General features: G+C 29.8%; 5 protein-coding genes across 7 annotated transcripts in view; 4 read left to right on the forward strand and 1 right to left on the reverse strand.

The window, feature by feature from the left end:
* Window positions 1-12,836, forward strand: part of LOC129946846 (SET domain-containing protein SmydA-8) — a 23,642-nt gene extending 10,806 nt beyond the window's left edge. The window contains exons 1-3 of one of the 3 annotated variants that reach the window (XM_056057206.1): window positions 1-470; window positions 10,013-10,443; window positions 12,554-12,836. The exon at window positions 1-470 is cut by the window's left edge and continues 737 nt beyond it. In XM_056057206.1, the coding sequence (XP_055913181.1) occupies window positions 1-470; window positions 10,013-10,443; window positions 12,554-12,575 (923 nt within the window). In that variant the 3' untranslated portion in view covers window positions 12,576-12,836. Of the gene's footprint in view, window positions 471-10,012; window positions 10,608-12,553 lie in introns of those variants that run through there. The other 2 variants (XM_056057205.1, XM_056057207.1) reach the window with 2 other exon arrangements.
* Window positions 12,837-21,290: 8,454 nt separating this feature from the next.
* LOC129944868 (uncharacterized) lies at window positions 21,291-35,764 on the forward strand. Its single transcript, XM_056054530.1, has 20 exons — window positions 21,291-21,439; window positions 21,514-21,641; window positions 22,289-22,594; window positions 22,686-22,780; window positions 23,146-23,255; window positions 23,326-23,527; window positions 23,765-23,936; window positions 24,006-24,196; window positions 24,278-24,427; window positions 30,026-30,174; window positions 30,249-30,376; window positions 31,475-31,780; window positions 31,964-32,058; window positions 34,315-34,424; window positions 34,512-34,595; window positions 34,669-34,786; window positions 34,906-35,077; window positions 35,142-35,332; window positions 35,400-35,549; window positions 35,616-35,764. Exons 1-20 carry the CDS (start codon window positions 21,388-21,390, stop codon window positions 35,707-35,709), a joined length of 3,003 nt encoding a protein of 1,000 aa, XP_055910505.1. The 5' UTR covers window positions 21,291-21,387; the 3' UTR covers window positions 35,710-35,764.
* A 6,954-nt stretch (window positions 35,765-42,718) lies between these two features.
* LOC129944624 (monocarboxylate transporter 12) lies at window positions 42,719-90,923 on the reverse strand. The gene is made up of 9 exons (XM_056054188.1): window positions 90,241-90,923; window positions 72,402-73,114; window positions 60,417-60,536; window positions 57,820-58,358; window positions 57,526-57,699; window positions 57,363-57,461; window positions 43,707-44,037; window positions 43,425-43,625; window positions 42,719-43,361 (listed from the first exon to the last, which is right to left on the reverse strand). The coding sequence occupies exons 2-9, from the start codon at window positions 72,556-72,558 to the stop codon at window positions 43,189-43,191; spliced, it is 1,794 nt and encodes a 597-aa protein (XP_055910163.1). The 5' UTR covers window positions 72,559-73,114; window positions 90,241-90,923; the 3' UTR covers window positions 42,719-43,188.
* Window positions 47,515-53,747, forward strand: LOC129944625 (fatty acyl-CoA reductase wat). The gene is made up of 10 exons (XM_056054189.1): window positions 47,515-47,670; window positions 47,757-47,884; window positions 51,297-51,602; window positions 51,672-51,760; window positions 52,011-52,120; window positions 52,208-52,412; window positions 52,744-52,915; window positions 52,976-53,166; window positions 53,298-53,447; window positions 53,511-53,747. Exons 1-10 carry the CDS (start codon window positions 47,619-47,621, stop codon window positions 53,620-53,622), a joined length of 1,515 nt encoding a protein of 504 aa, XP_055910164.1. The 5' UTR covers window positions 47,515-47,618; the 3' UTR covers window positions 53,623-53,747.
* Window positions 90,924-100,959: 10,036 nt separating the features above from the next.
* Window positions 100,960-109,571, forward strand: LOC129944626 (fatty acyl-CoA reductase wat-like). The gene is made up of 11 exons (XM_056054190.1): window positions 100,960-101,093; window positions 101,172-101,299; window positions 101,747-102,055; window positions 102,129-102,214; window positions 108,202-108,311; window positions 108,410-108,493; window positions 108,601-108,718; window positions 108,786-108,948; window positions 109,024-109,214; window positions 109,271-109,405; window positions 109,472-109,571. Exons 1-11 carry the CDS (start codon window positions 101,033-101,035, stop codon window positions 109,548-109,550), a joined length of 1,464 nt encoding a protein of 487 aa, XP_055910165.1. The 5' UTR covers window positions 100,960-101,032; the 3' UTR covers window positions 109,551-109,571.
* Window positions 109,572-144,179: the final 34,608 nt, after the last annotated feature.

Genomic DNA, 144,179 nt, shown 5'->3' on the forward strand with positions numbered 1-144,179 from the left:
TAAGGATACTCACAGCTGCTCGCAGTTTATTCGTTAGCAAGGATCAAAAGGACTTGATATTTGCAATGCAGTCAAATATCGACCAAGGCTATCGCAAGGAAATCAGTCGGGCCGCCGAGGGCTTCAAGAACTTTCCAACGGATAAGAAAGTCCTTGACTTCCTGCTGAAGGTGGTCGGTGTTCTCAATACGAATGCCTTCGAGGCACCCAAAAAAGTCGATGGCTATGAAATACTTTTACGTGGCCTCTTCCCCCTCACCGCCGTTATGAATCACGAATGCACCCCAAATGCGTGCCATTATTTCGAAGACGGCAGTTTGGCAATTGTGAGAGCGGCTAAATTTATTCCCAAAGGTGGCGAAATAACAACAACCTACACGAAAATATTGTGGAGCAATCTTATGAGGAGGGTATTTTTGAAGATGACGAAACATTTTATTTGCGAGTGTAGTCGCTGTAAGGATCCAACTGTAAGTACTAAAATAAAATACCTTATTTATATACACTCGTTGCTATACTACGTGCTATACAACTTCTTACAATAAACTCGTAGAGTTCATGATGGTTTATGTATATTAAAAATGCAGTAGTTTAAATTATGACTCTCTTGGGAATTATTGATGTCAAGGATGTCACCAACTATTCAATTATAAGAACATTTTTTAAAGTGAATTAAAAATAACCATAATATAGTGAAGCGGACGGTCGCGGTCGGTGGCGCGCGTGTGTGTGAGTAAATAATAGGATTTCAAGAAACAAAGTATTGGGGCTGAAAAACTTTAGATTTTTTAATTACTAAGGATGTATTCTAGGTACCTGTGCAAAACGCCGTTTACGAGTAGGTTATAGTTTTTGATTGGAGTGAAATTGTTTTAAATAGAAAATGGAGGGAGTTCAACCTTGAGTTATAATAAGTGAGTTAGAGGAAGAATAATTCAGCAAAGATCTTGACGCTTATATTATTGCAAAGCTTATAAAGTACAAAGTTGTGTAGTTTTACCCCACTTTACCCTTAATTTAAAATTCTTCTACTGAAATGTATATACAAATATCAAATCTTTATTCTGAAAACATTGTTTAAAAAATCTAGCGCGATTCATTAATGTCATTTGTTCTGTTTTGATTTTTTTTTGTTTTCAACACAAACATCCAAGTTTCAAAATCCAAAAATTGATGTTTCCCTTTCACAATGAACGAATGAATTTTTGAATAACTAGAACATAGTTTTTAGCATTGTACAAACACTAAACTATCCTGAATAGTCTAATAATAGATAATATAAAGATTGACATTTGGGAAAGTGTTCCTAAACAATTTTAAAGAATTTACATTAATTAAGTATACACAGGGCTGAGAAATGGCTATACTCAAGAAGACTTATCACAATGATTTGTTTTTGAAAATGTTCATAGAAACAAAAAAAAATAAAACAAAACAAGAAAACGCCAAAACCAATTTCACACTTTATTAAAACTCTGCTCCCCCAGGCGTACATTTGCTAAGATATTGCAGTGTAAAATAGTAAAGGGTGTTCTGAAATTTTTTAAGTAAAATCTTTGAAGTTAAACGTAACCGTAGAAAAGTTATATTTTATCGTGAAAAGTTTATAAAATAATTAAAATTGAAGAATAACACAAATATTTATGAAACGCAGAAAATTGTAAAAGGATTTTAATTTCAAAGTGTTGTATGATTTTGAATACTACTGTTATTTTATGAACTTGTCGCATTATTTTATTTATTTATTTTGAAAATATCAATTTACAATTTAAATTGCTATTAATATGTGGAAAGAGCAAGTAGCAGCAAAGTCTTTCAGTTGTATATTAGAACTAGTTGTATTTTCGTATTTTAATATTTTATTATCGACCAGTTAATGTCGTGGTAAAGACCTTCAAGATACAAATTTAAATACCAAACATTTAATAAATGTAATTATTTTTTACCCAATTCACTCTTAGTACGATAATCCACTCCTAAGAAAAACGGTGTGATTTTCAGCTACACAAAAGTGACACAAATTTTGAAACCGCGGGATAGACGAAAAAACTCCACAGAAGCAGAATTTAAATTTAAAGCTAGAAACTGTTGTTACAATCTTTTTAAATTTGCAACTGTCGGGCATAGTAAAATATGTATGTAAATAAGTTGACAAAAATAATGGATGTTTTTTGTTTCTATATTTTAGTTTTTAAAGATAACTTTTACGCAGGAATAATAATGTGTTTCAGATATGTAAGTGTTTTTTTTTTTTTTAAAGGGTTTCTCCTAAACGGGTTTTACTTTATCTAAATCGATCGCTTTGAGCGCATCTAAAAAAGAAACCCTTTAGAAACTTTTCCAGTGACAAAGCAATTGGAGAAAAAAAGAGACTTGGCGCCTTTTACTTCGAAAATACAAAACAATTCATACATTTATGTATTTAAAAAGGCATGAAAACAATACATTAAGTTTGAAAATATGTCTCAATTTTGAAAATTCTTTCAATTTTAAGTTTTCAGGTTCAGGATGGTATTTTAATTAATATAAAAGAAGACTATGTATTTTTACTATTTTTCAATAATGTAGAATTTTTCTCATTTTCGACACTCAAATTTTTATAGAAAAATCTCCACGACAAATTAAAAATGTATTGCAGATAGTACCCGTGACATGAAGGTTGGATACAATCCCTGCCTGTGCCACGGGTACTGCCTCTTGCAAGAAATTGACAACGTATCTAAGAGTAATTTTTGTCATGAAAAGTACTGTCTTAATTTACCCGTCCGGATTCGGCTTAAAAAACTGTAGGTCTCCTCCATACATGGCAACATTACTCGCTCATAGAAATAGTTCAGAGTTTTAAGTCACTAGGCCTTGGTTCTCAACGGACTGTTGCGCCATCTATTTTATTTTGTATGGCAAATAGATTGGGCTGTGGCTTTCTGATTGTACTCGCCTCTACAGCTTTAACCATTGCTTCAATTTAGCTCAAACTTAACAATTATGGATTATGCGTTTTTTCATGTTTTTTAGAGCCAAGAACAAGACTAACATTTTGTTAGTCAAAAATGGATTTTTTAAGAGGCTGTTTCTTAACTTGTATTCTTTTTAATTAAAAAGTGCTCGGCTAGGTCGCACAAACTTGACTATTATTCCAAAGACTGTTAACAAATATTACTTATTAATTATTATTGTAATGGGTCCGATTTGTCAAATTGAAAATTTTGACATTTCTCGACGTTTTAAGGTCCCTAGAGTCAAAATAAAAGATTTTTGGAAAGATGTCTGTGCGTGCGTGTGTACGTACGTTTGTACGTCCGTACGTCCGTACGTCCGTACGAACCGTACGTTCGCGAAGTTTTTTCGTCGTCCATGGCTCAAGAACCAGAAGAGATATCGACTTCAAATAAATTTTGTTATACATATAATAAGACAGAAAGATGCAGAAAGGGCTCTCAAGAAAATTGCGTGGGTGGTTTTTTTTACCATAGTAGATTGAAAAAAAGTTGAAAATTTTGGTTAACCCTAAATATCTTACGAACCAAAACCACTAGAGACTTGAATTAAATTTTTTATAATATATTGTAACATGATACCAAACAGGTAAATTTTTTGAAAAAAATCAATATAACGGTTTTTTTTTTAAATCAATAAAACTGAAAAAAATAATTTGTCACCTCCAAAATTTTACGACTGAAATATGATTTCATCTCTAAAACAATTTTGTGCAACGAAGACTAATGTTTTTGTCATCTGATAAAATTTTGAGAAAAATCGAATTGACAGTTTTTTTATAAAAAATAAAAATCTAAAAAAAACATTACTCAAAGTTGGTAAAAATTGAATATCGATTCAAATATGTTTTCAAAAACTTGAAATTTACGATTCAAGCTTATTTTATCTTATAAGAAATATTGTTTTCAACATTTTGAAAAATGTTTAGAAAAATCGAATTGACAGTTTTTTTACAAAAAATAAAATCCTAAAAAAAAAATGTATAAAAGTTGGTAAAAATTGATTTTTGACTCGAATATCTTTTTAAAAAAATTTAAATATTGGCTTTAAAGTAATTTTATCTCATAAGAAATATTGTTTTCAACATTTGGTAAAATTTTTAAAAAATCGAATTGACAGTTTTTTTTACAAAAAGTAAAACTCTACAAAAAAACAATACTAAAACTTCGTAAAAATTTACTTTCGACTCAAATAGCTTTTCAAAACTTAAAAATATTGGCTTGAAACTTATTTTATTTCACAGAAAATATTGTTTTCGATATTCAGTAATTTTTATATAAAAATCCAACAGTCCGTTTTTTCATAAAAAATAAAATCTACAAAAAATAGTACGCAAATTTGGTAAAAAATGATACGAGTACATATAGACAAACTTTTAAGCAAGACAAATCGACAGACGGGATGGGAAGTTATCAGTGTGGGTCGCATCCCAGCCTCTTTTATTTATATATATTTACATTAAAAATTTACCTACGGATTGAGTTTTTCTTCAAAGATTTAAATTCTATTTAATTAATCAAAAATTTTTATAATTTTGCGTTTTCTAGTTTTTTCTTTCAAATATTTTTGGTATTCAGGTTTGTAGCGCTTATTGCTTCACATTTACAATTGATTTTCGAAAAAAATATAAAATGTTTTAGAGATATCGAATTAAAAAAAATGAATATGTTTTTTAAAATAAAAAAACAACGATAGTAGCTTGTACAGAAAAAAAATTATTGAAATCAGTTTATTACAACTGGAATTTTTGATTTTTGTCCAAACGGAATCGGGGGACCAACTTTTTTTGACTTTTCTACCATCGTAATGTCACGTTTTATTAAAATCTCGATGTCGAAGTTTAAACGTATGCAATACTTGCCAAATATGTCAGAAGTTAATATATTTTTGTATTGCTCTAGAAGAGTACCCCATAAAAGGTTAATTTGGTTTTTAAATTTTCTCAGCAATTATTGAACTGATTTAAATAATAATTCTTCATTGTCAAAATAATTTTTGATGACCACAAATCTCAATGTTTTGATTTTAAAAAGAATATACTTTTTTAAAAATTAGGTATTTTAAAAATGGTTCAACATTTTTTTACAAAAATCAAATGCAAAACGTATTTATGTTTTTTAGCACTACATAAAATACCAAATAACGTTTTTTTTTTTTAAATTGAAACGTTTCTTACATATGTATGTACATATGTACATACATCCATAGAAAATTCATTGAATTAGGTTTATTTTTGAGAAATTAAAAATCATTAAATTTTTGAACGTAAGGGTAAATGTAGGTACCATTTTCAAACAGGCTCCTTCGATACAGGAGTGAGTTTTGGCAAGCTTATCTTACATTTTATTATTTTTTCAAAGATAATGCTTTGATTTATACAAGGAAAAGCTTTTGCTTTTAAACTCAAAATTATTATTATTATTTATCTACATACACATAAACTATTTTTTTATGATGTTGTATTTGTGTTGTTTGTAATGTTTTTATACTTCCTTCCCATTTTTCCATATAAAACTGTTGTCGTTCTAAAACATCCCTATCATGTGTCTATGAATATCATTCTTTGCTTTTACTCTATATACGACCAGACAAAAAAAACGTAAACAAGCGAAGAAGAAAACTACGAGTATCTTAAATCCAATTATGGTTTCAGGGGAAGTATTGATTTCAAATACGATGGTTTTGTTTGCTGTTTGATTTTCTATGGTTAAAAAGTTACAGATTTTAGCGCAGTGCAATTTTTAAAGAGGATTTATCAATCTAAAGAGAGTGATAACCTCAAATCACAAAAGAATACTTATTGGACGAAAAGGTTTAGTTTTGAGTTCAATTTGTTAATACTTTTTTTGAAGAAACATTTAATTTTCAAGGACTTGAGTTTTCTTAATTACTCTTACTCGCATATTATTGAAAATTGAAAACAAGTTTTAAAGTAAAATTGATGTAAGGTCTTTTCACCCAAAACCATTGCCTAAATTAAACATGTCATAGTGCCCAAGCAATTTTATTGACATTTTTTTGTTGTACGATTTGGGCGCTGAAACTTTTTTGGCTTTTATGAAATTCTAAATAAAAAGAAGCGTTCGATTTTATAGCTTATTAAAGTAACGCCAAAATATTAAGGGTAACAGAAGATGAATTAGTTTTTTATTAATTGCATCAAAAATATTGATAATTAAAGCTCAATCAAACAAACATTATATTAAAAATGTCAGTTCGCCCAAAAATGGCTCCATCGCCAAACAACTTTTTAAGAAGAAAATGCCATAAAGCCACAAATCAATGACGTATAATAACGCCCAAATCACTTATTGACATATCACTCAAAAGATGTCATTTGTGTCAATATTTACCATTTTAAAACTTGTGCGTTAGTTATTGTAATCACGACATCTCAATGTCATTTATTTAAACATTTTTAGTTCGCCTTAATGGCAAGACTTTCAGTATTATATCTAAAGTTGGTAGCTCTGGCATAAAATTGAATTTGAATTAGTTTCAACGACTACGGACGTGTTTTATTTTCCAAATAACAAAGTTCCTTTTTTAATAAAATATCTTCCCATGAGATATTACTTTTCTTACAGTTATAAATACACATTAAAGTAAGGATTGCATCTCACAATGAGAACTTCTCTTGTTTCTTTCTGTTGAAAAGTCTCAACAAATTTCAGCCTGCATCGTAAATTATGTAACCGAACATTTTTTGTTTCATGATAATCTCCTTTTCCATAGTTCCAATAATTTTAGCATCTCCAATAAACGTTTTCAGTAACGCTCAACCATGTCAGAGATTTGGCAGAAAAAGCGCTGCGGTCAGAGATGTCTTGAGATGAGACTTTGAGTAAAAAAGTAACAAGGTAGTTTTTGTATGTAATGTATAAATTTTTCAACTAGTCCTGAGTAACCTTCTACGATACGCAGCCAATCAGCACCTAAATGGCATCATGTTTTTAAAAGGCGAACATTTCGGGCTTATTCGCGTATTGGATTTTTTAACCTGAAGGAGATTTTTTTTAATTCAAACATGTTCTATGATTTTAAGGCATATAAATTAACTACAATTTCAGTCTAAAGTTGTTACTATAAATATAACTGTTTTCAGAATGCAGTTGTGTAAAAATTAGATAATACATGCTTTTCATAAAAACTCGACGATTAAAAAAACAAAAATAAAATAAGGTATACCATATTGCTGGAGTGAGAAGATTGAGCCAAAAGAACAATCAAAAAATAGTACGATGTGGATTCTTTATCCTTCTAATATTATTGTGATATATCTTTTATCAAAGTCAGAAATCCATTCAGTGACTTTAAAAGCAAAGCTAAAAACACCAGAAAAATTATACTATTGTTTTTCCGGTAATGAATGTCCTGTCAACTAGTAATTAAACATCAAAAGCATTTTTTAGTCAAGCAGTCTTTTTTCTGGATAGAAAGAGCCGTTTCCATGTAGATTTAGTTTTCAACTTTGAGGCCGAACGCAACAAATCGTTAGTTTGTTTCAGATACTACCATTTTTAACCTTGATGAGCTAATTTCTTCCTCATGAATAAACTTTTTTTCAAGCAAAATGATTTTTCTTCATTTGAAGCCTAATATTGTCTTTAGATTAAACAGAGGCTGGTATGCGACCACACTGATAACTTCCCATCCCGTCTGTCAATTTGCCTTGCTTTAAAGTTTGTCTATATGTACTCGTATCAATTTTTACCAAATTTGCGTACTATTTTTTGTAGATTTTATTTTTTCTGAGAAACGGACTGAATATTGAAAACAATATTTTCTGTGAAATAAAATAAGTTTGAAGCCAATACTTTTAATTTTTGAAAAGCTATTTGAGCCGAAAGTAAATTTTTACCAAGTTTTAGTATTGTTTTTTTTAGAGTTTTACTTTTTGTAAAAAAACTGTCAATTCGAATTTTTTTTAAAATTTACCAAACATTGAAAACATTATTTCTTATAAGATAAAATAAGCTTGAAGCCTAAATTTCAAGTTTTTGAAAAAAGATATTTGAATCCATATTTAATTTTTATGAACTTTGAGTAATGTTTTTTTTAGATTTTTATTTTTTATAAAATAAACTCGCAGATGTCAAAAACATTATTCTTCGTTGCACAAAATAGTTTTGGAGATTAAATTTAATAATATTTTAGTAGTAAAATTTTGGAGGTGACAATTTTTTTTTCTGTTTTATTGATTTATAAAAAAAAACCGTTGAATGAATTTTTTCAAAAAATATACTTCTTTGATATCACGTTACAATATATTATATAAAATTTAATTCAAGTCTTTAGCGTTCGTAAGATATTTAGGGTTAACCAAAATTCTCACCTTTTTTCAAACTGCTATGGTAAAATAACCACCTACGCAATTTTCTTGATAGCCCTTTCTGCATCTTTCTGTCTTATTATCTGTATAACAAAATTTATTTGAAATCGATATCTTTTTTGGTTCTTGAGCTATGGAGGACGGAAAAAACGCCGCAAACGTACGTACACACGAACGCATAGACATCTTTCTAAAAATCTTTTATTTCGACTCTAGGGACCTTGAAACGTCGAGAAATGTCAAAATAACAATAACTTCCTTTGAGAAGTTAAAAATACCAATAAGCGATTTTTTTTTTTGATTTTTCGACACCTTCCTTGTTCAAAGTCGGAAACTAGGATTTTTAATTAGGCTTACATCATAAGCAAGTAACTAAAAAATCAGAACTGCCAGATTAAACGCATGTTCTGATATATGTATATACATACATAGTTCTTGGACACTTATTTGACTCCATAAATTTAATAATTTCATTGTTTTGAGATATACGTTTAGAAGTTAATTTTAAGTTTAGATTTCATTCTATCTGCTCAAGTTTTAAAAATACCCGTTTCCAACATTATTTTTATAATTTTAGATAAGTTACAAGAACAACAATTGCTTTCAATCCGCTTTTCTAGCATAAACGGTTCAGCATAAGATTAATTTTAGAAACGTGAAATCTTACAAGTAATGACATTTTATGAAATTCGGCGAAAAAAGATTTTTAAAATAAATATCCTCAAATAATCATTAATACTAAAGACGTATTGAGTCTTGCAACGCCATTTTCATCACAATTTCCATAAACCAGTGCGATGAGCAAAAAAACCAGACAGGTCTCAAGGGAAGAATTGGCGTAGCCCTTAATTCTTTAGTTTTATGATTATTGCACCTTAATGAAGAAAAATAATTCTTTGGTTTTTGGAGGTGTGTACTCTGAACGGCTGAAATTAAGTCTCTTACTCCACCTTCCCAATCAATGCAGCGTGTTCCAAGCGGAACTTTTAGCGATAAAAGAAGTCTTGTCCTGGCTTAAAGAAAACGTGATATCTAATCTCTGGACTCTATCTCTACAAACTTTATAAGAGTCCATAACTGTCGATCATCTCTAATGGCGATGACACAATATTTTAATCGGGCCATAAAACATTATAGGAAACTGTAAGGTAGATGAACTCGCCAGGAACGGTACAGTGCAACCCATTTATAGCACGTTAAGCAAATTCTGGCATACCAATTGCTACATGTAAACTATTGCTAATGCAGGACGCTCCAGATTGAATAACATTACCACGTGTCAGGTGGTAAAATTATCAGGCCTACTCTATATATTTAAGGCGATCAAAAATTACCTAGGAAAATTCGCCTTTAACGATCTCAATCACATTAACATAATAAGCCTCTCACGTTTCGTAAGGAACTCAAACTGGTTTCATTGAGCTTATTGAAGAAAGCCTCAAGATTCATTCATTCAACCAATTCTCTTTCGATATTTTAATTAAATTTTAAATATGCATTTATTCCACTAAATACTAGAGGCTCTCAATGCCTTAATTCAAGCTAACAGACTGCTTACATTTGGTTGATAGCCATTCCTATGCATCAATAAATGTATTTATATTTTTATTGGTCACGGTGTTTTTTTTAAATTTTAAAATATATATGCATTAATTTATTCAACTATTAAAATTTATTTCGCAGGAAAACGGAACTTATCTGGCCGCCCTCTATTGCCGTGAACCAAATTGCAAGGGCTGGACAATCCCCGTACACACAACTGCCATGCAACCCGATTGGAAATGCGGCAAATGTGGAGTTGTATCGAGTCATGCGAAAATGGGCAAATACCAGGATTTTACCCTCAGTGCAATTCACAATAAAATAAACAGTTGCTCCGTCCATGATATGATAAATTTCATCAATAATATTTGTCCAAGGTTCTGTCCGCCATCGAATTATGTCCTTGTCGAGGCTAAATTAAATGTCATCTGGCGCATGCAACGCATCAATGATGACTACACCGACGACGAGTACCTGGTGAGGGATCAATATTGCAAGGATGTCATTGAAATTCTTGACAAATTAGAAGCCGGAGATTGTACTCTTCGGAAATTGATAACAAATGAAATCAAGTGAGCTTAATTCGTCCGATTGTTCTTTATTTTAAATTCGTTTATTCGTTTATTTGTTTTATTCATATATTTGTTAAAAAAAAAAGTCTTATTTTAAATTTAAAAAAAAAAAACAAAAAATGCAAACAAAAAATACATTATTCAAATTGTACCTTATAACTGCACTGAGTTGTTTGTTCTTTTTCTGTTATTTGTTTATATGCACCAAGACACCATATCGAATGAAAATGACGTCACTGCAGCGACGAATTCACCAAAATTGAAAATAAATAATCGAATACTATCAATAATAGAATATTTTAAAAATAGTTAAAGAACATATTCGTATAAAGGGCCGTAACTACCTACAACATCGATATGATTCTAGAATTTATTTTACTATGCAATTAATTGCTTTTAATTGAGTTAGCCAAAAACAAAAACACACAATCTAAGCATTTTGTATAATAAATTGAAAGAGACGTTTTGTTATACATTTTAATTAGATTGTCATTTGAAGGCTAGGAATGCACAAATTTTGTCGCCCAATTAATTTAGTCGCAAAAAATAGACCTTTAACTTTTTTTCAATTTAAATGACCACAGACATAAAGATGGACAGAATGAGTTGTGAATGACCGCGTTATTATACAAAAAGTCAATCACTTCTGTTGCACAGGTCAATATATCAATTGATATATGATTGATATTAAAATTTAGGTTTTGATATTTAGCAACAATAAATTGTTAATTTAATTTATTACCACTTTTATCATCAGAAAGATTTATGTGCATTCCTAGAATCTTATTGCTTTTTAAAAATGTTATACTAATTTTTGGACTAACAGAATTATTAACTCGTATACCAATTATGCAATTCGCACAAAACTTAATACTCAGTGAATTGCTTTTTTTTACTGTCAACTCAAATGCCGTGAAATGAAAAGGAAACATTCCACTGGGAATAGTTTTGAGTTCAATATTGCGGATTCTATAATTGACATATTATATTATTATTTTTAACAATATTTTAAGACTCAATACAGGGTCATACAATTTTCAGTTTTGAAAGTATTAATGAGAATAAAATACAAGCAGTGATACACTTAAGATGCTAATTTAATGTCATTATAAAAGTTGGGCTTTTGCCATTAAATGTTAAAATCGACATCATGCACCACCACTACATATCCTCAAAGCCGTGATTTCGACCAATAAGGAAGTATGCCACACGTTCAATAGCTGTGAACGTTGGTAAATCTATTAATTGAAATCATCAATGACATTAATATTTAAGCAGAGCGTCCATTACGATGATACACAAGCTTTATGACTCAATTTTTAATTTTCCTTACGACGATCGTTTGCGTTGGCGGTCGATTATGACGACCATGTTGTCATCGCGTAATGCACGAATATTGGCTGCGTTTAAATCAATTTTTCGTAGTACATTTTAATAATTTAAACGTTTTGTTCCATCGTTATTTAAAATGGCAAGCATTCAACAAATGACAGTTCAAATGACAGCTGAGTTTGACGGGTGACAAAAGTCAGTCTTACTAACTTGAAATAAATGACGTTTAAGAAATCGGAAGTTTCTGCGATTATTCTTTTTAAGAATTAATTTTTGGAGACCTACAAATATAAAGTTGCAAAAACTGCTTAATATTTGGAAGTTAAACAACAAATCCTGAATCAACTGAACGGAACTGACCTGAGTTTTCAATACCAATACACAAATATATATTGTTTTAGTTCTTATTTCAATTTATAATAACTTATTTATTAAATATTTGCATGAACATTTTTGAATATGGAGCACATCAAATCTGCAGTGAAAGTTGATTTAATTTTAAAAACCAATGCAATTTTTTCGACTTCAAAGGGTGTTCATGTTGTCAATAACTACACACGTAAATAACATTAAATTTGTAAGCACTTTTTTTGAAAAAAAGCCTTCAAAGAAGAATGATATGGGCTGACTACACAAAAAGATTTATATTTTGGAGCACTCAAAGCACATAACCAAGTAATTGTATCTTAAATAATTTTGTTTGTTTTCTGTTAAGTGATTTAAATTATCATTTACTAACTCTTTTTTATTTTCATAATCTAATTTTCTTTTTTCTCAGCTCTAAGCATCCTCCAAAGTAAAACAATTGAGCAACATATTACTTAATACGAGGAGAATGTCGGAAATAAAAAATTTTAAAATGTTAAGTCCACATTGAGATCGTAATTCAAAAATTTGCATTTTATCAGCATAAATAAATTGAAATTTTTTAAATTATTTTATTTAATTAAACTGTCTACATTCTTAAGTGGCACTAAGAATAAATGAAAATATAATTCAAATTTTTAAATTTAATCGACCTTTGATATTGGAATAAAATAATAATTCTGAACAAAATTAAATTCCAGACTTATTTGTTTAACAAGGCAAAGTAACACACTATTGGTAAGTAAACTAAAATAATCACGTAGAAAACATTAGGCACACACAAATTTTCTTATTTATTGAAATACAAAAAAACCTGGGTTGTTTTTATAAATAAATGAAATTTCTTACCCAAAGTTTTTGAAAAACATTCGGTATTTAGTATTTATAAATCTATTTTCTTTCGAAACATATAATTTTAAAAAAAACTATTTTAATTTTCATTCTTAAATCTAAGTAAAAGCAAAAACATTTTTAAGTTTTGAACATTTAGAGTTAGGTACTGACGACAAGTAGACAAATTAAGTAGTTTGTAATATTTTGTCCTTACGATTTTTTGAAGATTGAGTCTAATTTAACTAGGGCTAGAGAAGATATGATTCACATACTTCTCAAAAACTCTCTTAATGTTATCCAATTGATTCAAATGTACATTTTAAATAAAAGTTCCTAAATTCCTGGCTTTGTTGCCTTTTAAAATAGTCTTGCCACTTTTTTGCTGTCTGCACTTAATTTTTAAAACTGAAAGTAAAGAACTGAACTAGAAAAACAAACTACAAACGTCATACAAATTAGTTCAAAACACTTTAAGTTCGAGTTTCTTAAATGTTTAAAATGTTTTGCTATTAGTAAGGTGAACCTAATTAATTTGCATAAAACAAAATAAACAACATTCAACTTGCGTAATTGAATTTTTGTTTTTGGCTAATAGTCTGAACTGAATAAAATAATTTATTCAAGAAAACAAAAACAGTCGAACTTTAAATACATACTTTGAAACTATAATATTTTCATCAAACACATAATTTGACGTTCAAGGTGTTATGTTTACAAACAAAGTTCAATATGAATAACAAGGCTGTACTCATTAAAAATCATCAAAACAAGAACTCATAATAAGTTTATGTACGCTAAATGTACATAACATTCGAGACATACGACATATCCCTTCGATGAGACAAGTCGGCAATTAACACTTTAATTAAAATTATATAAAATAAAATATACACTCATGGTTGAAGTGCAATGTCAACATTCTGATTAAAATTGTCATTTATATTACATTTGTTATTTAAATTAAAATAAATATAAAAATTCTTATGGCATAACAAATCTTTAACTCACGCATTAATTTAATATTTAATACTAAAATGCTTGAATTTTAATGAAAATAATAATGAAGGTAACTACACCCAATAATTCGACAAAATTTAGCTGGGTCACTTTGGTGTACTAATTGGCATAGTTTTGTGAATTCATTTTGTTTATTAGTTTTAATTATAACCCTTTGGTTAATAAACGGCCAGCGTCGTATATCGTATTTTTAGGACATTTACATATTTATAAGCAAAAAAAAAAAAAAAAAAAACAAATAAAAAACAATGGCACAGTATTATACTTTTGTAAAGTGTGAAAAACAATAGTAATTACATTGTATTAATTTGTATTTAATTGGCTTTGTTTCTTAAAAATACACATATACATAATAGAATCCAAAAATAAAATATTTAAAACTAAAACAATTTTGTTGTTTTAATTTTATCCCTTTAGGTTGTTTATAAGAAATTTAATTGAAAAATTAAATTATATAAGACCATTTTGATTTTTTAAACTCATGCATGTCTTTTTTGTAAGGACAATTTGATTTATTGTAAAACTTACTTAAGATTTTTGCACAATAGTTCTTGTAAAACATTTAAAAATGTATACATTTAAAATATTGTCTTTAAATATTTACAATTCGTTATAAATTAGCTTTTCAAAATTCACTATATTTAATCATGTTTAGAACACCCTATCTTCTTCTCGTTTTTACTGGGGCTACTTTAAATATATTGCGTAGACCACGCCCTTAGTCAACTTTTTGTTAATGCATTTTTTGTTATAAATATATTTATAATATATTCTATTGTTTGTACTTTCCACCCTTTCAATTTTACGACTTTCATGATTATACTGGATTATTAACGAAACATTATTCAATTCAAGTTCAATAACAAGTCAACGATTGTTTTATTCTAAAAAAATGTATTATTAGTTAATCATAAATAAAAATTAATTTCATAAATTTTAGACCTTTAAAAAAACCTGTAAATATATTTATTTAAACTGGTAACAACCATTTTATTAATTAGTTTTAATATTTTCGGATAATTAATAGTTCAAAGTACAATAATATTTTAAGGCCTAGTGCATACTTTGTTAAGGGTCAACTATTTAAAAGTGGTACAATTGAAACAAAAAATAATTTATTTTTACTTCAAAAAAATGTATGATCAAGACACGGCCTTATTTAACTTGATTATAAGGTTCTTATGTTATATGTTTTCGGTCTGTTAGATTTTGTTCTGATTTTTATTAACTTCAAATAGGAAATATTTGAAATCTCTCCGGTTTGTTGAATTAAAAATGTTGAAATTTCTCGATGTTTTAAGGTTTCAAGAACCTAAATTAAAGATTTTTAGAGCGATGTCTGTGTGTGGGTTTGTATGTACGTTCGTATGTTCAGGATACCATTTTCGTCGATAATATCTCAAGAATCAGTAGAGATACTGACTTAAAATTGATTTTGTTAATCATATAATAACACAGAAAGATGCAGAAAGGACCTTTAAAAATTGAGTAGAGTTTTTTTTTTTAATATAGGAATTTAAAAAATGTAGTGAAAATTTTGACCCAAAATATCTTACGAACCAATAATTTTTCAATTTAAAAAGTGTATGACCAAGAGATATAACACGAAATTAATATAAAGTTGAATAAAATCAATTAACGTTTTTTTTTATTGATCAAAAAAGCTAAAAAAAAAAACATTTGCAAAAATGAAAAATATTGGCTTGAAACTAATTACAATTTTTTTTTTCTCAACATGAAGGTTTTAAATCCAACAGTACGTTTTTTTCATAAAAATTAAAATGTTCTTTTTTGGTTCTCAAAACTTCGTGAATAAATAAAAGTGTTGACATTAAAATGATTTCATTCAACTAACTGGAAAATTTTGCATTCGTAAAAAATGTGTACTCGAGATTTTAATCAAACATGACATAACGATGGTAGAGAAGTCGAAAAAATCAGTCTGTCCTGGCTCTGGTTTGGTGTTTTTCTCATTTTTTCAAGACTAAAAGTAACAGTGGCTACCATACAAATTGTTTATTCAAAAATACAAAATTTGAATTTTCTCACATTTTTTGATTCCTAACTTGGTTTCTTTCAAAATAAAAAAACATGTTTGTGTTTCTCCAGAATTGTACCTCCTTCATGCCAGTTTTCTTATTTTTGATTAAACAAAATTTTAATTTTTTTTAACGAAATTAAAATGATATAAATTTAAGCTTATAGTTACTGCTCACCAAACATATTTCTGTACTAAAATTGAAACATTTTAAGATTAAAACAATTTAAAAACCCGCTTTACAAATACAAATTTCGAAAAATTAAGGTTTTTTTAAGAAAACATTACATTACATTACATTTCACACTACTCTGCACATAAATGTTCCGACTAGAGAACACAGCACCTTGAGCAACTAAGGCTATGTAAAATGTAAGGTGATAACAACACAAGACATTAATACAAGACAGAAGGACAGAAGAGAAAGAACAACAGAAAGAAAGAACGAAAGAACACATGACAACAGCACGCGGTAGGTTTCGAGACGGTCCCCCATCTTTCTACTAACCACGCTCACTGATGCTTGATCTCGGTGATCGATGGGAACCGAAGCTTTTTTTTTTTTTTATATTTTTAACTTCCCATAGGAAGTTATTGTAATGGGTCCGATTTGTCAAATTGAAAATTTTGAAATGTCTCGACGTTTCAAGGTCCCTAGAGTCGAAATAAAAGATTTTTATTCGTCGTCCATAGCTCAAGAACCAGAAGAGATATCGACTTCAAATAAATTTTGTTATACAGGTAAAAAGGCAGAAAGATGCAGAAAGGGCTCTCAAGAAAATTGCGTGGGTGGTTTTTTTACCATAGCAGTTTAAAAAAAAGGTGAAAATTTTGGTTAACCCTAAATATCTTACGAACCAAAAACGCTAGAGACTTGAATTAAATTTTATATAATAAACTGGAACGTGATCTCAAAGAAGTATATTTTTTGAAAAAAATCTATCTAACGGTTTTTTTTCTAAATCAAAAAAACTGAAAAAAAAATTTTCACCTCCAAAATTTTACGACTGAAATATGATTTCATTTCCAAAACAATTTTGAGCAACGGAGAATAATGTTTTTGAGATCTGATAAAATTTTGAGAAAAATCGAATTGACAGTTTTTTTTATAAAAAATAAAAATCTAAAAAAAACATTACTCAAAATTCGTAAAAATTAAATATCGATTCAAATATCTTTTCAAAAACTTGTAATTTAGGCTTCAAACTTATTTTATCTTATAAGAAATATTGTTTTCAATATTCAGTAAAATTTTGAGAAAAATCGAATTGACAGTTTTTGTACAAAAAATAAAAATTAAAAAAAAAATTAATAAAAGTTGGTAAAAATTGATTTTCGACTCAAATATCTTTTCAAAACTTTGAGATATTGGCTTTAATTTACTTTTATCTTTCAAAACATCTTGTTGTCAACATTCAGTTAAAGTTTGAAAAAAACGATTTGACAGTTTTTGTAAAAAAAATTAAAAACCGAAAAAAAAATTAACAAAAGTTCGTAAACAATGATTTTCGACTCAAATATCTTCTAAAAAATTTGAGATAATAGGTTCTAAATAATTTTTTCTTGTAAGAAATATTGTTTTCAACATTAGGACACATTTTGAGAAAAATCGAATTGACAGTTTTTTTACCAAAAATAAAAACATGAAAAAAAAAAATGTATAAAAGTTTTTAAAAATTGATTTTCGACTCAAATATCTTTTCAAAACATTGAGATATTGGCTTTAATTTACTTTTATCTATCAAAAAATATTGTTGTTAACATTTAGTAAAATTTTGAAAAAAATCTAATTGATAGTTTTTGTACAAAAAATTAATTACCTAAAAAAAATTTAACAAAAGTTGGTAAAAATTGATTTTCGACTCAAATATCTTTTCAAAACTATAAAATATTGGCTTCAAACTAATTTTATCTTATAGAAAATACTGTTTTCAACATTCGATAGACTTTTGAAGAAAATCGAATTGACGGTTTTTTACAAAAAATAAAACTTTAAAAAAAACAATACTAAAACCTGGTAAAAATTTACTTTCGACTCAAATAGCTTTTCAAAAATTAAAAATATTGGCTTCAAACTTATTTTATTTTACAGAAAATATTGTTTTCGATATTCAATGATTTTTATATAAAAATCCAACAGTCCGTTTTTTCATAAAAAATAAAATCTATAAAAAATAGTACGCAAATTTGGTAAAATTGATACTAGTACATATAGACAAACTTTTAAGCAAGACAAATCGACAGACGGGATGGGAAGTTATCAGTGTGGGTCGCATCCCAGCCTCTTTTTTTTTTTAAATTCATTTTTATTTATTCCATCTTAAACCTATCTTAAAGCTAGACAAAAATTCATAAAACTAGCCTAATTATCCATAACTTACAACTAACTTAATGGTCCCATACGGACACTCTAAGCTAAACTATAACACTAATGACTAATGCCTTTCGGCCTTAATTTTCAATTCAATTTAAATTTTATTTGTTTTGTTTTTATTAGAAAATTTTGAAAAAAAAACTAATATCAATAACCTTTTTTATTTATTTTTACTTCCAACTACTTAAAATAAGGTCCTTAAATAAAACTTAAAACTAACTTAAACTACCTATTCTACCTATAAACTACTTAAAACTAGAACAACCAGGGAACCGAAGCTTTATCAGTGACTAGGCCGTTGCCTGCCTTTTAAGAAAACAAATGACCTTAAAATGTTTGAAAACAAACTTTTTTGCGAGTACATTTTTGAACCTTAAAACACAGGAAATAATTTAGTAACAGATTCCTTGGATGCATGAGCAAGTTTGTATGAACCAGTCGTAGATTTTATTTTATATAAGAAATACAATTATTGTTCAAAATCACTGCTAAAATTGGATTTCAAATAAAAATTTAACTATCAAAAACAGATTTTAAAAACAGATTTATTATATGATATTTGAAATATTGTTTCTTTCTTTTAGTTAATATTTTTGAAAACATTATAATTGACAGTTTTTTAATAAAACACGAAAATCTAAAAAAATTGATAAGAAACGGTTTTCGGATTATGTTCAAAAACAATTGTGTGCAACGAGGAACAATGTTTTTGACATCTGATAAAGTTTTGAGAAAAATCGAATTGACAGTTTTTTATAAAAAATAACAGTCTAAAAAAAAACATTACTCAAATTTGGTAAAAATTGAATATCGATTCAAATATCTTTTCAAAAACTTGCAAGTTAGACTTTAAACTTATTTTATCTTATAAGAAATATTGTTTTCAACATTCTGAAAGATGTTGAGAAAAATCGAATTGACATTTTTTTTTACAAAAAATAAAAGTCTAAAAAAAACAATACTAAATCTTGGTAAAAATTTACTTTCGAATCAAATAGATTTTCAAAAATTAAAAATATTGACTTCAAACTTATTTTATTTCACAGAAAATATTATTTCCGATATTCAGTAATTTTTATATAAAAATCCAACAGTCGGTTTTTTCATAAAAAATTAAATCTACAAAAAATATTACGCAATTTGGTAAAAATTGATACGAGTACATATAGACAAACTTTTAAGTAAGACGAATCGACAGACGGGATGGGAAGTCATCAGTGTGGGTCGCATCCCAGCATCTTTTTTTTATGATTATAACACTTCGTTATTATAGTTTTGGATTAAAACGGTCAAAAATATGAGGGCTTACCAAATTGGGTCGTAAATATTAAAACAAAATAAAATAGGTTTGTTTATTCGCTTTATTTGTATGTTCTTAAAATTATTTTCTTACAAAAAACAACACCTTTTAAAGTGGCACCGGTGGAAATTGTCCCCATACAAATGAAACTAGATATCACGAAGTTGCTCCTGTATCCAAAGATTCTATAGAAAAATAAGTTTGCCTTCGAAAATGTTATAAAATGTTTCAATTTTAATTCATAAATTTCAACCATAGCTATAACTGACCAGTCAAAAAAATTTCGATGATTGGTTTCAATTATTGAAACCAATGATAGCTTATTTATATTATAACTCTCTTTTAGGAACACTACTTTGAATGATTTTTCAAGTTTATTTTTTAGATCTTAAGAGCTCTGTTTCAATTTTAATTAGTTGTATTTTTATATCTTCTGGTTTTAAATAAATTTTGATCTCAATTTTTGAATAATAAACATCTACTTTTCATTCAGAAATAAATTGTTCAAATTTAGGCAGTAAAATCAACATTCTTTCACATTTGAACCCATCTTAATCTTTTTGTTTTATAAAACAATGTATTTATATTTTTTTAACACTTAGACACAGACAATAAAAACATAAACAACAAACAAAAACTTCCTACTTACTGCAAAAACTACTTTATAAGAGGGAGACTATATGCATCGTGAATTTTAAATGTATGCAAAAATAAAAGTGGGCATATTATTAAATAAAACAAAAAATACAAAATCCAATGTGTAAGACTCGGTAGTTTCCCTTATACAGGGTTATTCATTTTGAGGTTTCAAAATTAGACGTAAATAAAACACTTATAATATATTTTTACGTTGACATTATATGTATGTTAAATTCTACATCATTTCAATGATCACCACGCGAATTGTTGCAAGCATCAATTCTTTTGAGGTCATTTTCGACCACTTTTTGATACACATTGATCGGTATATCAGCCATAACTTGACGAATTTTAATTTTTAATGGTCAGGAGTTAAATGCTTGTCAACATAAACACATTCTTTCGTGTAGACCCATGCAAAAAGTCCAGCGTTGTCAAATCAGATGATCTTGGTGGCAGGTTGATATCGTCACGAGGAGGAGAAACTACGCGGCAAGGAAATGTCTCTTGCAATAAAACCATATTCGCTTGAGTTGTGTGGCATGTGGCACCATCTTCGCTAGCAGGCAACAAAAAAGGCCGTAATCATATGACCATAACTCTCCGAATCACCTTCTCAAGCAAGATATGTGGCTGTGGCCGAATTACCATTTAAAAACTTGTATGCGATCCAATTTCGGAAATGTCAGACTTACATCTGAAAACAAAAAATTAGGTTAATAACTTAGTTTGACAGATGTCGAATTCCGTCCCTCTTCTTTTGAAATCACAAAATGCATTACCCGTTAGTATATGCACTTTACTTTTAACGTAAAATATATTATGAATGCGATATAGGAAACAATTTTATAACTGAATATAATTTAAAATGCATTTTCTTTGTGCATTTTTTTGTTTAAAATAATATTGCTGCAACGTAATAGAAAAATAGAATTTAAAAACTTCAGAAAACTTCCTTATTTAGGTTCTTTAGAATTTAGTAGTTGTTGCGGTCTGCCATTGCTAAGTATTAGAACAGTTGTTTTATTATCTTATTTTGTAAGGATGATTACTAGTTTCTATAATCAATCGGAGATTTTTATAACTGGTGGTTCTGGTAAGCCCAGATAAAGGTTTTTTAAAGTTAAAAAATAAAGCATTACTAATATCGATTGTGTACTATAAATATAGGTGTTGTTGGAAAGGCTGCAATTGAAAAGCTTCTTCGATCATGTGATGTTAAATTTATTTATGTTTTGCTAAGATCAAAATATGGAAAAAGTGCACAGTCACGGCTTGATGATTTAAAAAGCTCTAGGGTGAGTGTGTTAATGATACATAATGTAAATGATGTTTACATGACTTTTTTTTATGTTAACTGTAAAAACCTTTGAATGTAAAAATATTACTTCCTACAACGTGACGGATTATGCTTTTAGGATTGTCACGCCAGACGTGTTTGAACTTTGCCACCATTAAAAAATTTGTTTAAAAATGTTTTCACTTGAATTTGCTTTAAGAAAAGGTCCCAGAAATAGTGACTTACCACTCTCAACCATTCCTATGTTGTCTAGGATGGAAGGAACCTACAGTTTTAAGCCAAATTCAAACTGTTAATTTGAGAAAACACTTTTCACAAAACAAAACTAACTCTTAAAGGATTTTTCAATTCCTCGCAAGAGGTAATATCCGAGAAAAAAAAATTTAGATGGCGTAGGTAGAGAGTGCCCCCAAGACCTCTGGCATGACAGTTCTACGCACTAATCATCACGCCACGGGTGCTACAAAAAAAATGCAGTTAGAGATTTCGAATATTTATCAACTTAAAGCATAATACATTTTAAGTTCACAGAGGGAGGCAGCCATATCTGGGAAGAAGGTTGAAAGTTAACGTTTTAAAAAATCAATTTGAATTTACATCGAATATACTTAATGTATATTTATATTTTTAACAAAATAAATATAGATTTTCAGAGTCTTAAAAGAACTTAAACCAAATGAATTAGACAAACTTGTTCTAATTCCCGGCGATACCACTCAAGATGGCCTTGGCATTTCATTAGAAGACAGAAATTTATTGAAAAACGTGTCAGTATTTTTTCATTCAGCTGCTACAACGCGATTTGATGAACCATTACGATCAGCAGTAGCATTTAACGTTAAATCAACACTTGAATCATTGAAATTAGCTGAAACATTTAGAAATCTTAAAATATTCGTTCACATCTCTACGTTCTATTGTAATCCTTTTGTTGATCATCTTAAACCAGAAGTAAGAACAATTTATTTTCAAAAACCAAAAAAGAAAACAAAAAGAAGAAAAACAAAACAGAATCAATTCAAGTTAAAATTTATAAATTAAGATTTATCCAGGCGTTTTCGATTGGAGGACTTCTTTGAAGCTTTTGGATTCGACTGATGATGAGCTTAATTCTACATTGGCACCAATTACAGATAAGTAAGTACAATTCTTTCTTCTAAGTTAGCATTTGAAAGTCAATTTCTGGGTTTAACATAAGTTCTTCGAAAAAATTGTTTAGTAATTTTTGCTTGTCAAATGTCAAAAGAGGACGACTTGAAAAGGGACAGTCATCCAAATAGCGGGATATTCAAAGTGAAACCTCTTATTGGAAAACTTTTTAAAAGCTTTTACAGTAAATTCTTGAAAAACAGATAATGTTTTTAAAAAAAACGCAGACTACCAAAGTTAAGACTAATAAAAATGACATTTTGTCTAGAATGTATTTATGTTAGCTTCTGTAAATTTCGGCTTTTCTAATTTAATTTACATTTACAAATTTGTATTTATAAACCAATTTACAGACTTATTACAGGCTTCCCAAATACCTATGTCTTCACTAAACATCTTTCAGAACAATTGGTCAATGATTATCGATCGAAATTGCCAGTTTGTATTTTTAGACCTTCTATTGGTAAGCATTGTTTTACTGATGTTTAAATTAAAATACAATTTGTAAATGTGTGTCTATTATTTGGCTTTAGTTGTTGCAGCACTTGAAGAGCCCGAACCTGGATTTACCGAAACAATGACGGGTGTCATGGGTTTATTCGTAGTTTGGGGAACTGGTTTGATCAAAGTGCTAATGTGTCGAAAAAAGATTGTTATGGATTTCAGCGCTTTGGATATTTCCAATAAACTTTTGCTAATGTTTACAGTTAAGGCATCCCAGTTGAAAAGAGAAGAGTGAGTAAAATGTACAAAAATATCATCGTTTCAAAATACACTTTCTAGGATAAGAAAAATAAAACAATATTACTGGATGAAGATTGTTTTTTGACATATAGAGAAACACTGTATTCTCTAATTTATTTGATTTCAAGAAGATTGCATTAATTTCTTTTTTCTAAATTTTTGAATGCAATTAATTGATTTAAATCATTTGAGAATCGTTACTAAAATAAAAATTTATTTTCTTCACAGATTCGAAGAACAAATTCCAATTTGTTTGTCTTCATCGAAGGGTTTACTTGATCATACAATGGGTGACATTGGTAGAATGATATCAAAATTATTTAGGGAGAATGCTTGTGAAAAGTCGTTTTGGATACCAAACTTGACAATGACCGAATGTACATTTATCTTTTGGATTTATGTATGCTTATTTTTGAATGAATTAAACTAAATTTTGAAAGTCTTTTAATTATAAATTCATTTATTTCAGACTTTTGTGCTTCAATTACTGCCTGCATTTATTCTCGATATTTTAATGAGGCTATTTCGTCAGAAACCTATTTTTATGAAATTCCAAAGGAAAATCTATGTTAACGCTCAGGCTTTGAAGTATTTTCTTTGTACTGGATTTTCCAGTGATGGCACAACAGATTTTTATAAATATTTGGAAACTGGTAAAGGGTATGTAAATGTTTGCCTAAATATGTAAAGTTCAGAATTTGTAAAACAAATTAGAGTATTTTTTATTTTATTTTGAAACAGAACTGAGTTTGATATAAGTGCAGTTGAAAAATGTTGTGAAAATGATGAAGCTATGGAAGAAGTACTTCGTAGGAATGTCAAAGGAACTCGAAAGTTTTTACTTAATGAAGATGATTCATCTTTGCCTAGATGTCGGAAAATCTTGGAAGCGTAAGTTCTATAAAATTAAAATGTTTTCAGTTGTTAAACGTTTTTGTTCGTTTAGAAAAATTGTGCTTTACAACATCCTGCGTGCTTTTGTGCTATACAAGTTGTTATGTTGCATCTATAGTAGAATGATAAATTATATGGAAATATAACATTTTTTAATAATAATAAATAATTTAAAAAATAAATGCACTTTGATCAATTTAATATTTTTTTTACAAAAAGTATTTAAAAAAATTAAACTAATGGGACCGTATGTGGAATTGTTTTGGTGTACGAGTGTTTAGAAACAAAAGCTATTAAAGGTTTGTATTTAAGTTTCAAATTCTTGACTTTATGTTAACTTTTATTTTTAGGCATACAAAAATAAATATATATCTTTATCAGATTTTAAAGAGTTAAGATAAATATTGTTGAAGCTTAAAAATTACGAAGTGTATAATTTGTTGAAAATATTGGTTATACATTTTGTATTCGTAAACTTCTTGTAGTATTAGCTCTACAACATACGAGTAAAAGCCAGAATGCAGTTTATAATAACTGTTGTTATATTTTTGACGATAGTAATTTTTGTTTATTGTTAAAGATTTGTGTCCAATTCCAAATTAAAATTGCATTTCTATTTACCCTTCGAAGCATATGTCAAGTTTTTCATTCTTAAAAATTTTGAACTCAAGATTTCAATCAAACATTACATTAGGATGGTCAGAAGTCACAAAAAGTGAGTCCCACGATTCTTCTGTCCTACAGCGAATGGTTGGATCGGTTGAACTCAAATTTGAAAGTTAACGTTGTAAGTAGAGATTCGTGTAAAGCGTTTGTTTTTTCATTTGTTTTTAAGATCAAAAACAACAGTAGTTCCTATACAAATTGTTCGGTTAAAAATCGAAAATTCGAACTTTCTCAAAAACGAACCGATAGATTTTTAAATTAATTATTTTAAATTAAATTTTCAGTTCATTTTTTTTCCTAAAGTAACTTCTTTTAATAAAAAAATGTTTTTGTTTTGAATGGCGCCCAAAACTATACTGCCAAAATTAAAAATGTCATAGCGTCAAAACAACTTAATTCTAATTCTGTGTTGTACGATTTGAGGAATATTAAAATTTGGGGCGTTAAAACTTTTTTGGTTTTAGAAAATCTAGATAAAAAGACGTGTTTGGTCATGTTGCCCAATTACATAACGCCAAGATATCAAAAAATCATATCACCCAAAAATAGTTCCAGCGCCCAAAAACCTTTTAGGAAGAAAATGCCACAAACCTCAAAGTCAATGTCATATTGCCCAAATCTATTTAAAAATATCATAACGTGCAAATTTCTAATGGAAAAATCGACCAAAAGATGTGATGTGTTTCAACATTTGGACATGCTGACAAAAATTTTGTTTATTTTGGGCACTACGAGATTTTGAGTTTTCCACAAACATTAAAAGGAACAAATTCAGATCCATTCCCCAAAAAACTAGAACCTCAAGAATGTGTAACAAATATTTTTCGTTTAAGTTCACTTTTATAAAGCCAAATAATTACAATTTGTAAAGTTATATAAAAATAAATAGTTTGCTTGCTCAAAGTTAAATATGTGTCTGCCCCCTTGCAACCCCACAGCTTGGGATAACTAGGATTTGGGATAAGTGCGAGTTTTGTGTGTATGAAAAGTGTCTTTGAATCCAGTTTCTTTAAATGTAAAGAAACTTTGCATAAGCCCATCCCAAATTGTTTAGTAAGTCTAAGCAAGGGAATAGCATACCTCAGTAAATTTTTTATTTCTAAATTTGGATGAAATGACATTTTATTTAGGGTGTTTACGACGTTCCTGGTTTTGAGCTTTATGTAATTGTATGATTAGGGTTATATGTGGTTGGCTGAAAAGACATAAGAAACAATAGAAATCATAATCATCGAATTGCCCAAAATAAATATCACAAAGCCCAACCCCAAAATAAATATCACAACCTTTAAGTCATAAAACCCAAATTCAAAATTAAATATTATTTCGGACCAAATGACAACTAAAAAATGTGGCGTTCTATGATATTTAAGGATTGTGGCGTTATGGCTTAGGGCAACAAATATTATTTTATTTCAAAATTCGATATCTCGAAAACGGGTCAACATTTTTAACTTCCCATAGAAAGTTATTGTAATGGGTCCGATTTTTCAAATTGAAAATTTTGACATTTCTCGACGTTTCAAGGTCGTGCGTGTATACGTATGTTCGTACGTCTGTATGTCCGTATGCACATACGTTCGCGACGTTTTTTTCGTCGCCCATAGCTCAAGAACCAGAGGAGATATCGATTTCAAATAAATTTTGTTATACAGATAATAAGGCAGAAAGATGCAGAAAGGGCTCTCAAGAAAATTCCATGAGTGGTTTTTTTACCGTAGCAGTTTGAAAAAAGGTGAAAATTTTGGTTAACCCTAAATATATTACGAACCAAAAACGTAATAGACTTTTATATAATATATTGTAAAGTGATATCAAAGAAGTATATTCTTTAAAAAAGGCCAATAAACGTTTTTATGTAAATCAAAAAAACTGAAAAAAACGTGTCACCTCCAAAATTTTACGACCAAAATATGATTTCATCTCCAAAACAATTTTGTGCAACGAAAAATAATGTTTTTGAGATCTGATAAAATTTTGAGAAAAATCGAATTGACAGTTTTTTTGTATAAAAAATTTAAATCTGAAAAATAACATTACTCAAAGTTGGTAAAAATTGGATATTGATTCAAATATCTTTTCAAAAACATGAAATTTAGGCTTCAAACTTATTTTTTCTTATAAGAAATATTGTTTTCAACATTCTACAGTTTTTTTACAAAAAATAAAAACCTACAAAAAGAATTTAATAAAAGTTGGGAAAAATTGATTTTACACTCAAATATCTTTTCAAAACTTTAAGATATTGGCTTTAACTTACTTTTATCTTTCAAAAAATATTGTTGTCAACATTCAGTAAAATTTTGAAAAAAATCGAATTGACAGTTTTTGTACAAAAAATTAATAATCGAACAAAAATTTAACAAAAGTTTGTAAAAGTTGATTTTTGAACTAAATTTAATCTTATAAGATATATTGTTTTCAACATTAGGACAAATTTTGAGAAAAATCGAATTGACAGTTTTTTACAAAAAATAAAACTCTAAAAAAAAAACAATACTAAAACTTGATAAAAATTTACTTTCAACTCAAACAGCTTTTTAAAAATTAAAAATATTGGCTTCAAACTTATTTTATTTCACAGAAAATATTGTGAGTTTTTTCATAAAAAATAGTACGCAAGTTTGGTAAAAATTGATACGAGTACATATAGACAAACTTTTAAACAAGACAAATTGACAGACGGGATGGGAAGTTATCAGTGTGGGTCGCATCCCAGCCTATTTTTTTTAACGAAAATCGTACATATATTTTCTAAATAACTAATTACCAAAAATATTTTTAAACAACAATTGAAAAATTGTATACATGCCAATTTAATAAAAAAAACTGCACGCACGTTTTTTTTTTATTTGAAAATCGTTAGAGGGATTTTTTTAAATTAATTTCTGTATATAGGTATAGTTTGTTGGTACTTTGTGCTTTGCTTAGAACATACAATTTATTGGATTTTCGTAAAATTCGATTTTTAGGAAGAACAATTTTTTTGGCCTAAGCCATAACATAATATTTTCATACGAAAAATAATTATTTTTTTTCGCGATATCGAGTTTAAAAGAAATATTTTAAATTATTTTTAAACAAAAATGTTGACATTTTTGGAAAGAGTTGTTAAATACGGTGATACTAGTGTTGTCCATATTTAAACTTTTCGCACCTTTTGTGCAAATTTTAATCATGTTTTTTTTTTTTAATATAAAATACTAAATAAATAACCTGAAGAAGCTAGAAAACAACTGGCGAAACGTAGGGTAAAACAAAGATGGATTAGTTTTATTTTATTATTAATCGCATCCAACTAATTGATCATCAAAGCCCAAGAAACAAAAAAAATGTCTCATGGTGACATTTTTGATCATCAAATATTATTAAGACATGTAAAAACTTGTGCAGAAAAAAAAATATTGAAATCGATTCAATAACTCCTAAGAAAATTCAAAAACAAAATAACGGTTCTATGGTGGTGCCTCTCTGGACCAATATATTTTTTAAAGAACCCAAATTAAGAAAAAACAAATAAGAGAAAATATAATAAAATCTAAAATTCGAATACTCAATTTTTGACCAAAATCAAATGTGTGGGGACTACAGTTATTTTTGATCTTAAAATAAATTGAAAAAAGAATACCCCTAATGTGAACCTGCTTGAGACTTTAAGGTTCAAGTTTGAATTCAATCGACCCAATGGTTTGGGCTGAAGAGCGTGGACCGACAGACAGACAATACCAAAATGAGTGAACCACTTTTGTCGTCTTTTCAACCATCGTAATGTCTTGTTTTATTAAAATCTCGACATTTTTTATGAATGCAAACTTATATGCAGTTTTTACCAATTTCATATCACGTCATAATGTATAATATAAAATTTAAATGAAGAAGAAGAATAGCTACATAGATCGTAAAAAACCATAACATCCTAAGAGAATTTACAAATAACAAATAGGTAAGGTATATGCGTCAATTCTGAATAAACGTAATTAAATTGGATCAGGAAATCTACGTTTACTATGACGCGATAATAAGTGTCAGTTCAGTACTTTTGTACCCAATACGTGTGTAGCTTCAAAGTATTTGTATTTATAGTTGCAAATCGTGTTAAATAAGGCAAACACTTTTAGCAGGAAGAAAGTTTTGTTTTCAATATGAACTAAAATTGACAAATTGACATTTTTTTGAAATTTTAATTGATTTAGAAGCCATATTTGGGTAATCCAGTGCATATAAGAAAAATGTTTTTAAAGCAGACGAGTTTACAAACAAATCCTAAGAATTTAGATACCCGTCCCTCTCTTGCAAAGAAAAAACAAATTAATTCATCAAAATAAAAGATTTTCGGTTCAAGCTTTAGAATTAAACAAAATAAAAATATGAAACAAAATGAAACATAACACATAAATTTACATTTTACAGACGAAGTGAAGTTTATATAATTCCAAATATTAGTAAGTCTTCGAAATTAGTTGCTTCGATTTGTTCCTTAAAACAAAAAATACCTCGTAGTCTATAATTTTTCAACAGGAAAAAATAACTTTCTCAAAACTAAATCCTTATATTATGAAAGTTTTCAAAAACAATAAAAGTGTTATGCCTTAAACATAAACAAATTTTCACGACTTTACGTAATTATTTACATTTTTTCTATCCCTATACCTATGACTCCAATGGACCTTCAATAAACCATAAGTACGCTTGTAAAGTTTTCATTATAAACAGTTTCTAAGTGATAGTAAGTAAAAAGTCGGCGCGTGTTCGTAATACCAAGACTGCGTAGTGCTAAAAATTAGGTATTCTCATTTTTGTATTGAATTTCATATAAAACTACTTTATACAAATAAGAACAAAAATATGAATATTTATACAAAATAAAATTGTTTGAGTAACAATAATATTCAAAATATCGTTTATACCTCTTTTGAATAGGTGCTTTTAAATTGCTGATATTAAGTTTAAATTTTTCTGGCTGATTTCAGTAGTTTTTGGATTTATTAGGTGTGAAGAAGTTAATTTCGAAAATAAGTTCGACATAATGACTACCGAATTTTATAAGGACTTGGAAATATTTATCACTGGTGGGACTGGTAATAAGAATTTTGAAAAACTATTTTTGGGACAAACGAATTTACTAATTGATATTTTGAATGTTTTGTTAAAGGTGTTATTGGAAAAGCAGCAATAGAAAAACTTTTTCGTTCATGTAATGTTAAAAGGATCTATGTTTTGGTTCGACCAAAGAAAAATGTTTCACCTGAAGATCGTTTAAGTGAAATTAAAAAGTCAAAAGTAAGTTTAAGTTTTAAAAAGAAGACTGTTCGTTCCAATTAAAATAATTTAAGAAACTTCGAACTTTCAATTCGACATAAAAAGCATTATTAGTGAAACTTTAAGTGGTATCCCAAGTTCAAGATCATGTGTACAAATTTTATTTACTTTTTTAATATGTCATCCAAAAAAAGCGTGAAAAACAAATAGAATTTCAAAATTTCTAAAAGCCAAAATTTACATAATATTTAATGACTTGTTCCATTGCATTCCTTATGTCTTATGTCTTGCATAATGCATTTGGCTACGGGTGTGTAGTTTTTTAAACACGTGCCGTTTTCGGTTTTGAATCATAAGTTAAAGTTATTTTCACAGTCATAGATTTTTGATAAACATTTTATTTCACTTTAAAGTTTACCTCAAAATATTCGTAGCATTTCATATTGTAAGGTATTTTTTAACAACTTTTCGAACGCTTCGGGTATATCGGTCATGACTGATTAATTGCTGATACATCGTCTTTTCTGTTGTGCAGCGGAAAAAAATCTGAGGGTGTCCATCATCACATAATTTTGGTTGTCAAGTGACGTCACTAAACTTGAAAACGTAACGTGGCGGCTGTTTATGACGACTATAACCACTATATTATTATATATAAACTATTCGATATTGAAAAGATCCTTTATCGTAAATGGCAAGCATTCAACTAATATTACGACACTTAAAATGACAGCTAGTTTGACAGGTGGCAACTGCCAGCGCTATCTACTTTAAACCAAGTTTTTGAGTAAATGATATTCAAATTTAGTTTTCCTACATTACATTAGGTTTTTGAATAATGCATATTTTGCCATTTGCATTTTAAAACCATGTGAACAATTGCGACTCATGTATGTAGGCCAATTATAACGTATTTTTAAAAATGTCATTGCTAGGTCTTAAAAAATTAATTCACAAAAAATAATTCTTAAAAATTGGACTTTGTGTTAAGTATTAGGCCCAAAGTTTCTGAAGTTTATAAGCTCTAAAATGAATTGTTCAAAACCAGAAATTATTTGTTATCATTTGAATATTTCAAAATACTAACAAATTTATTTTCTAATATTTTGTTTTGTTTAGATTTTTAGAGTTCTTAAAGAAAATAAACCAAATGAATTGGATAAATTAGCTGCCATACCTGGTGACATAACACTGGATAATCTTGGAATTTCAGAAGAGCATAGATCAATGTTAAAAAATGTATCAATTTTTATTCATTCAGCTGCTTCAACACATTTTAATTTACCCCTTCGTACAGCAATTAATTATAATTTAAAATCAACATATGAAGCATTGAGATTAGCTGAAACATTTTTAAATTTAAAATTATTTCTTCATGTTTCGACATTTTTTTGTAATCCTTCAGTAGCACATTTAGAAGATAAGGTAATTAATTTTTGATTTTAATTAACACGGTGTCCCAAAATAAACCAAATTACTTAAGATATGAATTTTTTCTTAATTGTATATAAACTTATTTTAACTTTATGATTAAAATTCAAATCTTGTATTTTGGGACAACCTTTCTAGATCTCAAAAAATTAAGATGAGTAAATTTTTTTAACCTAGGTTTATCCTCCAGTTTTTGATTGGAGAACGGCTTTGAAGCTATTAGAATCTGAGTATGATGGTGTGGATGATGTTTTCGATGCAATTCAAAATAAGTAAGTAGTCTGATTGAATTTGTAAGTCCAAGACATAAAGTCTAACAATTTAATTATTTTAAATATTTGAGAACTAGGTTAGTGGTGTTAGTTTAGAAGACTCAAGAGTTCCAACAGCCTATTATTATTAATGTATTCAATATTTTTTTGAATAAGGTAAAAACTGAAAACTTAATGATATTATCACACAGATTTTCATATTACCTCAAAAATTTAGTGGCACAAGTTTTTGACATATGTATATCCTCCACGACTGCGCTTTATGAACACGTATAATCAAGCATCACTCTTAAGATGTTTTGACAATAAAAGTGCTTTAGTTTTGCGAACAAAGTGTACATTTATTTGGGAAATTATACTTAAATAAAATGCTCGACTGTGTTGCAAGAAGTTGCTTCTTTATCCAAAGACTCCATTTGGAAATAGTATTTGTATTTTAAAATTAAAGAAAATACCTGAAAAGTAAGTTAATCGTAAAAAATGTTGGAAAATCCTTAAGCTACTATTAGATTCTCTGACATAAAAATGATGTCACAATCTGTTCCAAGGGTGTCACGTCGTGTGATTGTCAATGAAAAATATTGTCAACGCATTGCCTAGCACTCACGTTGACATACATTTTTGAGTCATCGCAATGACAGTGTCCCAAGATTGACAGGACAGAATTTCATAGCAACGTACAATATGGAAATTGATTGTGTATTGTTTTATACATTGTATGTTTCTCCACGTTTTGATAATACATGCTATCAGAACTATAAGCCTTGAATGAGAGACTGGCAGTGCAGTGTCATCCAGCATTTTTGTATTGGTTTTGGCGCCTCGTGGCAACCATTTTGTTTTAGGGAGATCTGTCAAATCCTTTAGGTGTTATTCAGTTGTTTATGCCAAATCATCACGTCAAGTTACACGATTGAACAGCACGTTCAAATGATACAAGTTTATTATCAAAACCTATTGCGCCTATTTTACGGTAGACGTGGTGGCCCTTCACAGTCGATTCTTCAAAGCTTGGTGGCCAAATTCGGGACGACCAGTTTAGTAAACAACCAGCCAAACGCGAACGTTCAAGGAACGCCAGATCGGCCGAGAACATCGCCGCGGTCCATGAAAGTGTGCAACAGAAGCCAAGGCCTATTCCTCGCCGTGCGCAATAACTCGGCCTTTTGCAAACTTCAACTTGGTAAATTTTGCGTCGGGACTTGGGCCTACACCCGTACTTGATCCATCTGACCCAAGAGCTAAAAGTTCATGACCATAGACAATGCCGTTTGTTCGCTGACTGGACTAGGACGAGGTGCATTTATGGTTCAAATTGAACCATATTGACCTAGATGACATGTGGTTCCAGCAGGAAGGAATTACGTGCCAAACAGCAAACGCCACGATTGACATCTGCATGAACGATTTGAGGGTAGAGATATCTCTCGCAGGGTTGATGTAAATTGGGCACCAAGTTAATGCGATTTGACTTGTCTAGACTTTTTCCTGTCGGATTTCTTGAAGTAGCAGGGTTATCTATGCCAAAAAACCACAATCGACTTATGGACTAAAAATTCAGCCAGATCTTTGCGGAAGAGTCTTGAAAATTGGATCACTCGGATCTGTGCCATTGTAAGAAGCCGAGACAGGCATTTGAATGATATCATATTCCCCACTTAATGCGCCCTTTAAATAAAAAATAATTTTTTTAATACCTCACATACAGCTTGTTTTCCATTTCCGTTTCAACAACTACCCGCCCTCATTGAAAAACTCTTTAACATCTAAAATTTAAGAAAAATCTCAACAAAAAAAAACATTTAACGCCTCCATAAGAAAAAAAACAGAAAATCTATATGATTCACTTTCAGATGTCGAATTTTGCAAAAAAAAACAATGTTTTTAAAAAAAAATAACTTATAAAAATATGTTTTTATATCGAAACAAGCTAAATTTGAAACAAAAAATTAAAACATTCCTTAAAATTATCGGTCCGTTTTTCAAAAAAGGTCGAAATTTCGATTAGTTTGAAAATTACCTGGGGATACAAAATTGTTGAAGATTATAGGTTTTTAAAATAACTGAGTTTGTAAGATAAAGTTATTGTTTTATATTCGGTTTTTTCAATTCTCTTAAGTTTGGTAGAAAGTCTAATCATAGCATTAAATACAATATTTATTGAAAAATAGTAACTTCTAAGAATTTAACAAATTGAATCTTTCTGTTGAAAACATGCATATCAATATTGTGTTTTGTTTTTAATTTACCGTACAGAGTTATGACAGAGTTTCCCAATACATACATTTTCACGAAAAATCTTGCGGAAAAACTTGTCAATGATCACCGACATAAACTACCTGTAGCAATATTCCGTCCTTCCATTGGTGAGTACAATACGTGTTAAATATTAGGCATTTAAGCACTAAAAAGTTATCATTTTAGCTGATTTATAATTTTATTTTATAATATAGTCATGGCAGCCCTACGAGAGCCAGAACCAGGATTTACTGAGACAATGATTGGAGTGATGGGATTATTGTCAATTTGGGGCACAGGTTAAATTGCTCCTTAATTTTGTTTAGAAAGACTAAAATAGTTTACACATTTTTTTGCTTTTTATTTCTAAAGGCTTAATCCAGGTCATCCTCTGTAAACCTAAAATTATTTTAGATGTTATTCCTTTGGACGCATGCACAAATTTTATGCTTATATTTGTGGAAAGAACATCTAAACAAAAACGGGATTTGTAAGTAAAAAAAAGTAATAATTGGGTTTTAACTCTTTCGCGTCCCTTCCGGACGCATATGACTTCAAAAACAATCATTTTTTAACTTCCTATTATGATGATATTAATTTGTTCTTAAGATTTTTAGAAAAAACGCCTGTTGGAACAGTTTCATCTTGGGGTGTAAATCGACATACTTTTGGCAAAATGGGTAAATACATGTCAAAATTAACACTGAAGAATCCTTTAGAAAAATCCGTTTGGATACCTGATGTTAGATTGACATCATGTCCGTTTATCTTTTGGGTTTATGTGAGTTGCGGGGAAAAATTTGAAAAACAACATATATTAAAAATGTTTTAAAATTCTTTTGTAGACTTATTTATTACAATTGTTGCCAGCTGTGATTATGGATGCTTTACTCAAGTTATTTGGTCAAAAACCCTTTATGATGAAAATTCAAAGACAACTTTATTACACAACAAAAACAGTAGGCTTTTTCCTCAACCATCAATTTGCCAGTGATGGTGTTACAGATTTTCATGAAATAATTAAAATATCTAAGGGGTAACTATACATCTATATATTGAATTTTTCAAATTAAATTCAAAATTCTTGTTTATTTAAAAAACAGAACCGAATTCGATGTGTCCTTCTTTGAGCATTGTTGTGAAGGAGAAGACGGTTTGAATTATGTACTTGAAGAGAATTTAAAAGCATGTCGAAAGTTCTTACTAAACGAAGACGATTCCACTATACCAAGATGTCGAAAAATTTTAAAAGTGTAAGTTTTTAATTTTCGAATGTTATTTGATTTAATTTATTTAATTCGTTTTTTTTTCGTCCGTAGAAAACAAATTATTTATACCATTATAAGACTTTATGCACTTTACGTAATTGGAAGTTTTGTGTTTCGGAGAATATTTAATACAATAGAAGTATGAGTGTTTGCTTGTGTAGATTATTTGAAAATAAAATTAAACAACAAATAAATCATAATATTTTTTTTTAAATAGAAATTATAAGAAATTTAAAACAAGAGTCCATTTTAAACGTTCCGCAAGGTGTATATTAAGGAACTTTATGTGCTAAGAACCTTTTATGTCTTCTGTTGCTAAGTTCCGATCTAGGAACAAATCTATTATAAAGGGTGATTTTTTTGAGGTTAGGATTTTCATGCATTAGTATTTGACAGGTCACTCGGTATGCTTTGACATTTCATCATAAATAGACTTACTAACGAGCAACGCTTGCAAATCATTGAATTTTATTACCAAAATCAGTGTTCGGTTTGAAATGTGTTTCGCGCTTTACGTCCGATTTATGGTCTACATAATCGACCAAGTGAGCAAACAATTAATGCGATTGTGACCAAGTTTCGCACTCAGTTTACTTTATTGGACATTAAACCAACCACACGAATGCGTACAGTGCGTACAGAAGAGAATATTGCGTCTGTTTCTGAGAGTGTTGCTGAAGACCGTGAAATGTCGATGCGTCGCCGTTCGCAGCAATTGGGTTTGTGTTATTCGACCACATGGAAAATTTTACGCAAAGATCTTGGTGTAAAACCGTATAAAATACAGCTCGTGCAAGAACTGATGCCGAACGATCTGCCACAACGTCGAATTTTCAGTGAATGGGCCCTAGAAAAGTTGGCAGAAAATCCGCTTTTTTATCGACAAATTTTGTTCAGCGATGAGGCTCATTTCTGGTTGAATGGCTACGTAAATAAACAAAATTGCCGCATTTAGAGTGAAGAGCAACCAGAAGCCGTTCAAGAACTGCCCATGCATCCCGAAAAATGCACTGTTTGGTGTGGTTTGTACGCTGGTGGAATCATTGGACCGTATTTTTTCAAAGATGCTGTTGGACGCAACGTTACGGTGAATGGCGATCGCTATCGTTCAATGCTAACAAACTTTTTGTTGCCAAAAATGGAAGAACTGAACTTGGTTGACATGTGGTTTCAACAAGATGGCGCTACATGCCACACAGCTCGCGATTCTATGGCCATTTTGAGGGAAAACTTCGGAGAACAATCCATCTCAAGGAATGGACCGTTAAGTTGGCCACCAAGATCATGCGATTTGACGCCTTTAGACTATTTTTTGTGGGGCTAAGTCAAGTCTAAAGTCTACACAAATAAACCAGCAACTATTCCAGCTTTGGAAGACAACATTTCCGAAGAAATTCGGGCTATTCCGGCCGAAATGCTCGAAAAAGTTACCCAAAATTGAACTTTCCGAATGGACCACCTAAGACGCAGCCGCGGTCAACATTTAAATGAAATTATCTTCAAAAAGTAAATGTCATGGACCAATCTAACGTTTCAAATAAAGAATCGATGAGATTTTGCAAATTTTATGCGTTTTTTTTTTTTTTAAGTTCTCAAGCTCTTAAAAAATCACCGTTTACTAATAAATATAAATTGTATGTTGGCTCATACAAAAACTTTTTAAAAGTAAAAACTAAGCCATTATTAAAAAAATCACGCTTTAGATTGAAATTGTAAAAATTCATTCCAAAAATGAAATTTAGCTTGTACGAAGTGTTGAAGCAACTTCTTGGTCAGCAATTTAGAAACTGCCAAAAAACTTGTGCTTTTGGGTGTAAATGATGTGAACAATCGATTATCTATATATTATTTCTAGGGGTCATAACCCCCTCAAAATACTTTAGCTATTAAAAAAAGCTGTTTATATGTCAAAAACAAACTAAGATATTTGTTACGATCGTAAAATATTCACAAAATTTTAAAATTTGGAAAAACTTATTATTTTATTGAGAACTTTTCTAAGAAAATAGTTTAAGATCTTGAAATAAATTTCAAGAATATCAATGTCATAAGAACAGCTAAATGTACACTTTCGTTATTTTTAGAGGAAATACTATTTCCTTAAATTCAAGAAACAAATATGTTTCTTTTTCCAATTTGTAAGTTTTTTTTGCTTCCTTTATAGTCAAAATATTTGCAAAAGGTCCGTGCAAAACAGTCATTTTTTAGAATTTTTTTTCTAGCATCAGCTCTAACGTACGAGTAACAAGACTGAAAATGGTAGTGAAAATAAACTAACAGAAATTGTTCCAGAAGAAAATACGTCAAAAAAGCCAGACTATTCTTCATAGCTTTAATTTTGTTTTATTTTTCTAAGAAAAAAGACAATTTTTTTCTGGAATTTATTGTATATATTATTTTTGAAAGAAAGCTACGTCTCAACACAATTTCTAAAACTTCTGCATTAAGTGCATATTTAAGTATTGCATATTTAGAAAACTCTTGATATCTTGGAATGCTTTCATATGCCAGGAGTCGTCGAAATTAAATAGTTAAACCATACCTTAATGAAAAACAGGGTTCAGCAAAGCTACGTTAATAAGGAGAATTGTAAAATTTAGGGGATTGAAATTCCAAGAATAAAAAAGTATCCCCATCCTCAACGTGGGCAACATTTGTGTCGATTTTTAACTTGGATCTTAAGTTACGGTGAATGGGTTTTGACTATGATTAATGGTTAACTAATGACGATTTATGTAATACTTCCAAACCTTTGGTAGTTAAAACTTTTTTCAGTCTTATTGCCCAATAAAATAACGCTTAGATTAAGAAGTCGTATCGCCCAAAAATAGATCTATTGCCCAAAAATCAAAATGAATGTCATATTGCTCAAATCATTTTGAAAATATAATAACACCTGAATTACTAATTGAGATATCGCCCAAAAGATTGTCAAGTGTTACAACAAAATTGTCACTTTTAATTTTTTTTTCTAATTTTGGGCACTACGATATTTCGAAGTTTTAAATTCTATCCCCAAACGTGAACAACAAACGAAAAATAAGTCAAATTCCCAAAAAATTCGGAAGGTAAAAAAAGACATAACAAATAAGTTTGGGTTTTTTGACTTTCAGAAACGGAAACTAGGAAAATTTTCAAAGTGAAATAAAATGAAATTATATGACATTCTATTTGGGCTTTGTGGCGTTTTCTTAATAATGTTTCGTACGATGTTTTTGCTTTTTTTTGGACTTTATGTCATTTTATAATTTTTATAATCCCAAAAAAATACGATTTAAAAATATACCTGTTAAATAAGTTGTTTGTCTTCAAAGATATAAATGCCATTTTAACTGTCAAAAAAACCGCACAATTCATCCCAAGACCCATACTTAACGAAAATTGTTCTTTCAAAGCTTGTTCCTTCATATTAGAAGAACCACGATGAAAATAAATTATCTGAAGATAAGAAAGAGGAAGAACATGTACGTTTAAATTGTAAAGCGATCGCCTATTGGTTGTGTAGTTAGGCAGGTGTCTAAAACGAATAGAGAATAGTTCGTTGGCGTGATCAGCTTTATGCAGATAGATAGATAAAGACATGTTTTTGATGATAATGAAGGAATGTTATTGGTAGGTAAAAAGAACTTACTAGAATCCAATCACAAAAAAAAAAAACTATTTTAAGATTCAAAATTTTACCTGAAAAATAAGTTTGTCTTCAAAAATTTAAATGCCATTTTATAAATCAAAAAAACCTTGATTTTTAAAAGTTTTTTTTTTTTTTAAATAACTATGGTTAATAAAAGTCTATTTTGTTAACAAAACAACATACATTTTGGGTATAGAAGAGAGTAAGCTAACTGAACATCTAAGACAAATTGTTAATTAAGTCAAGAATATGCGAAAATATATCGAGTCATTAGATTAGAAGCACATAAAATAAATTAAAATAAAATGCAGTTATTCATATTTTGTTTAATTTTTGTTTTTTGGGTATTATTAAATATTTAATAATGTGTGCTGCCACCAGCCTTTAAAATAACTTCAAAAATTCTATCTTTTAGGAATTTATAAAGAGATTCCAAGTAGTCCAGTGAAATCTCACTCCAGGCCAATTTGATACCATCAATAAGCGCTTCCTTGTCATCGTATTGCTTCCCTCCCTCATACACCTTACGTGTAGCAGCAAGTAGATGTTTTGGTTTGCAATCAAGGATTTTACCTCTCGGGCTCTGTGTATCGGAGCGTTGTCCTACTGAAAAATCCATGAAATTGGTCCAAAAAGATCGGTAATTTTGGGGAATACTGATTTCAGCAAGGCTTTGTAGGTTTTTCCAGTCATTTTACTATCTTGGACTACCAAGTCTATAGTGCCATAAAACGAAATTGAGCCCCAGACCGCTCCTCTTTCCTCATGTCATGGAAATAATAATTATAACCATCTTGCCCATCTAGGTTAGATTTTTTTTCGTCGGAAAAAATAACCTTCCACCAGTTATTTGTAGTCATTGAATTCTGCACATCCCAGCTCATGTGATCTTTCGCAAAACACAAGCGTTGCTTCTTCCTTGCGTCATTAAGTGGCGTTTTTTCTAAAGCTTCAGGCGCTTTATGTGTTTAGCATTGCGGATCGTGCGTTTGACAGTCGATAAGCGGGCCTTAAAATTAGCTTTATCTCTAATTTTAGCTGCCAGGTAAAGATGAATTTGACGCTATTCTAAGTATATATCGCGTTTCGCGAAGTGTCAAGGCAGAGGAAGTGTTTCCTTTATAATTTTTTAGATACGACGATGGATTTTTTAAATAGTTGCTGACACAATGATCACTTAGATTTATTTTTCCGACTATAGCACGACATGAAAGACCTTCAGAGTAATAAACATCTATTCTTGCCATTTCCTCCACTGTCAAACATTTTTTCTTGCCCATTTTTATTACAACTCAATAAGCAACAATTAATTTATGAAATGCACCGTTTATACCGAAAATAAAATGAATTCACTTCACAAGACAACGTTTATATGTTCACTGCTTCTAATCTTATGACCTGATTTATTTTCGCATATTTTCGACTCAATTGACAATTTGTCATAAAAGATCCGTTAGCTAATTCTCTAATATTCCCAAATTTTACATTTTGTTGTTAACAAAGTAGTCTTTCATTTACTATAGTTGTTTTTTTCTAATCCACCATGTAACGGGAGAAATATCGATTTTATTTAACCTTATGACCCGCAGTGTATATTGGAGCCTGTATGTGTAATAAGTGGTAATTAAAAACATTTTAAATTCACTTCAGATTTGTTGTTGTTGTTGCGATTCCAGATAAGGTGAAGAAACTGTCGGTGGTGCAGGGCATGTTATCGACATTCGTTCAACTTTCTTTCGCTGAATTTGCTGATAGCAAAAGTGTTCAAAATAATTTAAAATGTCACTTTAGCTCATTGTCGAATTTTTTAAATTTGTTCGATGTCTTCTTAATGATTTCATGACCAGTTTTGCTTTTATGAACTTATGAACTATAACTGACAGTACCCGAGAATAAAAGGTAAGTGGAAAATGTAATGTAGTACTGCTAAGCAATCTGTCACTTTGACGTTTCGTTGACATTTGTTTAGTTTTTTTATCGCAATCCTTCTCAGCTCTTCTTAAGGTTTGAATTGGGAAGCAATGTCAATTTTAATTGTAATTTTAAGATCAGAATTGAAGTCCGAAGAATTCTTTCATAGAGTTAATCGTCAAACTCGAAAATTTTATTAGGTGCTATATTTAACAAATAAAATTTTTGATATTTATATACTTATGATTTATAAACCTTTTCAATTTTGTTCGAAGAATATTTTTAGTATGCAGAGAGATATAGAGTTTTGAAAAAAATCAATATTTTTTTAAAAATCCAAACAATACAAAATTGCACAAACAATACAAAATTGTATGGTGGCCACTGTTAGTTTTGATCTTTAAAAAATTGAAAAAACACCTAACGCGAATCTGCTCAAAAACTTAACTTCCAAGTTTGAACTCAATCGACCCAATTGTTTAGGCTGTAGGAACGTGGACAGACAGATAAAACACTTTTTTTGACTTCTGTACCATCGTTTTATCATGTTTAATTAAAATCTCGAGTTCGAATTTTTTTACGAATGCAAAACTTGCCATATAGTTCCTATATGTCGCAAGTAAAAATGTCACAAGTCCAATGTGGCTAAAATGAGAACTAGAAATTTGAGCGTTATTTTATTTAAATTTATTTGGGCTTTACCACATTTGCTTTGGACTTTTTTGTGGTTCGTTTTTACTTTTTAGCTTTGTGATCAATATAAGGCTTCAAGAAATTTTAGGATTCGAGTGTTATGAGTTTGGGCGAAATGACCTACCACCATTTTGCTTTGAAGCCAAGTTAAAATCTTTATTCGGTTCAAGACCTAAAAGGAAGAATTCGTTAAGTTATGAAAGACACACAGCCACAAATCAACAAATTGCTCATAGAATATTGAAGAAAAATAAATGGTGCTACAAACGTAAAGACGCCCGCCATTTGGCTGTTGTCGTTTTCCATTGATCTCTCCTAAAAACAACTCGTGTTTAAAACCATGCATGAATAACTACCAGCATTTTATTTGAAAAATGTTAAATTTAAAAATTGTAAAATGTTAAAGTAATAATTCTTACATGATTATTATTGCATTTTTAGGAAAAATTAAAACTTTTATCCAATTTTAGAAAATATAATTTTGTGTTTTGAGTCGAAAAAAAGACAAGAATTAATGAAAAAATATTTATTTTCTATTCCGTAAGCATTTAAACAAATGTATTTATATAAAAAATAAACTTAAATCAAATAAAATTATTCTTAAAAACGAACATGTTTTTATTTAAATATTACAAATTCTATTGAAAAGCTAAGAGTATATTAATTAATTAATTTAAAACAAAAACTTACTATGATTTCGCAATGAAATCTTAATTAAAAATAACAAATAAATTTTTAGAAATACATAATACCAAACAACAATATAATTTTTTTTTTATAAATATTTATCTACCTACATTTTATTTACAAATAAAAACAAAAATATTTATAATACCTTTATAATAGTTATTATTTTCTTTTAGTTCTTAAATATTTAACAAGGTACATACATTCTAATAGGTATATTTTTATTATTATTATTAATTTTTTTCAGCAAATATCTCAGTTTATATAAAAATTAAATTTTAATTGAAATATTAATTATGTCAGGTGGTGCATACTAAATCTCATATAAGAAGTAAATTATAACAAAATAAAATATAAAATCTCTAAAGTTTTTTCTTTTTAGGTTTCAATAATTTTACAATTATCAGTTCATTTTGTCTTTTTTGTTATTTCTTATAAAATTAATCTAATTTGTTCTTAATATTTAGCAAAACAAAAAAAAGTTTACTCGATCAAAAGAAAATTATATAATAAACAGACCTTTGTTAAAACAATACTTAAAAAGGCTGAAATATGTTCACCAAACTACGAATTTTCTAAGACTTAAAAAAAATTTCCAGACTATAATAACCTGATGAACAAATCAACCATTAAACATTTTTTTCTTAAATAAAAAGAATTTCTAAATAAAATGTTTATAATTTTTGAAAAACTATACATTTCCTACAAAGCAGTGGTGCCATTGCCCATTTGTTGTTTTTGCTGATTTTTAGCCTTGCGAGCATTGTACCTCTGAAGTGGCGGAATGGCAAAGAGTATCAGTCCACTAATGCAGATCATAACTCCAGCTAAAACAAAAGCTGGTCCATATGATCCTGTGATATCATAGAAGAACCCTACAAAATTTAAATGTAGAATTAATTATCGCTTTCTAAGAAACGTGCATTAAAAAAGTTTACCTCCAATTGGTGGTCCCACCAATGAAGCAAGTCCTTGGAAAAGTAACAATAATCCAAAAGCGTTTGTCAGCTTATCCAAGCCAAGCAAATCAACCAAAATGACAGATGTCAATCCAACATAGGCACCAATTGTAAAACCAAAAACTGAAGCATAAACAACTAGCGAGGCAAAATCAGTACAGAAGATACATAAGGCAGTGGCTAAAAGTAAAACAAAACATTTCTTGTTAATAAAAGTTTCTCTTAACAAATAATGATCAATAATAATTATAAGAAACATACCTATTCCACAAATTGTAAGGCAAAGATTGTAGATTAATAAACGATTAACCCAAGGTTTATCTGATATGTAGCCCAAAACAATTCTTCCAACTGTGTTGGCAATTCCAATTGTTGCTAATAGATAACTTGATTGTTGTTTATCTAGGCCAAGTGTTTCAGCTTGAGCAGCTATATATACATAAGGCATGTTGAAACCAATGCTTGTGCAAAAATTCGAAAATGTAAATATGATGAAGACCAAATCTTTGAACAGAGAGAAATTCATCATTTCCGAGAAGGTGTCGCGTGTTTCCTTCGAACATGATACGCAGCCACAAATTTTTTCAACTTCCTGAAATTGAAAGATATAAAAATATTTAGATGTTTATATTTAAAAAAATAATAATTTTCTCATTTTTTTTTCCGAAGTAGGTATATTTTGAAATAGGTATATTATTAAATTATCAGCTCTAAATAAATGTATACTAAAAATATTCCTGAACTAAAATTCAAAAAATTATGCACTATATACAAAATTATTTTTTAAAAAAATCGTCGCAACAATAGTCAAATAATTTGTTTTTAAATTAAGTTTTTAGTGAGACACAAAGCCGTTTAAGTTTTTGAAAACAAATTAAATATTTTTGAACAGACTCTTTGGAAACTTAAGAAAGTTAGTACGACCCAGCAGAGCATTTTATTTTTGGTATCGGCCCGATTAGCCGAATTGAAAATTTTGACATTTTTTCAAGGTTTCAAAGTTAGTACGTACTTCCGAACGTCCAAACGTTTAAAAAAAAATAAAAACTTAAACAAAGTTTGTAAAAATTGATTTTCGACTAAAAAATATTTTCAAAAATTTTAGATTTTGTCTTCAGACTAATTTTATATTGTAAGAAATATTGTTATCAACATTCAGTACAATTTTGAGAAAATTCGAAGTTACAGTTTTCTACAAAAAAAGAATACTAAAAATAATTAAAAATATTGGCTTCAAACTTATTTTATCACACAGAAAATATTGTTTTCGACATTCTGTAATTTTTTGATAAGAATCCAACAGTCTGTTTTTTTTATAAAAATTAAAATCTACAAAAAACAGTACGCAAAATTGTTAAAAACTGTTCTCTCTTGAACAGAAGAAGATATTGACTTCACATTACTTTCATTGATCTAATTTGTATTTATTTATATTTATAAGAAATAGAAACTTTTAAGAAATGCTACTAAAACTGGTAAAAACTCTTTTTCGACTTGAAAACTTGTTAACAAAAATAGATTTTAAAATCAAACTATTTCATTACATGCTAAAGATTTTTTTTAAATAATTCAACTGACACCTTTTTTAACAAAAGACAAAAACCTACAAACCTTTTAAGCAAGACAAATCAACAGATGGGATGTGAAGTTATCAGTGTGGGTCGTATCCCAGCGACCCACTGCTTGTATTTTTAAGAAAAATGATTTCAGATAGAAAAATGAAGTATTTGCTTAAAATAAAATTTCAGAAAACCTGATTTGGTATAATTTTGGAACAATGATAGAGAAATCTATAGTAATTGCCCAAAATTGCTATTTCTTTAGATTTAAAGTCTCATTCTATATGCCCGGTTGATTTTTCTTGTATCGAGTTTTTGCTTAAGCAGTAAAGGGATTTTTCTAAGACTTTGGTTTTCAGATAATCAAGAATTTAGCCGAAAAGTCAAATTTTGATCGGATTTAAAAACACTCGTCTAATAAAAATACAAGTGTTAAACTTTCTCATAGAAATAATTGTCAAAAAATAGCTGTATTTTCATCATCAAGTTTGAGAGCCTATAAAGTCTAAAATTTTATAATTCTATTGCATTGTTTGTGTTTCATTTAAGACAAAATGTCTAGCCTCTAAAAAGACGATATTAAAGCAAAATAAAAACAGCGTAATTTTTTAATGGAATTAAACTTCATTTTCGCTACGTTTCCACATCAAAATTGGACTTATTTCATTATTACAACGCATTGAGTTTAGAAAGTCAATTGAATCTTCTTTTTGACATAAATGACAAATAATGATAATGTAATTGATTTCAGTTTAAAATAATTTGTAGTTTTAATTGCTTGTAATTTCAATTACAATTATTTGGTAATGTAATTGAAAAAATAGATACATTGATTACATGTAATTGAAAAGTTTATTGGGCTTATTCAATTTCTTATTCAGGGGAAGAACTTTTAACTAGTTAATATATAGACTTTAAATTAACTTTTTATACTGATATTGATACCAAAAAATTCAGAAAGGACTTTCAACAAAATTGGGTCTGTGGGTGTTGAACATTTCGGTTGGTCCATAGAGTCCCACGAACCAATAACTCTAGTGACTTTAATTAAATTTTATATGATAAAAGGTAATGTGATACCAAACTAGTATAGTTTTTTTTACAATGAAACAAAATATTTGTCACCTACAATAATATAAAAATAAAGGTTTTTTAAAATTTGGTAACATTTTGAAAAAAAGAATCAACAGTTTTCTTACAAAATTGAAAAACCCAATATTGCTAAAAGTTGGTAAAAATAATTTTTTTACTCCAATATCTTGACAAAAATTAAAGATATGGGCTAAGAAATCTTAAATTTCCTTAAATCCAACAGTCAATTTTTTAAGACAAATTAAAATCATACTAAAATATTACACAAAATTAGTATAAATTTTTGTTCGATTCTCGATATCTCTTAAATTAATAATGGTATTGACATCAAATTTATTGATGTTCTAAAAATGATACTAACATTGGTATTGAATGGTTTTTACAAAATCAAGGGAACTGATATTAAAATCAAAATAATTTTATTTATTTATTTACTTTTAGTTAATTTTAGAAAAAAAAATCATTTGATAACTTTTTTCAAAACACGAAAATCTAAACAAAAAAAACCGACAAGAAAAGAATTCAAATTTCTTATCCCACACAAAATATTGTTATTAATATTTTGTTAAAGTTTTAGAAATATCGAAAGACAGGAATGAATGGGAAGTTTTTTAGTGAGGATCGCATTCCAAGCACTCACAATGAAAGTTAAAGATTTAAATCTTATTTCTAAATCAGCTTATAACAAATTTCTAAAATGTTAAAAAATTAAAGAATAATACAAAATTCATCCTTTTTAGCATAATTTTGAAAAAGGTGCGTACTGTGACTGCTTAGTTGACATTGTGACATTAATAAATAACGATACATTCCTATTCGTGTTATTTCCGCATTAAACATATGTACATGAATTTGTAAGGCTATATAAAGGTTAAGCAAGGTTTTACGTCACAGCTTTAGGATTGTGAAAGGCGCCTTACTTTCTAAACAATTCCGCTTTACCTCTAATCGTGTCATGCAATATAATTAACATTATTTTTTGATCTTTGGAACTATTCTAAATAAATAATTTTCTCTTTACCTACCATAACTGAAAGTTAATTGAACTATCTCAAAGAGCGGCAAATAAAGCTGAATTTATTATCCTACACAACAAACCCTGAAACACGACTATAACTTTTGTTCAAAAAACAATTTTTTAAATTAAAAATAATTTAAGAAAATAGACATATTTTAGAATATAACAAAATATAGGCTATGATTTGCAATTATAGTTAAGAATGACTTCAATATTACGAAATTACATTTACATTTTCCTGAGTCATTTAAATAGCTACAAGCTACAAACGTTTTGTGCTGTAATATTTAATTATGTAGACATTAAATGTTTCGAATGCACAATCAAAGCGTAAGTAACAAAAGTACCTTTGGAACTTCTGAATTCTTATGCATATACCAAAAATCAATATTAAGTTGTTGAATTCCTTTACATGTATCAAAATACGATCAGTTCGAAATTGACCATTCTCGTGCATGGTTTAGTTAAATTTGTTTTTGAAAGTGAAGTGTAAAACATTTGAACATGATTGTTGATTTTTATGAGAATTGTGAAATTTTTATAACCGGAGGATCGGGTAATGTGAAGAATTATAATTATAATACAATTGAGTGATAGTTGAAAATTGTGTTTTACACGAAAATGGGTGTTTATTTTATTCAGGTGTTGTGGGAAAAGCAATTATTGAAAAATTACTCCGATCATGTAATGTGAAAAAGATTTACATCTTGCTGAGACCGAAAAAAGGTGCACCTTATGATATTCGTTTGGAGGAAATTAAAAAATCTAGAGTAAGTACCTTTGAAAAAAAAATGAATGTTTGTGGGTGATAGCGTGAAAAAACGATACAATTGCTTGGATAACTTTTGTATTGCGCTGTTAACTTTGCTTTAATAAAAATGTTTTTTTTTTTATAGAAAAACAGAGTGATTGCTGTTAAATTTCATGGTTTTTAAACATAAATGTCTTTTAAATAGAACAATTGTAATTATTTTTTCTTAAATTACTTCTGAAATCAAACATGAAAAGAATTTTAAATTTTTTCTATTGTTATCGTTTAAATCCTTTTTACTGTAGTGAAACATTTTGTTATTGATGGTGACCCTTAAAGCGTGTCCATAGTCATTTTTGCATTTCAGGAAACATTAATTAAAAAACGTTTTTGGAATGTCTCCCATTTGTATAAAAAACTTTTTAGAAATGTTTCACCAGAGTTCAGACTAAAAGAAAAAAAACGTTTCAGAAATGTTTTTCTATTTGTAAAACGTTTTTTCAATGTTTCTTTATTTATTTATTTTGTCTGGACATACCTTACTATTCAAGGTATGGTTATGAGTAAAAGAATTGGAAATATTCAAAGTATGTAAATTTTAACATAATTGCAAAAAGTTATAGTGTTGCAAATAAGCAGAGACGACTGAATCTAGTTTTTGAGATTCATTTGAAAGAAAATGTAAATGGAAAATGGATTCCAAAAAAAAATATTTAAATGTAATTTTCTAAAAAGTTCAATTTAAAAGAAAAAACATTTAAAAATAAAGTTAAAGGAGCAGCCTATAAAGCATAGAAAAAAAAGCGGGCGGTTGCTCAAAGCCAACATAGCCTACTTCAGTTTGTCAATACTTTTTAAGTTCAGAAACCTTACCATAACTTTTAACCTGCTGCTGTATAGGAGAGAGTATGGATTTGATACCTGGTTGCTTAATTAAAGGCACTCCGACCTTCGGTGCGTTCGAGAGAAAGGTCTTGCGGAGAATTTGTTGAAATGTGAGGAAGGGCGATTCAGGAAACGCTACAATCATAAAATGTATGCAATCTACCTCGAAGCTGATACTGTTACAAAACGAGTTTGTTCAACAGACATCAATGGATGTTTCTAGACTTTCCGAGCCCAACTTGCTTTACGAATTGGCCATACAATTTTATTATAAACGTGACCCAAAATAAAAAAGTCTGAAGGTGTTAAATCACCATCAATTAGGAATGTTTAGCCATGACAAAGTTTTACTTTTGAAATGTCAAAAAATGACATCTTTAAAACTGACAGCTGTCTAAAGAGCGTACTATTTATTTGGCCAATTTTAAAATACTGTTGAATTAATTTAAAAAGCTTTGATTCTGTTTTCAACATAAACATAAACAATTATTAAAATGAAAGGTTATGTCAAAACGTGCAAAAACCATTTCTCACTGATCAAGTAAAAAGGAAATATTTATTTTATCATTTAATGAATTCGAATATGTTTTTTCAGCCATTCTTTCAAAAGGTGGTACCCGTGGCATGATGGTTACTGCGTTGGACTGTCATGCCAGAGATCTTGGGTTTGATCCCTGCCTTTGCTATCTTAAGTTTTTTTTCACGGGTACTACCTCTTGTGAGGAATTGTCAAATTTTCCATGAGTAACTCTTGTCATGAAAAAGTGCTTTCTCAAATTAGCCGTTCGGATTCGTCATATAAACTGTAGGTCCCCTCTATTCCTGACAATACTACTCGCACACAGGAATGATTGAGCGCTGTGGGGCCATCCAATTTTAATTTTAAAAGGTGCAATTTAATTTTATCCAATTTTTTTTGGTTTTGGTAACAATGGACTCCCATAAGAGGGGAATGCCAAACTTTGTATTGATTCAAATTTTCTTTAATTCCAGACTGCAATCATCTGCAATTTATCACAAAAACAGGTCATAGACTTTGTTAACTACTTAATTATTCATATAAATCCAAGAATAAGACTGTAGTTCTTTTTGATTCTGAATTTTGCATTTAATTAAAAGAAGACAAATATTTAAATCCAAACCAAATTAACGTGCTATAGGCGCGTGGTGAAATAGAACTCTACATAATTAATTTATGTGTGTTGTGCAAGTATGTTGTTTGTTTAAATTTAAAGTATAAAAGGTCGTAATTGAACAATTGAATATTGGAATTGTGTTTCGACTAAAAAAATAAATTAACCATAAATAATTTAATTTTCGAAATGGAGCTCAGTCCTCATTTATTTCTCTTACGGGTTACGGGTGTTAATGTTAAAAGAAATCAAAGGATTTTCCCAAAAAAGATATTAAATTGCAATACGAACAAAATTTTCGTTGGATGTCTTCTGCTCTTGAAATGTGTATATTTATTTTGATATGCAAACCAAACCTGAAACTCATATTCAAGTAGAGGTCGCATAAACGTCAAGTAAGGCGATCTGGTCACTGTCTGGCATTTGCTTATATTGAGATCGAAGCAATTTTCGGAACATCAGGTTGAAAAATTGTGAAGATCTGTTGAGAGGAGAGATCTGTCTTCGTGAGTTCCAATATATTTGAAAAATTTCATATCATTAGCGTAAAGGGATATTTTAGAATGTTAAATTACCAAGACAATGACGTGTGTTGTAAGGATTAAGAGGCCTAAATGGCCACCTTGGGGTACCCCAGAAGTGAATAGAATAGGATTGAAACGAGTGGATCTAAATCAAACATATTATTCATGATTCCCAAAGTAAGAAGTAATTAATTTTAGTAAAAGAGGTTCAAAACTTAAGAAGGAAAAATTATGAGAAATTTTGTTGAACGCTTTGCTGAAGTCTGTCGAAAACATATGAAATTCATTCCCGTTCTTTGAGGCTCTAAGAGTCAATGAAACGAACTCTACAAGTTAAGTAGTGGTAGATCCATTTTTTAACAAACCGTGCTGCGGTAATTATAGATCTGCCAACGGAAGCAGATAACTTGATATAGAATGTTTGTTTGGGATATGAAAAAGTTTAGCAATAGATCGATAGTTTATCACCTACCTACTTTGGACTTTAGAAAGATTTAACCCACATTTTAGGAAATGTTCTTTGAAATAAGAATAAATGCAAAATTTTAGATAGAGAAATTGAAAATGAAGAGAAACATTTATTTAGGAAAATAGCAGAAAGAACATTAGGGCCCAGAATGAACACATCATTAAGTTGCACACATTTTCGATCCAATGACGTTTGTCTCATCTATCAAAATTTGTAGACCAATTTTTGCAAAAAACCGACAAAAATAATTAATTTTTGCAAAAAACCGACAAAAATAATTAATAATGGTGGTAAAAATTAATTTTGACTCAAATATTTTAAGAGATACTATTGAAATTTATCCAAAAATAAAAATAGTGTTTAATATTTGTACCTACCCTAAAGAAATAACTTTGATACTGTCATATTTTTTTTACTTAGATATTCAAAGTCCTTAAAGAATGCAAGCCCAACGAATTGAACAAACTTGTGGCTATACCTGGAGATATTAAAGAAGATAATCTTGGAATCCCAGCAGAATATCTAGATCAATTAAAAAACGTATCGATATTCTTTCATTCAGCTGCTTCAACTCGATTCAATGATCCACTTAAGACTGCTATTAGTTTAAACCTTAAATCAACTTATGAGGCTTTAAAAATTGGAGAAACAATGACAAATTTGAAAATTTTCCTACATGTTTCAACTTATTTTAGTAATCCAAATTTAGAGTTAGTAGAAGATAAGGTAATTGAATGAAGCTAAAATCAACGAATGCATTTATAAATTTTATTAACATTCTATTTTTGTATAAAGGTTTATCCTGCTGCGTTTGATTGGAGAACTGCACTCAAAATTTTGGACCTAGATGATCGTGATCCAACTTTGGATATAATAACAAATAAGTATGTTAAATAATATAGTATTTTACAGTTAATAGTACCGAAAAAGTTATCTAATATTTAACAAAAACTCGCTCCTAGTTCAATAAGCTTTTGAATGAAGTGATTATTTTTAAAGTGAAGGAAATTTAGTCCAAGAATTTTATTTTTCAAAATTTAAACTTCTTTTTAGAACTTTCCTGGACATTTTTTCAAAATTGTTAAGTTATATAAGTATATTACGGAAGTTTAATTATTTTTAATATATTTTCAGAGTTATAACAGGATTTCCAAATACTTATATATTTACAAAACACTTAGGAGAAAAACTTGTTGATGATTTTCGTCCCAGAATTCCAGTTGCCATTTATAAACCTTCTATAGGTAAAATAAATAATACAACAAATACAAATATAATAAAATTCGTCTTTCAAAAAGTTAACACTTTGAAAAATTAATAATTAATTACAGTAATCGCTGCTTGTGATGATCCCGAAGAAGGATTTACAGAAACAATGACTGGTATTATGGGTCTAATGACAATTTGGGGAACAGGCCTATTACAAGCATTTTACGTTAAAAATTTTGAAACTGCATTGGATTTTACACCTTTGGATTTGGGTACAAAAACTGTTCTTATATTTACTGCACTCAAAGGACAGCTGCCAAGAGAAAAGTAAGTATCATTTAAAATTAAAACAATAAATACAGGGTAAGTTCAGAAAAATAAGACCACAAATGATTATAAAAAAAAAAAAATTTAAAAACTTTTTCTTCACATCCTTAAAATGGAGACCTTAGTTTTTTTTTCTGGATCTACCCAGATCAAAAATTAGGAACGTAATAAATACTTTATGTTTGTAGCAAGAACAAATGCCCTTAAGAACTTTGACCTTCAATTCACAAACCGAAATTTCGTCAACGACGGAAACAATTCCTCAGAAAATAAGTCTTTCCATTGCAAAAAAAAATTGTAAATAACAACATTTTATCCTTTCTTACTAAAGACTTCTTGAAGCTACACCAGTTGGAAAATTTTCCTCCCTTGCAATGGTATATTCCCCGCTATGTGAATACATCAAAACCACTTCCGAAGCTGTTTACAAGTTTCCTTTAGAAAAATCATTTTGGATACCAAATGTCACAGTTACAAGTTGTATATTTATTTACTGGATTGTGGTAAGAATAAATTAGCTTTTAATTAAATATTAATTAAAAAACTACCATTTTTCTTTTTAGGTGATATTTTCCCAATTGATTCCTGCAATTTTGATAGATTTTATTTTAAGTATTTTTCGAAAGAAACCATTTATGATGGCGATTCAAAGAAAAATTTACTTAACTAGGCAAGCTCTATCGTTTTTCATAGATAATGAGAGTAGAAGTGATGGAATTACAGATGTCCATGAAATGCGTAAAATTTCTAAAGGGTAGGTAGTAGAAAAGAAACGGTGATATTTCATTGAAAAATCTTATGATTAAATCGATTTTCTGTCACTTTTTTGGTCAAATGTTTTTTTAAGTTTTCAATTTTCCCTTTCCTTTCTTTTAATACAACAAGAACGGATTTTGATATTGGAGCACTTTTCGAATACGCAAAGTCAAAAGAAAGGGTTAAACTACTTATTCATGGTAATGTGAGGGGATGCAGAAAGTTCCTACTAAACGAACCTGATTCGAGTATTGAAAGATGTAGGAAAATATTAAGAGCGTAAGTTTTGCTTAAAATTTATTTTTATTTTCTTTTTATTTTTTTTAATTTTAAATTTTGCAGAAAAATAATGGCTTATAACGTTTTGAAAGGAATTGTTGGATTTTTTATTGGTCGAGCGATATATGAACGGACGATTAATTATCTACACGAAAATCAATTATTTAATTATTAATCTACTTTTAAATTAATTTTATTATTATACATTATGAATAAACATTTATACCTATTATTAAACAGAAATATATTTATATCATTATATTTTGGAATCAAAATTAAACAAAAAATTGAAAGAGTGAATTTTCTGTCAATTTCCATGTCTTTGGTGAAATTATTACAAATTGTTGAAAATTCTTTAAAATATTTTAAAGGTCTTATGTTAAAACAACGATTTTGTTTTGAAAAATCCGTCTGACAATTAGAAGACAGCAATCAAAACAAATTTTGTGATCAAGGGAAATTTTCTGGTTTTTTTGTGGACCATTCTAATGTTTGTTTATATAATCACGACCACGGACGAAAAAAAAACCTGTCAGCCGATTGAATATGATATAATGGTACGTATATCTACACAAAGTTTTGCACTTTTTCAATTCGTTTTAAAAGCTTTTATTCAAATCCTACTTCAAAATTACCCTACCCCTTAAGGTTTTTGAGATATTACTTCTTAAAATTTAAATAAAGTCATAAACTGTTATTTTTAGGCTAAATAAGTTCATGAAGTGGCTTTGCTTCAATTAATTCTTAACATACATATGTATGTATGTATTTGTATAATTTCATAAAATGTTCGAAAAATCCTCAAGGGCTTTTAGGTTTTACTTGTCTCAAATTTATCAGAAGTACTAAATAATTAGTGCTTAAACTGTTTTTAACACAGAAAAGACAACAACGAAATCGCTGTCAAAGAAAATATCTCATAAGTTTTTAAAATATGTATATTACAAAATAAGAAAACGAAAGTTGAAAATAGGTAATTTTAAAACTTAAGCAGATACCAATTTTAGTGTATTCAAAATCAGCACTAAGAATTAACTTCGAAATGTATTTTGGAAAACTACAAAACATGAGTTATCGACAAAATATTTTTGCAGATATATCCGGCTTAGAACAACCTTTAATTTGATACCAAATTCATTGGTGTACACTCCGGGCCGGATGTCCCTTATAAAATGAGCAATCCCCTTTCAGGTTTCCTCAATTCTTCATATATAGTCGAATAAAGACACATAACTCATAAAAATTTCGCCGTTAAATCTTTTCACCCAAAAAAATATCGCGCAAATTAAAAACGTCCAAAATAGTTTGATATGATGAACATAGCACCACGCCAGCCAAAATTTCCAATAAGAGCTTCGGTAAGTGGTGAGAAGATAAATGTACCAAATCCAGAACCACACACAGCAATTCCGGTGGCAAGAGATCGATATTTTTCAAAATACATCGTTACACTCACAATGGCTGGCAGATAGATTAGACCGAATCCCAAACCGGTACCAATGCCAATTGTAAAAATTAAAGTGAGTACATTCTGAGCGAACATACTGATGAAGATGCAAAATGAAGCCAATATCGAACCGGCTATTGTGACCGGACGACATCCGTAACGATTGACAAACGATGATGATATGGGACCTTTATTTGGAAACACACAATTTTAATTAGCTTTAAAAAAAATTTAGATGTTGAAAATAAATTAGGAATATTCAAATAAATATTTCGTAAAAGACACTTTAAGAATCGCGCAAATTAAAAACGTCCAAAATAGTTTTTTTTCTATTTTGTTTCTGTACGATTTGAGTAATATTACCGAACCCTTTGACGTTAAAACTTTTTCGGGTCTTATAATTTTTCAAATAAAAAAGCCAACTAAAATATCGCCGAAAATGGCTCTATCGCGCACAAACTTTTTCAAAACAAAATTTCACAAAGCCCTAAAAATCAACATCATATTCAAATCAATGTTAAAATATCATGACGTCAAAATTACTAAATGAATTACTATCATCCAAAAGATTTCATGTGCTCCAAAATTTGGGCGTTCTGACAAAGTTAATTTAGTTTTGGGCAACACAACATTTTGAGCTTAAAACGTATAAATCATAATCGTCGTAATGCCAAAATAAATGTCACAAAGCATAACAATTATGTCATAAAACCCAATTTTAAAATTTAAAAGAGGCTGGGGAAGACCCTCATTAATAACTTCCCATCCCGTCTGTCGATTTGCTTAAACAGTTTGTAGGTTTTTGTGTTTTGTTAAAAAGTTGTCAGTTCAATTCTTCTAAACAATTTTAAAATGTTTACCTGTGATGAAATTTCAAAATGTATTTTAGTTAACGAGATGTTTAGTCGAAAACCAATTTTTACCAATTTTGAGTAATGTTTTTTGTAGATTTGAATTTTGTATGAAAAAAACTGAAACTGAGATTACTAAATATCGAAACCAATATTTTCTGTGAGATAAAAATAGTGTAAAGCCAATGTTTTTAAATTTGGAAAAGGTATTTGAGTCGAAAGTACATTTTTACAAAGTTTTGTTTCTTTTATAGGTTTTTAATTTTTGAAAAATTAGTTTAATTTTTCCTAAAATTCGACTGAATGCTAAAAGCAATATTACTTATAAGAAAAAATTAATTTGAAGCCATTATCTCAAATTCCTGAAAAGATATTTTTGTCGAAAATCAATTTTTCCCAACTTTTATTGTTTTTTTTTGTGTGAACCGACTAATTCCAGCGGATATTTTTGAGATAGTCAAAGACTGAATAAGACCTCAGTAAAGATTTTAATTTTGGATTAGGAGGATGGTATAGTTACGAAAGACTTCGATACCACTATTTTTCATGACGGGTTAAAAATATAGTGTTGGGTCGGGAAACATCTCTGAGTCCTTAAATGTCTAAGTCAAGCGGAATAACAAGCATTTAAAAAACCATGCAAAATACTTAAATCAATTTCAAACCAAAAAAAAACACCACTATCTGTACTGACATGTAGGCGGCTGTTATGGCTATCAATTCGGTCACAACATCTTCTATACTGGGCCAACAATGTCGGGATGAACTATTCATCCTCAACATCAACCTCCTTGTCACTCTTATTTGGGTTCCAGGCATTGATGGAAATGAACGTGCTGATAAGTTGCCCCGGCAACGATAGCTCACTTGCAGAAAGGGAAAATATTTCTCTTGGAGCTTTGAAGGTAAAAATGTTCTCAATAGGCCGATAGGAGAGGATACAGCAAGGTTGGGTATCCCTAACAAACTCCTCAACTGGCCTGTTCTAGAATGTTATTGTTAAGCTTGGGAAGTGCATTCATTAAAGATCTTGATAAACTTTGCGAGATGAAAACCAAAGCCCTGATTTAATTTCTGAACACTACCAAATGGCTCTGTGAGCATGAAGCTTGGTGCACATTGCAAATAGATCACTTTGTTAAAATCACGAAGTCACTTTTGACTGGCCCTGTAGATATAAAATAATTAAGCATCAACCTAATGAATACTAAGTACACCATTTAAAGTATCTTAATTTATTAATAGCAACTTAATTTGGCCTTTAAAAAGAGATGCCAAATGTGACAAATGTCAAAAGTGACAGATGTCAAAAGTTATAGATGTCAAAAGTGACAGATGTCAAAAGTGACCGATGTAAAAAGTTACAGACGTCAAAAGTGATTGATGTCAAAAGTGACAGTTTTGAAAAGTGACATACAATAAGTGGTTGGTGGCATTTTTTTTCACAGAGCTGTATGTTTAAACTTTAAAAAACACAAATAAAAAAGCTCACTTTCTTCGTGAATTTTTGATTCATCAAGTTTTTTAAACAAGTGTGTTTGCACAAAAAAAAGGATAATAGCAAGATCAAAAAGGAGATATGCACATCTTTGTTAAAAAATATTATTATGGTCTTACCTGATTAGAAGCTGCTTGTATACTGTGCTTCAGCGATCCATATCGATTTACGTTAAGGTCATTTTTTGAGCGGTAATCGGGTATGTTTAGTAAGGATCCCTGTAAGAGTATATAAATGTCAAAACCATACAAAACTTCGTTAGTAAAAGTCAACAATTCTCACCTGATACAGGATATCCTGTCGATACATCAACCCACTGCCTGATCTTTCCTGTGACTCCTTTAACTGATGTTGTAGATGAGCGTCACCTGGGATATGTGGTTGGCTAGTTGCACCACGGATGTTATTATTGCTACTGATCGTCGGAATGGATAATTTACCATTTTGATTAGTTGTCTATTGATGAGGATGTATATTTTTTTTATAGGGATTAATAAGGATCAAAAGAATTAAAATTAAAAAAAAAAAAAACAGAAAAAATCGTAGTGAAAAACATATGAAGAAAATAACACTTACATGGAATTCATAACCAAAATCATGACCAACACTATACGAACGCGATAGATTCGTATCGCTTCGTGGTGTTTGTAGGAACTGTTCATTCTGTTGTTTTGGCTTCAACGGTGCCAATTCAGCCATTTCAGCACTTTCCTGAGCTATGGCTTTCTTAGGTGCTTCCAAAGGCCGGAACATTGCACCAAAAATTATACAATTTAAAACTATAGCTGATATGATGAACATAGCACCACGCCAGCCAAAATTTCCAATAAGAGCTTCAGTAAGTGGTGAGAAGACAAATGTACCAAATCCAGAACCACACACAGCAATTCCGGTGGCAAGAGATCGATATTTTTCAAAATACATCGTTACACTCACAATGGCTGGCAGATAGATTAGACCGAATCCTAAACCGGTACCAATGCCAATTGTAAAAATTAAAGTGAGTACATTCTGAGCGAACATACTGATGAAGATGCAAAATGAAGCCAATATCGAACCGGCTATTGTGACCGGACGACATCCGTAACGATTGACAAACGATGATGATATGGGACCTTTATTTGGAAACACACAATATTATTTAGCTTTACAAGAATTAAGATGTTGAAAATAAATTAGGAATATTCAATTAAATATTTTGTAATAGACACTCTAAGAATGGACTTGAGATAAAAGGGCAGTGATTCATTAAAAAGGGGATACAAATTTTGTCTTGATATTGCAGTGGCAGTGAAAGATAGAAGTTGGTTAGGCATTCTACATTATTTCAAAACTTAAAGATTTCTTCACCACCTCTTCAAGGCCACAATAAATAAAATTAATAAATTAGATGGCGCAGCAGTCCATGAGGAACCAGAGTCTAGTGACTTACAACTCTCAACCATTCCTGTGTGCGAGTAATGTTGCTAGAGATGAACGGGACCTACAGTTTATATGCCGAATCCGAACGGCTAATTTTAAGACACCACTTTTCATGACAAGAACTACTCTTGGAGAATTTGTCAATTCCTCGCAAGAGGAAGTACCCGTGAAAACGTTTTTTTTTTTAAATTAAGGTGGCACAGGCAGGGATTGAACCCAAGACCCCTTGCATGACAGTCCAACGCACTAATCATCACGCAACGGGTTCTTCAAGGCCACAATACCTAAATTTATAGAGGGGAAGCCTGAAGAAAACAGTTTTAACTTTCCTTCAAATTATCTAAACAAAAGTATGAAAAATTCTGTTTCCAAGCGTAGTTGTTGCATTAAGCGTCTACATTTGTAGATTAAATTCATATTGATGTATAGATAAGTATTTATTATATTACAAAAAGTATGAACAAATTCTACATTGAAATTATTATTTTACAATAATTTTCATTATTCTTTCACACCTATTTTACATGATTATTAATAAATTAATTAATAAATTTTACACTTAAAAAGTCTTATTTTGTGTATGTTAATTGGATTTTCATTTTTAAAATCAGATTTGTAGAAATGACGTAAATAGATGTAAATTAAAACAAAACTATATACATTGAATAAAAATAAGTTATTTGAAATAAAAATCACATCAACATTCAATTTTAATATCATGGTTCTTAAGTGTAAAATTTTACATTATGTAAAACAGGTGTAGAACAGTTAATAATTCATGTAAAATTACTAAGCTCAGGTGTAAAATGAGATAAATTAATTATATTGATGGAAAACTGATTCTGTGAAATGAATACGGATATTTTATCATTTGAAATCCAATACGAACTTTTGGATACGTCTTTCCTATAACAAAACCCCAACTTTCATTTTACATACAGTTTTGGTTATTTCTGTTATTTTAACCCTTGTTTGTTGTCTAAGAAATGTTTAATACGTGACACAGTAAAGAGTTTGATACGTGTCAATTATTCCCATAAATATTGGTATTATACCTATCTTAGCTTTAAGATACGTCGAGGAACCACACAGTATAAAAGATGCCTTCATAGAATAATCCCTGTAAGGAATTTATTCAATTCACGCAAAATATTCTTTTAATAGAATGTATCTTTATTGTGTATGTGTACATCTACATTTTATTTCAGTACAAATAATGTTAAGGTAATCATGATGTGTACGTACACAAAGTGTATACTTACACAAATCAACACTTATTTATATAAATAAAGGTTCATACTTTTATTGTTTGTGTTGATACGAAGGTTCATTCTTGAAAACACATTGTACTTCATCTTTGACATTGACATGAACTTACAGCTCACTTTCACTCGTTTTCAGTACACAAAATGTGTGATGCAATGTAATTCGTTTTCGTAGAATTTGTTTGTTAGAATTCAGGTCGAGCGTTTTCTATTGTCCATTTTCTTATTTTTGTAAAGTTTTATTCTTGGAAAATTCAACAATTTCTCTAAGGAATTTAATTCTATATCCTTCCGAATATGTAGCATACTTAAAAGCTGTCTTGAGTGAAAGTACACAATACAACATTGGTATAACATTATTTTGCCACGTTACGTCGTGTGTTTTGTCGTCCTTTTATCTTAAACAAAGTATCTCTATGTCTTCAACGTGATTCTATGGGTATTTTTAACTATGCATATTTTGTTTTATAGTTTCTAGCCACTTACCTGATGCTAAAGTAACTCCAACTAATATTGAAACAATCCATGCTGTGTAACCTTTGCCCTCGTTGAAATAATCCAGGAATTCAACATAGAACATACCAAAGGAATAGGTCATTCCATCAGCTATAAAGAAAAAAATATACAAAGTTAGTAATATTATTTACATCAATATCGAAAGAAGGATCTTAAAATGTTTAGAAGTTTCTCATAAATAACAATATCAAGTTTGATAAAACATATAGGATTTCGAGTGTCATCAATATTATCAATTAATAGTTGAGAACAACACAAGTTTACATTGGAATTATAAGCAAATTAATTAATGTATCTATAATAAATTGAGTATGATCGTATACTGTTGTGAATATTTGTATTTGTATTTTATTTATTTCAAAAATCGCTTACAAGGTAGGACATGAGTCTTATAAAGTGTTGCAAGCCTTTACATTAATTTCAGAATTTGAATACAAATTATATAACTAAGACTTCTATTTACATATTTATATAAAAAAAGAGGAAATTTAACATCAATTGTTTGCCAAATAGTTGAAAAGTAAAAATTTAAATCTACTTATGCTTCTTATTCTTCTCATAGCTTTGGGCAAAGAGTTCCAAAGGCGTACAATATGAATACAAAATTGACGCTCAGTGTTTAGAAAATTGTAGGTAATATTAAAGAAAAAAACTTTGTTGAATGAGGGAAATTCAGCTTTCCGTGTATGGATAATCAGGTTGTTGGGTTTGGATGATTTCATGCAGGTAACTCAGAGAGCGAAAGTTTATTAAACTGTCTAGGCTACAATCAGAAATCCTTATTGCAAAAATGGATATGTGATCATAACGACGAAGATTATAAATATAGCGGGCAATATTGTTGTAAGCCACATTCAATTTGCGGCTAGTCACACAGTCTAGTTTACACAAAATTTCACACCCATACGGAACAATTGGTAGTATAAGGGTTTTATCAAGTAGCAGTTTAGTTTCGATTGGGATGAAATTTCGAGTGACTTGAAGAAGGCAGAGACTTCCATAGACTTTACCAACGGCACTATTAAGGTGGTCATTGAATACTACTCCTAGGTTTCTAGCAGTGCTAACATATTAAATGGTTTCGTCGTCAAGTTTCAATAGGTTTAAAAACGATAGATCAAAGTTTTTACGATAGATGGGAAGGGATGTAGATTTGACAGGGTTAAGGCGGAGATCGTTCTCATTCATTAAAGCTACGGCATCATTTTTAGCCCCAAAAAGTCGACTTATCAGGAGCTGCACATCATCAGCATAAAGATGAATTAAAAAATGTCTAGCAACTTCTGGTAACTCATTTATGTAAAGTGAAAAGAGGATTGGTCCAAGGATAGATTCCTGTGGCACTCCACTCAAAACATTGAGAAATGTGGACGAGTATCCATTGGCCACCACGCATTGATGCCTTCCGCTGACATACGAAAGAACAAGCTTACAGGACTCTAAAGAAAACCCAAAGTTAATTCGCAGCTTTCTACAAAGAATTGAGTGGTCAACAGTATCAAAAGCCTTTCAATAATCTAACAGTGTTAGCAATGTAACATGATCACTGTCCATAGCAATTCTTATTTCATCAGTTACAAAAAGTAAGGCAGATTTGCAGCTGCGCTTAGTTCGAAAACCAGACTGACAGTTACTTAACAGGTTGTTGATTGTAAGATATTTTTGGATCTGCCCCAGAATAGTTTTCTCAAACACCTTCGAAAGAAACGGAAGAATGGCAATCGGCCGAAATTCTGTAGCAGTACCTGTTTGCTTTTTGGGTATGGGAATAATCTTAGCCTTCTTCCATTCTAAAGGAAACTCGGAAGTAGTCAATATGCTGTTAAATATGTAGGTTATATAGCGCAGTATATATGGAAGCAGTAGTCTCAAGAACTTAGTGTAAATTGGGTCCAGGCCAGTAGCATAAGATTTAATCGATATTATTGCCTCTACAATGTCTTCCTCTTGTATTCTTATAAAACTTAAAGAGCTGTTGATAGTAGTTGGTTCATCCTCAGTAAGGGAATTAACGGGTGATGCAACGTTTATAGACGCAAATAAGAATTATTTGCATGGGAGTCATAGTGTACCAGCAATTTCCAACCATACCCGCCGTTCAAAACATGTAAAAATTCTTCTGACGAAAAGAAGCTTTTATCAAAATGAAGTTTACGGATTTCTTGTAAAATAGGACAAGTTGCTAAAAAATGGTAAACATCTTTGTTTTGGTTTGAGTTGCAGAGTGAACAAATTGCATCTATGTCAGTTCTATGTGGTCTGTAGTTGAGCTCAAGTTATTCAGTCCGTACTTTGAATATTAAACTTATATCCGAAGCAGAAAGGTCCTCACAGAAATAATTAAAATCACCCAAAGTCAAATTAAGAAAGCTATATGTTCCTCTAGAAAGTGATTCCCTAGCCCTTTCGAGATAAGTTTTGTACATTTCCTCAAAAACCATCGAAATGCAGTTGTAAAAGGTATTTCTCCATTCTTCTTTATTTGCATTTAGATTCATTGCTAAATTATGTGCTGTTGCAAGAGCATGGCAATGGAGTGATATAAGCAGGATTTGCTTGTGCTTTTACTATCAGGTCTATACATAACTTTAATAAGATAGTCTGCGTTTGCCTTTAAATTTCTTACATATATTTGCGGAAGCCCGGACTCAACATATATGTGCTACGTGGCAGCCGGAATATTCTTTTGAAAAAGTATCTTTGAATAACTTCCATACCCTCTAGAAATTTGTATCTATACACTTATGGGAAATAACAAAAGCAACTATTCACGGTAGCCTCAAAAACCTTACATTTAGATGTAGAGTCCACGAAGGTTCATGAAAAAAAAATGTGACCACATCGAGTTTATAGCTGATTTGGCTAGTACCATATCTTTAATATGATTTTTGATGTTCAAATTGTGAGTGATAGTAAAACCAAGATATTTATACTCGCTGACAACTTCAACAGTGGTATCATCTAATGTCCAATTTCGTACATTATTATCTGAATAGTTTTGAGGTTTAAAAATGATAATTTTAGATTTAGAAGTGTTGATTTTAAGATCCCACGAATCGCAAATATTGTTTAATTTTATTTAACTCAAGCTGAAAAATCACTGGGTTATCAGAGAACCTCACCAGGTCATTAGCATAGAGCTAAACCTTCAAAGATAAATCACCATAGTTGACTCCTCCCGGTAATTTATGTTCAATGTCATTGATAAAAAGAGCGAACGTCCGCAGACTCAATATACAGCCTTGTGGAACACCTGTTTCGGTATTAAAGGAATTTGACATAGATATACCATTACAAACCATTGCAGACGTGTAAAAAAGTAAAAGTTGTTCATGAATCCGAATAAATGTGGTTGGAAGACCAATAACTGCTAGCTTATATAAAAGTGATCTTCTGTTGATGGTAGCAAAAGCAGCTTTCAAATCAACGAAAAAAGTGTATAGGGGCTTCTTTTTGTCGATAAAGCGCCTGGCAACGCTTGTAAGAGCAAAAATTTGATCAATCGTTGAAAGGCCCGCCCAGAAACCAGCGACTTATCAACTTATTTTTTTCAATCCAATTCACAAGCCTAACGTACAGCATTTGTGCAAACAATTATTTTAGTGAGCTCAGAATTGAAATGCGTCTATAATTTTCTGGTGTAAAGTTTTGTTAGCAAAGCGAAAATTAAGTAAATATTTTTGACTTCCATTGGAAGTAGTTTTAGTCGGTCCGATTATTTTAATTGAAAATTTTGATATTTCGCGACGACGACGCCAAGTCTTGGGGTCTTAAATTAGACAAAATTTTGTTTTGAGGGTAACTTTATTAAAACTGTACTCTACATTTTACAAAACTGTATTTAAGAAATAAAGTTTGATGGTGATGGAAAACTTTAAAGGTAAGATTCAAATATTAGACAGCTTGGTTAATCTCTTCAAAAAAGTTGTTTTTAACAACCTGATGTTAGATTTAGAATTGTTAACAATGATAACTCATATTGGAGAACCCTTTACATTCTACAGAGTGTAATCTTAAATGAACACAAATAAACTTTAGACCACTATACTTTATTACATATTTTTATCAATACATTTTCTGTAGATAATAACCATAACTTAACTCCCTCAAACAAAAATGTTTCACAACATTATGTTTCTGTTGTATGGTAAATAACAATTAAATCAAAATTGCTTGTTAACATTGGTTAAGTAATCAGCACTTCGCAATTGTTGTTGTTGTTAATGATGTTGAAACAATATTAAGTACTTCACAACCAGGCGATATACAAACGAGTAGTAGCACCAAGGATTTAATTCATCAAGGACAATCTTCAAATAAAACATAATAATAAGGCTTTTGGCGCCGCGCCCGCCCGGTGAGGCACGTAAAGGAGGTATGAATGTTATCATCATACCTGCTACTTATACTGATTATCTTAAGTCCATCAATGTTTGCTTATTTCGTGATTAACATCTCTATATAAACGCAGGGTAAACGTGAAATTCCTACCTCACGAGTGTAGTCTCAACGTTTATCATTATTTCTGTTATCATTATAAACATCATTTTGAATGAATAATTAATTTCGACAGCATAATGAAAATGATTGATAGTTCAATAGATTGATTGAAACATTTAAAAAAAAGATAACGCATCAGGTCATTGCATCCTACCTAGAAGAAAATTTCTGTAAGTATGTTTGTGTTTCTATTTCAAGGTCGAGTTGAAAATTTATTTGTAATTTTCTTTTCTAAATAATCCTGATTGGACTTTTAATTATACAAATTAAATTCTTAGGAGCCATCAGTTGGCCAATCAAAAATCTTCTCTTTTTCTTTGATAATAACTATTAAATTTGAATTAAAAATTAAAAAAACAAATACGCGTATCAAAAATGTACTGTAATTAAACTATTAAAATTACCGAAACTAATTAAATGAATAGAGGCCGACAAGACAAAAATGATGTTTTGATTTTATTGTTGCTTTAAAGCCGAATGCTAGCCGCTTGGAACTGTAATTAATCTGTCTAATAAACGTTTTATGAAATTTAAAAAAAAAGATTAAAGTCTGTGATCTCAATTATTATTGACTTATTTTTGGGGGAGGACGTTAGACAAGAAATCGTTGATCTTGGTAAACCTAAACTGGATCATCTGAAATTTTGGTTGTGGTCCAAGGTGAGGTGATTTTTAAGTTTTGAATTGAGAGTTACATTATCAATAATCTGCAAGAGTTCGAGTAAATGCACAGTTTTTACACATTTTGTGTAGATTTTTTTGTATATACAAAAACTGTCACTTGCATATTCTATAGGCAATACATTCTAGGCTTTTTTGTAAGTTCTTTTTTGACTTATAAAAATAACAATTAAAGGTTTTGTTCGCATTTGTAGTCATTTGCCACAAGAAGACATAATCTAACAAAAATAAAGTGCTCGACTGGGTCGCACCAACTTGATCCTTTATTCAAAGAGCCTGTTTACATCTAGAACTTATGTTTTACAATATCTTTGTCTTCAAAAGTTTAAATGCCATTAAATTTATCAAATTAAATTTAATTTATTAAATGTTTTTTATGTACATACATCAAATATACTTTTTTACAGATAATAATGCAAAAAGATGCAGGAAGAACTCTCAAACAAATTGAGTGGGTAGTTTTTTACAATTGTAATTTAAAAAATGAACGAAACAGTAACGATTTGAACTAATTAAAAAAAAATAAAGAAAAAACTAAAAAACACATTTTTAAAAGTAAGTAAAAATGGTTTATTTTATAGAAAATATTGTGTTCCACATTCAGTGAAATTTGTAAAAACATCCGACAGTCAGTAAGACAAATCAATAAATAGGATGGGAAGCTATCAGTGTGGGTAGTATCGTTCTTGAGATTGACTTACGACTACTGAAATCTCTCTAAAAACGACAGGTTAGATCCTAGATATTTATTATAGATATTTAAAACCTCGTTTCTTTGATTATTTGATATTGTCTGATATATTAAACTCTGTGTTTTAAAAATGATTCAGTAAAAGTGTTGATCTATGGGAAAACAAAGAAAGTATATTGCGTGAATCATTCTTTTGTTTTTGATTTGCAACCCAAAATAATCTTTAATTTCTTTTGTTGTTAATATAATCTTCTTTTCCATCCGTATACTTTGTTTACAAATAAAGAAAACTGAGCATCTTACGCACAATAGAATCGATTTAACACATTCATTATTATCATTATTCGGTCAAATTAAAATATAATACACAAATTAATATTGTTTACAATCTGGGAAAAGTATTTTGAGGTTTATTTTGTATCTCGATGTAAGTATATTTAATTCTCATATAATTGAACAAAATATGAAACACGAATTTCTTTATTATAAACTTTCCAAATTGTATCCCTTATTTTGTTAAAACGCCATAAGTATAAATATTATAATATCTTTTATTCTTTGTAAGTTTTAACCCTTAAAAGAAAATACATGCAACCTAACCTAACATTGTATTTTTTAAATTACTTTTATGTTTTTCAACATTCTCAACAAGTCATTTTATGTATTCAAAATTACATTTTTCTTATATTGGGGTTCTTATTATTTCTCATGAAAAATACATTCATATGTATTTACTATGTACATGCATATACCAACTTTCCCTTATAAGAAAAAAATCATAAATCGATAAACATCCTGCAGCCATTATATTTAATTGAAGATTTCTTTTCTGATGCCAAACAAAGGTAAAAAATACATTAATAGAGGCTTATTACATGGCTTCTGCTCCGATAAACAAGTATACAAACTAAAAATCGATAGCTCTCAAGAGTATGAACGTTAACACAATGAATTAAAATTAACAAGATTTGTATTGTAAAATGTAAAGGTACATTCCTCTTACAATTATATCAGGTTATGGGAAATTGAGTCACAAAATTAAAAAAAACACTGATAACTTCCCAACCCAACTGTCTATTTGTCTTGCTTAAAAGTCTGTAGCTTTTCGCGTTGGGTTGAAAAATTTGTTCGTTAAATTATTCTTAAAAATTTTAAAATTATCAATATTTTCATATAGAGATACAGTTTAGTTTGAAAATCCAGTTTTGTTAAATAGATTTTTAGTCGAAAACAAATTTTTACCAATGGATGAATGAAATTAATTTGAGAGATATCAAGAACCGAACATTAATTTTTACTAAATTTGCGTACTATTTTTTGCAGATTTTATTTTTTATTAAAAAACGGACTGTTAGATTCTTACAAAAAAACTACTGAAAGTCGAAAACAATGTTTTCTGTGAAATAAGAAGAGTTTAAAGTAAATATTTTTAATTTTTAAAAGCTTTTTGAGTCGTAAGTAAAGGGTGTCCCAAAATTAACGCAAGATTTGAATTAAATAGAAAACGCAGTTTTTAGTCTTTTGATAGTTATATTTTTATTGACTCGTAAAGTACATAGTATAGGGTTATGTATGGAATAACACATCGGACAAATGGCCTCCACGGCTTTGCATGCACATGCGCACTCTTTTGTCGAAATTTTCCATGAACATTCTGTCTAAATGTGGCTGAATTTCGTTGATGCAGCGTTGAATCTCCTCCTTTAATGCACGGGTGGTTGTGGTCTTGTTGACATAGACTTGTGATTTCGAATAACCCCATAAAAAGAAGTCTCATTGTGTTAAATCACACGATCCAAGAGGGCAATTTTGATCACTGAAACGAGAGAGTACACGACCTGGAAATGTCTCATGCAGTAATTAAATTGTTTTACGGGCTGTATGACATGTGGCACCGTCTTGTTGAAACCACATATTGGACACAACAATATCATCCAATTTTGGCAGAATATCGATATCGAGCACCAGTAACAGTCACTGCTTGACCAGCATCATTTTCAAAAAAATATGGCCCAATGATGGGTCCAGCCCAAAATCCACACCATACAGTCACGCGCTGTTGATGCATTTGTTTTTCGACAATCACATGTGGGTTCTCCGGTCATTAGGCTTCAATTGTTGTATTAATTGAATTTTGTAAGCATGAAGACACAGATCTTTGGTGAGTATACGCTGTAGAGAGGTTCTTGAAATTTGCAATTCTTGTCCACGACGTCGAATTGAGGTTCCGGATTGTCAGCAACACTCTCACGCACTGCTCAGTTAGATTTTCCTCAAAATTTAACTGAGCGTTGACAACAATATTTTTTAAAAGATAAAAGTGATTTAAAGCCACTAACTCAAAGTTTTGAAAAGATAACTTTTATTAATTTTCTTGTTTAGGTTGTGTAAAAAAACTATCAATTCGATTTTTCCGAATGTTGAAAACAATATTTCTTTTAAGTAAAAATTAGTTGGAAACCACAACCCCAAATTTTTGAAAAGATATTTGAGGCTAAAATCAATTTTTATTAACTTTTTTTTTGTTTGTTTTTGTTGTTTGTAAAAAAAACTGTCAATTTGTTTTTTTTTTTCAAAATTTTATTGAAGTAGTTTAAAGTCAATATTTCAAAGTTTTGAAAAGTTATTTGAGTCGAAAATCAATTTTTACCAACTTTTATTATTTATTTTGTTAAGGTTTTTATTTTTTGTTAAAAATGTATCACTTCAATTTTGCTCAAATTTTGTCCGAATGTTAAAAACAATATTTCTTATAAGTTAAAATTAAATGGAAGCCATAATCTCATATTTTTGAAAAAAAAAATTTATCAACTTTGAGTAATGTTTTTCATTTAACTTTATATTTTTTATAAAAAACTGTCAATTAAATTGAATTTTACCAGATGTTGAAATTTTTATTTTTCGTTGTTTTGAAGATAAAATCATTTTGTAATCGGAAAATTTTCGAGGTGATAATTTTTGTTTTTCAGTTTTTTTGGTTTATAAAAAAACCGTTAATTGGATTTTTTTTTTAATATACTTGTTTGGTATCACGTTACAATATATACAATTTAGATCAAGTCTCTAGCGTTTTTGGTTCGTAAGATATTTAGGGTTAACCAAAATTTTTACGTTTTTAAACTCCTAGGTAAAAAAAAACACATACGCAATTTTCTTGAGAGCCCTTTTTGCATCTTTCTGTCTTTTTATCTGTATAACAAAATTTATTTGAAATCGATATCTCTTCTGGTTCTTGAGCTTTGCACAACGAAAAAACGTCGCGTACAGACGTACACACGCACGCACAAACATCTTTCTAAAAATCTTTTATTTCGACTCTAGGGACCTTGAAACGTCGAGAAGAACGATCTAGATCAGGAGTCCTCCAAAAGTAAGCGAGCCAATAAGAAACTACATTAAAAAACTTCTTGAAAACAAATTCGCACAGAGAAAAAATAATGAAAATAGAACATCATCAGAAACAAGCTTGGGATTTTAATATAATACCCAAACAAGCAACGTTTTGGATTCAAATTTAAAATTTCAAAACTTTTTTTCTAAACTCAAACGAAAATTTGATTTAAACCCTTCAACATCAGCGAGCGAGCTTAGAGCGAGTCTTTCGAAATGTGGCGAGAAATATCGTACCATCCAAAAGTTGTTGCCTTTTACTGAAATATGTTTTTTGTATATCAAAAGAGAAAACTAATACATTAAAATAAGCAAAAACAGTTTCTTTAAAGCGATCCATACTGATAACTTTTTTATAAAACTTAAAAAAATAGTAATAATAATATTTTGTGTTAAATAGAAGAATTTTAAGTCAAATTATTTTTTATAACTCTTGAGTCAAAAACCATTTCTTATCAGTATTTTGTTGTTTTTGTAGGTTTCCATGTTTTGGTAAAAAGAATTGTGAGTTCTACTTTAACAGAAATGACCAAAAGTTAGCAACAATATTTTGGATATGACCATAAGTTTGATTTTGAAAACCAGTTTTTTTAAGCAACTTTTTTTCAAGTTTTTGTTTCTTATAACAATACAATATCGGTGGATTTAAAAAAAAAAATATTATCTTTTTTAATAAGAAAATTTTGCAGAGAATGAAATAATTTAAAAGTCAACACCTCCATCTTTTATCGAGAAATCCAAATCAAAAATCAGTGTTTAAAACAAAATAGAAATAATTATTCTGCATATCCGATAACACATGAACTCTAGACAACTACAACTTCTAACTTGCCTCGTTGACGAAGTTCACATTTTAAAACAGACATAGGCGAGACGAGACTCAGTTATACAACACTGAGACAAGACTAGCATTATTACTAGATAACAATTTTCAAAATCTTTAATCTTTTTTTAAGCGTTTGATCTAAAAAAGTCTTATATGTTAAGCTAAATTAAGAAAACTTACTCAATAATTTCAAACGTCATAAACAAAAAAGTCATGGATTTAGAAAATGTATCAATGTGTTGTGATTTCAATTTTTGTAAAATTAAAATAAAGAGAAATAAAGGATTCCAAAATAAATCATGAAGCATTTAGTGGATTTAGTTAAGAAAATCTAAGTCCAATATTTTTTACATAATTTTTCATTTATATTTTAAACAAGTAAGTCTTTAAGCTAGAATTGCAAAAATGTCTGGAATTAGTTTGTATATTTTTCTGTGTTACTAATGTCAGGAATTGTGGCACCTATTGTTGGTATGTCGAATCCAAGCTGATAATTTAAATTATACGGGGAAAATTTATTGCAAGGAGAAGTTTTGAAATTCAATAACTCGAAAGGTTGAAGAAAGCATTTATATTAAAATTTAATTTCTTTTTAGCTTGTAAATATTTTGCTATAGAATATTAAAAGCTTGGTTTTTTGAGCTTAATATTTTTCGTATTTTTAAAAGCACTTTTAAAAGAAATAAATGATCATTTCAGATTTTTATATATACCAAAAAGTTTTTAATGAAAACACAAACAAACATTTTTCAAAAACGATGGGAATATCCTAAATAAAAATACTTTGCGGTTCTGAACTATTTTTACTTGCAACCCAAAGAAGTTGCATATTTAGCAAGTATTGATTTTTTAAAAAACCCGGGATTTAAATTAAACACGTTATTATACAATGATAGAGAAGTTGAAAAAAAAATCTGTCTGTCTGCTTGCCTCCCTATGGGTCGAAACATAGTTAAAACTTGGCACTTAAGTTAAAAATTGGAAATTAAGGTTTTTAGCAGATTCGAGTTATGCATTTTCTTAAGACAAAAAATAACAGTAGCCCCCATACAAATTTTCTAAAAGCATTTTTATCTAAACTTGGGTTCTTTCAACAAAAAAAAAGGAAAATTTTTTGTATTGCTAAAGAAATGTGTTCCCCATAAGACCGTTGTTTTGTTTTTAAGTTTTTTCAAGAATGCATTAACCGATTTCAATATTTTTTTTTGTAAAAGCACTTATATTGTCTTAGCAATATTTAATGAGTAAAAATGTAATTTTTTTTATTGAAAACATATATAAATATATCGTTTTTCAAAATTCGATATCTCGAAAATGGATATTCATTTTTTACGAAAATCAAATGTAAAACGAATATTAATACATATATAAATATATAAAATTGAAACCATTTCAAATCAATGTGTTTTTTTTTAAATGACATTTTAATATTTGAATACAAAGTTATTTTATATGTTCATTTTAAAATACAAGTAATCAAGACCAAGTCGTACATTTTGTTTATGTTTATTTATTTTAAAAATATGATTAGTAAATTCCTTAAATGTTATTTTAATTTAACTCCATTTTAGAAAAACGTCTACTTGATTTTAAGTTAAGTTCTTAAAGTAAAATCTAACGAACTAAAAACAACACAAGCTTAAGACTTAAAGACCTTATTTATAAAGTTCATTTATGTACACAAATAAGCTTTCTTCACTTAAAATTCTAACATCTATGTAGAATGTAGGTCAAAAATATGATTTTTTTGTACTCAAATGAAAAAATTAATGAATCAATTATAGTATAGTATTCCCTCCAGTTGTTCAAATAAAAATAAAAATAAAAACAAAAAAAATATTAAAAATTTTATAATTTGTGTACTTACTGATAATATGAATCATAAATGATCCAAAAACAACCATCCAACCCCATCCGCCATCAGGCGGAACTGGCAGGCTTTCTGAGTCAACATCTTTATCACATTTGTTTACATTTCCATTACAATTGGAATCTTTTCGACGAGCAGCAGGAGCGTGTGCCATTATATTATTATTATTATTTTGATATCACAACGCGAGCGAGATGCGGCTCGGCGTTAGTTAAATTATAATTATATTCTATGTGTGATGAACTGAAGATGGCAAATTTAAAGCAAATCTTAATTTAATAATTTAATCAAAAGAAAAAAACATTGAAACAAACACTGGCACAAAATTAAGTAACAATTAAAACTATGAACAAAATGAAATTAAATAGAAATTAAAACAAAAAATAAAGAAAAAAAACTAAATCACGATTTGGCGGTTACATTGATGTTGAGTCTTTCTATTTTGTTTTTTGAAATTGCGATCTCTCAAGAACAATTCTATGAACTTCCTCTCTGTTAGTTAGATAGGTTTTTATTATTTGTTGCGGTGGACGTTCCTAAAGCTTTTACCCAATCTGCGATATGGCACTGTTTTATTTTTTTTTAACTTTGCTAATTTTTTGTAAAGAAAGATATTGTATCTATGACTGTTGGATTTCTAGTATAACATTGTTGTTTTGTTTGATAATGAATTGAGGCTCAGGGATAACTTCTGGACCTTGGATATGTATCTGTAAATAAAGAGAAATAATAATGTAATTAATTTATTTGTTCTTATCGGAATGTGTAGTGTTATTTATTTTGCATCAAGTTTGCTACAAAATATGAATAAATTGTGATGAAGACTTATTATGATTTGAGGAATGCAAAGAAAATGCAATGAGATAGAATTTGTTGATTAATAAAGCCTCTTATCAGTTTTAAGTACCTTTGTAGAATTATAATTTAATTTTCATTTTTGTTCATTAAAAGCTGTGTTGTATTAAATCTTAATAATTTTAGTGGCTGAGTTAAAAAGCAAAATGCAATAATCTATTTTGGCGCCATTATCGAGCAATAACCTTCATTCTGCTATGGAGGTTTAAGTGGCGAAAAAAAACTTTCGATTATAATTCGAAATGTTCCCTAATTGGGTAATAAATATTGTTGTTATACACAGCCTTGGTAAGGCCTCAAACAGATGTTATTTTTCTAAGACTTAAAAATCTCTACGTGTTCCTCATATTTGTTCCGAATTTGGCTAAAAACTCCTTAATCAAGGAATTTTTCCAAATGGGAATCAAAATAGATTCAGGTTTCCTTAAAATCTTCACAATGCTAATACTCATGGAGGATTTAAGTTAAGAAGTATTTTTCAAGTAACCCTAGAAGAATTCCTCGTCAAAGACCCAGTATAAAGGTTCAAATTTCTTTCTTATACAGACGAGAATTTAATCTTACCTACCTGCTATAGACCTCGATGGCAAAGAAATAAGTTATTAAACTCAATTAAATTCATAATCGGACATTAAAGTTTATCAACTTGAATTGAAAATAAAATAAAAATATAAAGATAACATAAAACATATCGTTTTTATCAAAAAAGAAAACAAAAAACACATAAAGTAGAGCTGACAATGTTCAATAAATATGAAATGGATTTATTTTAATAACATCAACCCACTTCACTTTAACGTATTTTCGTATCTTAATCTAATTTCTGTTTGCCTGTTTAACCTGTAATCTGTCTCAAGAACATATAGGCTCATGTTAAAACTACTAAAAGGCTTTTGCAGTATAGTTATAACTTATCACTAATTAATCATAATAAAATAATAAAAATTCTTAGCCAGTTACTAGGTCTACTATAGTTATTATTGTTTATTTAAATAGCAACAATTTAATCGAAATTATATTATAGTCACATATTCGTTTGTATACCTACAGATATGAAATCTTAACTATCTAAGCCTTATACGAGTGCATGTGGAAACAAAATTTAACTTTAAAAGTGATTATAGCTAAGGAAAGAATATAAAAGGATTAATATACCTAATAAAATGACAGCTGAATGAAGGTAGAGGATGTTTCATAGTGAAAGATTTTTATTTTACTTTAAGTAGGTATGTAGGTTCTATCTTTTATACCTATCCATATAAGTCAAGTACTTACATATATGATTTAGTGAAAATGTTTTTTAAATGAATTGCAGAAATTATTACAAGCGATTAAAAGGCTGTATTTTAATATCTGTTCTCAAAAAAGTTAATCTTGTAGAAAAACTTAAGAAACTTCATATTTTTGACGTAGATTTAAAATTTTACAATATACATTCTACATACAAGTTTATTCTTGAGATTTGTACTGTTGTAAAACATAAATTTAATGTTTGTGTGAATTATTTGAAATTTAAGAAAATTAAATCATGCCTACCACAAGGGAGTGTCCTTGGACCAATACTTTTAGTATATTAAAAATATGTCAGTTTATATCAACGCTATCGTTAAAGATGACGGTAATGTAACTGTATGTTGTTTGAGAAATCGACTCAGAAGACTACAGGAGATAAGCGATACTCCAATTTGGTAAATGTTTTTGAATACCTTTGTATCTAAGATAAGAAAAGAGACTGAGAATCGATGCGATCCACGCTGATAATTTCTAAAATATTTGTCATTGTAAATTTAGTTTTTCGAAAACTGTTACCAAACGTTAAAAACAATGGCCGAACATGAGAAAACTATGTCAGAATCTCAGAAATCTCAAAAAATTAAAGATGATATTTTGTGATCTTAAGTTAAATTCAAATAATAAAAATCATCGTTTAAGCTGTATGTAATATTTTATTAACGGCCAATTCCTTCACAAAGTTCGAAAATCATTTTAAAAATCGACCTATTAACTTTCGATTTATACTTAAAACTCAGTTTCTATAAATATAAAGAACTCCAGCATTTCTTGATTTCAAATAATTTGTACAAATTCTGAGTTTAAAAGACTGAATTTTTTTATAATTATGTTCTAGGGAATAATTTTTCGCTTTCAAGGCACTTTTTTAATTTTTTCGACATTAAAATGTTTGTTTTGTTGTCTTGTAATTTGTATTATGATATCTTAAAAACAAATAGCCTTTAGTTAAAATGATAAACACCCAATTTCGAGAAGGGGATAAATATCAAAATCCTACTTGGGGAAAATTGGAACCAACAAGATAAAAATTTACTTTGTAATCTTCTGGTAAAGTTTAGGTTCCAAGAACTGAATAAAGAAACAAATGGAGCAACCAATGAACTAAAAAGGAAAATTTGGGACACCATCCGCTCGAACGAATCCGTTAATTTATTATAAATCATCTGATTGAAATGCAGAGACAGACTGATGAACTTATCGGGTGGCATACAAAAATAATATCTGCATTGTCTCAGTATGACTCAGCTGATAGGCGGAAAACGATTCAAACTGGAAACGGACCATCAAGTCCACCCCCAAGTTTGGAAATTGACATACCCGGTAAAGTGTTGCAGCTAATAAGTTTTTATAGTAGTCTAGAACCGTTGTGAACCATTTCCAGGTTAGCCAGTAATCTACAATATGCAATCACTTATATCAAAAGAAGATTCAATGGAACCACAAGAAGGTTTTCTAGAATTAAGTGAGCAAATTTTGATAACTTTGGGTGAGACTGATGTTCGAATATTCAATGTCACTGCGTTATTAAAAAATGATGTAACTGACAATGTAAAAGCATCAAAATAAAAATTAGGTGGTGCAACAGTCCGTAGAGAATCAGGGCCTAGTGACTTACAAATATCAACCAGTCCTGTGTGCGAGTAGTTTTAGGAATGGAGGGTACCTACAGTTTATATGCCGAATCCGAAAGGCTAATTTGAGAAAGCACTCTTTCGTGACAGGAATTACTCTTGGAGAATTTTTCAATTCTTCGCAAAGATGCAGTACCCGTTAATAAAAACTTTAGGTGGCACAGGGAGGGACCGAACCCTCTCGCATGGCAGTCCAACGCACTTACCATCATGCCAGGGGTACTATTGTAAAAGAATCATCTGTTCAAAAATCCAGCCTCATCATAAATCAAATTCTAAGCTCTGATTTAACCATCGATACAACACCGCAAGACCCTACTTCTTCATCAAAAGAAGTCACTGTAACAGTTGTTAACATTGGTAAATGCTCACGCTTAAGCAAATACCAATTTTTTGCTATAAATGATTGAAGTCATGGTCAACTGCGACTGAAAAAATAATACAATTTAAGAGATGCGTCAGCAAATGATTGATGAAGAGCGAGTTCCGACTTGCTGAATATCATGAGCTCAGAATGAAGCCTTTCCGATCGGAAAGTTCAGAAAAAATTTCTGAAGACATTGATAGTCTCTTCTCAATGATGTTACGTATATGAATATCGATCAATCGTTCCAGAGTTTTGAGAATGAAAGATGATAGGCTAATAGGTCTTAGGTCCTTAGGGTTGACATGTGAGCATTTGCCCGCCTTGGGAATGAAAACTACCTTTACATCCCTCCATCGCTGAGGTATATAGACCAGATTTATACAACTTTTGTTGATCATCTCAATGATGGGCGAAGTTATATCAAACCCAAAGTTAGAAAAACCCTTCTTCACCATGTTTAGTTGATAAAACTTGGAATTTTTCAGCGAAATTTGTATAAAAAATAAGATTAAAAAATGTTTTAATGTAAAAGGTAAAGTTGTTATATTTCCGATAATTTCTCAACTAGATTAAAGTAGTTTCTCAAGGCCAAAACTAGTCAAAATACATCTTTTAAAGTCCACATGATTGTGTCATTCGTATAAGAATACAAATTTTTTTCCAGAATTAAGTCATTAATATTCCTCGCGGTTATTTTAATTAAGTTTTGAAATGGCAATATGACAGTTTGCTTAAGATACCGGCACAATATGCTTTGAAGGCCCGCCATCGTTGCGTGTATTTATAAGTCCATATATATGTTTGATCAATTATTTGATTGCTTTCTTTTTCACTATTTTATTACATATGTATGGATGTGTGATTCACTGATGTGATTTTAATTTTTATAATCAAAGAATAAGACTATACACGATTAAATGGTCTTTTCTTTGTAATTTCTTGTTTTTTTCATGAACAACGACGAATTTTATCACACTACGTTTAGGTTTATTTCCAATCCGTCTTTTCCATCCAAAACCGCCAATCAATGAAAATCCAGGACAACAGCAAAATTGTACTTTAAACGCGTATATTTTACATTTCAATGGCATTTTTGATCAAAATATTTTAACTTCCATGCATTGTAGTACAAAATGTATCATTCTTCTGTTTCTAATAAAGAAATTGATGAACTTTTATTAACAAAAATCAGTCTTTAATTTTAATAAATTTGTTATCATAATTACTTCTTAATGTCAGCTATCAGTTGAAGTTTGTTATCTGTCAATTTTTATTGACAATTAAGAAACATTGCCCCCTCTTTAAAATACTTGATATAAATACGTATGTAGTACATGCATTATGTACGTAGGTACATATGTTAATTTTAATGTTTTTGTTTATTAGAAATGTCGTTTTTATTTTTATAAAAATAATTATAATTTTGTTCACATTGAATTTTGAATATCAAGGCCAATTCGTATAAATCTGTTCTAAGGTTCAATTCATTCAATAAAAAATAATTAAATGATAATAAAGTAATAAAAATTGTGGTATCAATGATGAGCAACTCAGCAGTGAATCATAATGTGAGACGTAGAATCTTGTGAATACACCGAATCCAATGCGTGTAAATAGTAAAAAAAAAAAAAAAAAGAGGCTGGTATTTTTGAGAGATCTTGTCAATTAATTGATGTCTCTGTTTCGTATGAAATTCATAGCACTCAAGAAGCCCTAAATAAATGTCTATTGATTAAATACGTAAGATGCTAATGTTGACTATTCACTTAAATCTGAACTTAAAACTGACATAATTTTATTTTTCAGAATTTAAATGACATTTTGATCACGAAAATCTCGGGAAAATATTTACAAAATATTTACATTACGGCAGATTTTGGAAAACCCCAGGAACTTCAAATCGATAGCCACCAACTCTTTATCAATTTTATAGCCGCGTATGACAGCATCTCTACAGAGCAATTCTTAGTTTTGACATCCCTTTCAAATTTATCCGTTTGTGCAGAATGATGATGTAGAATGAATCTATTAAGGTCGAAAAAGATTTCACCAATGCATTTGATGTCAGAAATTGTTCTTGACAAGGCGATGCACTGCCATGCAACTTCTTCAACATCGTTCTGGAAAGAATTGTGAAAAACCTCAACCGTCAACTCTAGAGGCACGATCTTCTAAAAGTCCATCAAATTACTTGGATACGCAAATGATATTGACATAATTATGGGTTTCGTGGTCAATCAGGGCAAGACCAAGTATATGCTGTCATCAAAAAAAGACATTGAACAACGATGTCTTGTACATTTTAACCTTGAGGTAGTTGAGGTCTACCTAGTCACAACTATAAGCTCAGACAATGACACCAGCTCTGAAGTCAAACGAAGAACAACTTTTGCGAATCTGATTCCTTGGACTTAAAGAGCAATTGAGTAGTAAAGTCCTCTCTCGAGCAACTAAAATCAACATCTATAAGACGCTCATTATCCGGTTCTTATTTATCGCGCTTAGACCTGGACTCTGTTAAAGAAAGATGAGAACGTCTTAGGATGCTTTGAGAGAAAAATTCTCCCAGTGATTTTTGGTTCCGTCATAGCATAGATGGAAAATGGAGAGATACAACGACGAACTGTACGGGCTCTACAGCGACACTGTACTAGTTAACAGAATTAAAGTCCAACGACTTAGATGGCTGGCTCATATAGAGCAAATGGACATTACGCTACCAGCCCGGGAGTTCCTCGAATCCAATCCAGCGAGACTACGCAGTAGAGGAAGACCGTGATACAGGTGAGGCACACAGGTAGTTGAAGACATCAACCAACTCGGCGCGAGAGAATGGGAGAATCGTTGAAAAAAAGAAACAATCAATAGGAAGCACATTGTTCAACATAAATGATGGTTTTTCACCTAGACCAGGACTGTCACATTCGTTAAGGTTAAAAATATTCTCTCACATATAGATAGGTGTAAGATGTATGTATTCTTCTGTAATAAGAAAAATAAGTGAAATGTTGCTTGTAAAAGAAAAATTTCCAAAGGCAGTTTTAAAATAATTTGCGAACATGTTCGAAATTGACTTTGGATAATGGCTTTCAGAATTTTGAAAGGTTATTCTTTCTGGATATCCGTCAAATTTGCGTTTTCTATTAATGCATCTCCGAAACATACTGGGTACATTTTTAAAATTCGGAAAGAATTTTAATAAGTCACAAAGTCGTATTGCACTTCTTGGTAAGTTCTAAGCGTCTCATCGCTCTCTCACATGCCAATCAGTCCATAGCGGGTAACTTTTTAAAGTTTTTAATGCGTGCAGTGGGATAGTATCTAAAACCAATGAGGGTGGGATGTACGAGCTTTGAATCACTTGGGATAGCAGCAGCATCAGTATTTAAGACATAGGAGAAGTAGACAAGATCGAATATTCTTCCACTCTCATCTTTGACACCATTCAGCTGTTTTAAACCAAAAGATGCCACCTATTTAACAGAACTTGTAACAATGTTTCCATCAGTTGGTTCAATTTGCTCAAATGTTGTTTCTATGAAATTGTTCAAATGTTCGTAAATTTTGGTAAAAGAATCAGGCAGAATATGGCATGGAACTACATAACCAAAACCAGAAGACGTTTTTATTTCTACGTCGAATAAATTTTAGAAATTCGTCAATCGTTAAGCGTTTTTTAAAAGGGCTTTAGTTGTTTTAAGCTCAATATAAAAAATCAAAAAGGCACTCTTGAATCTAGAGAAAAATAAGTTTAAACATATTTCATAATATACTTTAGCTCCTTTAAGTCAATTTATTTAAGGGTATAGATTTGTGTTCTTGATTCATCAAAGTTTTCCTCAATATTTTTTAATTGTTTCATTTTGTGCAGTTTAAAAGTTAAGAGGTTTGAATTTGATAAAAAACAGTAACAGCTTCCCAATTACCGGACTCTTTAAAATGAAATTTCTACTGTAAAACCCTGTGTAAATATATTAAATAACACTTTACACTAATCTTCTATGTAAGGCATAATTTAAAATCACAACTTTTTATAAACTTCTCATTTTCAAAAATAAAAAAACAAATCCTTACTTTACGCATAAGTCTTGATTTCATTTCACTCTTAAATTAAACAGAAACTAAACAAAACAATATCATTACGCATTCGTTTTGTGATTTGAAGGGAGGAAACACTATTATCAACATATGTACCACCATATTAAAGCTTCTTTGTCAATAAAATTTTGATAAGAGAAACTGGATCAGGCATTGCACATTGATCATGCAATAATATTTTAATTTCATTTTAATATGAAAATACTAATACAGAAACTACAACAAACTGATATTTCCCGGAATTAAAACAAAAGGTTATTTATAGAAAAGTAGTATGCACTTCTATAGAAAATATATGTAAAAAATATAATTAAAATTAAGATTAAAAGAATGCATGGCATTTGTAGGCTTTTGAAGGGAAAAGTATAAGGACAATAATTTGTATATTCTAAAACAGAATGAATCAGCGAAATTTACTATTAACAAATGAATAGAGAAGTTACTGAATATTTAAATCAGTAGATCAATTTGCAATTTGATAAAAAAATGTATTGATTCTGAATTCATCTTTTCTCAAATTATAGTTATAAGTAAGTTCAAGGTTAGATAAACAACTATTACACAAAAAAAAAAGATTGTATACAATATCACACCTATAAAAGAAAATCGTGAGTTTCTAAGGTCACTTAAAGTTGACAACTTTCGCGTATTTTTTTAGAAAAAGTAATTTTATTTACTTAATTTTAAAATTTGTATCTTTTTTTTACAATAAAATACAATAATTCGTCCAATTTAATATTGTTTTCAACATTTGGTAAATTTTTGAGAAAAATCGCATTGACTGTTTTCTAATGAAAAATAAAAACCTAACAAAAAAATTAAAAAAAATTGATAAAAATTGATTATCGACTCAAATATCTTGTCAAATGTTTAAGATATTGGCTTAAAACTAATTTTATTTTATAAAAATTATTATTTTCAACATTAAGTTATATTTTGAGAAAAATTAAATTGACAGTTTTTTTTTACAAAAAAATAAGAATCAAAAAAACAAACAATACTAGAACTTGGTAAAAATTTACTTTTGACTTAAATATCTTTGCAATATAAAAAATATTGGCTTGGTAAAAATTGGTGTTCGGTTTTTCGAAATCCCGTGAATAATAGAAGACATTGATTTTAAGTTAATTTAATTCATACAATTTGTATTAAATAAGAAATAAAAACTTTATGAAATAATACTAAAATCGGTAAAAATTAGTTTTCAACTGAAAATCTTAGAATCAAAAATAGATTTTTTAAGAATACACGAAATCGACAGACGGGATTTGAAGTTATCAGTTTCGTCACATCCCAGTCTATTTTTTAACTTGTTTTAAAAATATTATCAAAAAAGTTTCTGAGAGAAAACAAATTTTAATAAGAATAATCAAAAAATATACTTCATAACGTGTTTTTCTGTATAAAATAATACAGTAGTCCGAACCTATCGTTAAAATCGATACAAATGAACCCAAGAACATTTTCTTGGAAAATCTTTGAAAAATTACAGTCCGTTTTGGTTAAAAATTAATGTTTGATTGTCTTTATTCTAGGGTTTAGGTTTAACTTACGTTCGAAGGAATAAAATTTAATTTCTATGCTAAGAAGAAAGTACATGTCGTTTACAATGAATAATAGTTTTTGCTGACCAACGAAGAGGTACTTCGCGAAAATTTCACGACAAAGAAATTCTTCTAGCAAAACTGTGATTGTTCCGTTGCTTGAGTGGCAGGTAATGCCTATTCCAAAATCATAAATAATAAACGGGATCAGGTGGCGCGCACAAGTGGAACCTCACCCTACTTGGAGCGCGAAACTGGAGACATCTAGCTAGGGACCGAGCTAGATGGAGAAGTTTGTTGGTTAAGGCCTAGTTCACAGGATCGTAGCGCCACTTTAAGTTAGTAATTTTATAATAAAAAAGAGGCTGGGATGCGACCCACACTGATAACTTCCCATCCCGTCTGTCGATTTGTCTTGCTTAAAACACTTTTTATGAAAAGTGTGAATCCAACGGACTGTTGGATTTTTATATAAAAATTACGAAATATCGAAAATAATACTTCTTGCGAAATGAAATAAGTTAGAAGCCAATATTTTTAATTTTTGAAATGATATTTTGTGTACAAATACTGTCAATTCGATTTTTTCAAAATTTTACTGAATGTTGACAACAATATTTTTTGAAAGATAAAAGTAAATGATAAACAATATCTCAAAGTTTTGAAAAGATATTTGAGTCGAAAATCAATTTTTACCATCTTTTATTATTTTTTTAGGTTTTTATTTTTTGTAAAAAAAAACTGTTAATTCGATTTTTCTCAACATTTTTCAGAATGTTAAAAACAATATTTCTTATCAGATAAAATAAGTTTGAAGGCTAAATTTCAAGTTTTTGAAAAGATATTTGAATCGATTTTCAATTTTTACCAACTTTTTGTAAAGTTTTTTTTTTAGATTTATATTTTTTATAAAAAAAACTGTCAATTCGATTTTTCACAAAATTTTATCAGATGTCAAAAACATTATTCTTCGTTGCACAAAATTATTTTTTGAAATCATATTTTAGTCGTCAAATTTTGGAGGTGACAAATTTTTTTTTCAGTTTTTTTGATTTATAAAGAAACCCGTTAATCGGATTTTTTTCAAAAAATATATTTCTTTGATAATACGTTACAATTTATTATATTAAATTTAATTCAAGTCTCTAGCGTTTTTGGTTCGTACGATATTTAGGGTTAGCCAAAATGTTCACCTTTTTTTTAAATTGCTATGGTAAAAAAACTGGCCACGGAATTTTCTTGAGAGCCATTTCTGCCTTATTATCTGTATAACAACATTTATTTGAAATCGATATCTCTTCTCGTTCTTGTTTTTTCCAAATATTTCACTATTTTTTGGTGGATTCAAGCTGACACAAAATTGATTTACTTCCGAAGAAATTGCAGTAAATTTTTACAATTCCTATGCAATTTTCAAGTTTTAGTCATTTCTTAACTTTTACTTGTAAAATGTCAAAATATAACAGGTCAAGTCGTCCGAAGTACAACTCCAAATTTCTTGAATTTTTATTGTTGAAAATGTTATATTCTGTGAACAACAGTTAAATGTTCGTGTTTAAGATATGAAAAAATACTTTCTACAACCAACGCAACAGAATCAAAACCTTTGTAGCGTTGGGTTTCGGAAATGTTTCTTTTATTTTAAAATAAAAAGAACAGAAAGATCAAAAAATAAACTCAGAACTATTCTATTTTGTTGACTAATGTTATTAACATAACAAACTGGAAACTGATTGTAAGATATTTTGAATATTAATTAAGGTAACAGTACTGACTTTTATTAAATGAAATATTTACATTATACACATTTTATAAAAGTTTAAAAATATAATACTCAAGATACAAATTTATTTCAAGGTTTTAAAAAGATTTTATTTTGACATTTCTTCAAAATTTAATCACGATAAAGATTGCTTAGCAATTCTTTAAAAAAAAAGAAAATACTGCGGGGACACCTCAATCACGTAAAGCTAGAATGCCATAGAATTTAATAAGAAATCAAGATAAGATTAGATAAACATTTGAGAATAGTATAATATGTGTACTTAATCATTATGATTGACATTTAAGTATTGATTTAATCTTTTTGTGGCATAGTTTTAAAATATTTCAAATTTTGTATGATATCTCAAGTGATATTTCCCAAAGCACATGTTTCTTTTTGTTTTTATATAAAACAAATGTTAGGTAGAAAATATGATCGATTGTTGTAGGTTGATTGGTTTTTAACTAATACTGGCAAATTTTGCAATTGTAGTAAAAAATCTCAAACTGCAGTGGATGAACTTTTAAAGAATCACATTTTTACATCCGGTTTATAGATTTCATGTGATATTTTTATAGACATATAGATGTCCTCTTGTACTTTGTACAATTGTGCAACTCTCAAAAATTCTATTGTTTGTGAATGAAAAGCAGACACTTATGTTTTCATTCGAAAAACTAATATAAGTAATTTCATTTTATTTCAAGTGTTTTTGTGAAGTGCACTTAAACTAATTTGAAAATAAAAAAAAAACATAAGCATGAGAAGCTTCTGAAAAATATTCTCACGAGTATGAATTTGAAGATGGTACAAGGTACATGTGCACATAGAAATTGTGTATGAGTAGTCCAACATCGTGACATTGACTTTGAAGTTATCTAAAATCTTTCTTAAATCTGTAAAACTCTAATTAAATTAAACGTCAGTCAAGTTAGCAATAATATTAACAATGTACATTTTTACACTCTTCAACTTCATAATAACTAGCCCTAAGTATCAGCAGGTATCAGAATTAATTACCAATTCAAGATGTAATTCAAAATTAATAAAATGTCAATCAAACTTTGAAGACCAGTGTATTTTTATTAATTTATTATGTTTATACCTTAACTTGTTTTAATTGCAACGCGTCATAACAAAATAAAAAACTAATTTAATTCAATAAAAGTTATCGGGTAAAAACCTACAACTTGGTTTAGAGACACACATACATACATGTGTATATATTAATTGAGGAGTGGTGATCACTTGAAAAATAAGGTAAATGAAATGAAACTTCCATTGTATAGGTACAGTACAGGTATTATAAACACGTGCAGTATCTATTCTTCCACGTGGAGACCGATGACAACTATTTATGAACCTTAAAGATGAGATAAGGGCTTTTTATTGTTTCGACAGTTTGATTTCCAGAATTTTGTGATTTAAGAAGGTTTAGATGAGGTTATTATAATTATGTTTAAATCACACTCCATCACGCTATCTCCTTATGATATACTGAGGCGTATACGCTTTTTTTTTGAAAATTAGTATCGTATAATTTTGTTGCTTCATTTGGTTATGGTCTTATATAAGCTCAAATATTTTAATAAATATGTAGGTACATGTTTTTTTTAAATATAAACAAAATAATTAAACGTTTCATAAAAACGTAAAATCATTTTTTTTAAATTTTGGTTAGAAGTAATTTGTTTAGCGTAAATCCTAAAATGTCATTAAGTCCAAAATTAATCACAAAGCTAAAAAAGTTAAAAAATTTCAAAACCCAAAGTAAATTGTTAGTTGTCATTTTGTCGAAAGGAATTTTAAGCTCTGAATTTGGATTTTATGACAACTCTGAAAACGTCACAAAGCCAAAATAAAATTTCATTATCTCCATAAAAATTTATTAGTCAAAAATGATAACTCGAAATTTCTCAAAAACCAACCGATTGATTTTTATTAAATTTTAATATTTTGTTGGTTTTTAATTTGGTTTCTTTCAATACAAAAAATATTTTTGTACTGCTCTAGAAGGGTACTCCCGTAAAACTTTTATTTTGTTTTAAAGTTTTCTCAAGAATTAATGAACAGATTTCCATATTTTTTCCCTGCACAAGTTATACTTATATTTTCTTAATAATATTTGATGATTTCTTTTTTATATGGATTAAAAAAAAAATTACATTAATTTTTCAAAATTAGATATCTCGAAAATGTTTTATTATATTTTTACGAAAATTAAATATTAAACGATTATTAATAAGCTAAAAAACAACTGCATACTAAAAATACTGTAAAAGTGAAACTACAAAAAGTCTAAATTAATAAATTAAATCAAAGTTTTTTTTTAAATGTTAAAATATGCTTATGTACGTATAATATGCTCGTATAATAAACTGCAACAAATGGGCGCATGACTCTAGCAGCTTATACAATTTTCTCTTAGAATTCGAAAAAGAAGACCTAATGATCATTGGCGATTTTAACGGGAGAGTTGGAAATTCACAAATATTGAATGAAGAGCCGGAATTTTTGACTGATTCAATAAAAAATGTAAGAAGTGCAACAGATGAAGTCTTGTATGGCAATAGAAAGAAACTAGTTGAAATATGTGAATCCATCGGCTTAACGTTACTAAATGGAAGAACAAATGGCGATACAAATGGTAATTTCACATTTATCAGGGGTACTGCTTGCTCAACGATAGATTATTGTCTTGCAAAGGGAATATGGCTAAAATATATTGCTGACTTCATAGTGAATGAGCTTTCCTACTCAGACCATTTACCCATATCTGTTCAAGTTGATATTAAGCTTCTGCAGGATTCTCAGCCTAAACAGCAGTATTTATTACCTAAACTACGGTGGTATGAAAGAGATTTACAGAAGTATACAGCGAATCTAAACTTCAATGTTAGCCTTATAAACGAAACTGACCTTCAGTCTATATGGGGCTCAGATATTCTTACTTCGTGTATTATGGAATCAGCGAAGCCTTTGCAGAAAAGAACAGTTAAAATAGGCAAGCAACCATGGTATGATTGGGAATGCGAATCTGCAAAGAAAAAATCATTTGCCTTTCTCCTCCTGTTAAGAAGATGTAATTCCAATTACGCTAAAATCATGTATCACGAGACTAACAAAAACTACAAAATTTTATGCGCTTAAAAACAAAAGCGTTATTCACAAAGTTTATCTTCAGCCCTGGTTAACATCAAAGACAGTCGTTCCTTCTGGAAAACTGCCAAAGTGCTAAATGGAGCCCTGTTCTCGCAAAATATCAAAGTGGAAGCTGGAGAGTTAGCTACACATTTCAAAAAACTCCTAAATCCGCCACCAAATCCAAACCTCATGGAATAATGCACTCCCATATCAACAGGACATTTTCTTAGACCGATCTATACTGCTCGAAGATGTTACAAGTGTCATACACCGATGTGGATTGAACAAAGCCCTGGTGAAGATCGCATATCGTATGAGTTCTTCAAGAACGCTTCAACAGATTTTTTAGTAAAACTAACATCGACATTCAATTTTATTTGGTCCACGGGAGAAGTCCCTGACAGTTTTAAGAAAAGTGTAATACCACCGATTTTAAAAAAAAGGAGATCCAAAAAATCCCAGTAATCGTTGTAAACACTGTCATAAAAATCTTCACAGGCATCTTACTTCAACGTTTAACAGACTGGATAAACGAAAATGACCTGTTAAGCGAATTTCAAGCCGGCTTCCGCAAGGGGTACTCAACAGTAGATAATATCTTCTCTCTAATAAGTATTGCTCGTATGTATGTGGAAAAAGGAAAACAAAAAATGTATGCGTTCATCGTAGACTTCAGAAGATCTCTATTTCTCAAACAAAGCAACCTTGGAGTTTCAACAAAAATGGTAAGAATCTTTCAAAAGCTCTACGAAGAAAATAAGTTGGCTGTTTGGGATGGAAATATTCTTTCAAATTGGTTCGAACCAACAACTGGTGTAAAGCAGGGATGTCTCTTGAGTCCACTCTTCTTCTCAATTTATTTAGACGATCTAGTTACGGTTCTTCCGGGAGGAGTTATTTTTGATGGAATGTCCTTAAAAATATTGCTCTACGCTGATGACATTGTAGTTCCCTCTGAATCTCCCAACATGCTCCAGATCATGATAAATAAACTTTATTGTTACTGCAATCTGTGGAACCTAAAAATAAATACAGCTAAATCAAAAGTAATGGTGTTTCGAAACGGGGCGGGCAAGAAATGAAAGTTGGACTTGGAGAAATGAAAAATTGGAAATTGTTAAGGAATATAAATACCCCGTGTTTGGATTACTCAAACGCTATCATTCAAAAAGCATTTACAAGAAAAACTTAAAGAATCCAAACGCGCGATAAACTGTAATTGGAAAACAGTATTCTGCAATCGAAATATATAGCTTCAAGTGCAAAATACAGAATTTTTGAGGCAGTAGTCAGATCAATTAAGTGTTATGTGGCACAAGTTTGGGGTATTCTCGAGTTTGAAGAAGTAGAAAAACTCTTACGTTTTTTCTTAAAAAGAATATTCAGACTTCCAGAAAATTCACTAACGTACATGTTGCACCTCGAAACTGGTCTACCTCCACTGTATTTGTACACTCTTGATTTACACTTTTCATATATAATAAAGACCTTGAAACACCCTTATCATCGCCTCACAAATAAAATCGCTTTGCATCTCAAAAAACAGAAATGAACAATTTTTTTCGGAATGGTGAAGACTGAGCCTAGAGCATAATGTTCCACTCCAACTAGAAAATGAAGATTATTTAAGAATACACCTGCAAACCCTTTTAAGTAAAATTGAAGACTCAGCTAGAAATGCTTTCATCGAACATTGTCAACAAAGTCAAACAAGAAGCTTTTAAACCCTTTCGTGGGAGAAAATAATTACTTTAATAAACAGAATAGTCTAGATGTTATCAGTACTATCTTTAAAGCGAGAGGCGAACTCCTCAGACTTAATTACGTACGCTACATAAGCGAGCAAAATACGGAATGCACCTTGTGCAATATGAGAACTAGAGAAGACATCTGTCATTTCATTGGCATATGTCCTATTTTAAACTCTATCAGAAGATCAATCTGGAGGAAAAATACTCTTTATGAAGATTCAGGGTATTCTTAATGGCGAAAATTGGACACTTCTTTACTGCTACGTCAAAACTGCCTATAAATATCGAAATCAAATCATAAACGAATCTTTTTGATTCTGCCTTTAATTTTATAATCAAAAAATTCATTTTTATATTTATTGTATTAGTTTATCTATTTGTTATTAATGTAAACTTTGCTTTAAATTAACTCATACTTTGAATTAAGAAGACGATATATCAGAAGTTTTTTTCTAAATAAGGAACTTTTTGTATCTTATATTCCTTGACTAAAAGACAGTGCTCGGATTTTTTTCTTTTGTATTAAAAGACATCCATACATTCAATTAAAGATATGTAAGTATATTTCAAATAGCCACCGTTAACCTTTATCTCAAGTAACCGTTACCTTCACCTATACAATCAGAATAGAGAAGTTTTTGTGAAAAAAATTTTTAATATAAAATCGTTGCATTTTAAAAGAAACATCTAACTTCAATTTATTCCTTTAAAAAAAAAACATTAATAACATTGTTGTGAATTGTAAATGTAAACCTCAAGGTCGTGTAAAGAGAAAAGTCTTACAAGCGTAATGAAGAGATTGATTGGTAATACCTCCAAACAATGACCCAAATCACAAAATTTCTACTTAGATCCACACCAACAAAATGGATACAATGTGACCATTCAAAATTAAATTCGGTCAATTTCATTTTTATATTTTCCGTACACAAAATCATCACCACTCAGCGTGAACACATTAAATTTGTTTTAATTTATGTCCTGTGCATGGACTTGATATAGACCAACAAATAAATAAATATTTTTTGAAAAAAAACTAAAAACAAACATTAAACATTATTTTCAAACTATTTTCAAAATTGTATCAAAAATACAAAAACAATCCTCTTAAAACCCATTCAAATATTAAACACGCGAATTTGAATCTGTATCTTTAAGATACAAAACGAAAAAATCCTCAAATAAAATGTGTGTGCGGCAAGGTAGACAGAACTATTTCGAAAAATGTAAAAATAGACTTTGTGTTCCAATTTTGAGTTTCCCTCAAAATAGTTTAATTCTTTTTATCCAAAGGGATGAATGAAAATAAACCAGAAATAAATAATTCAAAATATAGAAAGTTGAGGTTTTTGTTTATATTATGTTTGTTTTTATTTTTTAATACAAACCTTCAACGCAGAAAGTGCGTAGGATACCAATGCAACGAATAAAAGCGCCAACAACTTAAAAATACACTTTGCATTCAACTTGAGTCAAAGGAATTTTTACTTTTTGTTCACTTTCAAGAGAAGTTTTCAAAAAATCGAAACAAAAAATTACAGAATTTTATTTTTAGACAGAATAAAATCGAAAAGAAAAATAATGTAAATTACTTTTGCGCGTCACTTTGTTTACACTCTCAACAACAATTGTCACACGTTTTACCGCCGACCGTTTAAAATCAAATCACTTACAATTAATAAAGTATTTCTTTTAATTGAATACATATGTTAAAGCTTTTAATAAGTGCTTTCCTTATTAACTTAAAAGATCAACAGCAACAACTCTTAACTAAATACAAAATGTCATCAGTTTTAATATATGTACAATTATTTGTTGTAATAGGAAACGTTTTCCAAATCATATGGCTTTTTAAACTTAACGAATGTTTCGAATAACACAGCAACAATAACAACAAAACAAAGAACCAAATATTGTTGCGAGAGAACGTCTGCGAAGATCGCTTGCAAGAAAGGAACTGAACTGACAACAAAATTTTAATCCAATGAATATCAAAACTTTTGTTGGCAAAAATAAAACAACACATAAAATTTAATTCAAAATCAACAAATCATAAGATTGAAGTTCATCTAGTATATTTGAGTTCGACGAAATTATCTGACACTTGTCAGCGCGGGTATTGGTATTTAATATGACGGCAGGCGTTAATCTAGTGCATTGAGAGATAAGCCTTGAGAATAAACTTTTGAGTGAGAAAATGCTTATCACTGAAATCCACTTGTCAGTTTTTGTGTTATCTTTCTCTCTTTTCGATGCAATGTATCTGGGAATTTGTTGAATTTACAATTGGGGGAATAGATACTTTTGGTTGATAAATCAGTGCTGTCGGCGGGGTATGAACAGATGGATAAAGTACGAAGTTTATTAGTTAAGATCTAACTTTATATTTAAAGTAGCTATTTTAACGTGATTGAAGCTACCTACCAATAAAGTTAATGTAAGATGTCTTACATATTATAAAGTATTAGGTAATTTAATGGATTCAAGGCCACCAAATCCAGATTAATAATGCACGTTTTGAATTTGACCTTCGTAAAATATTGGTGATCACTTTTCGAGATATCGAATTTTGAATAAAAAATTATATTTTGTTTTAACAATGACATTTTTGTTCAACAAATATTAATAAGACATCTTAAGAAAACTTAAACACAAGAATAACTGTAATATGGGGAATATATTTTTCAAGAGCTAGATACATAATTTTCCTTTTATTGAAAGAACCAAAGTTAAGAAAAAAGAAATGTTGAGAAAAACTAATAAAAATCTATTAGTTGGTTTTTTGACTTCGCTGCCATCGTAATGTCATGTTTGATTTAAATCTTGAGTTAGAAATATTTTACGAATGCAATACATAACGAATGCTATAAATGTCCTTTGATGTAGTTTCTATATGGCACAAGTAAAAAAAAAAGATTTGCTAGACCTTAAATATCTCGGGAGCCAATGATGCTATCCACGTTTCGTCATTAGCACTTACTTACTTACTTACGGTGGCGCTACAGTCCGACATGGAATTTGGCCTAAACCAACATTCGTCTCCAGCCAGCTCCGTCCCTAGCTAGCTGTCTCCAGTTTTGCACTCCAAGTTGGTTGAGGTCCTCTCTCACCTGTGTGCGCCACCTAAGACGCGGTCTTCCTCTGCTGCGCCGTCCCTCAGGATTGGATTCGAAGACCTTCCGGACTGGAGCGTTGATGTCCATCCGCTCCACATGACCTAGCCATCTAAGCCGTTGGACTTTAATTCTGCTAACTAGGTCAGTGTCGCTGTATAGGCCGTTCGTCGTTATATCTTCTCCTCCAATCTCCATCTATGCATACGGGACCAAAAAGAACCCGAAGAATTTTTCTCTCGAAGCATTCTAAGACTCTCTCATCTTTCTTTGACAGGGTCCAGGCCTCAGCGCCATAAATAAGAACCGGGTGATGGTGATTTTACATGCTCGAGAGAGAACTTTACTTCTCAATTGCCTTTTAAGTCCAAATATGCAGCGATTTGCAAGAGTTATTCTTTGTTTGATTTCAGCGCTGGTGTCGTTGTCTGTATTATGCAATAGCGGTGCCTAGGTAGACAAAGTTCTTAACTACCTCAAAGTTATAGCTGTCCATGGTGACGTTTTGTCCAAGACGTCGTTGTTCAGTGTCCCTTTTTTTAGATATCGACAGCATATACTTGGTCTTGCCCTCATTGACCACTAGACCCATCTTCTTCGCTTGCGTCACAATGCTCAAAAACGCTCCACTGACTTAACGCTCTGCCGTAGTGTGAATCATGTTGTTGACGAATGGCTTCAGACGTTCACATAATACGGCAGAGATGATCTTATACGCAATGTTAAGGAGACTGATGCCTCTATAGTTGGCGCAGTTTAGAGGGTCTCCTTTCTTATGTATCGTCATTAGCAGTTGGTACGAATTCAACCTAATTCAAGTCAAAAGTGCAATGTATGCCAATTTTAATGTCTAAAAAAACAAAAAAAAGATATTACATCCAAATTAATGTGTTACTACCAAGATTGAAATTTGTGTCAATTGGACCTTGTTTTACCAAACACTTTTCAATTTTACTTTGAAAATTTCGTTTTACAAAATTTGCTTTGTTAAAATTATAAAAATGAAAAGTTTTAAACTTTGAAAAATCCGTTTTACGACACTGAAGTTTTTAAAGTGCAAAGTATTTTTGAAAAGTGAAAAATTTTGTTAGTTTGAAAAGTATTTGCTGTCTCTGTTTCGCCAAGCGATAAACTTTGCAAATTAGATTTCGAATTTTAAAAAACCTTTCTAGTAATATGCAAAGGAAAAGTTTGTTTTGAAAAGTTGTGGAATTTTTTTTTTTGACAGGAGGAAATCTTCAAAAGACACTTGGCAGTATTCGACAACAAGTAGTGTGGGACTCTTAACCACTAAAACCACCTCTTCATCAGGACCAATCTTAAGGGATCGACTTCCGATTTTTCTTAATTTTGTACAATCACTTTGGAGGAAGTTTAAACTTTTAATACTTTCCCATGTTTTTGTAGACCATAAGCTCATGAGGCTTGGTTCTTCTTAATCTCCGAACATGGTTTCTTATATTCAAGACGGAATCCATTTCAGAATTAGTATGACTTTGCAGTCTCTGGTTGTGCGATACAGCGTATTTTTTAACAACTTCTGTAACCATTTCTATTTGTAAGTCACGACGTAGATCGGTATTTCTTATGTACCAAGGTGCATTAACTATTCCACGAAGGATTTTGTTTTGGAATTTTTGGATGATTTCGGTATTTGTTTTCTTTGTACAGCCCCATAATTGGATTCCATAGGCCCAAACAGGCTTTAGTACTTGATTATACAGCATTATTTTGTTTTGGATTGATAAATCAGAGTTGTTACCAAGTAACCAGTACATTTTTCTATATTTCAAGTTTAGTTCTTCTATTTTCTTTTTGATGTGCTCTTTCCACTTAAGCTTTGCATCCAAAGTCATTCGAAGGTATTTGGCCGTATTGGCGTAAGATACAGCTTCATTATTAATGATTTTCGGAATATTGTTTATCTTTTTATTTGTAAAGTTTATATGTGAAGATTTTGTTTCATTGAGTTTGATACGCCATTTTTCGGTCCAAGCTCTCACTGTGTCGACGGCATTTTGTAGTTTTACTGCTGCCTTAGAGACACATTTTTCGGGTACCAAAATTGCGGTATCATCTGCAAAAGTAGCCATTATGGTGTGATTACCAACTGGAATATCCCTTGTGTATAGTAAATACAGGGTAGGACCTAGGACACTTCCTTGTGGTACACCGGCTTCTATTTTCTTTTATTCCGAGTTTTCTTGATCGTACCTTACTCTAAACAATCGGTCTGAGATGTACGTTTTTAATATTTCAAAGTACTACCTGGGAAGATCCCTTTGCAGTTTGTACTCAAGTCCCTCATGCCAAACCTTGTCAAAAGCTTGAGCAACATCTAAGAAAATAGCTGAACATACTTGTTTTTCTTCTTATGCTTTTTCTATTACATCCGATATTCAATGAACTTGGTCTATCGGGAATGTTTATTTCTAAAGCCTAACTGATGGTTTGGGATTAATCTTCTTTCTTCTATAATTTTGCTAAGTCTCTTCAGAAGCAGTTTTTCAAAAACCTTTGAAATATAATTATTATAAGCGATATTGGTGTGTAAGCCGTCACTTCTGTAGGTGGTTTACCTTTCTTTGGTATGACAATTACTTTAGCAATTTTCCAATGGTGCGGGACATACCGTTGCTTAAGGCATGCATTTATTATATATTGGAGTTTTATGAATTTTTTCAATGGCATTTTTTTCATAATCTGAGCAGTAATTAGATCGTAACCTGGTGATTTTTTATTTGGTAGTTGATGTAAACACATACTTTTTATTTCTTTAAGTCTTAAAATTGGTATTTCACTTATATGTATCTTATCAACCAACTGTAAGTTATTTTCAGACGCGTTTGATGAGTATGGCTTAAAAACATTCGCAAGATGTTCAGCGAAAAGATTAGCTTTTTCTTTCGGGTTACCGATCCATTTCCCATCTTGAGATTACAAGGGCGAGTTTTGTAACTGATGCGGTATTTTCAGTCGCTTGACTGCTTTTCATAGCAAAAAATCGGTTGAAGCATCAGTCGTTAAATTAATTAGGAATGTACTGAGGGAATCATTTTTGAATTTGTAAATTTGGTTTTTAAGATTGTTGCTTATACCCTTAAACGTTGTTTTATCATCTGGAAATCTTTTTTTCTTCGAGCTCTTCTTTTCTCTATTATCAACTCTCTTATCTCTAAAGGATATTTTATTTCATTTTGTCCTCTATTAAAAAATGTTGGAGTACTTTCTGTCGAAAACTGAAAATGAAGAAATAAATCAAAAATAACAAGACAATTTACACAGGATGTATTTTATTTTATATTGACGAATTCACAAAAAAACATGAATTTTGAAATTAAGGGTTAACGCGTTGATTCACCTCAATTTTGAAAATGTCTGATTTTGTAGTGAATTCTTAATCCATTGAAATCGTTATCATCCTTTAATGGAATTTGAAAGTTTATAGCAAAAAAAAAACGTTTCTTTCGAAAAGCTGTTCAAAATAAAACGAAGAAGTTAAAAACATTGGTCAAAGAGTAGTGAAATTCAGAATTATCATCGATATCAGAAATTATTTTTTGATAAAAGAGAGTTTTTACTTTTCAATTAAAGAAAATTACCAACAAATTTGTGTTGTCTTTTAAATTATTAATAAACTACTTCCTGCAAAAGGAAGACATGTTTAAATCTATAACAACAACTTTTTTGTACACTAAATTGGGCTGGGAACGGAGCTCAATATCACGGTTTTGCATCTGTGCACGAAATAAGCAAAGAAACCGTCTGTAGAGGAGTTGGTCCAGTGTCGAACATTATCATTAATTCATTTTTCTCTAATACAATTTGCCGGGCATTGTTCAATCATAGCTTAGCAATTCTTTTCTCAATGAGAACTTTCTTATGCAGCTGGATGTGTTGACGGTACCGTGATATATATTTATTCGCCAGTTAATTTCATTGCATACTTAATTTGCAACTTTTCAAAATACGAATTAATTGGAAAGTTGTAATTTAAATTAGTGAAACACCAACTTAAAATACAAGTGAAAAGTCTTTTCACTTTTCAAATTTTGTGAAATAATTTGCACTTTACTTTGCAGGATATTATTGTTTTTTTTTTTTTTTTTTTGCAAAGTGAAAAGTGTTTGGTGGTGGACCTTGGTTATTTTTTTAAAATCCAGTTGGCAGTTTTCTATATTTTTTTTTACTTATTGGAAAAAAGGTGTGAAGTTAAAACAACCTTTTCGCTTTAGGGAATATAAATTATCTTTAAGTGAACATGCATTTTACCAATACCAATAATATTTTTTTTTATTTATAAAGGTCATAAATATTAAGATATACACATGCTGTTTAAAAACTAATTATTATTATTATAAAATTTGATATATGTGCTTTGCAATGACTTAAAAATATTGCAAACTCTGTAACATTCTCTTTTCCAATAAAATAAAATGTCTATTTTACTTAAAGGTGTTTTAAGAAGTGTGATTTTCAAGAAGAAATCAAACGCATTAAGTTTATTGTTATAGCTTGGAATTTGGTTTGATTATAATGATAAGGATTTGTCATTACATTTTATAAGTGATTTCGGCAAGTGTATGATGTGGCTGGTTTGAATAATAAAAAATATCTAGGAAGAAAACTTTTAAACAACTTTTTGAAGCGATTTCAGCATAATAACGCGCCAAATTTCTTTAGATGACTCAAAAAAAAAAAAGTCCAGCGGTGAAAAATCCCGCCATCTTGGAGGCCATGCCATTTTCACATGTTCACTGAACTGAACCAATATTTTGGTAATACATTTGCACGATTTTAACAAAAATACAAAGTCCCAAAAAAAGTATTAAGTATTCTCTCTGAGTTAGTACTATATGTACCCATCCCACAGCTCTGTTGATAACACCCCGTCATATGTTTATTCATAATATCAAAATATTGTTTATGATGCAAAAACTTTTATTTATATTCAAACATCGTCACTAGACTAGGCTGAATGTATATAAACATGTGCATAAGCTACGAGTATGTCTCTACATAATGTTGCAGTACATTTTGCAGTAATGCATTGAGTGATCTTTAGCCGGCTTTTATTAAACATACACAAACAATTTGTACTCAATCTTCTGATGAATTATTTGAGTTAAATATTTATTGTATTAAGTCGGTACATTGTAAAAATGTGTGTTTTGTTGTTGTTTGTTCTTCATAAATGAACATCATGAACAACAAGATAAAATTGATAAGAAATCAAATGAATTTATATTTGAATTGGGTTTTGTTTACTTTGAATTTTGTTTTTGTTTTCGTTTTCGTTTAATCGTCAGAATTATTGTTATGGTTTTATTTTTGTGAACATCATTATGTATTTAGTTAATGTGAATAAATATTGATTTATATTTATTATTGTCAATTTTATTCTATTTATAGAAGTAAATAAAACCACCTATTAAATTGTATCTTTTATGTTTTCTTTGTACACTATTGTTTGTGTTTTCTATAGATTATGATTTTGAATTTTTTTGTTTGATTAAAGTAATTTTCAAAAACTCGTAGTTCTGCAAACGAAATTGTAGATATGATTTGTATCGAAATTATAAATATTACAAAAAAAATGGGATCTTTTCTCAAGATTGTCTTGAGAATAAGCAAGACAAATTTTTGCTTAAAGTTTCTATGTATTTTAACGACAGATAATGCCATAAGAATACGTTTTTTTAACCTTCACGATTTATTGTAATCGGTCTTATTTGTCGAATTAAAAATTTTGACATTTCTCGACGTTTCAATATCCTTAGAGGCTTAGTAAAAGAATTGTAGAGAAATATCTGTGCGTCCGTGTGTACGTATGTTCGGGAAGCTTCTTTCGTAGTCCATTTTTCAAGAAACAGTGGAGAAATCGATTGCAAATAATTATTTTATGCTGATATAAAATCCATAAATGATTGCCTTAATGTCCAAAGCGATCTAAATAAAATAGCTGATTGGTCCAAACAAAATTTTCTTGTGCTTAATAATAAAAAATTTACTTTTTTTTTTATTATCTAGGTCAAGAACCTCTATTTTATATGACTATGATATTTCAAACACTGCATTGGAAAGACGATCTGAAGTAAAAGATCTTGGTGTTGTTTTTGATGAAAAGCTACATTTTTGCCTTCATGTAGATTTTATTGTGGCAAAGGCAAACTTAATGCTAGGTTGGCTAAAAGGAAATTGCTTAGAGTTTTCTCATCCCTACGAAATTAAAGCAGTTTATACTTCTCTTGTCCGCCCACATTTGGAATACGCTTCAGTAGTATGGAATCCTCTTTACACAGTTTCAAAAGATCAAATTGAAAAAGTTCAAAAATCTTTCACTAGATTTATGGTTCGACAATTAAAACCAATTTTAAAAAATGTAAATTTTGGACAACCCAAAATATCCCACAAATCAGTAACGCTACCGACTTGAATTAAATTTTATTAACTTCCCATAGGAAGTTATTGTAATGGGTCCGATTTGTCAAATTGAAAATTTTGAAATTTCTCGACGTTTCAAGGTATTTAGACGACGTTTTTCGTCGTCCATATCTCAAGAACCAGAAGAGATATCGATTTCAAATAAATTTTGATATACAGATAATAAGGCAAAAAGATGCTGAATGGGCTCTCAAGAAAATTGCGTGGGTGGTTTTTTTAAAATAGCAGTTTGAAAAAAACTGGAACATTTTGGTTAACCCTAAATATCTTACAAACCAAAAACGCTTGAGACTTGAATTAAATTTTATATAATATATTGTAACGTGATTTCAAAGAAATATATTTTTTGATAGAAATCCATTTAACGGTTTTTTTATAAAGCCAAAAAACTGAAAAAAAAATTTTTCACCTCCAAAATTTTACGACTAAAATATGATTTCACCTTTAAAACAATTTTGTGCAACGAAGAATAATGTTTTTGACCTCTGATTAAATTTTGAGAATAATCGAAGTGTCGTTTTTTTCTATAAAAATAAAAATCTATCGATAAATCGATTCAAATATATTTTCAAAAACTTGAATTCTGAAAAATATTGAAAAGAATCGAATTGACAAAAAATAAAAACCTAAAAAAAATTTAATAAACGTTGGTAAAAATTGAATTCGGACTCAAATATCTTTTCAAAACTTTGAGATATTGGCTTTAATTTACTTTTATTTCACAGAAAATATTGTTGTTAACATTCAGTAAAATTTTGAAAAAAATCGAATTGACAGTTTTTGTACAAAAAATTAAAAAACGAAAAATAATTTAACAAAAGTTGGTAAAAATTGATTTTTTACTCAAATATCTTTTAAAAAAATGAAGATATTGGCTTTAAGCTACTTTTGACTTTCAAAAATATTGTTGTCAACATTCAGTAAAATTATGAAAAAACCGAATTGACAGTTTTTGTACAAAAAATTAAAAACCAAAAAAAAATTTAACAAAAGTTGGTAAAAAATAATTTTCGACCCAAATATCTCTTCAAAAATTTGAGATAATAGCTACTTACTAATTTTTACTTATAAGAAATATTGTTTTTAATATTAAGACAAATTTTGAGAAAAATCGAATTGATATTTTTTTTTTACAAAAAATAGAAACCTAAACCAAATGTTTAAAAGTTGATAAAAATTTATTTTCGACTCAAATATCTTTTTTTTTTAAACTTTGAGCTATTGGCCTTAAATCACTTTTATCTTTCAAAAAATATTGTTTTCAACATTCAGATAATTTTGAAAAAAATCGAATTAACGGTTTTTGTACAAAAAAAAAATAAAAACCTAAAAAAAAATTAACTAATGTTGGTAAAAATTGATTTTCGACTTCAAAAATTTGAAATATTTTCTTCAAACTAATTTTATCTTATAAGAAATATTGTTTTCAACATTTGATAAAATTTTGAAAAAAGCGAATTGACAGTTTTTCTTACAAAAAATAAAACTAAAAAAAACTATACTAAAACTTGGTAAAAATTTACTTTTCAAAAATTAAAAATATTGGCTTCAAACTTATTTTATTTCACAGAAAATATTGTTAACGATATGCAGTAATTTTTATATAAAAATCTAACAGTCTTTTTTTTCATAAAAAATAAAATCTACAAAAAATAGAACTTAAATTTGGTAAAAATTGATACGAGTACATAAAGACAAACTTTTAAGCAAGACAAAGTTATCGGTGTGGGTCGCATCCCAGCCTCTTTTTTTATAAAAATACGACAGTCAGTTATTTTCATGAAAGTTAAGATCTACAAAAATTAGTACGAAAAATTTTGAAAAAATCAATGTTCGATTCTCGATATTTCGTGAATAAATGAAAGTATTGACTTCAAATTATCTCACCTAAAATATTGTTATCAAGATTTTGTTTTAAGTTGTAAGAATTTTGAATTTAGGACAAGTATGATAAAGAATGTCATAAAATTGGGCCTTCTTTTTGCGATTTTGCAGCCGTCAAAGTTTTTCACATAAAAGTCTTTTTACTTTACAAAGTGGCAAGTTTATTAAAAATTGAATTTAAGTGTCTTTTATATGCTTCTTAAAATGTGGTTAGCAAATTGTTGATGGAAAAATTAGTTGAAAAATAATTTGCTAAAGGAATTAACACAAAGTTAGAAGTTTTTACAAGAGCTGACAAATTTTTTACAAAAACTAAATTAACTTTTTCTTTTTTTAGTAAGTTAAAAATGTTTTTTTATTTATCTTGGTGCATTCATAAACAAATGTTTCTATAAAAAAACTAGAAATTAATGACCACAAGAATCAACGAATAATTCCTTTTGGTCATTCATATAAATTGTTTGTTTGTTTGTTTCCAAAGGAATATACACACAATAAAATCCCACACAAATTATACCAAAACAATTTGGGTCACCCTATAAAGCACATTCTAAAAGTATACGGCACATATTTTATTGGATAGAGCATAAGTGAATTTTGGAAACAAAAAAAAAACTGCACTGCTCATCGAATTGTCAACATTTCAATGAGTACAAAGATACAGACATTCGTTGGTGTTTTCAGTTCTTTAGCAGAAGCAGAAGTCGTGGCAATTAAGTTTTGAAAAGTAAACAGCAACATGGATAATTCTTTAAGTGATTATTTTAAAGATCGTGAAATTTTTATAACTGGAGGATCAGGTTTAAATAAAATATTTCAAAACCTTTATCTAACAAACGATAGAAAAAAAATTAACTAAAACAAATAAAATCTTTAAGGTTTTCTTGGGAAAGGATTGATTGAGAAACTTTTGCGTTCCTTCAATGTTAAAAAGATATTTGTGCTTTTGAGAGAGAAAAAAGGTCTTGATCCAAATGAACGTTTAGAAAAACTTAAATTGGATAAGGTTAGTAAGGAAATAATAATTTTTTGTTGTAAACAAATTTGAATTCGTATGAAAAAAATGATTTAAGAAATTAAAGTTTTGTTTTAGATACTGCCCTAAAGTAGTTCATTCAAGACTTTTATAGGTCATGCGATTTTGTGCTCAATTGTTTTAATTCATTTTTCTACCGCAAATTGTCATACAAGTTTCTCGTAGCATAACGTGCGTTCATGTGTCAGTTTATGGTTAGTTAACCTAGAGTTAAGGCTTTTTCGGAATTTTTAACAAATATGGAATTTTTATAAATCTTTAAAAAAAAATTGTAATAATAAGAAGACAGAAATGGTTAATATTTTGATCTTCTTTAGGTATTAAATCATTTTTGTATCAATATTACAAACCAATAAGTTTTCAATATTAGCTTAAAAGCGATGTTTTTAACATCAACTATTTTCTTTCTCATTCCAGATTTTCGAAGTCCTGCAAAGGGAAAAACCCACAGAATTCAATAGCAAAGTCGTTGTCATACCCGGCGATGTTTCCCAACTTAAATTATCTTTGACATATGAAACAATAGAGCTCTTACAAAATGTATCTATAGTTATACATTCAGCAGCTACAATACGATTTGATGAACCTTTGAAAACCGCAATACTCATTAATGTTCGTGGCACACGGGAAGTCCTTCGAATTGCTGAAAAACTACCTAAATTAAAAATATTCCTACACATTTCCACACTATTTAGCAATTGTAATTTGAAATTTATTGACGAAGAGGTAAAAGGATTTTATTTATATAAATGGTACCTATGTAAGTTTCCAGTGAATTAATTTGTATATTTTTTTATAGATATATCCAGCTCCAGCGGATTGGAAGAATTGCATTCAAATTGCTGAACAAACTAATGATGAGGACATGGCTATTCTTTCTAAAAAGTATGTTTTTTTGTTATATTATAGAAATTTTAAAGAGAATTCAACCAAAGAATTGTGTTAGTTTGAACCATTAACTGGGTTTACATTTTTTCAAACAAATTGTTGATTGTTTTTTTTTTTTTTTTTTAATTCATTTTTATTTATTCAATCTTAAACCTATCTTAAAGCTAGACAAAAATTCATAAAACTAGCCTAATTATCCATAACTTACAACTAACTTAATGGTCCCATACGGACACTCTAAGTTAAACAATAACACTTAAAACTAATGCCTTTCGGCCCTAAGATCTATTTCACTTCATTTAAATTTTATTTATTTTTGTATTTATTAGAAAAGTTGAAAAAAAAAACTAATATCAATATCCTTTTTAATTTTTACTTACAAACTACTTAAAATAAGGTCCTAAAATAAAACTTAAAACTAACTTAAACTACCTATTCTACCTATAAACTACTTAAAACTAGAACAACCACAGCAGCAAATCTAACTATCTAACATTTTTGTTTTTCATATTTCGTTGTCTTTTTTTTTTTTTTTTTTTTTTATTTATTATTTTTCAATGTTTTTTTTTTTAATGTTTTTTTTTTTTTATTTTTTTTTTTGTTTTTTTTTATTTTTTTTATTTTTTTTTTCGTGCCACCATGCCTATTCTACTTAAAACTAAACCCTAAACATAAAACAAGTATGTAAGCCGGCCAAGGCTTAAAACCCCATCCCGACTACCCAATATCAAGTGCCGATTGAAGCCACCAAAACTGGTTCTCCTGCTTCACCCTATCAGTTCGGTCCCGTTCGGACACAGCCCTACTGAACCGAAGGAGCTCTGCTCCGCCTTGTGCCATGACGTCCCGATTGTACAGGAGTCGCCTATCCACGGTTCTTCGTCTGACGTGGTAGATTAACGGAACTGCCAATCTATCCTGTATCAGACCGCATTTGTCTAAAAAGAGGAATGCCTCTCAAGCGTGCACTTTCAAAATACTCGTCGTTCGGATAGAACGCCCCGAAAATTAAATTGTTGGTCGAAGACATAGCTCTTGCAATGTGACCTCGAACGAGTTTTATCACGAAATTGTCAATTCTGTTGATTCGAGCCCCGTTGTATAGGACCTCGTTGGAATAGTAATGCACATAAGAAGATTCGGCTGTTCGATATAAGCCGGTACAGCGTCGTAAACACTGCCGCTCGAACACCCGAAACTTCTCCATCTGGGAAGGGGCAACGTTGAACCACACAGGACAACCATAAACGATCATTGGCCGTAAATTATCATTAGCAAATTACCTTCACTCTGGGGTCAAGCCGACTGCTAAAAAACAGTCGTTTCGTCAGAGCGAAGGCTCCTCTGGCCCTGGTCAGAGCAGCATTTATATGTCTGTCGAAATATAAATACTGATCTAACCAGATACCGAGGTACTTCACTACACTTTTGCTCGCCAATGGCTGCCCGTGAAGATCAACGATGACCATCTTGCGCCAATTCTTACACGTATCCCTCGTGGCCCCAGCCAACGGAGTCCGGAACAGAATTGTCTCTGACTTCTGGACATTTATTTTCAGTTTCCAGTCGTCGCAATATCGCTGAATCTTGTCGAAATCACGCTGCAAGAGAATTCTAATAACCTCAACCTTTCGGGCCGTTCTGTACGCAATTAGATCGTCGGCGTACGCAATTGCCTTTGTAAGACTACCTATCAGATCGCTGGTGTAAATGCTGAAGAGAATCGGCGAATTCACCGCTCCCTGTTGAAGACCATTTTTAATTGAGAATGTTGTGGTAGAAGTTACATTGCCACTTTTGACAACAAACTTTCTACCGTTAAGCATATCATAAAGTATATACAACAATGGCTTGCTTATGCCAAGCCTGCTCAGTTTTAGGTAAAGGACCTCTAACCATACGGTGTCAAAGGCCTTTTCCAAATCAACCAGAACAGCACCTGTGCATTGTTGTTTTGATTTATTCCATTGGATATCAGAAACGAGTTTAGACGCAGCATGAATTGTGTCATGACCCGCCTTGAACCCGAACTGTTTATCCGGAATTATTTTGTTGTCCGCAGCCCACTTAGTCAGAGCCCTATTAATGATCTTTTCGAAAACTTTGCTGATGCTCGGAAGAAGACTTATCGACCGAAGATTTGACGGGTTGGAGTTGTCCTTTCCCTTTTTCGGGAGAGGATGAACCACAGCGGTCTTCCAATGCACTGGATAATATGCATTATTCAGTGCATTATTGAAGAGCGTGGTGTATATGTCAATTGCTTCCATCGGTAAATGTCTTAGTACAACGTTGGATATACCATCGACACCTGCTGACTTTTTGTTTTTTATTGAATTGAAGATGAGCTGAAGCTCAACCTTCGTCACTAACAAGGGACTTGGTCCCGTTTGCAAAAATTGTTGATTGGCATTAAGATATCGAACTAAGAATGTCAAGGGCAGATCTCTAAAGTAAAGTCGATTATGCAACACAAAGAAACTGCACATGCGTGAATGAAAATATGAATAATACCATATCTACATTCTGAATGTATTAGTTTGAGTTTTGAGTGGCATATGATGCCATAAACAGGGTTTTTAAAAATAGGCAAACAAATAAGTTTAACAATTTTTTTTGAGCACAGATTAACTTTTTAATAAAAAAGTCATTAATGGTAATCAGTGTTTAGTATCGAAATTCTAACTATGGAATTTTTTGAAGTATTTTACTTTTTATAAGTAAGACTGATTTGGATCCAATTTAACTTAAAAAAAGAAGATTGATTAATCTGCTGAATTTTTCAAGAGAAAACAATCCATCCATGGTTGCATAAATTACCGGCTCTTGCCGAATATGTCGATGGATTATTGGACACATCGATCCATTGTTTTGGAAGTACATTTTCAACAATTGCAAACGTTGTTGAGGAGTAAATCTATTTATTATAAAATAGCAAACTCAAGGGAGCTGACTGATTGAAATTCACAAGTCTAAAATGTGACCAATTAAATTATAAAGATAACAAAATAAGTTTGAAATTTGGGTCCCATAATATCTTCTATGAATTCCTTAAAATTAGAAAACTTCATTCTCAATTTTTTTTTTAAATCTGCCAAGCGATAATTTTGTGAAAAGTGTACTGTCGTTTTTAATTGCGACATATAGAAACTATATGGCAAGTATTGCCTTCGTAGAAAAATTCGAACTCGAAATTCGAATCAATTATGACATTAAGATAGTAGAGAAGTCGTCTGTCTGTCCTGGACCATGCAGCCCAAAGCATTGGGTCTATTGACTTCCAATTTTGAATTTCTAGTTTTAAGCTGATTCGCTTTTTTTTCATTTTATTAAATGACTAATTCATTGATGCAACCGAACCGAATTTATTATCAAACTGTTGTAAGATTTAAAATTTATCAAAAAAAAAAAAAAAAAAAACATGGATGTCACTAATATTGATTGATAAGGTCTCGAAAGGTCTCTTTCTTAAAGTTTAACAAATTTTTAATACAAATATTTTGCGTAATATAAGAAGAGTTTGATTCTAATAACTTTCCTTTTTCGCAAGAAACTTGGGTCAAAAACTATTTTTTTAGGTTTTAAGTTGTTTTTGTTCGATTTCGTTTGAAAAAAGAGGCTGGGATGCAAACCACACTGATAACTTCCCATCCCGTCTGTCGATTTGTCTTGCTTAAAAGTTTGTCTATATGTACTCCTATCAATTTTTACGAATTTTGCGTACTATTTTTTGTAGATCTTATTTTTTATGAAAAATCGGACTGTTGGATTTTTAAATAAAAATTACTGAATATCGAAAACAATATTTGCTGTGAAATAAAATAAGATTGAAGCCAATATTTTTAATTTTTTAAAAGCTATTTGAGTCGAAAGTAAATTTTTACCAAGTTTTAGTATTGGTTTTTTTAGAATTTTATTTTTTGTAAAAATACTGTCAATCTCAATTTTTTCAAAATATTACTGAATGTTGACAACAATATTTTTTGAAAGATAAAAGTAGTTTAAAGCCAATATCTACAATTTTTGAAAAGATATTTGAGTCGAAAATAATTTTTTACCAACTTTTGTTAATTTTTTTTTCGGTTTTTAATTGTTTGTACAAAAACTGTCCATTCGATTTTTTTCAAAATTTTACTGAATGTTCTGTGAAATAAGAGTAAATTAAACCCAATATCTCAAAGTTTTGATTTTATTTTTTGTCAATTCGATTTTTCTCAACGTTTTTCAGAATTTTGAAAAAATTTCAAATGTTTGAAAAGATATTAGAATCGATATTCAATTTTTACCAACTTTGAATAATGTTTTTTTATTTATATTTTTATAAAAAAACTGACAATTCAATTTTTCTCAAAATTTAATCAGATGTCAAAAATTCTAAATATCTAACGAACCAAAAACGCTAGAGACTTGAATTAAATTTTATATAATATATTGTAACGTGATATCAAAGAAGTATGTTTTTTTGAAAAAAATCCATTTAACAGTTTTTTTTATAAATCAAAAAAGCTGAAAAAAAATGTATCACATCCAAAATTTTACGACTGAAATATGATTTCATCTCGAAAACAATTTTTTGCAACAAACAATAATGTTTTCGACATCTGATACAATTTTGAGAAAAATCAAATAGACAGTTTTTTTATAAAAAATAAAAATCTAAAAAAACATTACTCAAAGTTGGTAAAAATTGAATATCGATTCAAATATCTTTTCAAAAACTTAAAATTTAGGCTTCAAAATTTGTTGTCTTATAAAAAATATTGTTTTCAACATTCTGAAAAATGTTGAGAAAAATCGAATTGACAGTTTTCTTACAAAAAATAAAAACCTAAACAAAATTAATAAAAGTTGGTAAAAATTGATTTTCGACTCAAATATCGTTTTCAAAACTTAGAGATATTGGCTTTTATTTACTTTTATCTTTCAAAAAATCTTGTTGTCAACATTCAGTTAAAGTTTGAAAAAAATCAAATTGACAGTTTTTTTTACAAAAAATAAAATCCTAAAAAAAAATTATAAAAGTTGGTAAAAATTGATTTTCGACTCAAATATCTTTTCAAAACTTTGAGATATTGGCTTTAATTGACTTTTTTCTTTCAAAGAGTCGTGTTGTCAACATACAATTAAAGTTTGAAAAAAATCAAATTGACAGTTTTTTTACAAAAAAATAAAAACTGAATAAAAATTAACAAAAGTTGGTAAAAAATGAATGAATGACTCAAATATCTTTTCAAAAATTTGAGATAATAGCTTCTTACTAATTTCACTTATAAAAAATATTGTTTTCAACATTAAGACAAATTTTGAAAAAAATCGATTTGACAGTTTTTTTACACAAAATAAAAACCTAAAAAAAAATTTATAAAAGTTGGTAAAAATTGATTTTCGACTCAAATATCGTTTTCAAAACTTTGAGATATTGGCTTTATTTTACTTTTATCTTTCAAAAAATATTGTCGTCAACATTCAGTAAAATTTTGAAATAAAATCGAATTGACAGTTTTTGTACAAAAAATTAACAACAACAAAATTTAAGAAAATTTTGTAAAAATTGAATTTCGACTCAAATATCTTTTCAAAAATTTCAAATATTGGCTTAAAACTTATTTTATTTCACAGAAAATATTGTTTTCGATATTCAGTAATGTTGTATATAGAAATCCAACAGTCCGTTTTTTTCATAAAAAATAATATCTACAAAAAATAGTACGCAAATTTGGTAAAAATTGATACGAGTACATATAGACAAACTTTTAAGCAAGACAAATCGACAGACGGGATGGGAAGTTATCAGTGTGGGTCGCATCCCAACCTCTTTTTTTATTTTTATTTTCTTATTAAACAAAGAACCCAACACAATATTTTACGTTAGAGGAACCAAGTTTGTATTATCTCTCTTGATCATCATTTGTGATTAAAAAACTTCATCTTAAAGTTAATGTCATACATATTTTTTTAAGAATCTCTCATTTTTATTTGTAAAGATTCATCAAAGGATTTCCAAATACCTATACATTCACAAAGTCTCTATCCGAGCATGTTGTAAATGATTTTCATGAAACCATTCCTGCAGTTATTATTCGACCTTCAATAGGTAAGTTCTCCTCAATCGAATAACTACCTCTACCTTATCTACTCGTATCTATAGTATTTTTTTAACAAAATACCTAACTTTCGCTTGTATCCTTTTAGTTTTATGTGCACTTTTCGATCCAGTTCCAGGATATACTGATAACGTATCTGGATCAACGTCAGTTGCTGTTGCTGGAGGAACAGGTTTAGTTTTATTTCAATATATAGTGTATAATATTGTAACCCAGTTACATAAACCTTATAATATCGAACCTTTTTTTGTACTTTTGTTTTATCATTTCATATAAAAGGTCTTTTAAGGACGTTCCTTTGTGACCCTGAAATGACTCCAAACCAAATATCGTTGGATGTTGTGATAAGAATAGCTATTCTCTCAGTTTGGAAAGCTGCCAGCGAAGACAAAGAAAGGTTTTACCATTTCACTTAATTTCTACTGTTTCAAAATATTGACGTTTATTTGTTTTTCTTTTTAAAGAATGCCATTTATTTGCAATATTTCTGGAGAAATATTTCCCGACTTCAGTATTAGAAAGCAGTTGGAGATTTTGGAAACAATTTGGAAACACATACCATATGACAAAATGTTTTGGAAACCTTCGGTGTACCCAACAACTTCACCAAAAATTTACTTTATTAGGGTAAAGTTTTCATTGGTTTTGTTTATTTGTTTAAAATTTTAATTATTTATATTTTTAATTTTTTAATAAACACAGTTTATTATAACTCAACTTATTCCGGCTGTCATTATGGATTCAGGCTTATGGTTAATTGGAAAACAGCCAGTTTTAGTTAAATACCAAAGAATTATTTGTAATGCTATGAGAGGATTTAATTTCTTCTTATCAACTCCAATTGAAGCAGGTTTTTCTAATTTGACAAATTTAACAATTGAATCTAAGAAATTGTAAGTTAATTTTGACAATAATTTTCTTTGGTTTTTGATGGAGCTTTTTTTGGCAGTCCTGGATTTGAAGCAAAAGATACATTTACACTTGATGCCTTGGAATATGGCAACATTGTTGCCATGAGCTGTCGTAGATTTATTTTAAAAGAAAAGGATTCGGATCTTCCAAATGCTAGGAAGCTTTACAAATGGTAAAAATTTAAATAATATTTTTTAAAATAATGCAATATCTTTTAAAATTATTTCTTTTCTCATAGGTTTTGTATAGGTGATGTGTTTTTAAAGATATTCTTTACATTTTTATTTTTTGTTGTCATTTATATGTTATTTACTTAAGAATTAATAATGTTTTTCAAAATGGTTGTTTGTTTTTTGTTTTCTTATAAGATAGGAAGATTTGTAAAGTACTTAAATTAAGTATAAAACTTAAATAAATTTGTGTTAAAAATTAGACAAAATGATGATTTTACCATAAATACATAAACGTATATAAATGCTGAAGTTTTGAAACCTAAGCTTTAATTAAGAGATTTTTTAGGTTTCGAACCATTCTAAAGGAAGACTACCCTATAATAAAGAGTTAAGCAAAAGGAGGACAAATAATTAATACAGCCGGGAACAAAGGGTTGAGTAAAAAATGTGTTAAAATTACTTAAAAAAAAAAAAAATATTAGAGTGGTATAAGAAGGAAAAAGTTGAAATCTTGAAATTTAATATTCAGGAATATTTATGATTTATATTTTTTACACAATTTTAAGATTTGTCATCAATAGAATATTAAATCAACAGAAAAACAAAAAAACCGGTCTGAATTTATAAATTGTCGGCAATACATAAAATACAATTTCGAAATTTCCTATTTGTATTAACCCTTTGGGAACTATTTTAACCAAGATGATTCCTCAAATTGAATATTTTTCGACGCTTCACCAGGTACCTAGAATTTAAATACGAGGTTTTAAAATAAAAAAATTTGCTTGCGTGTGGACGCACGTTACTAGGATCATACGTCCGTACGTTCAGGATACGATGTTCGGCCATATTTAAAGAACCAACAGAGATTATGACTTGAAATTAATATAGTTTTACAGAAAATTAAATTATTGAGAAAGTTTTGTATATTGTAGCAAAATTTAACAAAAACTGCCATAAATTAATATTTCTTACGTCAAATATTTGAGAAAAAGAGGCTGGGATGCGATTTGTCTTGGTTAAAAGTTTGTCTATATGTACGTGTATCAATTTTTAAAAAATTTGCGGACTTTTTTTTGTAGATTTTATTTTCGATGAAAAAACGGACTGTTGGATTTAAATATAAAAATTAATGAATATTGAAACCAATATTTTCTGTGAAATAAAATAAGTTTGAAGCCAATATTTCAAATTTTTGAAAAGATATTCGAGTCCAAAATCAATTTTTACCAACTTTTGTTAATTTTTTTTTAGGTTTTCAATTTTTTGTACAAAAACTGTCAATTCGATTTTTTTCAAAATTTCACTGAATGTTTACAACAGTAGTGTTTGAAAGGTAAAAGTAGTTTAAAGCTAATATCTACAATTTTTGAAAAGATATTTGAGTCGAAAATTAATTTTTACCAACTTTTATACATTTTGTTTAGGTTTTTATTTTTTGTAAAAAAAACTGTCGATTCGATTTTTCTCAAAATACGTCGTAATGTTGAAAACAATATTTCTTATAAGTAAAAGTAAGTTAGAAGCTATTATCTCAAATTTTTGAAAAGATATTTGAGTCGAAAATCTTTTTTTACCAAATTTTGTTAAATTTGTTTTCGGTTTTTAATTTTTTTGTAAAAAACTGTCAATTCTATTTTTTTCTTAAATTTTACTGAATGTTGAAAACAATATTTCTATAAGATAAATAAGTTTGAAGCCTGCATTTCAAGTTTTGGAAAAGATATTTGAATCGATATTCAATTTTCACCAACTTTGATTAATGTTTTTTTTAGATTTTTATTTTTTATTAAACAAACTGTCAATTCGATTTTTCTTAAAATTTAATCAGATGTCAATTATTCTTCGTTGCACAAAATTGTTTTGGAGATGAAATCATATTTTGGTCGTAAAATTTTGGAGGTGACAAATTTTTTTTTCAGTTTTTTTGATTTATAAAAAAAAACCATTATACGGATTTAAAAAAAAAAAATATATTTCTTTGATATTACGTTACGATATATTATATAAAATTTAATTCAAGTCTCTAGCGTTTTTGGTTCGTAAGAAATTTGAGGTTAACCAAAATTTTCATCTTTTTTTCAAACTGCTATGGTAAAAAAACCACCCACGCAATTTTCTTGAGAGCCCTTTCTGCATCTTTCTGGCTTAGTATCTGTATAACAATATTTATTGAAATCGATATTTCTATTGGTTCTTGAGGTATGGACGACGAAAAAAACGTCACGAACGTATGGACATATCGTCTCTAGGGACCTTGAAACGCCGAGAAATGAAATCGGACCCAGTACAATAATTTCCAATGGGAAGTTAACAAAAAGGACTAATAATCAATAAACTTAGAATAATGTTATCATTTATAAGGAAAAATTTTTAACATTAATTTTAAAGAAAATTAAAAAAAAATATTGATTTTTGAGAAAAAATAAAGGAATTACCACTTTTCAATTTACAAATCTTGTCTTTTGGTAAAATACATTATTTAATTGAAAGTTTCCTTTCACATAAATAATTTTCTAATAAAAGTGCTAGACAAAATCCCGAATATATCGATACAAACAGTTTAAACTGTAATTGTTTGGTTTATTGCAAAAAAGTTGAAGCTTTTCTAAAAGTTTGAAAAATAATATCTAATTTTGTGTAAAATACAAACTTTGAAGTGAATATCATTCCTTTAACCCATAATACTTGAGTTAAAAACCATTTCTCATCATTTTTTGTGATGTTTTTGTAGGTTTTCGTCTTTTTTCTTATAAAAGTTACAATTAACTAAATAAAATACACGATTAGTTCGTAGAACCAAAGAATCTTTTTAAAAATATAAACTGTATTTTAAGATTTAAAAATGCACCTACAAAAAAAGTTTGTTTTCAAAAATTTAAATTTCATCTGATTTCTCAACAAAAAACTTTTTTTGAAATTTTTATTTGAAAATCGGTTGTGTTTTTTTTAAATTAATTTTGTATGTATAAAGCATTTTAGTTTGAGTTCAAAAATAATTTTAGTATGCGGTTATTAAGAGCTTATTAATATACATTTTACATTTTAATTTCGTAAAAAAAAATATGAGGAGTTTTCGAGATATCGGATGTTTGATATTTTTTTTTAATCAAAAATTAAACAATGGCATTTTTGATATTCAAATATAATTATTGAAATCGGTTTATAAGTTTTTAAAAGCAAAAATACAAAAATAGTGTCTTATTTTTATTGAAAGAAGCCAAAAGATTTTTAAAGAAAACTAAAAAAAAATCCATCGGTTTTTGAGAAAATTTTAATTTTCGATTTTTCATCAGCGATTTTTTTTATTGGGACTACTGTTAGTTTTGGAAGATACCGGCACAAATTCAAAATCCCCACACTTTAAAAAATCCATAAATTTGTTAACTCCAAGTACAAACACTTCAAAAAAAAAAACCACCAGGATCTAAATCCGCAAACGCAAATCGAAAAACTTAATCCCGAAATCTAATATTTTTAAACGCCGTAAAGGTCTGTTGGTTTTCATCATTTGTGTGTTGGCCTTGGCACAATGTTGTGCTTTTTACTTCAGATGAAGAATAATATATATACATATTCTTTTCGCTTTTCTATTCTAATATTAAAAAGAGAATAAAAAAAACACAACCTAGTTTTGTTCTAAATTATTCGAAAACGCAAGTCCGTAACCATAGATTCACCATATTCCAAGTATATCAAAAAAAATATTATTGGGGCCCAAAGTATTTTCTTAGATATACTCGTAATATGGTGTATTTGTGCTAAAGGCTTTTGTATTTGGGGATTTTGGTTTAAGAGATTTTAAATTTGGGGATTTTGTTTTGGGGATTTCTTTTTGGGAATTTTCTTTTGGGGACTTTTACTTTGGTAACTCTAGTTTTAGTCTTGAGAAAAATGATAAAAACACCAAACGCGAACATGTTTAAAACCTTAAGTTCTAAATTTGAAGTTAATCGACCCAATGGTTATGGCTGTTAGGGGCTTGGGCAGACACAAACAACTTTTTGCGACTTCTCTAAAAATGCCATGTTTGATTAAAATCTCGAGTTTAGAAATGTAATACTTGTCACATAGTTTCTACAAGCAGGAAGTAAAAATAAGCCTTAATATTTTAGATATGTTTTTATTTCCGAAAGTTTTATTCGAAAACCAATTTTTACCTATTTCAGTAACATTTCTTGAATGTTTTTATTTATTTAAAAAAAAAATAGATTGAAGTTTACTAAGAAAATTATCTTATGCTACAAAAAAAACATTTTGCATATAATAAATTTAACCAAATGTTAAAAACGATACTTTTTATAACAACAAATTTATTTGAGAGCAATGGCGTACAATTTAACTTAAAACACTCGTCTTACTTTGAAAAATGATTTTTTATCTTTTTAAAAGTATGGGTATATTCTATTAGTTTCATAAGGATTTTTTGAAGATAAGAAGGTGAATTTAAGCTTGTAAATCAACAATCACGAAAGCTGTCTTATTAATTGGCTTAAAGTGAATTTAATGCAATTTAATTCTCCACCACTGCCCATAAGAACTATGCAAATTAGAAGGTTCTTCAAAGTATTTAAATTAAAAAAAAGTTAAGACAAGACTTGCAACTAAACGACTGCGTTAACGAGGACTGTTTCAAAATTTCCCTCAATATCTTTAATACTGTTTTTTTCTAGTGGAAAACTAATTATTATGTGTTATATAATTTTTGTTCGTAAAATGTTTTATTTAAGGAAGGCTTGGTCATCTTTTTTCAACTCTTCTAAACTTTTATGGAAATACATTTTTTCACTTCTAACGACTTTTTTGAATGGACCCATTTTACATATTTTCACTTTCAATAATTCAAGTATTTTTGAACAACATTTGATACAAAAATCTCGAAAACAAAACACGTTCTTTCGACAGCAAAAATTTTATGATTTTTGAAAACATTTTGATATTCATCTTATTTCTGAACAAAGCTTCTATGACATAAATTTCAAATTAGTTTTTAGCCAAATTGAGTTCATGTCTAGTTCGGTCGAGATTTTCCCTGAAGTTTTCATTTCGGTTTTAATTTTCTTTACAATGGGTTTTCTGTGTTCCCTTTTTCTGTTTATCCAAATTTACCACTAACCGAGGTTTTTATTTATTTAAAATTGGAATCTACCTTGGTTTTTTTCGAACACTTCATATTTGGTAATTCAAACTCTAAATCTGAAAGATTTCGTAATCCGATATGTGACTGATGATTTCTTTTCACTTCACGAGTCGGTATTATTATGCCTCTATAAATAGGCTTTGTTAGTGGAAAAAAAAACTTTAATATGCAAATCCAAATCACACATCACTTAGAAATCTAGAATTTGAGATAAAGAAAGAAGCTGACACATTTCTGCATCCCACAACTCCTCTTATTTTAGAAATCACGTTTCCCTAATGCGTCTGTCAGACGACTAAATCTACCTCTGATGTATGGTTGACTTCACTTTCTTTACCTTTTCAAGACAGTAATGTAAATATGTATGTAGTAATATATGGTTTGGTTTTGGTTTCCTTTGAATTTGATTATAACCAAAAACCATGTAAGTGATAAGATCACGAGGATATAAGATGTCACGTGTCATCTTAACACATATGCATAGCTATTATACCACCACACCACGGCCTTTAGGGAATTGTGTTTATCATCCTTTAACATCATATCAAGGCTTCGAAAACTTACCTGTTTCCTTGTTTTATGCTTGGTTGTTATTTGTACGGGGGGGTCACGGTCATTCAACAATCGATTGTCGTTTCACGTTTCAGTCTTCGTATTTTATTCCGCATCCTTGAGCTGAGTATGAGAATGGTGCTGTTGCCGGTGTTGATGCAGCAAATTTTGTTTGTGCAGCTTTTATACTCGTTTTGCTTTCTTTGCACCTGATATGCACCTAAATACATAAATATGTATCCATGTTAGTTGAATTGAATGTGCAGTAAAAGTTCTATATACATTTTTAAGAATTACACAGAAATAAGAATTTACAAGTTTCAATTAGCCATTTACATAGGTACTTTCGGAATAAAAGTTAGAAAAACAACAACACTACAAATAATAACCCTTGTTTCAATATTACAAAAAAAAACCGTCCCGTATATAGTTCTAGTACCTAAGTGAACTAAACGAAAGAACTTTTTTCAATTTAAAACCGAAAGTCCCGCTATGCTGCGATACGATGGCAGAGAGAAACCAAAGTGAACACTAAAGACGAATCTATGTGAAACCACATCACGTGGAAGTGAAAGCACTTTCCTCGTGTCGCAGGATGTTGTCGCAAACACCTGATGAATACTAAAAATGAAATGTTTGTTTTATTTTGATACCTTTTTTTGAACCTTTTCTAATGTAGCTACATAGGAAGGTATGTTGATGGTTATTTGAATTTGGATTAAAGTTTGTATAGCGTTGTAATGTAGGGCATGCGTACTGACCCTTAAGTAACAATCATATCGAACATAAAGCTTTCAATGTTCGTTTAATGAATACTACGCGTAGTCACGCCATCTGTGAGAAAATATTTGAAATTATGATTTTGGTTACTTTATTAAATTAATATTTTGTAAAGTTTTTTCTCAAGCTAAGACTTTCTGTTTGTCAAGTTTTTGCACCATAAATAAGACATGTTTAGATTTTCTGTGTTTTGAAATGGTTCGTGAAAAAAGTATAAAGTTAAATTATTGTACTAAAAAATGATGTCAAATGTCCATAATTTGTCTGTTAAAAAATTGTTCTAAGAATTTTTGAATTTAATGGTTAAAAATTGTTGAATTACTTATTTAAATAAGCAATAAGAGATGTTATTAAATTTTTAATCCAATTATTTTCAAATAGAAAACTTGTCTAAACAAAAAACTGGCTTATATTTTCAATTTTGTTTGCAAAATTTGCACGGAATTTAATCAAGGAATACAAACAAATATTTTCAGTATCACTCAAATCAGTACCTAAGAACTATAACTAATCAGAAAATAATCTTTCAAGTACTTTAAGTATAGCTGTAAGTTCAAGCATCTGCAGTGAGAACTATTTACATTTTGTAATATTGGGGTTTTGGTTTCTAGAGGTATTATAACTTTGTTTTGACAAGACACAATTAACTAGAAAACTTTTTGACTTACATCGTTTTGGAGAAAATGTAAGAATATTGATATTTCGAAATCATTTGATAGAAATTGACACCAAGCTCTCTCATCTAAAATAAGTGATTTTGATGAATCTCTACTTCGATGAATTAAAAACTTGCCCTATAATCATTCGATACAAAGTTTATATCGGAAGATTCAAACCTGAAATTCATAAAGTAAATTCTGGTGTTCCGCAGGGCTCTGTTTAGTTTCCGTCTCTCTTTCTTTTAATTATTAACGATCTCTTCTCTGCCACTCGTAATCCATTGAATTATTTTGCTGACGACAGTACCAACAGGGTTTTATATTCGTTTATAGAATTACATTCTAGTCCTTTGGATTCTAGCCTAAGATAAGCTCAATAAATTCTGATCTCGACCGGTATCCATGAGCTTGACATTGGCAAAAATCCGGCTTTTGATTCGGCTATACTTTTAAAGGACTCGCACTTGGCTCAGCAGTTTATGTTAGAGCCCAATTTCTCTCAATTATATAGATTCTTTTTTTAGCCACACTTCGATAATGTGGTATGTTTTACCCAACTCTGTCTTTCCCTCCTATTATGTTCTTCAAAATCTTAAAACCAATGTACACCGGTATCTCCTCTTAAATATTTGTATATTTTCCTATCGAGTGATTGAAGTTAGCCCCATATTTTTCGATTTTCTTATTTTTGAAAGTTGTTCCAAGTTGTTAACAGTTTGTTCCGCATTGTTCCAAAGATTCATTCAAAAATATTCAAAAATTAAGATTTTTAGCTGAAAAACAATTTAAGATTAAAAATCATGTTATTTTTATTGTGGCTTTCTTTTCTGAAACTCAAAATTCCAAAACTTGTTCAAAATTGTTCTGATTTCAGGGATTTTAGATAGGGAACATGTTTTAGAATTCGGACTTTAAATCATTATTTTTGATAATTTTTGAATAAAATGAGGTACAATTATTTTTTTACAATTGGGTTTTTGGAAAGGGCGAAAGGTGAGCTTATGGTGTTTTTTGAACATAAGCGTAATGCATTATTAACTTTCAAGGATCAGTATTTTAAAGACTTTTGGGTATTTGCTGAAAGAATATAACCTTGGCTTTAAATTTTTCAAGGGGTGGCACTAGGGAGGAGAAAAATTGGAATTTATTGCATTTTGGACAAATTTTGGACACAAATAGCGGAAATTTTCGAAGAAGGGGTGCCAGTTTTTGGATTCGAAAGCCCAATTTCTAGGTACTTTTCAAAAAAAAAAACTTTAGAACAATGCGAAACAAATCGGGAACAACCTGTGGCAGTTTTAAAAAATAAGAAAATTTGAAAAAAGGGGGACTTACTTCTCACAATTATCAACACCCTCAGTATGTTCAAACTCTAAATATGTAATTGGTATAAAACCCCTGCAACTTACAAAAAAAGATGAATGAAATAGCCAACATTCTGATTTTGATTTAAGTTACAAATTTTATGGAATTTAATATTAAAACAATTTGTTGGCATGCTCGAGTTTGGTAAATAAATTGTGGAAACCTTGATTTGTAAACGTTCTTCTGGGGTAAATGTTTGTTGTTTTACCAAAAAAAAAAGGCTAATGGGCAGTCTGGTGGTGCTGGCTGACATGATCTGGAAACTTTCCGAACATACAATATGTATAGGTTTGCCTGCTAGCCTCGAGAATCTAAGAATATATTCCAGACAAAATGCGTTCTGTTCTACGACAAGACTCTATATGGCTATTTTTGTAGATGAACAATCAATTTTTAAAATCTACCTAAATCGTAAAGCTTATCCTAACTCAAGTAACTTTTTTGAGTAAAACATTAAAGTAATTTTAATAAGATAAAAAAGTGCATTAAATGAAATGGAAAGTATAGATAAGTATCTACAACAAACAGAATTTGAAAACAACTTTTTTCTTGCAAGCAGCCAAAATAATATAAGGCAAAAATAAAGTTCTTTTCACCAAGTCCTGCGCGCGAAATCATATTGTAAAAAAGCTCTTAAAACAATTTCGCTCAGTCAAAAACAATACAAAAGAAAAATCTTGAAGTTTTGAATTTCAATTTCATCATAACATATTTAAATCAGTCAATTGTAGGTTATGATTGAAGTATGATCTTATTGGCTTGTGGAACTTATTTGTCATGTGTATACTTTAAGTTTTCTAAAAATAGGTTTTCTAATAAATTAATTCATTTAATATTACTGCTCTTGTATTATTTTTAAACTTCAAATAAACACTGTGGTAATTTTTTAATTGTGGTAATTGGTAACACAAAAAATATTTTGCATTAATTTTTGGAGGATACGAAATTTAAGAATATTTTTAATTTTTTTTTTTCAAATTGAATAAATTGAGAAAAGTTTAATAATCTTAAACCATTCAACATTCATCAAAAAAACAAAGTTAGTATAATCTCTTCTATGCTTGGGTATAGTTGACTCCACAAAGGAAAAAACATTATATTAAGAACAAAAAGTTCGCTGTCTTCTATGTTAGGTTGTATATTTTAAAGATATGTTAAACGAAATGAACGGCTGGGTCAAAGGAACTGCTCCTGTATTTAAAGAGTCTGCTTAAAAAAATATCTTTAATTTAATATTTAATATTTAAAAAAAAAACTGCAATAAGTTTGACTTCAAAAGGGTTAATGATATTTGATTTCTCAAAACATTTTTTTTAAATCTTTAAAGCGGTTTTTTTTTAAATTAATTTTGTATTCCTACAATTTTCAATTTTAGTTTAAAACTGTTTTTGGTAACCAGTTATTAAAAACAAATTAAAATGCATATGATTATGAAAAGAAAAATTATTGGCCTATTGTCAACATATCGAATTTAGACATAAGAAATTAATATTTCCTTAAAAATCAAACAAAAAAAAAGAGCCTCGGATGCGACTCACACTGATAACTTCTCATCCCGTCTGTCGATTTGTCTTGCTTAAAAGTTTTTCTGTAAGTACTCGTAACAATTTTTACCGAATTTGCGTACTATTTTTTGTAGATTTTTTTTTATGAAAAAATGGACTGTTGGATTTTTTTATAAAAATTACTGAATATCGAAAACAATATTTTCTGTGAAATAAAATAAGTTTGAAGCCAATATTTTTAATTTTTGAAAAGTTATTTGAGTCGAAAGTAAATTTGTACCAAGTTTTAGTATTGGTTTTTTTAGAGTTTTATTTTTTTGTAAAATAACTGTCAATTCGATTTTTTTTAAATATTATCAAATGTTTAAAACAATATTTCTTATAAGATAGAATAAGTTTGAAGCCCAAATTTCAAGTTTTTGAAAAGATATTTGAAAAGATATTCAATTTTTACCAACTTTGAATAATGTTTTCCTATAGATTTTTATTTTTTATAAAAAAAAATGTCAATTAGATTTTTCTCAAAATTTTATCAGATGTCAAAAACATTATTTTTCTTTGCAAAAAATTGTTTTGGAGATGAAATCATATTTAAGTCGTAAAATTTTGGAGGTGAAACATTTTTTTCAGTTTTTTTTTTGATTTATAAAAAAAACCGTTATGTGGATTTTTTTCAAAGAATATACTTCTTTGATATCACGTTACAATATATAATTTAAAATGTAATTGAAATCTCTAGCGTTATTGGTTCGTGAGATATTTTGGGTTAAACAAATTTGTTTCCTATGGCAAAAAACTTTAATCTCATTTTTTTTTAGAGTCCCTTCTGCATCTTTCTGCAATATTATCTGTACAACAAAATTTATTAGAAGTCCACTCTTTCTTGAGCTAGTGACTATGAAAAAAACTTTGCGAGCATATGGACAGACGAACGTTCGAACGCACGCACAGAAATATCTCTAAAAATCTTTTATTTCGACTCTCGGCACCTGAAACATCGAGAAATGTCAACAATTTCAATTCGACGAACCGGACCGATTAAAATAACTTCCTGGGAAGTTAGAAATATTAGACGAAATTTCATGAAAGTTGTTCGGTTCGTTTTGTGGTTATATGGAAATATTTCAATACTTAACTAAAACATATGTATGAAGACTACTGTTATTTTTTACCTTAAAATAATATTCCTTACACGAATTTTCAACTTCCAAGTTTGAACTCTATGTGGGCTGTGGGGGCGAAGACAGATATAGACAGACGGACGTAGTCGGGACCCACATTTTGACTTCTCTACCATCATAATGTCATTGTTGATTAAAATATTGAGTCTGATTTTTTTACGAACGCAATACTTGCCATATGGTTCCTATATGTTGCAAGTAAGACTCTGATGTGTATGTTACAAGAAAAATTAAAGTTAAATTGCTAGTGTTGAAAAATTTTAGCAACGTAAGACATTTTCAACTAAATAAATTAACATGTTTTGGTTTACTTGCTTAGTTTTTTTTGTTTTTAATAAGCTGTAATTTTTTAAACGCAATACGATACACAGCTTTTAATCAGAGGGAAGAATTCAACATTCACGTAGTACGGCTAAAGAACGAATCTCTATACTTGACAGTACGATTTAAGCTGAGATGATCATTCCTAGATGTGCGAGTATTATGCTTGAACTGTTTAAGGTGAAAAATGAAACTGGCTATAACAGTTCTCAGATATGGGAGTTTTACTCAAGGCTAGGACGTTTATAAGTCTTGTATATAACAACTAGATTGAAGGATCAAAGATCGATATGATCGTCCCACAAGAGGTGGCTGGTGACACACATACCGAGGATAGCTAGATGATCAGTCTCATTGATGCAAGCGTCATCCCTGGATAATGGGAGCGGGGGTATATCTCGGAGTAGCACAGAACCCTACGGCACACCAGTGTTGATTTCGTGGATTTAAGACTTGAACCCATCCGATACTATTTGTATTAATCCATCCGAAAGGTAAATGCTAATACGTTTCATGAAAACCGATTTTGCCCCGTCTTAGAATTTTGAATACCAACACATTATTAATGTGCTATGAAAAAAGAAATTGTATATTTGACAATATGTTTAAAATAAAAGTAAAATATAACCTTATTAATGGAAGTTCGAGTATGGCATCAAAATTCACAGTAAAAATATCAGAGATGGCATCAATGAGTGTTTTTAATATTTTAAACTCAATAGGCTAAGTGAACTCAGAGTTCATAATATCATACCTTACATATTCAAATTTAATAAATGGATTAGTAAGATCAATAATAGAGAAGGTATGAGAAAACTCCTTCAAAATATAGCTACAAATAAAAACAATAAAAACTTTAGGATCTTGGGTCAAAATTGTTGCTTTCATTCATTTAGAAAATAGTTTACAAAATTTCAAAATGTACAAAACATACAAAACATTGAATTGATATTCTCCTCCCCATCACCCCTCAACACAATTACATATCTCTAGATTTTGTATAGTTTACCATAATAATGAGTTTATTTTGAAATATAGAAACAAAGTTTGTTTCATTTCCTATAAGCAATTATTTTGACATATAAAATCTGCAGTCAACACCTGTATGTATGTGCTGCAGCTGACAAGGTATAGAAAAGATATTGCCTTACAATTTATAAACAGGATGGAAACATGGCTCGACAATGAACAGCCTGGAATAATTTTCAAATGCAGCATGAGTCTGATTGATATAGCAAAAGGTACATTTTGGTGAATATGCAAGTATTATGAAGGTACATTTATACATACGATATATATATGAAAGGATGCATTTCTTGCACACTTGATTATCTTCAAATGTACATATTTAAACTTATATATTGAAACATATCAGGCTATACCCTCATCTAAACTAACTACTCTCAAATTCAAATTCCATTTACATTATTTGAATAAGTTGATTGTCCATAGTTGAATGAAGGAGGTCCTTTGAGAGGTTTCTAATAACCATGTGTGATGATTTTGATACTTATACAACCACATATACGAACACATCATAAATTGGAAGTATCTAGAGAATTGCAAATAATAGATACATTCTTGATTGAATATTCATAAATATGTAAATTAGGTTAAAATATACAGTACACATAATATATACAAACGATAGGGTTCACTTGTAATGTAAATTTATTAAACACGAATATGTATGGCTATGCATAACTATATTTTTATTCGGAGAGACCGTAAGAATCAATTAGTGAACATTTAAAAATGGAAAAAAAGATTCGAGTATGTACAATGTTGTACTATCTTAAATATCAAAAATTATAGTTTTGTTTTGAATTTCATTCAATATTTTAATGCAAATATTTTTGTATTATTTTACAAAATTTGTTTTTGGAAATTTTTTAATAACATTTCGCTTAATTCAAGCTATAAGTATAAATTAAAAACTTTAAATGTAAACTTATATAACTATATAACTATATATAACTATGGGGGGTGGAGTTAAAAGGAGTTTTAGGTTAAAGATGATGATGTTGAAAACATTGAATGTGGATTCGAAATGACCAACCGAAGAATACGGGCCAGCGAGCGGTTCGTTAAAGACCATAGGAGGTTTGTTGAGTTGGTTATTAGAAGACGTGAGGGTTTCTCAAGTTGCTGGTAATCGAATCATATAAAGAGGAACAGTCAGCTTAACTAGAGAGGTATGAAAAGTCCGTCAACTATTTCTCTACGTTTCTGTAATCAGGTGGGGTTTAATAGACGGAATCGTCAAGATAAGGGGGTAAGATCAAAAAATTATAACAAGGAAGGCATTGAACTGCAAAACGATGAAATCTTCGTTGGATGCTTTCTTTAATTGATATACATATTTATATCAGGATATGCGACCAAACATGTCATGTATAAGCGATTGGGTCACATAAGGGTTAGAAAGTTCTTTTGACCATCTTTTAACAAAACTAAAAGCAGAGGGCTTAAACAACTACCTTGGGGAACTCCAGAAGTGGCTAGTATAGGAATGCAACATGTTGCATTCATATTTTTCACAATTCAAAAAACAAGAAGTAATCCATTTTAGAAAAAGAGGTTCAAAATCTAAGGAGGAGAGTTGGAAGACTATAAGATTATGAGAAGTTTTGTCAAAGGCTTTGCTGAAGTCAGTTAGTCTTAGAGAAAAGGAAATTAAATCTTCAATGTTTGTGTGGTAGATCTATTTTTTAAGAAACCGTGCTGCGATGGGGTAGTTAGAGATCTGTAACGGACGCTGAGAATAAATATAGAATTTTTTCGAAAATTTTGTTGATAATTTATCACCAATCCTTTCAGCCCCCTCTCGTAAAAGATGTTTTCTAGGACCCAACTAAAAATTCGATCAGTATTTTTAAAATATAATGCGAAGTAGTAAGCTACAGTTTTTCCAAGTTTCTGACTTTCTATTGTAATTAACAAACTGAAAAAAGGTTTTAAGATCGTTTATAGGGTTAGCTGGAATTTGAACGTTAAGTAAATATTCTTTTTAGATAAAATTGTATAGATTGTTGAAATGAAGATAATCACCAATGTACTTAAAGTAGTCAGTTGGGCATTGAGAGCATTAATTTCCCACAGCTTGTTCCTTCCTGAACGAAACTGTTACAGATTAAATGCTGAAACTTTTAAAAAATCAATATTCGTATTGGCTATTTATGTAAAGTTTTACATTTGTATGTTTTTATTCTTCAAAAAGTCTGTGGAATTTGCAGTCAAGTAGAATTTCTAAATTAGCTTTAAACATTTAGCAACTATTTAAGTTACATTTAACTAGCTTTTAAGTTGAAAAATAAAAACAAGATAAATAATATTTTGTTTTATACATGCATATGTACGACTTTCAAAAACGCTGAAATTTGTTTAGTTTTGTTTTACAAAAGCAATTCAAAAATGAGTTTTTTTGACCCTTAATACCCCACCAAGCACCAATAATGCTTTCCACAATTGATAAAAATTTAAAAAAAAATGTTCTTTTCATAAATCAAATCTAAATATGACTAACATTTTACCAATACAAAATTGTGAATCAGTTAAGTTCTTGACTTCTTGAAAAATTTAAAAACAAAATCAATGTTATGTTTAGAAACAAAAAAAAACAACAAAATTTGGTAAAAATTAATTTTTAAATATCAAGAGAAAAATATTGACCTTAGTAGTTTTATGTGACCAATTTTTTATTGAATATGTTTTGGTCAATTGATTTTAAATGCAAATAAAAAACTTTATTTCATCTTTTACCCAACGTTTCGACGCTACTCACGACTTCTTCAGGGGTTTTTATTATGATATTATGTTGTTTATTTGTTGTTGTGTTTTACATTGTTTTGTTGGTTTTGTTTAATTATTTTTATTTTGTTTTAAAAGGTAAAATGAAAGAAAAATATTTATACTATTTAATAAATTAACATTAAACACAAGAGACTAATAAATTAAAAAGACAAACATAAATTATCACAGTGTAGTTCAGTACTTATTTTATTGCTAGCTTATTCAAAAAAGTTTTGGTAATGTTTTGTCTTTGAGATATCGATATTTGAAAAAAATAAGTAATTTTTTTTAAATTCAAAAAGTAAAATTTGATAATAACTTTAAAACTAAAATAACGTTTCTATGAGGATACTTTTTGAAGTAATACAAAAACCTATAGGTTCGTTTTTGAGAAAATTCTAATTTTCGATTTCTGCCCAAAAAATTCGGAGAAAATTGAAAAACATGGCTAACGCAAATCGATCCAATGGTTTGGGCTGTAGGAGCGAGGACAGACAAGCAGACAGACAGACGGAACCCACTTTTTTTAACATTTCTACTATTGTATAATGTATTGTCATGTTTGATTATAATCTCGAGTTGGAAATGTTGTACGAATGCAAAACTTGCCATATAGTTCTTATAAGTTGCAAGTAAAAAATGAATGTTAAACCAAAAACAATACAAAAATTAGTTGGCACAACAGCCTGTTGAGAACTATAGCCTACTAACTTACAACTCTCAACCAATCCAGTTGAGAATCTTGTCAGGGATGGAGGGGGCCTATAGTTTTATGGCGAATCCCAACGACTATTTAAGAAAGCACTTTTCATGACCAGAAATACTATTAAAGAATTTGTAAATTCATCGCAAAAGACAGTACCCTTGAAAAAGACAGTGACATAGCTTGAGATTGAACCCAAAACCATCACGCTATGGGTACTACCCAGCAAAAATAATACTTAATTTATTAAATGCCTCTGATATTAAGATAGAAAAGATCAATTGTTGATTACCTTCTTTTCGAAAAATAATTTGGCTTTTTGCAATGTTTTAAGGCTGCCAAATGGAAGTTATTAGAGTGACTGGTTTTTTCGTTAATCCCATGAACGCTTAAATCACTAAATCATACAATCCTTGTTTTCACTGGTCGCCGATTTTTTAAGTATAATCTTCTGAAACAATATTTTAAGTTAAAATTTCAATAGTTTAGCACCAGATATTCATCATTATTTTTCGTAAGATACTCGTATCCATCAACTTTGTTTTATTCCTGTCAAAAACTATTTTTAAAAATTTTTACTAGTATTTCTTTGTAGGTTTTTAGTTTTTGTAAGAATATAATAAATGAGTTATTCTTAATGTTTTAACAGCTTTCAAAAATGAAAAATAGTCGTATTTAAAATTAGCTATAAAGCAAAATATTTTGTTATCTTAAAATTTTCGAGATCAATTTTGATCTTAATTTTGATTTTAACTTAGTTTCTTCAGATTTATAATGGGGTAAATTTTAACTAACATTTTTTACTTTGCAACTGTGCACTTTCCCAAATTTGCAAGGAGATAGTTATGGAATTAAAAAGTATTACAATTTGCAAAATACGTTAAACCAAACTCAAATTTGAAAAATGCTAAAGTTTGTTTGAATAGTGAAAAGTTTTGTTATTTCACAAATTATTTCTTTTTGTTTCACTTAAAATAAAATTTTTTAAGAGGAGTTTGTGTTTGCAAATAATAAATTATTTTCAAATTCTGTCGAAAACTAATACAAACATTTATAAACCATTTTAAAATAAAGAAGAAAATAAAAGTTAGCAAGACAGTTGACAAATGCTATTTTAAGGAAATGAATTTTATATTTTGTATTTACGCATTTATTCATTTCAATTTGAAAAACGTCACGTCCGATGGAATTTGACAGTTTATAGCATAAAAATGTTTCTTTTGAAAGCTGTTGTAAAATAAGAAGAATATTTTATGAAGTTAGTAAAAGTGACAAAAGAAGTGAAACAAGCAATTACTTTAATCCAGATTTGATTTGCACATTCGACAAAAGTAAATTTTCTATTACCGAAAATCTAAAATTAAAACTATGCAATATACATACTACAATTCAATATCCAATGGAATATGTGTTAAAGTCTCTTGCAACAACTTTTGTGTGCACTAAATAGAGCTGTGAAGGGTACCCAAATCACAGTAGTGCATTTATGCACGGAATAAGTAAGGAAACCGTCTGCAAAATAAATAGTTAAAAGAATTTCGGGTAATTTTTGTTATTATTTTTGTCTAGTCGGTTTATTTTGTACTATTAACAGTAATGAGATGCATATAGCTGTCAAAGCCTATTTTAAATGCACATTTGATCTTAATAAACACAATCTAATATTTACTTTTGCAACTTTTTAAAATACAAATTAATAATAAAGTTTTATTTTGAATTGGTGAAAAACTTTTAGTTTTAACTTTTCAAATTAAGTCTAAAATATAAGAAGTAAAAATCATCACTTCACAAATTTTGTGACATACTGCGCTTTTACCTTCCAGAATATTATTTGTCTGCAAAGTGAAAAGTGTTTAGTGAAATAGAACCCTGGTTTTTTTGAAAGATTCCACTTGGTTTGTGTTCAATCTGGTTTGCCATTTTATAATAAATATACTTACATTTGAAATAGGACAAAATGTATTATTAATAAATAATATTTCAATTCTCAAAAAACAATGAATTTATTCAATTAGGTAAAGGTGTGGCATGGCATCCAAGATGGTGCAATTCAACACCGTTGGACTATTTTTTGAGTGGTTATGTGAAGCTCTAGAGATATTCAGAGTGTATGCTCCAAAGTGGCATAAGAAAAAAAAAGTGGGCAAAAATTGGCCCTCTTGACTGGAATTTATTCGAGCCAGCGCTGGAGGCGGAAAATTGTATTCGCTTTTAAACCGCCATTTCTCGGAAAATTACCAAACTTTGTTTTCGAGGCTGTCCCAGTAGATGACGTATCAACTTTAACTTACATAAAAAAGATATAACAGGTTATCCATTTTGCAGTTTCAAATTCTATCATCTGTTGAACCAATTTTTTTTCGGTTGAAATTCTGACATTTATAAAAATGGGATCGTTTTACTATCGAACAACGCATACGAATTATTAAAACCTATTACAAAAATGATGATTCTTCCGCAGCCACATATCGTCCATATTGTTTATATGTTATAAAAATTTTTGAAAATTATTTCATGCAAATGTTGAACTTGACTTCGCATCAAATGGTCCATCCGCTAAGTAAAATTTTGGTATACTCTTTCCAACATTTCGGTCGGTATCTAACGAATAAATGCTTCAATGTTGTCTTCCAATACGCCAATTGAAGCGGGCTTGTCTGTGTAGACATAAGTCTTTACAAAGCCTTACAAAAAATACACGATTAAGGCGGCCATTTGACCGGCCCTTACGTGTAGTAAAATGTTCAACGAACTTGCCTATTAATAACTCCATTGTTGCGCGTGCTGTGTTGAATGTGGAACAGTCTTGTTGAAACCACATGTCATACTAGTCAAGTTCTTGCATTTTGGGCAAAAAAAAGTTGGATATCATCTCACGGTAGGGCTCACCATTCACAGTTACGTTACGATTCGCGTCATCTTTGAAGTAGTACGTTCCAATGATGCCACCAACCCATAAACCGCACCAAACTTTGACGTTTCCTGGATGCATTGGTAGCTCCTGCAATGCTTCTAGTTGATATTTACTCTAAAATCGAAATTTCTGCTTATTTACGTACCAATTGAGCCAAAAATAAGCTTAGTCGATAAACATAATTTTCCAGTAAAAAAGTGGATCTTCGGCCAACATTCCAAGAGCCCATTTAAACAAAATTTTGCGTTGCAGTAGGTAGTTCGGCTTCAATTTTTGCACCAGCTGTATTTTGAAATGCATCACACCTAAATGCTTCCTCAAAATTTTCCACGTTATTGAGTAACAGAGGGCCAACTGCTGCGAACGGCGACGAATCGATAATTGATGGTCATCACTAAAACTGGCTGATACAGCTTCGATATTTTCTTTAAACTTTCTTATTAAATTCAATGATTTGCAAGCGTTGTTCGTTTGTAAAACGATTCATGGTTAAATTATAGACCAAACTGAAAATGTTTGACAGTGAACAAAACACGAAACGTGCGTCAGCTGTTTAAACCAGTGTTTCCAAAAAGATAAAAGCTAAAAAATCACCCTTTATAAATGTCCAACTACGCAAGTAATTTTCAAAACAAATTTAAAGAGGCTGCTTAATTGTAGTGTAAGGCCTGTGCATAATCGTTGTTCTGAATGTGTTCCCGAAGACCCGAATGTGTCATACTCACGAATAAAAAACTGTTTTACGCCACGTTACATGGAGTATTTTACATTTGGATTTACACCTACATCTATTTGAAGTCCATTTTACATAACAACTGAAGTCAGCAGACCGTTCACAACGTTCCAGATACGTCGAATGGGTGCTAATACAACAGGCGGTGGACGGCGATTTTTCGAAAAAAAAATTCTTTAGAAATTGTCGTAGGTATGGATATTAGAATCCTCAAGTAATTGAAGAGGGCCATGACATCCACAATAAGTCTCTGTTTGGTGCGCTATTTGGTCAGAAGGTGTACTTCTTCGAAAAAGATGGAACGATTGCTACCGTCAATTCGGAGCATTATGTTTATATGTGGTTTCAACAGGACGATGTCACATACCACACAACTGGAGCGAATAGTGCTTTTTTGCATGAGACGTTTCCTGGCCACGTTATATCTCGTTGTGTCGATATCAACTTGCCACCAAGATTATGCGATTTGACACCGCTGGAATTTTTTTGTACGGCTATGCTATGCAGATAAACCTTTCACTCTTGAGCACTTAAAACCAACATCCGTCAAGTTATAGTGTCAAAAAGTGGTCAAAATTTACGTCAAAAGAATCGATGCTAGGAACAATTCGTGTGGTGGTCATTTAAAAGATATAGTGTTTCACACGTAGTGCCAACGTTCAAATTTTATAATGAAAAAGAAATATCATGAAACAAATATTTCATATGTTTTTTATTTACATTTACTTTTAAAGCTTTTAAAAAAATGGAAAACAATGTTTATTGATGCAATTCATAAATAATTATTTCCGAATACTCTCTTAACCGTCGTCGTATCAATAAAACATTTAACCAATCAATTTTCAATCACACGATAAATAAAAAAACAATTTTTACCACAACTTTGTATTTTACATTTTCCCATGCTAATTCCCTTAAAAATATTCTCCTTCTTTTCAAAACAAACTTTCATGCATATTGAAAGTCACTTTTCCAGTTCCATCTTTTAAAACCCCATATCTTACCTTACTATAAAACTATCTATCCAGACGTAGGTAAGGTACCTACATACGTATATATGTATAAATTCAAACCATGAGAATAAGGTAATAAATCACAGTGTTCTCAATCTCCTGGATTTATCTATGGAAATTAAATCAGCATCAACTCAAAGGACAGCAAAATCTAGGAAAATCCAATGGAATATTGTGAAATTTTTCTCAATTTTTCTGTTCGTTCGGTTTTTCTTTCCATCTCACATGCTCCACTTTTTTGTGTTCACAATACTGAACTCGTTTTTAGCATAAAGTGCCTCTCGTAGTTTTCTTATTTCCCTAAGTAGGTATTTTTCAGAACTGTTTGTTTTTTTTTTTTAAAGGTAAACTCTGGTGCAATCTGGGTATAAGCGGGTATATAGCTTTTTCGTCAGTCAGGACGAAAAATATTGCACAAGGAGACTCTACTCTTGGTGAATGGTTGTTGTATATTCACATAGAATTGAATTGCTCCCAAGTGACGGTGGATGAAGTAGAAAACACAAAACGCAGTACGTACCCAGGACTTTGGTACCAAGTATGCCATCAGAGTACCTATATGTATTATCTTAGAAGAGAGAGGTATCCTCTTACTGCGGCAGGACACACCTACCTACCTAGCTACATATAACTAAGATGGCTGTCAGTGAAATACGTTGTGTTGCTCTGCTTTAGGGCAATGAAAATGGCATTTTTATGAATGAAAACGAAAAAATATTTTTTAGGTCACTTGGCTGAAGTCACAGCTTTTAAATAATTTATTTCATTTCAAGATTATAAAAAGCCACTTTTGCAACATGAAGATTGTAGATGCACATCACATATGTATAAAGGCAGTGGTCGGGCGCTGCGGTAGGAAGGAGAGTTATAGATATAGAAGGGCTAGAACATAAACGACAAACATTAGCTGAATGAAACAAGGTCTACCTCTGTATACTTTGGATGCATGTGACTATGAGCAACTTCCGAAGGGAACATCATCAACACTAGCAGAAGGTAAGCTTTAGAAATTTTTCAAAACATAGAAGGCAACGCACAGAGTAGACATTTGCCTCCCCTAGCTAATTGGCTATGTGCCATTCAAGTTGTGTTCCGTGGAAAAAACAGCCAACTTTCGAAAAAATGTTTTCATACTTTCTTTTGTCCAATATTTTCCTTTGTCGTATTGTAGGCACGACGACGACGACATGGATGTGGGATTTCACTTCTTTTCCTTTTGGAATAGGAATTTATTTGTTTTTTGAAAACGCACCAAACTTTAAAATTTTTACTAACTTCTTTTGATTCTATTCAAATAATGGACGGAAGAGAAGAAGAAGACAAAAATGAAATCTGTAAACGTAAGTTACTTGAAAGTTAACAAAATAAAAACATTTCTGCGTATTGTTTGAATTGATTGTGTGATTCTTAGAAATTTTGAAAACAATGTCGATTCACCTGATGTACCTTAAGCAATATATGTAACTTTTCACGTGAATTCGTACCTATGGTTTTCTTTTGTGAAATTTGCAAGAAGAAGGAATTTATACAGAAATCAAAATCAATTTCAGTCAGTTATTAAAGGAAGCACATCCTCCGGAGATGCTGGTGTTTTATCAATAGAGTTCTGGGAAGTTATTGTAGATGTTTGATGATATTTTCTTAAGCTCTAACATACAAAATCAGTTGCAGGTTGAAGGAAGCAAACATGGTCTTTAGAATGGAATAATATACGCTTTTGAGTTTTTATATGATTAGTTATCACCTTTACATTTCATTGAGTTTTTCGACTATTGAAAAATCAGTGTTCTAATAGTGATAAAGTTCTTAAACTAGAAGTCTTAGAAACAAGAGTTTTGTCTGATTGATTCCATTATTGAAGAAATCATGATGAATTCATTTCTATTCATCAGAAATTTCAAATTGAGTTTTCTAGCAATTGCTTTCACAAATCATTTGATTGTTAATATTGGTCCCTAAATATCCACATAAGTATAAAAAAAGGCCTAACGGGCCCTCAAAATCAGGCATAAAGGCAAATTTTAAGAAGGTTTAAAGGTGTGTAGACATATCAAAACAGACCGATATTCATTTGGAAATAATCTTTTTGGGATTATTATTCCATTTATCCAAATTGGAGATATGACTCTCATAATCATACAGAAATAAAGAATTATTTTAGAAAAATTAAAATACGCCTAAAGAACTTGGTTCTACAGAGTAAACCATCTAGAGGTTTCTTTTTCAATTATAGGTTATATTGCCAATGACAGCATTTTCCCGCTCGAAATCTAGACAGAAAATCAATTCCATACCATTTAAAAATGAAATTGACTCCTTAACGTTTGAACAACAATTAAAAACTCATTTCCAAATTGAGTGCTGGTTACATAGCATTTTTTAAAAATATGTTTTGGCCGAAATCAAATACTACTCAGTTCATGATACTCATACTTGCACGCTAGTGGTCAACACTTATGGTCTCTGTTCGTCATACGGTATGCACAGAATTTAATCCAAGAATCTCCATCGATCTCAATAGCTCAAAATTTCAAAGACGAGCCTGAAGAAAATTCTGTACAAAAATATTAAATTATCAGCTGAAGACACAATTCTTCAAAAAAAGCTTTCATCAACGGTGGGTTTTAAAGAGCCATGTTAAACGACTCTCTTTGTCATACAAGTTTTCCACAATTTCTGACAAAGCAAACATTAAGTCGAAGTAGCTACAAAAAGTATTAGTTTATAACAAAATGTCAACGAACTAAGGGCAATAACCAGTAAGGTTTGTAAAAACATGAATACAATCCATCAAGACCTTGAAAAATACAAAAAAATTTAGGGTTGGTTGAAGTTCAATCTATTAAAGAGTGATAAGACACTTAGAGCTTACCAAGAACTTTGGCTTATTCAATTTTGTTTTTGTTCTCAATTCATTTCGAATACTGAGTGTGATCTAAAATTGAACCCCCATATATTTTGGAGATACATTAATAGTAAATGTAAGTTTGACAAATATCCAGCAATACTGCCTTTAAAGATTTTAGTTCCTCAAGCATCTCTTCTCTTATTCTCCTATTACTTACTTACTTACTTAAGGTGGCGCTACAGTCCGGGCGGACCTGGGCCTCAACCAACATGCGTCTCCAGCCAGCTCGATCCCTAGCCAAATTGGTTGAGGTCACACTAATAAGAACCATTCAGGTAGTTGGCGCAGTTTAGAGGGTCTCCTTTCTTATGTATTGGGCACACTATGCTGAGATTCCACTCATCGGGCATGATTTCTCCCGACCATATTTTGCAGATGAGTTGGTGCATGATCCGTACCAAGTTATCGCCTGCTGCCTGGAATAGTTCGTTTGACTTAAGTTTAGATATAGCTATCTTCACTTCGTCAAGGTCGGGTAGGCGGAATTGTTGATCTGCGTCGCCGAGGTTGAGTGGTTCTATCTCCCTTACAGCGGAAGTCGGTTCGTCATCGCCGTTATATAATTTGGAGAAATGATCTTTCCATATTCTCAGCATGGACTGCGGTTCTACTACGATGTTCCCCTGATCGTCTTTACAGGCTTCGGTTCGTGGCTGGTACCCTTGGGAGGTTTTTTTTTACCTTTTGGTAAAATTTACGAACCTCATTCCTGTTGTGACATCCCTCTATCTCCTCGATCGAGCGCTTCTCATGCTCTCTTTTTTTCCATCTAAGAAGCCGGTGTTCCTCTCTCCTCTTCTGCTCGTAGAGCTCGCGAGCAGCTCTAGTCCTTTTGTGCAGCGCCGTTTTGTATGCCTCTTGTTTCACTGCGTGCGCTTGCTGGCATTCGTCGTCAAACCAGGGGTTTCGCTATGGTGGCCGTGTGAAACCTAGCACTTCAGAGGCGGCATCTCTGATGGCTGCAAGGCAATGTTGCCACTGGTTTTCAATGCTTAGCGCAGGAGGCATAGGACTCCTTAAGAGGTTATTAGAGACTCGATCGGAAAAGGACATTGCAGTCTCTTGCGATTGTAGCCGTCTAACGTCGAATCTTCTCACAGTATTTCCTTGTTTTGGCTTGGATCGGGATATCCGTAGCCGTACCTTGGCTACAACGAGGTAGTGGTCCGAGTCAATGTTGGCCTCTCGGAATGTTCGGATATCCTGGATACTGGAGAAGTGTCGTGCGTCGATCGCAATGTGGTCAATCTGGTTGACGGTTGATTGATCAGGAGATTTCCATGTCCACTTGTGATGCGTGAACTGCGTACTATCTACCAAAACGTCTCGCCTCGCAGCGAAATCGACCAGCCTGAATCCGTTGTCGGAGGTGGTGTTGTGCAGGCTCTATCTCCCGATTATGCCACCAAAGATGTCTTCTCTTCCTAGCTTGGCATTAAAATCTCCTAAGACAATTTTAATGTCATAGCCAGGGCACTGCTCATATGTCTTGTCCAAGAGCTCGAAGAATGTGTCTTTGGTGTCTTCATCTTTCTCCTCTGTTGGGGCATGCGCGCATATTAGGCTTATGTTGGCGCTCGCTCACACTGTTGAAACTCAAGACTTTTTGCCTGAGCCTAGTTCCAACAACAAATTCACACCCAAATAGACGCTGTCTTTGTTCTCGGTAGCAGTCACCGTAGTATATATCGCAGTCTTTTAGTTTGCGTTTGCCCGGTCCATCCCATCGCACTTCTTGGATGGCGGTAATATCTGCCTCGCAGCAGTTTAGGGCTTCCACTAATTTTTCGGCTGCACGTGGTCTGTTATAGGACCTAACATTCCGCGAACAGATCCGAAGTTCGTTGTCCTTATTTCGTTTGCGTGGGTTGTCAACAGTGAATCCGTCCGTATCCGAGGCTTGTTGGTGCTTAGTAACTAAAGGTATTTTTTACGTGGCCAGGAAGTCACCCCGAAGGCACAACCCCCAACCTGAAGGGCCAGATCCTTAGTATAACTCCAAGGAAGGGGAGCCGGATATACCGCTTCTTACAGGCCTGGGCTCCGAATATGTCGAAGAAGCCTTATAAGGTGTTCACTAAGTAGTTCAACCTTACTGGAACTGTAGACGCCACCGTTGATTTCATCTCAAGAATTCGTCCGCTGCCGCCTGGATAAGGAGAGGTGCCTTAGTGGAAACATCTCTCCCCCTCTCTCGTTTGCTGCACCAACAACTTTGCACTGGGGTTGGAACTCAATCTCCAGTTGAGGTACTAAGCACCCGATTTTCATGATATTCTCCTATAACACTAGATATTTTACGAAAATTTAACATCAATACATATTCCTAACTGAGGCCTCTATACGTGTCAATTTTTTAAAACTAATTAACATTCTTAATTTGTTGAATCCCTTGTCTGTGATATATTTTTTCTTAATTTCCCTTCATTTATATGTGAAAATTCAACATGGCTTTGTGAAAAAATGTGCTATTACAAGATTATTACAATTCTTTACTTTTTGTTTGGATGCATTGGAAAATCATTCTAAAGTTGATTGCATCTTTACAGACATTGACAAAATAAGTCATTAAATTCATAAATTAAACAATATAGGACTTGAACGAAAGATTCATTATGTGTATTTCGTCATATCTTAAAGATATATACTAAAGCGTCATGTCTATAAGTAACCTTTAGTATCAATTTTAAGTCCATTCTGGTGTACCTCAAGGGAGTCACCTTTGTCCATTGATATTTATTTTGTTTACTAATGATTTGTCTTCTGTTTTAAATAATTCTATATCGTTAATCCATTCGGATGGTGTTAAAATGTTTCGAATTTTTAATTTCATCAAGGATTGTAAAAAACTACAAGAAGATCTAAATCAATTGAGGTAAGCTTAACATAAGCATATATATAGTTTTTAATATTAATAGAAACATTTGTGTTTTATGGAAAAGCAAAAGAGCCCATAGCTAAAATTGGTAATGTTAATTTGCTAATTCGAGCTGTTGAAACCATGTCCCAGCAATCCGGAAAAATCCAAGCATTTAAGACCAATATCATCCAAGCAATCCATACCGAACCCATCGCTAAGATTTTAGAAACTTGGATTGCAATAGAAATTAATGCTCTACTAAACGAAGCTAACCACTTCACTGCTTACCATGTAATAAATGGAAGTGTTGGTTCTTAATAATTAAGCAATAAAAGATGTACAATAATATTATTTAGTTACTTTATTTAGACACTTTTTTTTTCAAATAACACTGAATTCTTTTCAACCTATAGGAACAGGCTTAAAGGCTTCAAAGGCCATACAAATAGGCATGTAAGAATGTGTTTATCTATTTTATAGAAATAATCCATCTTCCGATAAATAGAAAAAAAATATTTGTACCAAATTTTAGTTTCACTTCAACTTGTGTCATAAATTATATTGGAAATTGCGTGTTTTATCAAAAAATATTTAATTGAATTAAATATACAAATTGTTTATAATTTGTTCAGTTTGTTTTAATGCCTCGTTTCAATGCAACCCCAACATTTTAAATTGCTTTACAAATTTAAGTTAACATTTTTTAAACCTTCTTCGTATCAATATAGTTACAGAGACCTTCTTTTAATCACCTCGCTACTCTCGAGAAATTTCAACAGATGTGCTAAATGGTATGTGAAAAAAGAAAATTACATCCAATAAATTTTCGAACAAAACAGGGCTCGAGTGGCAACATGCAACTTGCAACACGTTTCAATTAGGTCGCTACCTCTCTCTCGCTGTGTCGCAACAAATTATTTTATTATTTCTTTGTTTCCTTGTCTGCTATACAAGGATACACTGTTTCAGCCAAATCTATTCTGGCTTATATTACATACTCTCCATACGGGTATAGTGGCATGAGCTGACGAAAAACCCAAGTAGATACTCTGTGTCCAGTCAAATGAAAAAAGGACTAACAAAATAAACAAAAAAACCACAATACGATGCACTAAAAGACATCCTTGTTTTGTCGTTGTTATTGTTGTTGGCCTTTTTGTTCGAATAAGTGCAAGTAACTTTATTATTTTCAATTTCATTTCTTTCAGATGGTGTTTTGCAAATCTTGTTAAAATTGGAAAATTAATTAAAAATTCTGGACAGGTTTTGTCCTTTTTTGTATATACATACATATATACACTATACAGACTAAGTGTGTTTGGATGCAACTGCAGCTGACTTCTGGAAATGAAATCGCATTTGCACCATCGCTTCCCATTGCCATCACCATCACTCGCCACCATCGCCATCTAGTAGAGGAGATTCAATACAAAAGACACAATTTCTCAACGAATAATGCCATTTGCACTCGTTGCACAAACTTTATTGTTACAAAGAAATAAACAACTAACAAAAAAATAATAATAATGAAACTTTAATAAAAAATAAGATCAACTGCTGGCAGTTGCATGAATTGGCTCCCATGGATAGCAAAAATCCCTCAATCTTAAAAAACTCTATATATATGTCGACTGAAGAGATTAATCATCTTATACTCAATTTTTCAGATTTTTAAGGATATCAAAAATAATGATTAGAAGAAGATCAATATAAAAATACCATTTTGAAATAAAATGCTTTGCCAAATTTTCTTGAATTTTGACAAATTTTCATTCCTTGAACTTCAACAATTTTTTTTAAATTGGACCAATTTTCTTTAATTTACACTATGAAATTTAAACTAAGATTTGATTTGTTATAGTTTCGCATTTAAAATATATTGTTTCGAAAACCAAAAATTTGTCAAAATTGAATCATTTGAAGAATGGGAATTGTGAATAAAACAAAATGTTTTTGTTTGATGTGTTCTGATATTGAGCTTTAATACTTTGAAAATGAGGTTCTATAAAAAAATGACTGTGTCAAACTATCAGTGTTATTTTTGTCTGAATTATATGATAACACTTAAGGTTTCAACAAGATGAAGGGAATATACCAAATAATGAAAGAATATCAAAGTAAGTAAGTTGAGTTTTCTTTATTAAGACTTAAATTCACAAATTTAGTTTCGAAGACAATGTTTTAATACTTTAATCCTCTTACAAGTGTATTTGGATCACTAGCACTTGAATCAAATATGATTTTTTATAAGGTTGTTAGGTATATCACCAAAAATTTAACCTTGTGAAGTTACACAAAGTAAACGTTTTTTGTTTGGTTTACAATGTTAACCAATGCCAAATCGTAAGACTATCCTTTCAAAATTTGTTAAGTAACTCTTTTGCAGTGGTTAGGAAAATAGAGAATCAGATACTAAAATTATGAAAAATAAAAGGTCTTTGTTTATTAAAATCTTTGTGTTTTGAGACAAATGTTTAGATGAAATAATTTTTTTCAAATAAAAGTGCTATATTCAATACAACCCAAGCATGTTCATTGAATTTGAATTCATTAGTAAATGTCTAAAAATTTTATTTTGGATTTCAACGGAACTACTTTCAATACACAATATAATGCGCAATACGCAGGCATAATTCCCTTCTTTTTTTAACAGCTTTTCGGTGTCCTTTTCTTTTAGTTTAGGACCAAGTAATGTTCCCTCAGCAGCCCAAAAAAAAACTAGGAAATTATACCAGTGAGTCCTTAAATCAAACAAAATCGAATTTAAGGCTTTAAGTATTGAGTACCTATTTTTTTACATTTTTCTACGCTTCAAAGTCATTGAATCTAATTGTATGGTTTTGCGCCTATTAATGTTTGTACCCTTGAACGTTCGGGATACCTTTCCTTGTTGTAAATATCTCAATAATGGTTTTAACTAAATTTTGGCTAAGAGGTGGCGTGATGGTCATCCCTGACAACATTACAAACTATGGAAGATTTAAACAAAATGGTACATACTCAATTTACGCCCAAAACTCAAATTTTATTAATGAACGTATGTTTAAGATGTTGCGATTGCACATCAAATCCGTCAAGAGCTATACATTTTTTCAAAGAACTCCTGTAGACGTTTTGACAAGTTCTGTATACTCCTCTGAAGCATTTAATGTGGAGCTGCTCGAATTTCTTGGGTTATCGCTTATCTCTTCAAAAATTGTAGATATTGGCTTTAAACTACTTTTATCTTTAAAAAACTACTGTTGCTAACATTCAGTAAAATTTTGATAAAAATCGATTCAACAGTTTTTGTACAAAAAATTAAAAACCTAAAAAAAATTTACCAAAACTTGTTAAAAATTGATTTTCGACTCAAACATCTTTTCAAAAATTTGAAATATTGGATTCAATCTAATTTTATCTTACATGAAATATTGTTTTCAACATTCAGTAAATTTTTTGAAAAAAATCGAATTGACAGTTTTTTTTACAAAAAAATAAAACTAAAAAAAAAAAACATACTAAAACTTGGTAAAAATTTACTTTCGACTCAAATAGCTTTTCAAAAATTTGAAATATTGGCTTCAAACTTATTTTATTTTACAGAAAATATTTTTTTCGATATTCTTTAATTTTTATATAAAAATCCAAAGGTCCGTTTTTTCATAAAATCTACAAAAAATAGTACGCAAATTTGGTAAAAATTGATACGAGTACAAATAGACAAACTTTTAAGCAAGACAAATCGACAGACGGGATGGGAAGTTATCAGTGTGGGTCGCACCCCAGGCTCTTTTTTTCATAAATACGATTGGTTGGAATCTTATAAAATTTAAACCAAACGTCATTCTTCGCAATGTAAATATATTGTTAATGCAATATGATTTTTGAGAAAAAACTGCATTGTTATGAGCATGGGTAGGATTGAATTGAAACGCGGGCCGTTTCGTCTCTGAAATCATTTTAATTTTGGCCGCCAAGGTCATGTTCTGGAGTCTGATACAATTGGGAAGTGGAACTACGCGAGAAATTGATCACACGGTAGGGACTCCAGAAAATTTTTTTAAGAGTACGTCAAACAGTTGAACCAAACCCTCGTCAATCGGCTGTATCTTCCATTGGGGTAATAAAGATAAAAGACCGTTCAGTTCAGCGAATTTAGCATTTTCATACATACAAGATGACGGTTGTTCAAGAATTATAGTAAAACGACTATGGCAGACGAACGAGGTTTATTAGGCCTCTGAAAACAAAGAAGAGCTCCATGAACGACCTAGCCACAGTCTCAAGGTCACGATTTGCTGTGGCATTAGTCGAAACTTCAATATGGGACCGTACTTTGTTTAATGAAAATTGTCGGACTGACAATGTCAACACTGATCGTTACTTACAGATGCTGCGTGATTTTTTTGTTGCCGGAAGTAAGAAGACGACTGAACCTGAACACTTGCCATACATCAAGAGCAACAACGTAATTTTTAGGAGAAACATTCCCTGGGCGGAGATTTTGAATGGCTCCTTCGAACAACGGAGTAGTCATGATGTGATTACATTTTATGGGGCTTTTTCAAATCATGCGTAAACATAAACATACCACTTACATTCGAAAATCATTTTTTACTAACTTTTATACATTTTTTTTAGGTTGTTATTTTTGTAAAAATACTGTCAATTCGATTTTTCTCAAAATTTGTCCTAATGTTGAAAATAATATTTCTTATAAGCAAAAATTGGTTAGAAGCTATTATCTCAAATTTTTTAAAAGATATTTGAGTCAAACATCATTTTTTAAGAACTTTTGATATTTTTTTGCGGTTTTTAATTTTTGTACAAAAACTGTTAATTCGATTTTTTTCAAAATTTTCCTGAATGTTGACAACAATATGTGTTGAAAGATAAAAGTAGTTCAAAGCCAATATCTACAATTTTTAATGGATATTTGAGTCGAAAATCAATTTTTACCAACTTTTATTAATTTAGTTTTTTGTATTTATTTTTTGTTTATTCGATTTTTCTCCACATTTTTCAGAATGTTGAAAACAATATTTCTTATACAATAAAACAAGTTTGAAGCCTAAATTTCAAGTTTTTAAAAAGAAATTTGAATCGATATTCATTTTTTAACAACTTTGAGTAATGTTCTTTTTAGATTTTTATTTTTTATAAAAAAAACTGTCAATTGGATTTTTCTCAAAATTTTATCAGATGTCGAAAACATTATTCTTCGTGCACAAAATTGTTTTGGAATCAAATCATATTTTCGTCGTAAAATTTTGGAGGTGACAATTTTTTTTCAGTTTTTTTTTAATTTATAAAAAAACCGTTAAATGGATTTTTTTTCAAAAAATATACTTCTTTGATATCAGGTTACAATATATTATATAAAATTTAATTCAAGTCTCTTGCTCTTGTTCACTTTTTTTTCAAACAGCTATGGTAACAAAACCACCCACGCAATTTTCTTGAAAGCCCTGTCTTCATCTTTCTGCCTTATTGCCTGTATAACAAAATCAATTTAAAGTCGATATCTCTGCTGGTTTTTGAGCTATGGACGACGAAAGAAACGTATGGACGTAAGAACGCAAGTTTTATTTCGACTCTAGGGACCTTGAAACGTCGAGAAATGTCAAAATTTTCAATTTGACAAATCGGACCCATTACTATAACTTCCTATGGGAAGTTAAAAATTGACATTTGTTTTTACAACAAATACAAATCTCTTACAAATTCTTCATTAGTCAATTTTTTGATAAAAGAATAAAAAGGACTCGTTTTCGTTTTCTTGAAAATTCTTAGCACAGTGTCACACTTAAACTTATAATTAAACAATTAAATTAAAATAAATTTTGTTTTTATATTTTTTGTGTTGCCTTTAATAGACCCTTAATAAAAGGTAGTAGATATACCTTTCATATACACAAAAGCAAACAAAAAATTAAATAAAGAAGAGACAATGGAAAGCTAAGAAAATAAATTGAACAAGTCACAGTCAAGCTAAATTATAGTATACGTATATATATGTCCTTGTGAGTGCTTTTTTTTTTGTTGATTGTTTAAAATTTTTACTTTTAGAGAGAACACAAAAAATATACTTCTTGTTTTTCTATATATTTTGGTGTAGTTAGATAGATAAAAAGTTCCAAAACCTTGTTTATCTCAGTTGAATCTTTTGCTTTGAAAATTTCAAAGATTTTTTTTCTTTGTTCTTCATCTTTTATTCTCTTATCTAATAATCTTTTGTTTGAAAATTTGATAAAGAAAAATACCAAAAAATAAAACAAAACAGTTTACTTCAAAAAATTTAATAGAAAATTTAAGGAGTTTACCCAAAATAAAAGCATAATTTTTATTGTTCACTCTAGAAACATGAAACAATTTTATCGGGAAATGAAACTTTATATCTTTGTGAATATTTGTATCTCACTTTGTAACATCATAGGGTTGTATTTACTTAAACTCTCTAAAATCTCCTAAACTCTTCCTTTTGATTTTGCTTGAAAATCAAATTTAATGATTAAAATAATTATTGTCACTGCCATTCAAAGCACTAAATATATAAAATTTTATTTTTGTTTAATTATGACGTAAAATTGGTTTTATTTAGAATTTAATTATGAGTTGATATGTACAAAGGTTCACACTTTCACTGAAATGATAGTCATGGTTATAGTCATTACCAACATATTATTGATGTTTTATAATTAAACTTCAATGGAAAAGGAAACATTCAAAATGTTTAACAGCGTAATAATAATGAGTCAATTATTAAGTTTTCAGTTGTTCCTTTTTGATATTAAAAAAAGACTATAATATGCGCTCCTAAAAACAGAAGGTCTAAAAGGATCAAATTTTTGTACTGAGCTTGTATTGCGTTGTTGAAGAGCTTGCCGTTCCAGTTTAAGTAAGACGTAATTTTTGCTTTTCAAGTGCGGAAAAATGATAGCTTTAAAAGTGACGGCTACTCTTATTCACAGTGAAACCTCTTATGGGAAAAATCCTACATTTAGGTTAAAAGGATAATGATTAATTACATTATCCTGCTTAGGCTTATAAGTTATTTAAAATGTCGAGATTTCATATGCTAATATTTTAAAATTTACTGCCCACAATGTTACATCTAGCTTATGAAATGTTTACTCCCCATTAGATTTAAATATACTCTTAAAAGAAACAATAAAAACCATCTCCTGACTGCCAAAAAATTCTAATTTTTGTATCTAACATTTGATGCAAAATAGCAGAGATACAAATGCTACAAAACACTTTAGACACTTGGATCAGATATACCATGTCATTCATTCAGTTAAATGTTTTCATGCATTTTCATGTGCCTTAGTCAAATGCAAATAAAACATTTATTTTTGATGATTTTTGATCCCAGTACACTGAAAAAAAAGAGTTTTGTTTTTAAATAATAATACTTTAATTATACGTATTGATACAATATGTAAGGATAATTAAACAAATATTTTTTTGAAAAAATCTGTCACAATCACAATCTATTAATTAACGGAAGCTTAAGCAAAACTCAATTTTAAGTTTAATTTATACGGCGAAAGTTTAAGAAATAAATTTTTTAAAATTTGCACGATTCCTTCGATAGTTTTGAAAATTAAAAAAAAAAAGAGAATTGCTTGATAAAACCTCGATGGAAACATAGTTTAAGATTTTGTTTGAATAGTTCAAATTTAAGAATTGAATCCCTCCAAAAGTTCAAGTTGTAGAATTTTTTGAATATCAAAAGTGGAATAAAAGTAATGTTTATAGATAATGAATAGAAGAAATGTGGCTAGTATAAACAAATATTTAAGAACTAATTCTCTTAAGGCTCTTATTATTTTGAATTTGATGAAGTCTTAAAACTTTCTAAGGATTTTGTTTAATAAATTAATTAAGAAATTTGTCATATTGCAAAGTAAATTAAATTTAAGCTAAACAAATTATGGGTTATATTTAAATTCCTGATATTTTTCATGTATCTAAACCAAACGTAAACTTTTAATTTTCTCAACATATTGAATTTTTTCAAAGTAAACTCGTACACTCATATTTTTAAATGAGTTTTTCAAAAAACAAAACATATGAGTGTTTATAGAATTTAGAGCCACCTACGATACAAAGCGAGGGTAAAACCTTACAAATGTTATGAGAGCATTCGGCATCCCAAACAAATCGAAATGATTATTAAGTTTGACTATGACCTACATACATAACAAGCCAAGTTAAAATTAGAACAGAGTGCTACCTAGAACAAATCAACATTTACAATGGACTTAGACAAGCAGATTGGTTAGCCTGCTTCTTATTCAACATGACGATGGAGAAAGGAATTCTTGACTCTGGGGTGTCAAGAGGAACCATCGTCGCC

The sequence above is a fragment of the Eupeodes corollae genome, chromosome 2 (genome assembly GCF_945859685.1).
Source record: "Eupeodes corollae chromosome 2, idEupCoro1.1, whole genome shotgun sequence".
NCBI lineage: Eukaryota > Metazoa > Arthropoda > Insecta > Diptera > Syrphidae > Eupeodes > Eupeodes corollae.

Bases quoted from the DNA above. Each gene is read 5' to 3' on its own strand.
- LOC129944868 (XM_056054530.1), top strand. From the start codon at position 21,388: ATGATTACTAGTTTCTATAATCAATCGGAGATTTTTATAACTGGTGGT. The intron at 21,440-21,513 runs GTAAGCCCAGAT...CTATAAATATAG, and splicing joins TTTTATAACTGGTGGTTCTG to GTGTTGTTGGAAAGGCTGCA. The intron at 34,596-34,668 runs GTTAAATTGCTC...TTATTTCTAAAG, and splicing joins ATTGTCAATTTGGGGCACAG to GCTTAATCCAGGTCATCCTC.
- LOC129944625 (XM_056054189.1), top strand. From the start codon at position 47,619: ATGATTGTTGATTTTTATGAGAATTGTGAAATTTTTATAACCGGAGGA. The intron at 52,121-52,207 runs GTAAAATAAATA...AATTAATTACAG, and splicing joins CATTTATAAACCTTCTATAG to TAATCGCTGCTTGTGATGAT. The intron at 53,448-53,510 runs GTAAGTTTTGCT...TAAATTTTGCAG, and splicing joins TGTAGGAAAATATTAAGAGC to AAAAATAATGGCTTATAACG.
- LOC129944624 (XM_056054188.1), bottom strand. From the start codon at position 72,558: ATGGCACACGCTCCTGCTGCTCGTCGAAAAGATTCCAATTGTAATGGA. The intron at 58,359-60,416 runs GTAAGTGGCTAG...TTCCAAATAAAG, and splicing joins TGGAGTTACTTTAGCATCAG to GTCCCATATCATCATCGTTT. The intron at 43,362-43,424 runs GTAAACTTTTTT...TAAATTTTGTAG, and splicing joins GGTGGGACCACCAATTGGAG to GGTTCTTCTATGATATCACA.
- LOC129944626 (XM_056054190.1), top strand. From the start codon at position 101,033: ATGGATAATTCTTTAAGTGATTATTTTAAAGATCGTGAAATTTTTATA. The intron at 101,094-101,171 runs GTTTAAATAAAA...AAAATCTTTAAG, and splicing joins TTTTATAACTGGAGGATCAG to GTTTTCTTGGGAAAGGATTG. The intron at 108,949-109,023 runs GTAAAGTTTTCA...TAATAAACACAG, and splicing joins CAAAAATTTACTTTATTAGG to TTTATTATAACTCAACTTAT.